Source organism: Giraffa tippelskirchi, chromosome 13, assembly GCF_054371585.1.
Source record: "Giraffa tippelskirchi isolate mGirTip1 chromosome 13, T2T-mGirTip1v1.2.pri, whole genome shotgun sequence".
In the NCBI taxonomy this organism is placed as follows: domain Eukaryota; kingdom Metazoa; phylum Chordata; class Mammalia; order Artiodactyla; family Giraffidae; genus Giraffa; species Giraffa tippelskirchi.
In genome coordinates, this window is record NC_137287.1 from 19,940,211 (window position 1) to 20,062,257 (window position 122,047).

The 122,047-nt window shown below is 44.9% G+C and overlaps 1 protein-coding gene and 1 long non-coding RNA gene across 2 annotated transcripts in view; both read right to left on the reverse strand.

Moving 5' to 3' along the window:
* Nucleotides 1-1,949, reverse strand: part of LOC145532837 (uncharacterized) — a 2,704-nt gene extending 755 nt beyond the window's left edge. The window contains exons 1-2 of the long non-coding RNA XR_014073602.1: nt 1,888-1,949; nt 1-1,795 (exon numbers count right to left, since the gene is read on the reverse strand). The exon at nt 1-1,795 is cut by the window's left edge and continues 755 nt beyond it. This is a non-coding gene — a long non-coding RNA (uncharacterized LOC145532837). The remainder of the gene's footprint in view (nt 1,796-1,887) is intronic.
* Nucleotides 1,950-20,942: 18,993 nt separating this feature from the next.
* On the reverse strand, nt 20,943-120,550 carry CACNG3 (calcium voltage-gated channel auxiliary subunit gamma 3). Its single transcript, XM_081554485.1, has 4 exons — nt 120,340-120,550; nt 34,348-34,431; nt 27,781-27,921; nt 20,943-22,001 (listed from the first exon to the last, which is right to left on the reverse strand). Exons 1-4 carry the CDS (start codon nt 120,548-120,550, stop codon nt 21,490-21,492), a joined length of 948 nt encoding a protein of 315 aa, XP_081410611.1. The 3' UTR covers nt 20,943-21,489.
* Between the last annotated feature and the right edge of the window lie 1,497 nt (nt 120,551-122,047).

Sequence of the window (122,047 nt, forward strand, 5' to 3'; positions counted from 1 at the left end):
CAAACTCATGTCCATTGAGTCAGTGATGTTATCCAACCATCTTATCTTCTGCCCCCCTCTTCTTTTGCCTTCAATATTTCCCAGCATTAGGGTCTTTTCCAATGAATTGGCTCTTTGCATCAGGTGACCAAAGTATTGGAGCTTCAGCTTCAGCATCAGTCCTTCCAATGAATATTCAGGACTGATTTCCTTTAGGATGGACTGGTTAGATCTCCTTGCAGTCCAAGGGACTCTCAAGAGTCTTCTCCAACACCACAGTTCAAAAGTATCAATTCTTGGGTGCTCAGCCTTCTTTATTGTCAAACTCTCATATTTGTACAAGACTACTGAAAAAACCATAGCTTTGACTATGTGGACCTTTGTCAGCAAAATGATGTCTCTGCTGTTTAATATGCTGTCTAGTTTGGTCATAGCTTTTCTTCCTAGGAGCAAGTGTCTTTTAATTTCATGGTTGCTGTCACCATCCACAGTGATTTTGGAGCCCAAGAAAATAAAGTCTGTCACTGTTTCTACATTCTCCCCATCTATTTGCCATGAAGTCACGGGACTGGATGCCATGATCATAGTTTTTTGAATGTTGAGTTTTAAGTCAGCCTTTTTACTCCTCTTTCACCCTCATCAAGAGGCTCTTTAGTTCTTCACTTTCTGCCATAAGGGCAGTGCATCTACATATCTGAGGTTATTGATATTTCTCCCAACAATCTTGATTACAGCTTGTGCTTCATCCAGCCCAGCATTTCACATGATGCACTCTGCATAGAAGTTAAAAAAGCAAGTGGCAATATACAGCCTTGACCCAGTTTTGAACCAGTCTGTTGTACCATGTCCGGTTTTAACTATTGCTTCTTGTTCTGTATATAGGTTTTCCGGAAGACAAATAAAGTGGTCTGGTATTCCTATCTCTTTAAGAATTTTCCATAGGTTGTTGTGATCTACATAGTTGAAGGCTTTAGCGTAATAATACATAAAATAATAATAAGATAAAGGGAGTATTCATGGACAAAGGAGAGGAATACTTTTTTGAGATTTAAGCATTTGTGCTTGGACTTATAAAAAATTACATCTGTTCCCCTCTCCCAGTCTGGTTTCTGTATTATCTATTTATCTCCTGTTGGCAAATGAGACAATTTCCATACTATTAGAAGGGCAGAGAGGATGGATTCTGTGAGGGAAAGTCCCTGCCAGGCAACTGAAATCTTTTTAAAGTTTTATTTATTTATTCATTTTGGCTGCACCGTGGGGTCGCAAAGAGTCGGACACAACTGAGAGACTGAACTACCACTGGGCTTTCTCCAGTTGGAGCAGGTGGGGACTACTCTTTGTTGCAGTGGTGTTCTCATTGTGGTGGCTTCTTTTGTTGCAGAGGATGGGCTCTAAGGAACCGGCTCAGTAGTTGTGGTGCACAAGCTTAGTGCTCCATGGCACGTGAGATCTTCCTGGATCAAGTCCAATGCATTGGCAGGTGGATTCTTTAACCACTGGATCGCCACGGAAGCCCTAACTGAAATCCTAACACACCATGACTGTCTCTGATGAGAACCCAGCTTTGATGTATGTGGCATATGGGGCCATGCCAGAAATTAGGGTCATTTTCTCTGCCCTAACATGCCCTAGAAGGTCATACTGTCTCTCTTGAGTCTTTGTATTGTGATGCTCTGGGCCCCTCTGGGGGAAATCAAGCTCTATTCTGTGGGAAGTGGAAGGACTCACAATCTTCAAGGAGAAGCTTCCAGGTGACCGCGAGATCTTCTAGGAACAATCCAGGTACCTTTAAAGGGTAAATCACCCCATCTTCCTGAAAAAGTGAAAAAAGAGATCTCATGGGCTCAAAGGAGGAAAACAACTCTTGGGTAAATCTTTGGGATGGATAAAAACAGAACTTCTCACATGCTTGGTTCCTTGAGGTGGTTGGTGATATCTCTAACTGGAAGCGCTCCCTTGAAATTGTCACTGCTTGAAGGGCTGCCTTGACTTAGCATTGTGACAACTGAGGTCACAATGAATTCTACACTGAACGGAGGGCAATGTGGGCTCTCAAGGAGGGGTGTCAACAATGGATGGGTGGTACACCAAGACATGGACGTTTTCTGTCCCCTAAATTTCTCCTATTTTCCTCCCCACTCTGAAGACTGGTAATGTCATCAAGTACCCTTTTCTTTAAATTTGCTATCCCTCTGTTAGGGAACCATTGACTAAAATGACCTGCTCTGGCCAAGCAGGATAATAACCGTCTGCCTGAATTATCTCACAACAGGAGGTTCTGATAAAGAACATGCAACTGACAAGCTACTGTCAGCCAGAAGAATTCGGGAGGGGCCAAAAGGAGGGAGGGAGATGCCAACATATAATACGTCCTGTCAAACTCCCAGAAACTCTCATGCTGGAAAACATCTTGACTGAGAGATACACATATTGTTAGGAAAGACCTTGAATCAGATCAAATACGGGCACAGGTAGTTCTGAAACTTGGCCTATGTACCCTGGTGCTGAACTGAATCTCAAAGATAGAGCTTTGGGCACAATAGTTTAATTGCTTTGCCAAGAAAGGGGAACACCGAGGTCTAATGCCCTCAAAACTGTGTGTTCCAACCTGGGGGAGGTTGGGTGAGGAGTTTTATAGCAATGGTTCAAAGGGCAGGGTTGTTGATAAGGACTGGGGTGTGTGCAGGGCCTGTGTTCCTTTAATCTGGCCTCCGGTAGTATCTCCTAATGAGCTTCTCCTGATGAGGTTCTCAGGGTTATCAAACTGTGATTCTCTGGAATGAAGAATGCTTCATAAATAGTTAACATCTTCCATTTGTGGTGGGTTTTAGTTCTGCAGAAGAACTCAAAGATTGTTCTGTGTATCCCTTGAGGCAGAACCAGGACACTGTCCCAGAGCTTCACTATTATTTCTTGTCTGCTCTTCCCTTGTCTTGCATCCCCTCCTTCCTTGATTAGCAATGATTTGAACCTTCCCTTTGGAACTCAGTGAAGGTCTTGGAGGCTGAAACCCATTTCCTACAAACAAAAAGTGGGGGACAAAGGCAGGCTTCCATGCCCAGAGCCCCACAGGGTCCTGCTCAGTTTCATGCAAGATGACTGGACAGAGAAAACCTGAAGGACTAACTCTACCACCATAAACCCAGAGACTACAAGCCATATGGCAGAGAAGTTCTCCTGGGTTCCCTTACCATACTGCTCTCTGCCTAGGCACCCCATCCCAATAAATTCCCTTACTTTGTCAGTATGTATGTCTCCTTGGACAACTCATTTCTGAGTGTTAGACAGGAACCCCATCTCGGGCTCCAAAAGGGGTCCCCCTTCCAGTAATAACTCTACTGTCCTCTGCTCTCTTCTGCTCATGGGAGTGATGAATTCTGATCTCCATTTCTCCTGGTTTTGTTGCAGAGAAGAAGCCAATTCTGACTCCACGTTTGAAACTGTTTCTTTGACTTGCTTTTCATTACTTTTACTATTATAATCACATATCATAGCCTGCCTCAGAGGACCCTGCCCATCTGCCTGACTGTAAACTAAAGTACCTTTGTTCAGCTCATAGAGACATAATCTGACCCTGCCACTTGTGAACAGCTACAACAAAAAGAAGACATTAACACACCCTTTTCAAAATCTGGCCATTCCCAGAGATTGTTCTGGAAAGCTGAAGACCCTTTCACTTTACCTCCCCATCACCTCTTCCTCCCTTTCACTTTATTTCCCCACTGCCTGTCCCTCTCTATTCTGCCTTTTGATTTTAGCTTCTCATTGCTTCTCTCCCTGACCTGGCATCCAGACCCTGACGAGATGGTTACTCTCAGACATTAGTCTGCTATCTTCTTGGTCAGCCGGCTTTCTGAATACAGTTATACTCCTTGCCTCAACACTTTGTCTCTCGGATTCACTGGCCTGTTGGGTGGTGAGCAGAGCAAGCTTGGACTTGGTCACAGTTTCTTCATGTGGAGAGAAAGAAGAATCCTGGTCCCATGAAGAAGGGGTGCAAGGGTAAAGGGGATATTTTCCAATTCTTCTTACCTTTGAAACAGAGCAGGACCATGTGGGGTCCTTCTGGGTACAAATCCTTTCAGTGTTTCCCCATTTCTGTTTGTAGGAAATAAGCTTCATTCAGCCTCCTTGGGACTTCCCTGGTGGCTCAGATGGTAGAGTCTACCTGCAGGAGACCCAGGTTCAATCCCTGGGTCAGGAAGGTCCCCTGGAGGAGGAAATGGCAACCCACTCCAGTATCCTTGCCTGGAAAATCCCATGGGCGGAGGAGCCTGGCAGGCTACAGTCCATAGGGTCACAAAGAGTCGGACACGACTGAGTGATTTCACTTTTTCTTTCAGCCTCATTGAACTTCCTTGAGTTCCAAAGGGCAGATTCAAATAGTTGCTTACCAGGGAAGGGAGAGAAGGCAGAAATTTAGGAGGAACAGTCACGAAGCAATAGTGCAGGGGCTTCCCTGGCAGTTCACTAGCAAAGACTCTACACTTCCACTGCAGGGGTTCCCCTGGTCAGGGAACTAAAATCCTGCAGGTGGCCAAAAGGAAAAAAAGAAAAAGGAAAAGAGACAACATTGCAGGGTCCTGGCTCCTCCTCAAGGAATATGCACAGCAAAATGCCTTTGAGTTCTTCTGCTGGAACTAAGGCCCCCACCCAGGTGGAGAATGGTGACTTCAGGCTGAGCACGAGATTCCTGGAGCACTGCCCTCTTACCTCACCACCAACCAATCAGAAGAAAACCAGCACACAGGAGAAGACATGAAGACTTTGACCTGTTCCCCAAATGATTCTCCCTTTAAAAGCTTGTGTGTGTTATGTTAGTCACTCAGCCATATCTGACCCTTTGCGACCCCATGGACTGTAGCTCACCCGGCTCCTCTGTCCATGGAATTCTCCAGGCAAGAATACTGGAATGGGTTTTCACCCCCTTCTCCAGGGTATCTTCCTGACCTAGGAGTCGAACCTGGGTCTCCTGCACTGCGGGTAGAGTCTTTATCATCTGAGACACCTGGGAAGACTTCATGGTTGAGCATAATCTTCGGAATTGGTTTCGGGACACAAGTCAACCTTCTCCCGAAGTTGCTAGCCTCCTGGAAAAAAGTAACTTTTCCTTTCCAATTGACTCTCAATAAATATTTGAATTTGGCTTTTGAGTGGCACCCAGAGTTTGGCAATGCCTTGCTTTCTCCTCCTAAAGTGACTGAAATCAGACACTCCTTGCTTCCCAGAGAATGGACTTCCTATTGAAGATCATCCCCAATTTAGTAGCCCTCAAAAGACTACATAGAGGAAACTTACAAAAAGGAAGAGCAGTATGGGCTCATGCCAGTTGTGAGTTATTTGGTAGAAATAAAAGATTTATGACTGTACTGACTCCTGCCCAATGTTGTGAAATATTTAAAATCTAATACAGTGAATACTAACATCATTACTGAGGAATATGAAAGTGTTAATGTTTCAGAGCCCTGATGCTACCCAGGCCTAATATTAATCATGAGGAAGCTTAATATTTGAACAGAATTGGAAAGAACTGGGCTGCTTTAAAAGGCTTCCTTTTGTGTTCAAAGAGGACATTATCTTCTGAGGGATGGAATGGCCTCCATTTGCATAATGTCTTTCCTTTTGTTCCTTCTGTTGTCCCAACTAATTGCTTTTGAATACACGACCTCTGCTATTTCCCCTATCTTTCTTGCCAATAATGATTTACCATCCTCTTACCTCTTGATATGTAAAATGTAGGTAAGGGGGGGGTACTTCAAAGCACAAGACTTCTTGTGAGTTCCCTACAGCTGAGATGGCAATATGGACACATTGATCATGGGGTACCTGAGAGTGGATAGAAATAGGGAGACAGAAGCCAGGTCCCTGGGGCTCCAGCATCTCATTATGTTGTAGGAGAGGGTGGGTTTGAAGAAAAAATGAATAGATTTAGATGGTAGAAGTTCCCCTTCTCAAGAAAGACTTATAGTGGGGATGCCAGTGTGATATAAAATTAATATTTTATGGCAAGATTAGAAAAAAGTAAACATAGAACGTGTCCTCTGCCCTTTGGTCTCCTCTCTCCCCTCACTGTGCATTGTGTACCTGCATTATGCATCGACCTAACTTCTCCATCAGCAAAAAGAGCAGCATTTTCCTAGCACCAAGAACACAACACCTTAGAAAGTAACATTCCTCCTTGATCTTGTAAGGGGTCACGATGATCCACCACCTTGTACCTACAGATCTGGATTGTATAAACCGTCAATAATATGTCATTTAGCGAACAGTCCTCTATCTCAAAAAACTTATACAACTATGCCTTGACTTCTAATGGGTGAAACAGTTCTTGGAGTTTTCTGAGACGCTCTTCCCGGGTTATAATCCTTGGTTTGGCTCAAGTAAAATTTTCCATTGCTTTCTTAGATGGACCAATTAATTTTTTTTGTCAACACCAGCTTTGTTGTGGTTAATAAAACTGGTTATGTTTCTGTGACTCAGCTGTTCACCTTTCTCAAAATTGTCCTGAGACCACAAGGGGCAAAAATACCAGGGCTAGGGATGGAGATGGAGAGGGCTAGTGATGAAATAAAATTCATAATTTATGGCAAGATGGGAAAAATTTGATAAAAGTGTTTCTTTGCCTGTTTGGGCTTCCTTCCTCCCCTTTAGTATTTATTGTATCTTTTGTTTCTTTGTTTTGTTTTTTGACCATGCAGCTTGTGGGATCTTAGTTCCCCAACCAGGGATCGAACCCATGCTTCCTGCAGTGAAAGTACAGAGTCTTAACCACTGGACTACCAGGGATGTCCCTTTAGTGTGCTGTATGCACCTGCATGGGGGCTTCTCAGGTGGTGCTAGTGGTAAAGAACCCTCTCGCCAGTGCAGAAGACATAAGAGATGTGGCTTTGATCCCTGGGTTGAGAAGATCCCCTGGAGAAGGACATGGCAACCCACTCCGGTATTCTTGCCTGGAGAATCCCATGGACAGAGGAGCCTGGTGGGCTACAGTCCATAGGGTTGCAAAGAGTCAGACATAACTGAAGCAACTTAGCACACACATGTATCTGCATTAATCAGACCTCCTTAGGAGGTAACCTTCCTTCTTAATTTCATCAAGATTCACAACTCCTTAGGAGATAACTTTTCTTAATCTTGTAAGGGGCCATAATGACTCATGACCCACTACTCACTTTGTCTTTGTAGATCTGGATTGTATAAACTGTCAAAAACACATCTTTTAATGTACAGCCCTCCCTCTGTCTCAAAAGATTTTGTGACCATGCTTAAATTCTCCATTTGGCTTGAATAAAATATTCCATTTCTTTCCTAGATTGATTAATTTTTCATCAGTAGTAGTACTGGTAATTATCTAACAAGTTCTCAGTTACTAAGCACTGACTATGAGCTGGTCATGTGTTAAGTACTACACAAGCATTTGCCTCATTTAGTCCTCACCACACAAATAGAAGGTGGGTTCTCTTGTGATTCCCACTTTGCACTATAGGGGAGGAGAATACTTCCTCTTACACTCTTTAACTGAGTGGATGGGGCCATGCAAATTAAACTAAGAAAACCTAGGTAACAGAAAAAGAGGCTGTCGTGGAGGAAGACATTTTCATCTTCCCTTGTAGGTTCTTCTGGCTGGCCTAAGAATTAAACTGACATGAGACAGATTAATAGGAGAAAACCAAACAAAAGTTTAATAATAAGTATACATGGGAGCACCCAGGAAAATGGAGTAATTTACTAAAATGACTGAAACCTTCACCTTAAATACCATCTTCAGCTTAAGATAGAAGAGGATGTCAGGGGTAGGGATCTGGGACTTCAAAGATAAGGAAGGCAATTCACATGGAGATGGAAAAGCAAATATTTGGTAAATAAATGTTTGCTGGTCCAGGCAGAGGCAGTGGGACACAGAGGCGTTTTAACAAACAGGCCTTGTTAGGTTCCTTCATGTCTACACACCTAATGTCTTACTATAGCACCTATGGTGATGTTCCCTTGCTATAACAGGTCCTCTATCTACATTCTTTAGGCAGCTAAGGAGGAGGTCAAAGTTTCCTGCTGAATCTCGTTTCTTAAAAATAACCAACCTAATAATCAATCATGATCCTCATGCCCCAAAGACAGATTTTGGAGCAGCAAATTTTGTTCCCCTATAAGGTATACAAATTTTATTTGACATTAATATTTTATTTACTTATTTCTTTATGCAAACAAGGGGTCTCATGGAAGAGGAAGTGAAAACTCAAAGAAGTGTTTCTGAAATGGAAGGGAAGGGGGCAGGACATAACCTTTAAAAGAATGACATAGCCACAAGACATGACAAAAACTGGTTAGAACCAAGCAAGCCCAAGATGGTGGAAGATTCAACTTCCAGTAGACCTTGAGCCTCATTAGACACTCATTGTAATACATTAGCCAAATGATATGCCATGACAGTTTTGAAGCCAACCATAAAAGGCCAAAAGTGATCGGTGGCCCAATTCCTGAAAATCCCTACGACTTCCTCAAAACAGTTGAATAATCTTCCCACTCATTAGCCTGTGAAATTCCCCAGTGCATTAAAACTAATATCCCATATATGGCGGCCTCTTGCTTTCTAAGACGGCCTACACTCTGTCTGTGGAGTGTATTTCTCCCTAAATAAATCCACTTCTTACCTATCAGTTTGTCTCTCACTGAATTCTTTCTGAGAAGAGACTTCAAGAACCTGAGCGTCATTAAGTCCTGAGATCAAGTGTGTGGTCTCAGCTAAAATACCATGGGTTCAAGTCCCAATCTGAGTTGCATGGTTTAGTCTGAGAGGTTATATACCATTTTAACACAGTGCAATACATTTGTAGAGAGGTGACAAGAGGAAGGAAAAGGGTTTGGGCTTCTAGGGGCAGTAGATTGTGGGGAGGTAAATAAATATATGGGAGCAATGATGGACAATAAAGATTATTTCAATTTAATTTCTTTGTGCAAATTCAAGTTGGCGCCATCGACAGTGTGACAAGAGTTGTTTCCTCTTTTTGGTACAGGATTGAGGAGGGGGCACACCTTCACGGAGAGAAATTTATGAATTGCCTTGAGGCAGAAACGAGGGGGATAAAGAGCTTTCTCTGCGTTTGCTGTTTCTTGATTGCCTTCAGCTCAAAATAATCCTCTGCCGAAGTGGCATATTTCAAGATGGTATACCCTGATCCCCTCCAGCAGCTGAGTTAAACTGAAGCACAGAAAGTCACTTGCCTAAAGTCACAGAGCACAAACTTGAACTTGATAGGGAAGGTGGGGTCAGGCAGCAGATGGAGCTTCCCAAGCCATAGCGGTCATGGTCATTGCTGCTGCTGCTGCTGCTAAGTCACTTCAGTCGTGTCCTTGTTGAGGAGGGGCAAATTTACCTCCTTTCCTTCTTGAGTTCTTGCAGCTGGACTCATAATAAAATGGACACAAGACAGATTAACTGGAGAAAAATAGACAAATTTTAATTTGTATGGACAGAGGTCTTATAGAAATGGAATCTAAGAAGTGGCCAAATCAGGAAGCTTTTATACTTTTTAGACAAAGAAATAAAGGTATGAGGAATTGATGAGACAGAGAAAATTAGGCTTTGGGGGCTTCCGTGGTGGCTCAGTGGTAAAGAATCTGCCTGCAATAGGGAAGACCTGAGACCCCTGCATTGAAATTGCAGAGTCTTAACCATTGAACCACCAGGAAAGTTCTTGTAAAGAGATTTATTGCCTGAAATTGGCATATGTGATTGTGGGGCAGGCTGGGCAAATCTGAAATCCGAAGCACAGGCTGTTAGGAAGGGCAGCCTGGAAACTTGGGCAGGAGCTGATGCTACTGTCCTCAGGAAGAATTTCTTCTTTTTGTTTTGGTCATACCACACATCCTGCATTATCTTAGTTCCCAGGTCAGGGACTGAACCCAATGAACCCTGTCCCTGGCAGTGAAAGCATTGAGTCCCAACCACTGGACCACCAGGAGATTCCCCAGAATTTCTTCTTCTTTAGGGTAACCTTGGTTCTGCTCTTAAGGCCCTTCAACTGAGTGCATCAGGCCGCCCAGATTGTTGAAAATAATTCCTTTTATGTAATGTCAGCTACAGATGTTAATCACATCTGTAAAATCCTTCAGAGCAACACCAAGATGAGTGTTTGATGAGACTCCTAGGATATTCACATAAAATGGACCATCATAGTGCTCAATAAACACTGGCTGAATTAACCAGTAATAATAAGCGAATATTTATAGAGTAGTTAATAGATGCCAGGCACCGTTCTGAGAGCTTTGTATGATTAATTTGTTTACTATTCCCAGCAAACTTATAAGGTCAGCATTATTACTACTCATGGTCGACTTTAGTGCTGTTTGTCAATCAATATTTCCTCTTCTTCTTTCTCTGGGCATGTGGTAGGTTTTCACTTTGTTGTCCCCTTTAGATTCAGTATAGCCACATAATTTATTTGATCAATGAATTATGAACAGGAATGATATGTATCATTTCCAGGCAGAAACTTTTAAGGGCCAGTTTATCACCTCTTTGTTTTCTCCTTGTCATTTTGACCAGCAATATCCGGATGGTGGACCCCCTATTGAGCAACATGGAGAAAACCCCAGCTGACCCCCATTGGACACATAGCCTGTATTTTAAACTACTAATATTGGGGGGTTATTTGTTTCCACCATATAACCTTATTTATCCTGATTATCTCCCTTTAAAGATAAGGAAACTGAGGCATGGAGAGATTAAGTCACACAAATAAAAATGATGGAGTCAGGATTCACATCCAACCATCTAACAGTCCTTGCTGTCTAGAATCCTACAATGTCTCAGTATGATGCCAAAAACTCAGCCCCTATGCACTGGTGCCGAATAGAATAGAGACAAAGCTTTGGGTGAAGTAGAAAAGAAGAGCTTTATTTCTTTGCCAGGCAAAAGGGAACCCAGTGGGCTTGGCCCTGAAGAACTGTGTATCCCAACCTGGGGGGATTTGGTGAGGAGCTTTCTAGCAATGGTTCAAGCATGGGGTTGCTGATAAGGATTAGGTGTGTGCAGGGCTGGAACTCCTTTAATCCGGCTTCAGGTGGTCTCCTCTGGAAAGAAGAACGCTAACACCTTCCATTTGTTGGGGGCTTTAGTGCTATAAAGAGCTCAAAGATATTATTATGGGTACCCCTTGAGGGGGAACCAGGACCCTGCTCCAAGGCTACACCACTGTTTCCAGACTGTTCCTCCCTTATCTCTGCAGCCCCCCTCCATTCCCTGAGTAGCAACAACTTGAATCTACCCTCTGGAACTCAAAGAAGGTCATGGAGACTGGAGTCTGCTCCCTATAAACAAGGAAGGAATGGGGGACACAGAAGTGCTTCCAGGCCCAGGAGCCCCGCAGGGTCCAGCTCTGTTTCAAGATTACCATCTTTTCTTAGGCTTAATCCTTAATCCTTAATCCTTCAACTTTCCATTGCGAGCAGCTTTTAATTCCCCCATCCCCACCAAAAACTTCTGCCATTGTTTGGAGACATTTTTTGTTGTCACAATGTTGGAGGTGGACCAGGGCAGTTGTGCTACTAGAATCTGGTGGGTGGAAGCCAGGGCTGCCGCTCAACATCCTACAATGCTCAGGGCAGCCCCAGAGCAGAGTTATCCAGACCCCAATGTCGCTTGCACCACCGTTAAGAAGTTCTGCCTTACACAAAATTCCTCTGTTGCTTCCATTAACTGTAGCTGGCCACTTTTGCTTGCCACCAGAGGCTTGGTTGGGTTGCGATGAGTTAGTTAATCAATTAATTGAAAACAGTGGGGTGTCAGGGCTGGGCTGGGTCTTCGCTGACATTTGCCTGACTGATCCGGAGGAGTAAGTGGTGAGAGCGCCACATGCGCCGGTGACACTTCGCTGTGCCAGGGAGTGAAATGCCAAGCCGCTGGCGACACGTCGTCACAGGAAGAGCTCACCAGGCTGCGTGAGTGGGCAGAGGAGTTGCCAGGGATGAGCTTTCAGTGTGGGCAAGTGCAAGGTGCTGCATTTGGCAGAAAATAATCCAAGCTATACTTAGAGGCTGGAAGAGGATGGAGCAGGATAGAAGAAAATGAATAGAAATGGAAAGGATTCCAGACACTGAGTCCCGAGACTGATTCTAAGACTCACCTGAGCTCCGGATAATGATACTGATGCCAAGGCCCTTGCCTTGGATGTATTTGGTCAGAGTTCTGGGCTCTATTATCAGATCTACTTTTTATTTTCTGCAGGAACACAGACCCTGCTTCTCCAGATTTTCCGATTTTCAAGAGAATTTCAAAATCCTGGCTTTTATATGTAAAAGTTCCCATCACCCCCCTTTTTTGTAACTTTAAGTTTTGATATAATCTCAAGCCTACAGAAAAAAAATCACAAGAATGAAAGAAGAGTTTCTTCCCCTGTCCTTTATCCAGATGCACCGGTTGCTATCATTTTCCCCATTTGCTTTATCACTCCAAGTTCCCAAATTTTATAAGCATCTCATGGATCAAGCTAAACAAGAATGTAAATAGACTTTGTTCCTTAATCTGTCATTGGTGATTACTGAAGCTCAGGCCCTTGTTCGACCAATTAAGTAAGAGTCAGCTGCTGGGGTATCTGAACATTTGTATTTTAAAAAACATCCTGCAGATGGTGCTAATGGACATCCAGGGCTAAGAAGCGCTGGTCTGGGTTCCTCATGGTAATTTTATTCCCCTTATTGGTGACTGGCTTAGGGGCGGACATGTGGCCCAATTCTGGCCAAAGAGAATAAGGGGCAAATCTAATGGAGTAGCTGCTAAGAAAGGTTTCTTCCTGCTTAAAGACACGCAGGAAAGCGGCAGCATCTCGATGCACAGATGTTGCATCTGTCTATGACGGGATATTGTACCTGGGTATGATGGATACTGGCCCAAGGGTGGAAGTGTGGAAAGACGGAAACTCTTTGGGTCCTTGGATTTATCTTTGAGCTGCTGAAATAACTAACCTGTGTGTGTGTTTGTGCGCTCAATAGCCACAGTCATCTTTGATTCTTTGTGACCACATGGACCGTGGCCTGCTAGGCTCCTCTGTCCATGGGATATTCCTGGCAAGAATACTGGAGTGGGTTGCCATGCCCTCCTCCAGGGGATCTTTCCAACCCAGGGAAGGAACCCATGTCTCCCGCGTCACCTGTGTTGCAAGTGAATTCTTTACCACTGAACCACCAGGGAAGCCATTAACTAACCTGAGGGCCCCTTTATCTTGTGATTTCTTTTTACAAAGGCAACATTTTTTCTTACTTAAGTTGAATGGCAGAGATGAGCAGTCACTTGCCAAAGATCAATGCCTACCTTACGTCATGTAGTTATTAACAGGAAGTAACTCTCCGGTCGTGGATGATGTTTTTAACATCACCTCCCCTGAAATCTAGACGGAACCATGTGACTATTCCTACTAATGAAATGAATGGGTTGCTTCTGGGTCAAGGTAATTGAGTTTAGGGGCATGATCCTTCACTTTCTCACCACCACCACTCTCCCCTCCCTCTCCCCCATCTACCCAGTTGGATGAGATCAAAACACCTGCATTGGACTTTGTGTGAGCAAGAAGTAAAGGTTTATTTGGTTAAACCCTAGAAATTTGGGAGGTTATTATGATAACTTAGTTTACCTGATCAATACAATCTAGTTAAGTTAGAACTGAGTATTACTTGCACCCAAGAGGTTTTTACTTGAAGCATCAGAGAAGGACCTCTAAAGTCCAGACCACCATCTTTTTTTTTTTTTTTTTTTTGCTGTGCCACAAGGCTTGCAGGATCTTAGTTCCCTGACCAGGGAGCAAACCTGTGGCAGTGAATGTGCTGGGTCCTAACCACTGGGAAGTCCCCACAGACTACCATCTTAAAACTGGTTTTTGTTTGGTTGGTTTTGTTTTTATTTGCAAAGAAGGAATCAGCATCCCACAGGTTTACCTAACACCCAGGAGGTGCCTGCTTTCAGCTGATAACCTGGCCTTGCCATTGCCTTTATGGTGGCTTTGATTTTAGGTTCATGATTTACTGCCCTCAGACACTGTCCCTTGGTTTCTGGTCCCTGGTTCTTTCTCAGTCTTGGCTCTTTCTAAACTGAACTGGCTTGGAGATTCTGAGCCTGCTTCTAGAAACATCCTGACTAAATATTATTCTGGTGCAGCTATTCTGCTGTCCCCAAGAGGAACTCTCAGCTGCTCCCATATGACTGGGTGTTACCCAGCTCTGGAAGCTTCAGAAGTTCTAGTCAATGTTCACTTGGTGACTAGGAGCAGAGACCCACTCAAGCTTGCTTGAGAAAAGAAGAGATTGTTGAAGGAATTCAGAAAAAGCCTCCCAGAGATCTGAGGACTACACCTGCAATACGACTGGGCCAGAAGGAAATGGGACAGAGAAGCTATTAGAATCCAAGAAAGCCACTCTTTTCCTCTCCCTGTGCCACTTGTTTTCCCCTAAACAGTACTTCATGCATTCTCTTTCTTTCCTTCAGATAGTTGAACACTTACCAGATGAATAGAGAGAACAAGACAGTCAAGGACACTGGTCTCACAGAACTTATCTTCTAGTAAGTAAACAAATACACAAAAGATAAAATGTTACACCCTTCTGAGTGATCAAGGGAATAAGTATGGACTATAATAAAGAATAACAGGGGATCTGCTTTTGAGAGTTGGCAAAGAGGTGACTTGTCAGCTCAGACCTGAAGGATGAGAAGGGGACAACCTTGTAAAGAGATTTCAAGCAGTGGTAACATTGGATGCAAAGGCCCTGAGGCAGAAATATGTTTGGCTGGATCACGGGACTGAAAAGGGAGGACCTGTGACTGGAGTGTAGGCCACAACTTGAAAGGTGGCATGGAATAAAGATGGAGAGGTTAGTATAGTCTTAATAACGCAAGACTTTGGAGATCATGGCAAAAATTTGGATTTTATTGAAGTGTCATGGGAAGGCTCTGCAGCGTTGTCTCCTCATAACCAGTTTTGTCTTATTTTTTAAAATAACTTCAGCTTGCCTTTGCCCCATTGTTGCCATACTAGTCCCAAGGCTTCCTTGTATCTCTTCTGTTTTGCTGCCCCTAGCCAACTAGCAACTGATTTCTGTGGCTGTTAGTTAAAATTTCCAGCAGAGATCATCTAATCGGCTCAGTTTACCTTTTAAAGTCAAGTCACAAGGCCCAGGCCACTGGCCTCCCTGTGAATGAGCTGGCTAGCCTTCAATCAGCTGCAAACTGTGGTTCAATCAGCTGTGTCTGGCAGCAAGTGTGTGCATGTGTGTGTGTGTGTTAGTCACTCAGTCATGTCCGACTCTTTGCCACCCCATGGACTGTAACCTGCCAAGCTCCTCTTCATTTCCTGCCATGGCAGGTGGATTCTGTATTACTGCACCACCTGGGAAGACCCCATCCACAAGAGACTGTGGATAAAGCAACCGATGTAAAAGCTATTAAAGGAGTATTTATTTCTAAAGATGAGATTTAGGAAACTAGTATTTCACTAGTATTTAGGAAACTAGTATTTAGGTGCCTAACATATAAAATTTCTGAAAATACATGTTGCTGCTGCTGCTGCTGCTAAGTTGCTTCAGTCGTGTCCGACTCTGTGCAACCCCATAGACGGCAGCCCACCAGGCTCCGCCGTCCCTGGGATTCTCCAGGCTAGAATACTGGAGTGGGTTGCCATTTCCTTCTCCAGTGCATGAAAGGGAAAAGTGAAAGTGAAGTCGCTCAGTCGTGTCCGACTCTTAGCGACCCCAGGGATTGTAGCCTACTAGGCTCCTCCTTCCATGGGATTTTCCAGGCAAGAGTACTGGAGTGGGGTGCCATTGTCTTCTCCCGAAAATACATGTTAGATTGTCCCTAATGTATACCTAAAATTAAAATTCTTTTTTTATGTTTCAAAGTCTTTAAATTTTTTTCTGAATTTTTAATTTTATTTTTAAATTGAAGTATAGTTGATTTACAACATTGTGCCTATCTTTGCTGTACAGCAAAGTGACTCAGTTGTACACATATAGACATTCTTTTTCTCGTATTCTTTTCCATTATGGTTTAATCACAGGATTTTGAATATAATTCCCTCTGTTGTACAGTAGGACCTTGTTGTTTGTCCATCCTAGACATAATAGTTTACATCTACGAATCCCAAACTCCCAGTCCTTCCCCACCCCCACCCCCTCTTCCCCTTGGCAACTGTAAGTCTGTTCTCTTTGTCTGTGAATCTGTTTCTGTTTTGTAAATAGGTTTGTTTGTGCCATATTTTAGATTCCACATATAAGTGGTATCATATGGTATTTGTCTTTCTTTTTCTGACTTACTTAACTTAGTATGATAATCTCTAGCTGCATCCATGTTACTGTGAATGGCCTTATTTCATTTTTTACGGCTGATAAGTGGCTTCTGAATGTACTTAGGGTCAAAATTCAAAATCTTTTACATGCCTGTAACTCTATATCCCCTGGATCCAGCTTTTCCCTTGGTTTTGTCTGATGCCGCCCTTCCTGTAACCTGTATGTGCTCCAGTTTTACTGACTTTTTTGGAGTGGGGGTGGGGGGGTCTCTCCAGTCTCAGGGCCTTTGCACATGCTGAGTTTTTTTCCCTCCATGTGTCCTTCTTTTACTTGGATAACACAAACTCTACTTTTAGGTATAATTGTAAATGTCAACTCCTGATACTTGACCCTCCAACAAAATTAGAGCCCCCGGTTTACATGCCTTTGCACTTTTTTCTATTTTCCCTTTATGACACGGATCACAATTGTAAATGATATTGATTTGTGTGTCTACATGCTTAGTACTTGTCTCCCACACTGGACTGGGAGTTTCATGAGGACAGTGGTTGTGTCTGTGGGGACTGTCATTGTTTCTGATGCACAGCAGCAGAGTAGGTACTTGGTAATAACTGCTAGATGAATGAATGAAGGAATGAATTCTATGAAGTGAGAGATTATGTAGCTCAAGAAGCCACGAAAGACTTCATGGAGGTGGACGAGGCTTGATTTTGCTCTTGAAGAATGGACAAAACTTGGAGAGGGCAAGGGGAAACATTGTAGGCAGGAACAACACTCATCAGCAAAGGCAGAGCATTGGGAATAAGTATGTAGATGCTGGGGCTTCCCAGGTGGCGCTAGTGGTAAAGAACCCACCTGCCAGTGCAGGAGACATAAGGGATGTAGGTTTGATCCTTGAGTTGGGAAGATTCCCTGGAGGAGGGAATGGCAACCCACTCTAGTAGTCTTGCCTGGAGAATCCCCGTGAACAGAGGAGCCTGGGGGGCTATACTCCATAGTGTCACACAGAGTCGGACACAACCGAAGCAACTTAGCATGCAGGCATGCATGTAGATACTGGCTTGATTAGAGGTGTGTGTTGACACAATTTGGAAAATAAGATTGGATTGGTGGGAAATGATCCAATAGGAACAATGTAAATCTGAGAACAATATTAAATATTAGCTAACCTGATAGCTCAGCTGGTAAAGAATCTGCCTGCAATGAAGGAGACCCTGGTTTGATTCCTGGGTTGGGAAGATCCCCTGGAGGAGGGGCATGGCAAGCCACTCCAGTATTCTTGCCTGGAGAATCCCCATGGACAGAGGAGCCTGGGAGGCTACTGTCCATAGGGTCAGAAAGATACGGACATGGCTGAGCAACTAACACAAAATAGCAACATTTATACAGTGCATATTTTGTTTCAAGTATATTTCTAAGTGCTTTATGAAAATAAGCTCATTGAATCTTCATCACAAACCTATGGAGTAAGGACTATTTTTGTGTCCCTTTTACAGCAGGGAAAGCTGAGGCACAGGGAGATTATCTTGTTAAAGTCATCATGGCTGATGAATGCAGAGCTGGGATTCAAATCTGGGCAGTGCAGTTACAGCATCTGCTTGCTTGAATGTTATGCCCTCTTGAAAGGTAGAAACAAAACTTGGCTCTGAGGGCTGCAGAATAGAGACAACACTCGGGGGACTGCAGAATAGAGATACACGACAGAGAAGCCCCAGTGTTCTGGCCTTGAAATTGGCCATAGGATGTTGCTGGTCCAGAAATGAGGGGACTGGGAAAGGAGCTGCATTGTGGTAAAGGAAATGGGGGGCAACTCAGCGGTGGAGCAAGAGATTTGAGAAGTGTGACCCAGAAGGCTTAGCGAGTGGCTATTGCACAGGGTTTAGAGTCAGGTAGATGCCAGTCCGAGTACCTGCTTTGCTGTCTCTTTGCAAGTTTCAACATCTATCCAATGGGTTTAATGATAGTACATACCCAAATGTTAGGATTAAAAAACACAAATTAAGAGAAGCTCCTGACACATTGCTTGGCACACGCAGTGGGCGCCTAGTGAATGTGAATACTCTTCACAGGACTTTGGATGACCAGGATTGCCTGGGGTCCTGGCTGTGAACTGGAAGTGTTGACATGAATATGTACTTGATGCCAGCCAGCCAGTTGCATCTGAGCAGTCTTCATGCAAAGGCACTCTGTGGTTTCATGCACCAAAATCTTGCAGGGAGCAAGGGGGTCCTTCCAGGGGTCAGGTGCCTGCTTCTCTCTTCCAGCTCTCTGGCCTTTGCAGAGGGCTTCACACTGGGTCTCCTGAGCAGACGTCCAGTTAGTTAAGCCCCTGGGTCTTTTCTCTCCATCCCCGATCAGCTTCCTAGATGCCCTGTTTTTGGCCAACTCCTGGTTCTCAGGGCTGCAGGTTGCTGCGTCTTCCCTTCACAGTATCCATCACCTACCTGTTCCATCTCTTAGATCCTTCCCTCTCCAAGGGTGCCTGGAGCCACTTCTCCCGAAGTGTTGGATGAGATAATTTGACCTGACACATGGCCGCAGTATTAGAGAACAGTGTTAGTGAGGAGGTTTTCCCCTTCCCGCTTCTCCTGATTAAGCCAAGGGAAGCATCTTCTTTGTTGCTAGAGTATCTTAACATCTTTCTAACATTTTGATTGCGTCCTTTTTTACAAGAGCAGGCAGCCGGCCTTTGGCTTACAATAGGCAGCAGCTAGAATATGGCAGGATTGTGTTGTTTTTTACTGTAGTTATTCTCCCAGTTACCATTTGCTGATGGTAAGCAACTCCAGTTTTCTTTTTTACAGTAGTGATATAAAGTTCACCTTCAAGATATATTTATTGAAGTAAAAAGCGAGTCAATTTAAAGAAAAACATTAAATAAATAATGGCCGATGTGGTACGTGGATATGAAACATTTTTGCAAGGGTTGAATTCAAATGACTGAGGTTTGGGAAATGCGGGTGGAAGGAGGAAATCGGTCAAATTAGGAAGCCAAGTCTTGGCTCTCAATGCTGGCTCTGTTATCGGCATCTAAGACACTCTCCTTGAGCCTCTATTTACTCACCTGCTGAAATGCGGATAATAATTCTTCCTACACGTGGGTTGTCTTAAGGATTCAGTGAGATAATTTGATGTATGGGTGTAATTTGCAAGCAATGTCTCTCAAGTGTCAAACAAAACAAATTGTTACTAGTCTGCGCTCTACAATAAAATTCACTGTGGGTCTGAGTGTGGGCATGTGACTGGCTTCCCAGGGCTTGGAGCCTGCAGTGGGAATGAAGGCTGGACAATCACACAGCCTCTCTGGCCTCAGTTTCCTCCTTGGTAAAATGGGGATATTTCTGGGAGGATTAAATGATGCAATATGTGTAAGGTTCTAGAACACAGCCTGGTACCTAGCAGAGTCAGGTAAGCATGAACTCCTATGACCATAACTCTGCCTCCTTGAGTGACTGGAGCTGGAAGTGGGATGGAGGTGTGATGAGTTGGTGTGTGCCACACACACCCCAGGAGTCACTGCAGGCAGGGATGCTATCCATCTCTCATGCTTTCTGATGTTAATATTCAAAATATTCAAATGTCCTTCCACGTTCACTCCCCTGAGCCCCTCAGAGACTGTGCAAAGTACACGCTTACCCCCAAAAGAGACTCGCTCCCATTTGGCTTCAGCCTTCCTACAGTCATGCTTGCTGGGGACTGAATGGGATCCCTCCCCACCATCCAAATCCACACATTGAAGCCCCAAGCTTCAAAATGATGACATTTGGAGATGAGGCATTTGGGAGGTAATTCAGGATCAAGCGCAAGTGTGAGTGCTCAGTTGTGTCCAACTCTTTGTGACCCCATGGATTGTAGCCATCAGCCTCCTCTGTCCATGGGATTGTCTAGGCAAGAATACTGGAGTGAGTTCTTTCCAGGGGATCTTCCTGATCCAGAGATTGAGCTCATACCTCCTGCATCTCCTTCGCTGCAGGCAGATTTTTTTTTTTTTTTACCACTGAGAAATCGGGAAAACCCTTAATGAGGGTGGGCCCTTGTGATGGAGTTAGTTGCTCTGTCATGTAGGACACAGTGAGAACGTGGCTGACTGCAAGCTAGGAGGAGAGCCCTCAACAAGAACAAAATCTGCTGTCACCCTGATCTGGAACTCCCCAGGCTCCATAACTTTAAGAAATAAATGTCTGCTGTTTAAGCCACCCTGATCTATAGTATTTATTATGGAAGCCCAAACTCAGATAATGCTCAGTCTACCCAGAATTCATCCATAAGGTAAAAAGCATACATACTGATTATTTGTAATGTGCTAATCATTTTACACAAGATGTTTTATTTAAGCCTCACAACTCTGTCGAGGAGAGTACTGTACCATGCTCCATTTTACAGATGAGAAGGCTGAGGCTTGAAGGTCAGGAGGACTTTCCCCAGTTCCTAGAGCTACTGGGTACCAGAGCTAGATTTCTGAACACATGTTTGCCCCCAGGAGCTTCTGGGGATTCAGGTAAGGGTTACAGACTCTGCCATTGGTGAGAGCACCTTGCTGTCCTCAAGAGGGGAAGGAGGATCCTTCCTAGTGACTGGAGTGTGGATGAGCAAAGCTCAGCTTTCAACATGGACATGAGTCAGCTTGAGGGCAGGGCAGTGAATTTGTGCAGGAATTACCCAGAAGAAACAAAGCACCCCAGCTCCGTGAGTTACAACAAGGCAAAACCTTTAATACATGAGTGCTTATTACATTAGCTGCTTCGGGGCTCTGACATCTTAGATTTCTGGGCATGTTATTCTAACATGGAAAGGTGAATGCCTCCCTCCGGGCCACCTGGGCGGTTAAGTGGCCTGAGGATTTGCATGAGTGGACAATGGGGACACCTGTGCACACACCTGGGGATTTGGAGACCCTCCCCCACCAGCCACCACCCGTGACTTTGAGTAAAGTCCTCTTCCAAGGAGGGAAGAATGAGGAGGTCCTTCCAGTAAAGAAGGAAGAGAGGAAAACATCTGTCACAGATACACACAGAGAGAAACGACATCATGGGATTGGCTTGAAAAGTTGGGGAAGGGATGGATGGGTTAGGACCTGGAGGGGAACGGGCCAAGTGTGGGAGAGGGCTGAGTCCATTTGGTTTCATTCTTTGTAAAAAGTAATACCATCACGAGGACCATGCCATGCAACCTCAGAGACTCCTCTGTCCATTTCCCCCCGGGCTGTGCTGGGGCTGAGGGCAGAGGGCCGAGGTCAGTTCAGACGGGCGTGGTGCGCCTGTTGGCCGGATTATTATGCAACGACTCTTTGAACTCTTTGGGCGTGGAGTTGTGGAACTGTAGAAAAGCGTGGTCCCGGTCAGAGTTGAGGAGGGTCCCCATGGTGATCTTTGAGGGGTCCCGGGAGAGGGTGAACATTGAGATGTCAGTGGAAGGGATGGTGTGGAAGCCTTTGCTGATGGGGGACAGGTCTCGGGATCTGGGTTCCGTGGAGCGGGAACTCGACCGCCTCCGAAATCTATACCTGTAGGGTGGAAGGCGAGCGAAGGTAGATTTCTTCAGGAGCTCCGAGTGGGATTTGGCACGTAACTGCTGATGCTTTTCTATATAGATGTGCACGGCGACGACCCCTACAATTTCTGCGATGATGAAAGAGAAGGCTCCGAAGTAAAAGGACCAGCCATAGGAGTAGCTCTTTTTGGAGTCACGCTGCCCAGGGTCTCCAGCATTGGCTGATATATAAACTATGATGCCGATGATGTTGCTTAACCCTAAGAGAAGGCGAAAGAAAAATACATCCTTTATAAACCTCAGAGGTAACTGTCACTTTTAGGCTTGAACTATTTATTTTGAAAATGTGGAGATGACAGGGAGAGAGGAGAATGGATTTATGGCCGGGAAATCCAGCTGCTGAACTCTTCTTGCAGGGTCTGTCTCTCAGGAAATGAAAAATTCTGCTGATCTATCCCTGGTGGGAAGCATTCAGCTAAAGAATACACCTTACTCCTCCAGCAAGTGCAGCAGAACTCAGAGTGCACGTATTTTCCCTTAGAAACAATTCATTCCATCAGTCTTTGGCACTAAGTCATGAGGATGGTAAAGTGAACAAGATACAGATCCTTGCTCTTGAGTTGCTCACCATTAGTAGGAGAAACTGACATGTAAACGCAATTACAGCAAAATACAGTAAAGGCCCCACCAGAGACACACGTAAAATGGTTCAGGAGCCAAAAGAGAGGATGACTAAGCCACTTTGTCCTGAAGACAAGGTGACGTTTGAGCAGGTCCTGAACAGCTCTTGGCTCACCAGGAGATGAAAGGCTACTGACAACAGAGTTGAGAATAGCTTATAGTAGAGGTCTCGCCTGGATGATGGGAAGGTTGATGGCATCTTGAGCCTCAGTAAGAAGCAGCAGAGAGAAGAGGCTTAGAGAAGAAGAGTGGGGTTAGAAGCACTTATTGAGAGTCCAAATACGGCTGCCCAGTGGATATTTCTGGGTCTGGAGCTGCAGTTTGGAGAAAGAATGACCCATGGGAAAGGAACAGTAACTAACTATATCTTTTTATCTGCACAGGGGGATACAATAATGTTTTAGATTAGCTACTGTTCAAACATCAGGAATTGGGGAACATGGGAAGCTGTTGTCCCCAGTAGACAAGGTCTGCAGACGTGGTGTCCCCAGGTGCCAACAGAACAGCTCTGGAAAGAGCTGCCCAGTTGCTTGGAGAGAAGTTGATTCTCTAGGGAGTAGTAAGACGGAATGACAGAACCGGAGGGTCTGTGGCTGCTTCTCTCACCTGATTGCTTCAAAGTCGACGATATCTCTTTGTGTCTCTTTTCTTTAAGGGCCTCATCTGAGCCTTGATACCAGTAATGACTCAGGAGGGTTGTACATCAGCTGGAGTCTCCTAGTCTACAAACCCAGGCCGCCTCTAAATGGAAGTTGTTCCTTGTCACAGTTCCCAGTGTGTACATGCTAAGTCACTTCAGTCATGTCCAATTCTTTGTAACCCTATGGACCATAGCCCACAAAGCTCCTCTGTCCATGGGATACTCCAGGCAAGAATACTGGACTGGGTTGCTGCGCCCTCCTCCAGGGGATCCTCTGGACCTAGAGATCCAACCCAAGACTCTTAGGTCTCCTGAATTGGCAGGCCACTTCTTTACCACTAACACCACCTGGGAAGCCCACAGTTCCCAGTACTAGTTGGTAAATAACCATTTCCACTGGCCTGCTGAGTATCCCCGCCATTGAATGCCTCATACTCTTCCTGGGGATCCTCAAGATTTCCCCAGAGTCCAGCAACCACAGAGTTAAAGTTTTTGTAGTTGTTGTTCTTTTTAATTGGGGTATATTTGCTTTGGAACTTCCCACTAGTGGTAAAGAATCTGCCTGCCAATGCAGGAGAGCCAAGAGACATGGGTTTGATGCCCTGGAGTAGGAAGCGGCAACCCACTCCAGTATTCCTGCCTGGAAAATTCTATGGACAGAGGAGCCTGGGGGACTACAGCCTATGGGGTTGCAAAGAGTTGGATATGACTGAGCGACTGAGCAACATAGTTGCTTTACAATGTTGTATTAGTTTCTGCTGTACAACAACATGAATCACCTATAGGCATACATATATCCGCTCACTCTTGGACCTCTCCACCCCCTACCCCTCCCACCCATCTAGGTCACCACCAAGCACCAAACTGAGCTAGTAGGAACCTACAGTAGCTTCCCACTAGCTGTCTGTTTTATGCATGGCAGTGCACATATGTCAGTCCCAATTTCCCAATTCATCCCCCGACCTCAGATCCACACGTCTATTCCCTACATCTGCATCTCTACTCCTGCCCTGCAAATAGGTTCATCTGTACAAAGGGTTAAAGCTTGGCATAGCGAGGGCCAATCTATTCTACTCCAGTGCTACCGTTCTGATTGGCTGGTGCTCATGCATTAAAGGGATTCATATTTTGAATACGATCTCTGGCCTCACTCCATCTAGGACTCTCTCCTAGAAGGCAGGGCCAGGGTCCCTCTTGGCTTTACCCAGCATACGCACTCAGCAGGTAGGCAGCGAGTTATAATCACTGAGCTATTTCTTCATATGGGGGTTGACACGGCCAGCCCTGTGTCAAGCTGCAGAAAGCCACAGGGTGAAAAAAAATGGCTCCTCTTTCTGGAGTGTCAGTTTGGCTTGAAGATGAGTAGGGAAGACACATTCTTTTATATTAAAATGAACATGGATATAATAAGGAGAAGAGAGCAGAATTCACATGAATTTTTAAGTAAAAATGGGAGACAGACTTCAAAGACATTTCAGCTCATGGAAGGCAGCTTCTGGTGATGCCCCCTGATTCCCCAGGGCCACATTTTTCACTCTCCTCTGCCTGCAGGGAAATTTTGGTGGCAAAGTTTGAGAAGCTCTGGAAAGAAGTCTTGCTGGAAAAAAAAAAAAGATGAAGAAGCTAAAAGAGATACTCGGATGTCAGCACAGGTTAAAGGAGCTGACAAGCCAAGCAAGTTGCCACTTATTTCTGGGGCATTGATGATATACCAGGCACTGTGCAAAGTCTTTACGTGCATGATCTCAATTAATCATTGCAACAGTCCTGCTTTAAAAAAACAAAAAACCTTTTTTTTCTTTTGCAGATGAGGAAACTGGGACACAGAGAAGATAAATAACTTCCCAAGTCAGCACAGCCGGGAAATGGCATGTGTGCTTGTGCTAAGCTGCTTCAGTCATGTCTGACTCTTCGCGACCCTATGAACTGTAGCCCACCAGGCTTCTCTGTCCACGGGATTCTCCAGGCAGAAATACTGGAGTAGGTTGCCGTGCCATCCTCCAGGAGATCTTCCTGACCCAGGGATTGAACCGGTGTCTCTTAAGGCTCTTCCATTGACAGGTGGGTTCTTTACCACCTGGGAAGCCCTGGGAAATGGCAAAGGTGGGGTTTGAACCCAGGATTGTCTCTTAAAAGCTCCCTGAGCTCAGATCTAGCTAGGTTTGCTCATTGCTATGGTCTTATCTCCTTGCCCAGGGCCTGACCCAAAGTAAGGGCACAGTGCATATTTGTTGAATTGAATCAACATGAGAGTTAAATGGTACAACGTATATAATATCAGCTATTATGCATTCTAGATGGCGCTAGTGGTAAAGAACCTGCCTGCCAATGCAGGAGATATAAGAGATGCAGCTTTGATCCCTGGGTTGGGAAGATCCCCTGGAGAGGGACATGGTGACCCACTCCAGTATTCTTTCCTGGAGAATCCCAAGGACAGAGGAGCCTGGTGGGCTACAGTCCATGCGGTCACAGAGTCAGACATGACTGAAGTGACTTAGCACACACTGTGCATCCCACAGTTACTGCCAGCTAGATGCAGTTCTAGGCATTTCCCATATACCAACTATTTAATCCTCTGAGCAGGCTTAAGAGGTAGAGCCATTATTACCCCCATTTTTCAGATGAGGAAACTGAGGCACTGATTGGTTAAGAGACTTGCCTGAGGTTACCGCACAGGGAAGTGGTAGAACCACGATTTGCCCCAGGCAGCCTGACTTCAGAGCCCATGGTCTTGAGTATAATGCCCAGGTCCTGGCACATAGTAGGTACTCAATAAAGGGTTTTTGACAGCTTGCCAGAAATCATAGAACCTTAGAATAACTGAGCAAAAAGAGCCTTAGGGAGTGCTGAATCTCAGTTTCATTTTGTAGGTGGAAAAACTGAGGCTTTTTAGGGTGCTCAGGGAGGTCAGTGGTGGGGGCATAGCTGGGATTAGACCCTTAGCTTCTGGCTCCCCCTCAGGGCCTTGTTGCTGCCCCCTGCGTTCCCCGGTTCCCGTGTGTCTATTCTACTTGCTGTTTCTCACAACACCCCTTGTGACAAGACGTTTGCTGGTGACACACTCTCCCTTCACAATCCCCTTGGGGGACAAAATAATGATCTTCTCCTGTTTAGGAAACCCTCATGTCAGCACAACACAGCATCCTCTGGGTCAGTCAGAGACCGGGAGGTCTGGAGGGGCCCCCGGCAACTGGAACGCGCCTCAAAGCAATGCAAGTCCCTGGGTTTGCCAGCTGTTAGCGTCTGTCCACACAGAGTGTCGCCTTTAATAAGATCATAGGCTGATCTTATTCTCCTGACAAGATGGTCTGTGGCTTGAGTTGGTTCCCAGAGACTCAGCACTGGATTCCGCCCACCTTCCCCATTTCCGAGAAGGGAAAAGAGTAGGGAGGGAACTGAGAAAGATCTTAGAGGGGGTCGGGAAGCCGGGCTTCCAACTTCAGAACTATTGTGTTGCTTTTAACTTGCTAGAAAATAATATTGTGCTCTTTACGTTCAACCTCCTTCCAACAACCCCATGAAATAGGTACTGGTACTTCTCCCCCCATTTTACGGTTGAGGAAATCAAGTTACAGGGAGTTAGTAACATTTCCAGGGCCCCACAAGTTTAGCCAGGATTCAAATCCAGTCAGGTAAGCTATTCTCTTTTGTGGTGGTGGTTTTGAGGCTAAGTTGCGTCTGACTCTTTTGCGACTCCATAGACTGTAGCCCGCCAGGCTCCTCTGTCCATGGGATTTCCCAGGCAAGAATACTGGAGTGGGTTGCCATTTCCTCCTCCAGGGGATCTTCCCCACCTGGGGATAGAAACCCACATCTCTTCATCTCCTGCATTGGCGGGCGGATTCTTTAGCACTCTCGCCCCCTGGGAAGCCCTCTCTGTTTTTACCCCAGTAAATATTCTGCCATTATGGGTTAAAGTTTGGAGGTCATCACTAAAGAGTCAAGCTCTCTTCCCTCTTTTCATCTCTAAAGCATTTCCTTCAGTTAGCACTGACTGAAGGGTGGGGTGGGAAGAGACTGCAAAGCGATAGAGGTGTGGAAACCCAAAAGGGAGGAAGAGGAGGAGGGTGCAGGAGGGATGGAGATGAAGGAGGAGGCAGAAACAGGATCCCTTCTTGAGACTGTCTCCTCCTGCTTACCACCCTCTGCCCCCTTCCGGTCAGTGCTGCTATTGATAAGATCTTCCCTGAGTGCATCTGAGGCTGCTGGGTTTTATGTTGTTCCTGGAGATGCTCTGGACATTTGAGTGCTCTGAGATGCTCTGAGGATTTGAGTGCTTGAAGAGCTGTGACCAATATTTCACCAGCAAACCCAGGTCTCACAGGGCCAGAGATAGTATATGACCGTATCCAAGTGAACAGAAAGTTGGACCCCTTCAAAACACTGGACCATCTCTTGGGTCACACCTTACACGCACCCTACACGCTCCCGCCCACTCTGAGCAGACATACACAGGCACATCTTATTTATCATTCTCCTGTCTCTGAGCCGACCTAAGTACCCCATCTCCTCCTCATCTTCCCTCCATCCACTCTCCAGCTAGATTGTCAGCATCTTTGGTTCTTATTAAAGCCTTTGGTTCTCATTCTTAACACACAGGGGGAACATTTTCTTGCTCCTTCCCTGGAGGGAACCCTGAAAAGCATGGCTTTGTCCTTCTGGCCCTGGCTCGGGTTTGGCGTCTGTGATGCTCTCTGGGTGGAGGCCAAGATGCTCACCTGCAGAGACAAAAAAGATGCCTGCGCTGAGGATGACGTTGTGTCTGCTGCGGTGGAACTCGCTGGCTGCCACGCAGAGCCCGCCGAAGAAGAGCAGCGTGACGCTGAGGATGGGGAAGACGCTGGAGGCCCTCACAGCCCCTGCGGAGAGAAGGAGAGAGGGTTCTGCACACAGCCAGGCCAGGGATCCACCTCCATGGGCATGGGGGCGACTGGTTGGAAGACAGCACGTGAGCAGGAGGGGAGAGTCTACATCTAACACCCTGGGCTTGGGGTTAACGCTCTGTAGTCATCATCCTGAAATGCTTAATAGTTTTATCTTTGAATGTATGTTTTTCAATAAGTCTGATGGGCCAATGGACCATGAGCCATAGGCTTCAAACCTCAACTCATGTGGCATCCCACTCCCCACCACATTGCTGCCTCCCGTTCTCCTTGGAGTGGTTCCTAGCTGCCCACTCCTCCACCCCAACCAGTGACCGCTGCCACCCTTGGCTCCTGGGCATGGACACAGGGAGAATCAGGGTTGGGTGCAAGCCCTGGGCACCCTTGAGTGTCCTCATGCCGGAGGGAGTGTGACATTACGTAGCAAATAAAAGACACCATGTCAAGTGGAGAGAGAGAAGGCAGAAGAAGGGAAACAGCATTTTTGACCTGCATGTTGAACCAGAAACCCAGGATTTTCATTTTGCCCTGGGCCCTGCAATTTAGGTAACCAGCAGGGCATCCTGGGATTCCCATTAGATCACAAGCTTTCTTTCCCAAAACACACGTACATTCGCTTAGTACTGAGTCTGGCAATGACCATGCAATATCTATTTAGTCACTGGATAAACACATGAATTTAGCTATTCATTCATCAAGGCTTCTTGGGCACATACAAAATGCCCGGGGCTCTGCTGAGTCCTGTCATACTGGCATAAATGTTTAACCACCCCAAGGGGCACAGGTGTGGCCCTTCAAAGGGGAAAAAGGGGATGCTAGCTGAGGCCCAGGGCAGATCTTCGAAACAAGTGTGTTAACATTTGTTGCTGGATCACAGAGAGGCCCTAAGGTTTTAGGGGAAGGGGTCTTCAGGTGGGGATCCCAGTATTTACCCAACCAGTATTAGAGTACTTCCTGGAATACTTGGGCCAGAATATCAGTTGGATAAATTCTGCCTTATTGAGGTACAAAAGAGCTAAGGTCCCACCCTTACGGGGCTTACATTCTAACAGAGATGACAGGTAAGAGCTGCTACCTAATTTGCAGGGCCCTATGCAGGATGAAAATGCAAGGCCTCTTGTTCTAAAATTATTAAGAATTTCAAGATGGTATGGTGACTAGACTTATCATGGTGACCATTTTGAAATGTATAGAAATATCAAATCATTTTGTTGTGTAACAGGAACCAACATAGTATTATAGGTCAGAAAGTGAAAGTGAAATTCACTCAGTCATGTCCAACTCTTTGTGACCCCATGGACCCCAGTCCATAGAATTCTCCAGGCCAGAATCCTGGAGTGGGTAGCTGTTCCCTTCTCCAGCAGATCTTCCTGAAGCAGGGATCTAACTGGAGTCTCCTGCATTGCCCTTAGATTCTTAACCAGCTGAGCTACCAGGGAAGCCCCAACTGTAGGTCAGATCTACTTCAAAAACAAACTCATAGAAAAAGAGACCAGATTTGTGGTTACTAGAAGTGGGGACTAGGGGGAGGGGGAATGAAATGAAGGTGGTCAAAAAGTATAGACTTCCAGGCTATAAGAAAAATAAGTACTAGGGATTTAATGTGCAGCATGGTAAATAAAATTAACACAGCTGGACATTATACATAAAAACTGAGAGAGTAACTCCTGAGAGTTCTCATCACAAGGAAACAAATTTTTTCTGCTTCTTTAATTTTGAATCTATATGAGATGGTGGATGTTCACTAAGCATACTATGGTCATCATTTCAGGATGTATGTAAGTCAAACCATGATGCTGTACACCTTAAATCTATACAGCGCTGCATGTCAGTTATATATCAATAAAACTGGAAGAAAAAATGAGATAAAGGTGACTGTCAAACGCATATATAAAAAAAGAAGACTTCCAAGATAGTGAGAGCAGAGATGGACCCAGGTGTGGGGCCCTTGAAAGGCAGGACTGGTGTGGCTGAAAGGGCTGTAAGAACCCAGACTTGAGCTGACCATGGCATGGACTAGGTTGTAGATAGGTGGTGAGAGACTCAGGATGTATTTTGAAGGTGAATCCTAAAGAACTGGCAGTTGGATGTGAGAGAAAGAGGTACTGAGAATGACTCAAGGGCCTGGTGCTTAGTGGCTGAGCAGACGCGGTAGCATCTTTAAAATCATGGCGCATGTGCAGGAGCAGTAGGGCAGCGGGAAGAGGCGGTCGGTGCATTTTTGGCATTGAAGTTCAAGCTCATTGTTCAGAACTTCACGCCCCTGGGGGTTTTCTCTCGGATTCAGCTGCAGCCCTTCCTGTTCAGTATTCACGCTCCAAATGCAGAGGGCTGGGCTCTGCTTTTGTTGCTGCTGTTGTTTTATTTTGTCTTTTTCACGGAAAAAGTTTTCTGCAGGTTTGGTAACTGATTTGGGATCTGCCTGGGAGGGCCGATGGAGGAGAACTGGAGTGAGATTCTCTTCATGAAAAGAAGGAAAAAATTCTAGCTTTTGTTTAGGGATGACCACCCCAAGTCACCCAGTGTTGGGGTCTGGGCAGACCAGGATCCCAATAACTGTCCCTATTGTGATGGGGAAGTTTTGGGAGGGGCTTCAAACTAACTAGACACCTCGATAGGAGACCTGAAGCATGAAGGGAGCGTCCTAGCTGTCTTGACCCCTGGGAGGATGATTAGATCAGTCCCCATCCTGGCTTCAGGCCAGTCACTGTCCAGGAGTCCTGGCCTAGGCCTGGCTTGCCCTGCACATCTGGGGTCCCACACAGGCTTGCAGGAGGCAGGGTGGGCCCACTGGTTCCTTTAGTGCCCATGTCAAGGGGTGTCCTGGGAAGTAAGCTCTGGGGTCTTTGGTGGGCATAGCTTATTTATAGCATCTAAATATTTACCCATATGGCCTATGAGTTTCCACGTGAACCTTGGCCCTGGGCCCCACAAATATTAGGAGTGGGTCTACCCCCAGTTATATCAAGCACTTGTTAGGAACTCTTGCACAGATCTCTAAAGCAATCGTTTGCATTGTGTCCTTGATGGGAATTGCTGTAATATTCAATGTGATGAGTTCAACTGATTAAAGGAGAGCACCTTAAAAACAATTTTTTAAAAAAAATTTCAAAGTATGATTACAGTGTGATTATGCCCGAAGGAGATGATCTGAATGTTGGAAGCTACTGAAATGCGTTGGTTGTGTGTATTTGCGATGTGTGGCTGTGAGATATGGGAAAGTGGTTGCTTCCTGTGTGGTGTGGGAACCATCTGGAAACCACGCGGTGACCAGATCCCATCTCTGCCCCACAGGCGAGATCAGAGCAGGTTCTAAAGACTCTGGCTACAGGTGCCAGCCTCACACAGGATGTGCTCTGCTGCCCCTTTCTCCTAAGTCAGGTGGCATCTACCCTGGATTTATTTATTTATTTATTTATTTGGCTGCGATGCATGGCTCGTGGGATCTTAGTTCCCTCACGAGGGATCAAACCCCAGCTTCAACAGTGAGAGCACCGAGTCCTAACCACTGAACTGCCAGGGAATTCCCAACCTTGGATTTGGTTTATCTAGATGAACAAGAAGGTTTTTGTTTGGCTTCAGGACAATTAAAGAGGGCTTACAGTCTTCCTTCTCTGTGTCTCCTTCCTAATCTATACGGGGCTAAGCTGTGGTCCTAGGAGTGGGGAGGGAAGCTTGTTCCAGGGTAATTTCACCTTCGGTGTCTGAGCAGGGCTTGGCCAGGTCCAGTGCTATGTTAGGGATTTTTCTAGTCTAGGGATCCCCAACCTACAGGCCCTGGACTGCTTCCCATCTGTGGTCTGTTAAGAACCAGGCTGCACAGCAGGAGGTGAGCGGCGGGCCAGTGAGTGAAGCTTCATCTGTATTTACAGCTGCTCTCCATCACTCACGTGAATGCCTAATTTCTGCCTCCTGTCAAATCAGTGGCATTAGATTCTCATAGGAGCCAGAACCCTATTGTGCTTGAATCTTCCTGAAACTATCCCCTCCATCCCGCTCTCCTTGCTGTCTATGTAAAAATTGTCTTCCTTGAAACCAGTCCCTGGTGCCAAAAAGGTTGGGGACCACTGCTCAAGTCAACAGGACCTGTGGACTATTAAACCTTCTGCTATAGGTTTAAGCTGTAACCTCCCCAACCACATCTGAGAAAGAAGAAAGAGCAAACAAATCAGTGTGGAGAATCCCATTCTCCTGGGGTGCAGTCACAGCAAGAACTGGCAGCATGTGGACTGGAAGGGCTGGAGACCCCTGCAGGAACGGGACCCTGGCCCCATGTGACTGGGTCAGGGATTCCAAAATCCCCAGCAGGAAATTCGTGTGTTTGGGATGGTCCCTCCTTAACCTGGTTTGGTAGCTGATGGTGAGGACCCTCACCTTACAAGAGGGGAGAGGTAAATTTTGTTGGAAAAGAGGTGCATCTCTTGGAAGAATTTAAAATCAGTTTTGCAAGTTGTGAAATAGAACTCACAGTTCTGTTTCATCCCCAGCAGGGCAAACATCAAAACAGGGAAGAAAAAAACTTAGGCACTCTGGTAAAACCCCACTTGTGATGGCTTTAGGATCATCCTTTTTTGAGGAAGTCCAAGTAATAATAATCTATGTCATCCCCCAAACTCTGGCCAAGCTCCCTCTCAAAATGTGGCTTCTATTCCTACATCGGATCTTTTTGAGCTGCTCATATAAACCCTAGGCAGCATTGGACAAATCCAAGTAGCTGAAAAAGAGAGAAATAATATGTTTACGTTTTAAAATTTAGCTTAGAAGTGTCTGTTTCTTTCAAACTGATCCCCCAGCACCACTTATATTGTTATGTGATTAAAGGCTCATATGAAGACCCACAGCCCCTCTGCAGACTAGCACACATGAGTAGAGTGAAAACTGATTTTAATTGTAAAACACTCTGCTTGAGTTATGAGTTATAGGCATAATCAGAATACCACAGTTTCTTGAAGTTTTCATTGATATTACTGTAGCAGTTTTTTAAAAAATGTTACATTTAACACCCTCTAATAGTAAATTAGTCAGTGCTTAAAATTTTCCTTTTGAGGAAACTCAGGCTCCCTGTTGAAGAAATTCTATTTAAATTACATTGTTTCCAATTCTCTCTGTGCTAGGATCAATGTCAGGCCGTGGCTGCCATTGGCCTTGGCTGTTGTTCATCCCATGCCCCAAAAAAGAGCCAACACGTATGGTTTCAGGAGTACTTGTTGGCCCTGGGTGGAGTGTAATGTGCATCAGCTTATTTAATTTTCTTGACCCTGTTAAATGGATGATGTTATAGTCTTCATTGCTGTCTATAAAGAAAGGTGAGAGACTTTTTGATGATGGCCATTCTGAGTGGTATGAATTAATACAAATCACTGTAGTTTTGATTTGCATTTCTTTAATTATTAGTGATGTTGAGCATCTTTTCAGGTGTTGGTTGCTATCTGTGTGTCTTCTTTAGAGAAATGTTTATTTTAGGTCTTCCACCCATTTTTTGATTGTGTCATTTGTTTTTCTGTTTTGCTATTGAGCTACATGAGCTCTTTGTATGTTTTGGAGATTAATTCCTTGTCAATTGCTCTGTTTGCAAATATTTTCTCACACTCTGAGGATTGTCTTTTTGTTTTGTTTATGGTTTCCTTCGCTGCGCAAAAGCTTTTAAGTTTAAGTAGGTCCCATTTATTTATTCTTATTTTCCTTTTGCTAGGAGGTGGTCGAAAAAGACGACAAAGAATGTTCTGCCTCTGTTTTCCTCTAAGAGTTTTATAGTATTTGGTCTTACAATGAGAGGTAAAGTAACTTGGCCCAGATCTAACCCAGCTAGTAGGGCGTCAGTGGAGTAAAAGCCCTGGTCGACCAGAATCCAGAGCCCTTGCTCAGCATACCCTACTGCCTCCTACATTCTGTGTTCATGACAGTTCCACGTCATATCAGGGTTACTGACCTTGGGACAATCTACGGGGAGACACTGGCCCTGCCCCAATGCTGTTGAAACTGAAGAAGGGTGAACCTTGTTTTATTCTCCCAGGCCATGCCCCTTAGGACCTCGCCCATTAGCATTTCATCCATTAGCTCCTCTCCCATTAGCACTTGGCCCGTTAGCACCTCAAATCCACCCTCTGTGGCAGGTGAAAACTTGTATTCAACTTGAAGAAAACCCTTAGATTTTCTCCTAAGTGGACTAAAAAGAACTTTTTTTCCCTGTTTCTAGTTCATTGAAATGAAAGAGACTCAGATATCAGAACTGCCTGAATGTCTATGTCTGGTAGCAAAGATCCTCCTGAAGCTTCGTTGCACATATCCATTTCTGAGGCTAGGTACTGGGGAGCCTCAAACTCAGAGGCAGCTAGGTGTCCACAGGGCACCCCTCTTCACCATCCTCCCGCCAGGTGGACCCTGGAAGTAGGGGGAACTTACGCAGGAGATACTCAGCTGTATCCTGTTCGTAGTCAGCATCTTCCGGGAAGTGATCGATTTTCTTGCACACGCCTCGGAAAGCCCCTGTGGAAACAAGTGTGGCCCTGAGTGGGGGCAGGGGTCAGAAAGCCCCAGCCTGGGGCTTCTCTCCCACAGTGAAGGTCCTTCAGACTTGTGGGTTCTGCCTTGGTGGGTCCATCAGCGGCTTTCTTAGGGCACAAAAAGGAGATTAGTAGAGGAAAAAAATAAATAGAGATGGAGACAGAAACTTTCTACTTCCTAGATTTTGCCTGATGCTGGGATCTATATAGAAGGGCAAAGAGCTAGGAAGCATAAGCATTCATCATGAGAGCTGTTATTTTTTTTCCCAGTCAATGAGGGGAAAGGGGAAGAGGAAGTGGAATATACATATGTGTGTGTGTATGCATGTGCGTCGGAGAAGGCAATGGCACCCCACTCCAGTACTCTTGCCTGGAAAATCCCATGGACGGAGGAGCCTGGTGGGCTGCAGTCCATGGGGTCGCTAAGAGTCGGACACGACTGAGCAACTTCACTTGCACTTTTCCCTTTCATGCACTGGAGAAGGCAATGGCAACCCACTCCAGTGTTCTTGCCTGGAGAATCCCAGGGACGGCGGAGCCTGGTGGGCTGCCCTCTATGGGGTCGCACAGAGTCGGACACGACTGAAGTGACTTAGCAGCAGCAGCAGCAGCATGCATGTGTGTGTTAAGTTGCTTCGTTGTGTCCGACTCTTTGCAACCCCATGGACTGTAGCCCTCTAGGCTCCTCTGCCATGGGATTCTCCAGGCAAGAATACTGGAGTGGGTTGCCATGTCCTCTTCCAGGGGATCTTCCCAACCCAGGGATCGAACACATGTCTCCTGTGGCTCCTGCATTGTAGGCAGATTCTTTACTGCTGAGCCACCAGGGAAACCCAGTGTGTAGGCATATATGTGTGTATATATATATATATTTATATATAAAAGCTTATCTTCCCATTTTACAGATGAAACAACGGGCCAATAGCATTGTGCTTAGGGACTTCCCTGGTGGCCCAGTGGTTAAGAATCCACCTGGCAATGCAGAGGACTTGGGTTCGATCCCTGGTCAGGGGAACTAAGACCCCCCTCATGCTGTAACAAAGCCCCAAGGAGCCAAATAAATAAATATTTTTGGAGGGAGTGGGAGAGAGGCTCACGAGGGAGGGGATATACATTAATATATAGTTATGACTGATTTGAGTTGTTGTATGGCAGAAACCAACACAACATTGTAAAGCAATAATCTTCCAATTAAAAAACAAAACAACACTGTGCTTGCGCTCAAATGCAGAAGTGGTGAGCCAGAATGCAGTCAAGGTCTGCTGCCTCCTCAGTATGGACGCCAGGCACGGATTCGGAGTAACCCACTCTCCCTGATAGATAACACAGGATAGTCCCCTTTGACGATCCCCTTGCCTGGAACCACAGCTTGCTGGGCTCTGCTGTGCAGCTTACTCCTTCAGGAGGACAGAATTGTGCAGGTATATCCTGGGGAAATGACCGTCAACATTCTTTTTCCTTTTCTTCCTTCGCCATCAGCCTGAGTTAACTCATTGTAGGTGTTTGATAATCATTGTGGGTGTTTGTTAACTAGCCAATTAGCCAGTCTCTGGGGCAGTTAATGGCTCCGCCAGTTCTCATAAATGACAAACAATTTCAGAACCTCTCACCACAACACAGTGTGAAATTATGCCTTATTGTTCTTGTGTCTGCCCGTAGAGGTGAGGGACCAGGTGGTGTCGAGGACCATAGACAAGGCTTATATTCACACACAGCCGGGCTTATATTTTCAGAGTAGTTACTGTAAGAATTAAATAAGATCATATATGAAGATAAGATAATTTTTGCAAAGCTCTAGGCGCATCATTATAATGGCCGGCACCTTTAAAGTACTTCCAGTGCACAAGGCACAGAGCTGAAACCTACATTCTTCTCATTTACTCTTATCCACCACCCTAGGAAGTAGGGACTACTCACACTGACATTCAGTGATGAGCCAATGCAGGATCGCAGAGGAGAGAGAGTTGTCACAGCTGGCGAAGGGAAGAGACAATATTTGCATCTGGCTTTACCATTACACTATGTCTATTATTATCTGATAATAATAGGAGCACTATGCATTTAAAAAATTTATTTCTTTATTTATTTGGCCACACAGGATTTTAGTTGTGGCATGCAGGATCTAGTTCCCTGACCGGGAATCAAACCTGGGCCCCCTCCATTGGGAGCACAGAGTCTTAGCCACTGGACCACCAGGGAAGTCCCATGCCATGTATATTCTTAAAATTTTATTTCATTGAAGTGTGGTTTATTTACAATGTTCTGTTAGTTTCTGCTGTTCACCAAAATGATTCAGTTATACATATATATATAATTTTTCATATTTTTTCATGATGTCTTATTACAGGATATTAAATATAGTTCCCTTTGCTATACAGTAGAACTTTGTTGTTTATCCATTCTATATGTCTCAGTTTGCATCTGCTAATCCCAAACTCCCAACCCAACCCTCTCCCTACCACCCCCCCGACCTTGACCCTGGGCAACCACAAGTTTATTCTGTACGTCTGTGCATCTATTTCTGCTTCATGGAAATTCACTTATGTCATATTTTAGATTCCACATATAAGTAATATCATATGGTATTTGCCTTTCTCTTTCTGACTTACTTCACTTAGTATGATAATCTCTAGGTTCATCCATGTTGCTGTAAACAGCATTATTTCATCCTCTTTAATGGCTAAGTAACATCCCATTGTGTATACGTACCACATCCTCTTTATCCATTCCTCTGTTGATGGACATTTAGGTTGCTTCCTTGTCTTGAGGAGTGCCATGTATTTAACCCACACTACAAGTATGCTCCAAACCAGAGGCATTTCACAGAAAATGCAATGCAATATGAGCCCATTCTCTTGGTTCTGATTCTCCACTTACCAGGCAGAGAAGAAACTCAGAACCAAGAAGGGGAGTCTTGAAGAGAAAGCCTGAAGACTCAAAGAAATTCTTGGAAGAAGGACAAACTCAGAACTCCTTCCTTGATATTGAGAAAAGGCCTTCCTTTTTATTGTTTGGATTTGAGAGTTTCATCCACAGATTCCTGTTTGTTTTTAAGCCCCATCCCCTTCCACCTGGCTGGATAACAAATCAGAATAAGTCGCACACGTGAGGCACATGCCATTCTAAACACTTTACAGGTTTTATCCCCTCTAGCACTCAAGACAGCCTGGTGAGGTACCTGGTATTGTGAGCCCTATTCTACAGATGAGGAAATCTATAAAGTAGGTGATTTTCCCAAGGATACAGCTATAAGTGGCACACTCAAATGTAAGTCTTTCAGACTCCAAAGCCAAGTTCATAATCACTACTCAGAACTGCACTCTCTTCAACACATTTTAGAGTTGTAAGCAAAGCCCTTTGCCAGGTGGCTCTATGACCATTTCACGGTCCGTCCACTGTTATAAATCAGACCATAGGATGGTGGTTTTTCCATCCACTATGCTTTTTCCAGGATATACATCAGGGGCCACTGGGAAGGGCAAGAAGAGTGGCTGTGAGACCACCTACTAGTAGCTGTTTCACATTCTCCACAAAAGATTTCATAGGAAGGAAAAGTTCAGCTGAAGATTAAATGTGAAAACTACTGAAACAGACCAGTCAGAACCACGTGGGACTGGAGAACTGCACACATGCCCGCATCTGCCTGTGAAATGGGCCTTACCTAAGGTGGCTTAAGGCAGCCTGAAACTAGGACGCAGAGCCAGCAAACACCAGTGGCTCCTGGAGAAACGGTCAAGAATTTTAAGCGGTCTAAACCGTCACACCACCTGTTTTGTACAGCCTACGAGCTCAGGCTGTTTTTTGCATATGTAGATGTTGGAAAAATCAAAAGAAGAATGTTGTTTCATGACATATTAAAAAAAAAAAACTAAATGAAATTCAACTTTCAGTGTCTGTAAATAAAATCGTATTGAAACACAGCCATGCCCATTTGTTTATGGTTTTTGTGCCAAAATGGCAGAGCTGAGTAGTTGTGGTAGAGACAGCAAAGCCAAAATTATTGACTGTTTGCCTAAGGAGGCTTCCCAGGTGGTGCTAGTGGTAAAGAAGCCGCCTGCCAATGCGATGGCATAAGAGATGTGGGTTTGATCTCTGAGTTGGGAAGATCCCCTAGAGGAGGGCATGGCAACCCACTCCCGTATTCTTGCCTGAAGAATCCCATGGACAGAGAAGCCTGGTATGTTACAGTCCATGAGGTTGCAAATAGTCAGACGCAGACTGTGTACAAACCGGGGTGGGGGGGGAGGAGGCGGGGCGGGGCACAAATGTGGGAAACAAATAGGAATTTGGGCCTTCTTGGGGCTGGAGAACTTAATTCAAGCTGGTGCTTCTGAAGTAGATAATGTTCATCTAGGGCAAATATGGACTGCAGAATGTTCTGTTTGGTGTGTTTGTTTGTTTATGTTCAGTTTTTTACTTGTAGTATTTTATCGCATTTTGATTTCAAATTTCATTAATATTTTTAAATTAATTAATTTATTATTTTTGGCTGTGCTGGGTCGTATTTGCTGCATGCGGGCTTGCTCAAGGGCCTTCTCTAGTTGGGGAGACTTGGGGGTAGGTGGCTACTTTCTTTGCTGTGGCTTCTCTTGTTGCAGAACATGGGCTCTAGGGCACGTGGGCTTCAGGAGTTGTGGCTCCTGGGCTCTAGAGTGCAGGTTCAATGTCGTGACCCATGGGCTTAGTTGCTCCTGAGCATGTGGGATCGTCCCAGGCCAAGGATCGAACCCGTGTGCCCTGCACTGGCAGGTGGATTCTTTACCACTGGACCCCCAGGGAAGTCCTTTATATTTTTATAAGTTAAGTATATTGCTGCAATTTAAAATTCAGGATATGTCCCAGGAAAGTCTGATTTGCAGCTTCTCTTAAACAATGGGGCGCTCTGTCCCACATGTCCATGTGAAAACAATCCCCAGCAACTGGGCATCAGTAGCCCCTCCCTGCCTTTGGACTGGATGTGAGTTTTTCTAGTTGGCCAAACTCCCCACCCAGCTCTATGTCACTTGAGCTGCCTGTGGCGAATTACCTCTCCAAATCTCATTTTCTTCTTCTCCTACAAGACGAAGATAATCACAATAATAACTTCATGAGGTTGTCATGAGAATTAATTGAGGCTGTAATAGTAGTGCTGTACTCAGCAGTTTCTACAGAACTCTTTTAATCAGGCAGTGATGTAAGGCGCTTAGTATAGTTCCTGGCACATAGTAAGAACTCAATAAATTATAGCTATTCCTACCATTGGCTTGGGGAGGTATTTTAGGACCAGAAGAGACACATTGGTGCCATGATGAGATTTTAAAAAGCAATATAAAAGGAAAGGGAATCAAGAATTTCCCTGAGGAAGACTCCACACTGAAAATGAAGCTGCTGGCACCGTAAGTCATACACTCATCAAAAAGTGAACTTGGCCATTCTTACAAGTAGCATATTGTCAGCTCCCAGAAATAACCACTGTTTAGCATTTCTGTATGTTTCCTTCCAGCCTTCTCCCTGCACCCCCCAGGCTGTAACATACAAATAGTTTCTTAAAAATCAAGATTTTGCTGTTCTTATTCTCACTTATATTTTCTTGTCAGTATTTCCCCACATCAGTAAAATCTAAGGAAAACAAAGGATGGGATTGGACTTGCCCATGAATTGCAGAGGATGGAGTCAAGAGAGATGCTGGAAACAGGTACCCTGCAAGGCTGAAGTCAGGATACAGAGATAAGCACTGTCCTAATACAGCTGAGGCTAAGACACTGGGGCTGAGAGAAGCAGAAACCAGGAATGTGGTACAGCAGGAGAGGGCTCAGTGATGGTTGGTCTAGGAGACAGATCCAGTGGTTACAGTTGAGAGGTGATGGGAAGCCCAAGCAGTGCGCATAGGAAGCTAGGCTGTGAGAACTCACAGACCTCAGGACCCCAAAATGAGGTTTGGAGTGACAGGGAGAACCAAGAGAGATTACCTGAAGTGTTGAAGTGTAATTACAGGGATTGGATTTGGGGTGACAACAGCCTCGTCCTGCAGAGAAGTTTACACTAATGGCTCATCTCTGGCTCCGACAATAGAAGAATACTTCTTTCCTATGAGGAAGGCCCCTCCTTTAAACCAACAATCCTTCTCAAAGGTCAAACCCTAGAAATAGTCCCATGACAATCAAGAATGAGATATGAATGCCCACAATTGCCTCTGTTACATACCATGGTTCTACAAGCTCCAGTACGAGAAGAAATAAAGCAGAATTAGGAGTTATACACAATAAAAAATAGGGTAAAATTATCATTTCTTTCCAGGTGATCGAATAGTCTATTTGGTAATGGAAGCTGGAGGCAATTTGCTATGAAAAAAATAGTAGAATGAATGAAAGAAGTCAGGAAGGTGGCTCCCGGTAAGATATTAAACCATGAAACAAAGCTGTAATAATTAAGTCATTGTGGTACTGACACTGACAGAGTACATTTATTAGGATATTTTTTCAAAGCAGAGAAATGTTACAAAGAAAATAAGAAGCAATCCATTATTCCGTATTCAGATAACCCCTGCTAAACTAAAAGAATATATGTATGTAGTTAGAAAATTCAAACAGTATACATAGAAAAGGCATAAGATTAAAGTAAAAGCGCTTCCTTCATCACCAAAAATTCTCTCACTTGATAACTTCGTAGAGTGATTTTTGTTAACTGAATGTTGAATGAAATCATGTCTAAACTGAGATCTGAAGGTTAATTAAAAGTTAATCAGAGTAAGGGAGGTGTGTGGCTCCAGGCAGAGTGGAATAACATGTGAGATGATGAGAGGGAGTGAGTGAAAGAAAAACTCATTTGGGTCCTCGGAGTAATTCAGGGTGTTAAGAGGATCAATGGTGGCTGGTCTGGGAGACAGATCCAGTAGCCACTGGTGACAGGTGATGGATACCTGGGGTAGGGCAGGCATGAGAACTGGGCTGTGAAGATTGATTACTTCAACCTCCTCCTCCCTCCCTCCTTACTTTCCTTCTTTCCATCCTTCCCCCAAATTTATCAAACACCCACAGTGTACCAGAGCTGTTTTAAGTCCTAGGAAGTGACTAGTGGCCAAGACAGAGAAGATTCTGGTCCTCAGAATTTATATCCTCATTGGAAAAGAGTCTATAGACTATTCAATAAAAGAGCAAGATAACTTTGCTTTAAAGGAATCCTAAAGGATGATATGATGGTGGGGGAGATCATTGGCAACTTGGGGCAGGGTGGTCCAGGGGAACATATGAGCACATACTGAGTACAGAGAAGGAGTCAGTGGTGTGAAGAGCCCAAGAAAGGGCTTTCCAGGCCAAGGGCTGTGCAAGTACCAAGGCTCTGGGGTTGGGAATGAACTTGGGGAACAGAAAGGAGGTCGATGGGTGGAAGAAGGCTTCTTGTGGGGGTGTTACTGGGTCCATCAGCTGCCCTTCAAGCTGTCCCTTCAGCACTGAGGTCTATGGACTATCTCGGAGGTTGGGTTGCACAAGGACCAAGGTCATCTCTTCCTTAGGGTTGGGGTAACCTAAAGGATCTACATGACCTTGAGGGGCTTCCAGACATGCAAGGGAGGCAGCCAGGCTGGGGAGGGAGCCCAGAAAATGGGATGTTTGTGTTTTTAACTCATAAAGCCCTTGTCACATATCTCCAGGGAAAGTGGTATTTCCACGTTCCCTGGCTCAGCCTCCATCCTGAGTATTTCCTTTCAAATCTGAGTACCGTGGGCACCCAGCCTGATCTTGGGAAATGGCCATCAACAATCGTGAAGTGGGGATTAGGCTGCTTTGCTTAGAATTCCTTTTTTTTTCAGGTTTTTTAAAACTGAAGCGTAGTTGATTTACAACACTATGTTAGTGTACACACACACACACACACACACACACACATATCCATATTTCTCAGATTCTTTTCCCTTGTAGGTTATTACAAAATATTGAGTTTACTTTCCTGGAATTTTTACAAACAAGTCAGATTCTTGTAATTTGGAGAAATAAAGGCTGTACTCTCTAAGAGATGGGAATACCAGACCACCTTACCTGCTTCCTGAGAAACCTGTATGCAGGTCAAGAAGCAACAGTTAGAACTGGACATGGAACAATGGACTAGTTCCAAATTACTCCCTTGATGTGAGTAAATCAAGGCTGTATATTGTCACCCTGCTTATTTAACTTATATGCAGTGTACATCATGTGAAATGCTGGGTTGGATGAAACACAAGCTGGAATCAAGATTGCTGGGAGAAATACCAATAATCTCAGATATGAGGATGAGATTGGCACAAAGGGAAGAGACACTAAAGAGCCTCTTGACGAAAGTGAAAGAGTGAAAAAGTTGGCTTAAAACTCAACATTCAAAAAACAAAGATCATAGCATCCGATCCCATCACTTCATGGCAAATAGATGGGGAAACAATGGAAACAGTGACAGACTTTATGTTCTTGTGCTCCAAAATCACTATGGCCAGTGACTGCAGCCATAAAATTAAAAGACGCTTGCTCCTTAGAAAAAAAACTATGATGAACTTAGCATATTAAAAGGCAGAGACATCACTTTGCCAACAAAGGTTCACATAGTCAAAGTTATGGTTTTTCCAATAGTCACATATGGATGTGAGCGTTGGACCATAAAGAAGGCTGAGCAACAAAGAATTGATGCTTTCAAATTGTGGTGCTGGAGAAGACTTTTGAGAGTTCCTTGGATTGCAAGGAGATCCAACCAGTCAATCCTAAGGGAAATCAATCCTGAATATGCATTGGAAGGATTGATGCTAAAGCTCCAATACTTTGGATCACCTGATACGAAGAACCGACTCACTGGAAAAGACCCTTATGCTGGGAAAGATTGGGGGCAGGAAGAGAAGAGGGTGACAGAAAACGAGATGGTTGGATGGCATCACCGATGGACATGAGTTCGAGCAAAACCCAGGAGATAGTGAAGGACAGGAAAGCCTGGCATCCATGGGGTCACAAAGAGTCAGACACGACTGAGCAACTGAACAGCAACCTCTTCAGCAGGTACATATTTGATCTAGAAAGAGGTTGTCCAGTGGCACAGTCATAGGAACAAAGCTTTGGAACCCCCAGGCCTGAGTTCAAATCTCTGTTCCACCACTTACCAACTCACTGGTTGAGCGACCTTGGATGAGTTATTTATTCCACTGAGCCTCAGTCTCCTGTGAAAAAACAATAATCTGCAAATAACTTCTCAAAGAAATTAATCTATTACCTGCTGTTTGTCTAGATGTGCCCTGTGCCATGCATCAAGTTAAGGGATTTTTGTGTAGTGCATGCAACCCCATGAAGCAGGCACTCCTGCTGTCCATAGACTGGAGTGAGGAGAGTGGATTCTGGAGCCAGACTGCCTGACTGTGAGTGCTGGCTGTGTTACAAGTTACTGAACTTACGTGTATCTCAGTTTCCTGTCTGTAAACTGAGAATACTGGTGGTATATAGCTCGTGGGGTTTAATGAGGATTAAAAGAGTTAATATTTGTCTAGAGCTTTAGAGCGACGGTTACTATTATGTGTGTGTTAATCCAATCAACCCATTTATAGACAGGAAAGCCAAGGTCTGTCTAACTTCAAAGCCTGAGGTCTTAGCAAAATCCCCTAAAAGGTACTAACATAGTGCTGAGCCCCAAGAAGACCGTTAACAAAGGACAGCTGCTGGGACTTCCCTGGCAGTCCAGTGGTTTAGGCTTGAAGCTTCCAATGCAGGGGACTCAGGTTCAATTCCTGGTTGGGGAACTAAGATCCTGCATGCCACATGGTGTGACTCCCATTGCATCCCCCCCCCAAAAAAAAAACCCAAACCAAGGGACAGCTATTAATGTTGTTACTAACTATTTGGGGCATGGGGGGAGAGGAAGCCATGGGGAAGCTGGAGATCATGTCTCCTCCCTGCCACCCTCACATGGACATGTCTATACATGCACAGACCTGAGTGTGGGCGTGTGCACACGTGTGATCCCACATAGAGATGAGCCAGGCAGGAAGCCTGAGGAGCCGTCACACCCCAGCAGGAACAAGCCTAGACTGCCGGCTGCACCAAGTTTGGGCAAGGGCCTGACAGAGCTTTTCTGGGTCAGCTAAAGACAGCTCTGGTTTCAGTGTTTTTGGCTTCAAGACGGGAAATACCAAACCCAGAGCAGAAAGACCAGGGGAAGTGAGAGAGTCATTCAAAGCAACCATCCTTTTTTCAAGTTTGCAGCCCTGAAGGGAGACCCTGAATGGAGGGCAGTTGTCCCCAGGATGTCCATCCTCTGAAGGGAGGAGATAAGACTGGCAGAGTCTCTCAGTGGTCTTTAGGCGGGTCCCCCACCATCCACCTCTTGTGGACTGTGAGCAGCCCATGTTGATAGTCCTGGGGCAGAATTTGGTGGCCGTGGCACCATCCGACCTGACAAAGGATTACTTCTGAGCAGTCTCTGGATAGTGACCATGTGCTCAGGGTGAGGGGGGATGCTCCTAGCCAGCCCCACCCAGCCCAGCATCAGTGCCCAGAACCTGGTCCAGCCCAGAAAGACAGCCAAGCCAGTGCCTGGACCTTGGCACCCTTTCCATTTGGCTGCTGCAGCCACACGTCAGGGCCCCAAACTCCAGCTCAGAATGAAAACCGAGGCTCACTCGAGACAATCTGGGTCCAGTGGTATAGGTCTTTTGTTAAGTGCTCATTGTGATGAATCTGCCTTGAGAAATCAGGAAAGAAGAACAAACATCAACTTTGTGCCCCAAAAGTACTTGTGTTAAGAAACCAAAATCACCACCTGATGGTAAGGATACTTGGGTTCCTGGTATGAAAGCAGATCTTTATTACAGAGGATAAGGGTACCTTGAAACGGTGCTTCCCAACATGGGAGGCACATGGGGATTTCAGGGGCTGCGGGCACAGCTGGAAAATACTGATCTCGATTCTACCTCTGAAGAGTCTTACTTAATGAGCCTGGACATCTGGAGTTTGCAAAGCTGCCCAGATGAGTATAACTGATCAACTAAGGTTGAGACTCATAGCCTTCAGGGGAGCTCACTTAAGAATAGGGACCAGGACTTTCCTGGTGGTCCAGTGGTTAAGAACCTGCCTTGCAATGCAAGGGATGTAAGTTCACTCCCTGGTCCAGGAAGATCCCACGTGCCCCGGGGCCACTAAGCCTGTGTGCCACAACTACTGAAGCACGCACACACGAGCTCCCGCGCTCTGCAGCAAGAGAAGTCACCACAATGAGAAGCCCACGCACCGCAACAAAGAGTAGTCCCCAATCACCGCAACTAGAGAAAGCCTGCAAGCAGCAGTGAAGACCCAGAGCTGCCAAAAATAAATAAATGAAAATAGGGACTGTTATTTCATAGCAAATAATAAAATTCAAGGTTGTTCTTCCAACCTTATCTTGAAAATAGAACCATCACTTATGAGACTATGTTTATTTTGTCTTATCTTTTCTAACTACACACTAGGATGAACCCAAAGTCAGTTATGTGGATGTTTGGTGGGAGGGGTCATCCTTTGTCTGATAAAATCGCATGATGGTGCAATACAAAATCCTTCACTTTCCCAGCTGGATTATAAAGTCTGACTTTCAGAGCTGGATCATAAAGTGGGTCATTTTTTGCAAAAAATGTTTGAGCATGTCATCATTTTCTCAAGGGCTCTTCTTAATCCTTTGATATTCAAATGGCTGGGATGCACCTATCACATCACCACTCTTGTCGGTTTTCTCTTCTCCCGTTGTTAACTGGTGCCCTTCTGCTGGGCTCTTGGTCACCCTTTGCTGGCATGTCACCCTATGCCACCGAATCCCCAGCATCCCTCACATCCATTTCAGGAAGTCCTGACTATGCTGCGAGACACCCATTCTCACTTTGCAGTCATTTTTGCCTCCTATTTGCGTTGTTTGGTCACATGTTGACATGAGCTGGCAGTCAGAGAGAGGCTGCCTGGGCACGACCATGAACCGCAGGGTATTCAACGGGGGTGCAGTGGGATGGGGTTGGGGTGTGTTTGAGCAGAGATTGATTTTATGAATGGTCAGGTCAGGTATTCACAGTAAGATGGAGTTTGCTGGCTCATTCGTGCAGCCTCGCATGTGCAGGATATGGATAATGAATTCGTCGATAATGAGGACCCGGAACTAAACTTGGTGTCTTTGAGCAAGACGCAGCACTTGGGGGTACAGCAATTATGGCTCATGGCTCCTAATGGGAATGAGTGAATTAAGGAGAAATAAACAGGCTCTTCTGAGGCTCCTGAACTGCTGTCGGTGCACATCCAGATTCAGTCTTTTGTTCAACAGATGTCTGCCAAGGTGCCTGGTTTGCATTAAGCTGTGTCCTGGGTGTACCGGATTCATCAGTGAATGAAACAGACTAGGTTCCGGAGCTCAAGGCTGTTATAGCCTAGTGTGGAGGGACCAACAGTGAATGAATAAATCAACAAAACAAAAGTTTCTGTAAAAATGGAAAAGGCGATTTCAAATAGTGATAAATGCCATGAAAATAATTCCCAGAGAGAGAGAGTGTGTGTGTCTTGGGAGGAGAGGGAGAGAATCATAAGATTGGGTGGACAGGGAATTCTTCTCTGCGAAGATGACCTGAGTGACAAGATTTGAAGATGTGAGGGAAGAACTTTCTAGGAAGAGGGCACCCCAAGTGCAAAGGCCCCAGGGCAGGGTAGTATGGAGCGTGTTTCTGGAATCGAGGGAAGTGCAGGGAGCAGAGTGAGTAAGGGGGAGACAGGATAAGACCAGGTCCACGAAGGAGCCAGAGGATGGAGTCCCTTTGAGGTCAGGGCTGGGAGCTGGAGAGGTGTGTGGTCTGTGCTTCTGGAGGGCTTTACATACATGAGAAACACGATCTGATTTATAGTTTTAGAAGATCTCTTAGAAGGCGGCAGGGGCTTGCAGAGGAGCAGGAAGGGAAAAGCATCATCAGAGGAATCATTGAAAGCTATCGTGAAACTTCTGAAGAAGTAACTGGTGATAGGGGAGGAACAGTGGTCCAGCCAGAGTCCAGCCACGTCCACCCGGAGAGAGATGCCTGATCAAGTGAATGTCCTGCCTTAGAACCAAGTGCAGGAAGCTGAGCTCAGAGCAGGGGCCTGTGGTGCTGTCTGTCCTTCTCTAGGTCTGATTAATTTCTGTAGAGCCTGGCATTGGGCATTTTGCTTGATTAGCCCCTTTGCTGGGTTTGGGGTAAAATCTTTTCCTGGTCTTTAATTATTTGGTTAATTGCAGGCCCAACTGGAACACCATTCTAACCCAAAGCCTGGGTCCTAGCCGGTTCTGAAGTGCGGAGTCAAGAGCCTGGCCCATCCTAGCCAAGACAGCAGTTCTCACCAGTTCTGTGTTCTGAATGCCCAGTTCAGCACCTGGAACTTCACCAGCACTGGTGTAGAACACCTAGTTCTGCCAAGTAGGCAGAATAAGCCATGTGTTTGGGGGTACCAGGAAAGCAGGGGTAAAAAGAGAGAGAGAAAAAAATGAGAATGGAAATTAATTGATGTTTGACTTTTACAAAATATCATTAAAATAGCCAAATAATTGATGCTTTTGAATTGTGGTGCTGGAGAAGGCTCTTGAGAGTTCCTTGGACAACACAGACCAAACCAGCCAATCCTAAAGGAAATCAGTCCTGAATATTCATTGGAAGGATTGATGTTAAGGAAGCTTCAGTACTTTGGCCAGCTGAAGAGATGACTCACTGGAAAAGACCCTGATGCTGGGAAAGATTGAGGGCAAGAGGAGAAGGGGGTGACAGAGCATGACATGGTTGGATGGCATCACCGACTCAATGGACATGAGTTCGAGCAGACTCTGGGAGATAGTGAAGGACAGGGAAGCTGGTGCGCTGCAGTTCATGGGGTCACAGAGTCCGACACGACTTAGTGACTGAAAAACAACAAAATTAAAATAGCATGGAAAAAATCCTGAAATGTGTTGTCCTTCCTTATTTAACAGCTTAGTATTATTATTTTAATATCAGATTATCTATGAGGGTGGGGGTGATCCCCATAATCATTTTAGTGAAAAATCATCTTAATCTCACCTTGGCAAGCATTGGCAGGAGTCAAAGAACCCATCAGTTTCCAGACCAAACAGATGGCCATGGCAGAGGTTCTGGGGAAAACTCTTTTTCTCTGGATTCCTGGAAAAGCTGGGCATATCCACATGTGAATCACCTGGGCTCTTGTTAGGAAAAAGAGAAGTGCACTCTTGGGCTCTCTACACAAGGCAGTGAGTTAGGGAGAGTCTGAGAAACTGCTTGTTAGCAGGCTCTTGCAGGATTCCGAAGCTCACCAGAGTCTGAGCCAGCCAGACACACGATCGCTGTCACACACACAAAGGACTTGACCTCTGTGGTTTGTGAGACCTTGACTGTGGAGCAGGTCCAGATAGGGTTTTTGAGGGTTTGTGGAAAGCAATTCCCTCTTACAAGGTTGAGGTTGAGGCCATACAAGTGTTTTTTCTTTTTTTTCAACATGGGAGCAACACACAGCCCTGAGCCCCTACCCTGAGCGGGGAGCTCAGGGCAGCTGATCCCTTGAACTTGGCCTCCGCATTCCCAGGTGCTAGCACTTCCCAAGGGCAGCGCCACGCAGGATCACAGAGACACACTGGCAGACTTGAGAGACATCCACTGTGCAACTTGGAACTTACTCCTGGCTTCCTGCATGTGTTCTTTAACACATGTAAACAGCATGTAAATGGCACACTTACAGTGTAACGGGGGGAGGTGTGAGGCTCAAAAAGTTATTGTTATTTTTTCAATAGATTGTACTTTTTAGAGCAGTATTAGGTTCAGAGCAAAATTGAGAGGAAAGTCCAGAGATTTCCGATATGCTCCTGCCCCACACACTCATTACCTTCCCTTTATCTGCGTCCCCCACCAGAATGGTACCTTCGTTATAACCGATGACACAGGCGTTACACTGTGTAACCCACACTGACACATCGTTACCACTCAAATTCAGAGTTTACATTCTATGTCACTCTTGATGTTGTATATTCTTTGGGTTTGGACAAATATGTAACAGTATGTATACAGTATGTATATAGTATCACACAGAGTAGTTTTCACTGCCTTAAAAAATCCTCTGTGCCAGTGAAGTAAGTCAGAAAGAGAAGCACCAATACCATTTATTAACGCATACATATGGAATTTAGAAAGGCAGTAACGATGATCCTATATGCAAGGCACCAAAGGAGACACAGATGTAAAGAACACACTTTTGGACTATGTGAGAGAAGGCGAGGGTGGGATGACTTGAGAGGATAGCATTGAAACATGTATATTACCATATGTGAAACAGAAGACCAGTGCAAGTTCGACGCATGACTCAGGGCCCTCAAAGCTGGTCCTCTGAGACAACCCAGAGGGATGGGGTGGGGAGGGAGGTGGGAGGGGGTTCAGGATGTGGGGACACATGTGCACCCGTGGGTGATTCATGTCGCTGTATGGCAAAAAACCACCACAATATTTTAAAGAAATTATCCTCCAATTAAAATAAATTAATTAATTTAAAAAATCCTCTGCGCTTCACCTATTCATCCAACTCTCTCCTGACCCCTGCCAACCACTTTCCCTTTTACTGTCTCCTTTGGTTGTGCCTTTTCCAATGTCGTATAGTTGGAATGTCATATAGTTTCTTTCACTTAGCAATATGCATTTAAGATTCCTCCATGTCAGTCCCAATCTCCCAATTTATCCCACCCCCTACATTATTATGTATAAAATAGGTAACTAATGAGAACCTATTGGATTGCACAGGGGGAAATAAAAAGAAGATACAGTCTGTTTGTAGGACATATGTTAAGTTAACCTTAAAAGTGCATTCCAATATACTTTAGGTGCAGACAAATACTGCTTGACGAGGTACCTTGAATAGTCAAATTTGTGGAATTTGACAGGTATATATGTATGACCGAGTCACTCTGCTGCGTATCTGAAATGATCACACCATTGTTAATCAGTTATACTCTAATATAAAATAAAAAGTTAAAAAAAGAAAGCACATTGGTAGATGCCAGGGACCAGGGGATGGGGAAGGGGGAATGGGGAATTAGTGTTTAATGGGGACAGAGTTTCAGCTTAGGAAGATGAAAAATTCAGGAGATGGATGATAGTGAGAGAGGTACAACAATGTGAATGTAATTAGTGCCACTGAACTGTACAGTCACATGTGGTTAAAACAGTGTGTTTCATATTAGGTGACTTTTACCACAACAAAAAATTTTTTTAAAAGGTTCATCCATGCCTTTTCATGGCTTCATAGCTTTTTTCTCTCTACTGAACAAGATTCCATTGTTAAGATGTGCGACAGTTTATTTATCCACTCATACGAAAAGCCCATGGACAGAGGAGCCTGGTAGGCTGCAGTCCATGGGGTCGCTAGGAGTCAGACACGACTGAGCGACTTCACTTTCACTTTTCACTTTCATGCATTGGAGAGGGCAATGGCAACCCACTCCAGTGTTCTTTCCTGGAGAATCCCAGGGACAGGGGAGCCTGGTGGGCTGCCGTCTATGGGGTCGCACAGAGTCGGACACAACTGAAGCGACTTAGCAGCAACAGCAGCATACTGAAGGATGGGTTTCCTAGGTGGCCCTAGAGGTAAAGAATCCACCGCCCAGTGCAGGAGATGTAAGAGACATGGATTCTATACCTAGGTCGAGAAGATCTCCTGGAAGAGAGCATGGCAACCCACTCCAGTATTCTTGCCTGGAGAATCTCATGGACAGGAGAACCTGGTGGGCTACAGTCCATGCGTGGCACAGAGTCGGACGTGACATGCATGCATGCATACTGAAGGACATGGTTGCTTCCAGGTTTTTGGCAGTTGTGAACATGGTTGCTATAAATATCCATGTGTAGGTTGCTGTGTAGATATAAATACCAAGGAGTATTTGGATAAATACCAAGTTATATGATTGCTGGATTGCATGGTTAAGTGTATATTTACTCTGTAAGAAAGCACCAAACTGTCCTCCAAAGTAGCTGTTCCATTTTGCATTCTCACCAGCAATGCTTCCCAGGTGGTTCTAGTGGTAAAGAACCCACCTGCCAATGCAGGTAAATGTAAACAGACAAAAGTTTGATTCCTAGGTTGGGAAGATCCACTGGAGGAGAGCATGGCAACCCACTAATCCCGTGGACAGAGAAGCCTGGAGGGCAATAGTCCATAGGGTTGCAGAGAGCTGGGCATGACTGAAGCGACTTAGCACAGCACAGAAGCAATGCATGACAGTTTCTGCTGCTCACCCGCTTTTGGTGGTGTCAGCATTTTGGATTTCAGCCAGTCTATTAGGTGCTTGGTGGTATCTCATTGTTTCAATTTGAGTTTAGTGATACGTTTGTTATAGTTTTTGGCCCATTTTAAAATCAGGCTCTTTGTTTTTTTAATGTTGGTCTTTAAGAGTTCTGTTTTTATTTTTTATTTATTTTAATAAATTTATTTATTTTAGTTGGAGGCTAATTACTTTACAATATTGTAGTGGTTTTTGCCATACATTGACATGAATCAGCCATGGGTTTACACGTGTTCCCCATCCTCAACCCCCCTCCCACCTCCCTCCCTATCCCATCCCTCTGGGTCATCCCATTGCCCCAGCCCGGAGCCCATTATACAGAGTGAAGTGAGCTAGAAAGAAAAATACCAATACAGTATACTAATGCATATATATGGAATTTGAAAGATGGTAATGATAACCCTATATGCGAGACAGAATAAGAGACACAGATGCATAGAACAGTCTTATGGACTCTAAGGGAGAAGGTGAGAATGGGACGTTCAAAGAGTTCTGTTTTTAAATTAATTAATTGAAGGATAATTACTTTACAACATTGTGGTTTTTGCCGTACACTGACATGACTCAGTCATGGGTGCACATGTGTCCCTCGCATCCTGAACCTCCCTCCCACCTCCTTCTCCACCCTATCTCTCTGGGTTGTCCCAGAGCACCAGCTTTGAGCATCCTGATTCATGCATCGAACTTGCACTGGTCATCTAATTAACATATGGTAATATACATGTTTCAAGAGTTCTTCATATATTTTGGGTAACAGCCCTTTATCAGATGAGTCTTTGGCAGATATTTTCTCCCAGTCTGTGGCTTATCATCTCATTTTCTTGACATCATCTTTACAAAAGGCTGTTTTTTCAACACTAATTTGGCATTTTCTTCATTAAATAAATAATCTAGAAAAGTCTATGTGCATGTGTGCTAAGTTGCTTCAGTCTTGTCTGACTCTATAGGACCCCATGGACTGTAGCTCTGCAGACTCCTCTGTCCCTGGGATTCTCCAGGCAAGAATACTAGAGTAGGTGGCCATGCCCTCCTCCAGGGGATCTTGCCAACCCAGGGATGGAATCCAGGTCTCTTAAGTCTCCTGCATTGGCAGGCGGATTCTTTACCACTAGTGTCACCTGGGAAGCCCTCCAGAAAAGTTTTTTTTTTATATATAAAGTGACATATTTTAATTCTTGAGGGACCTGGACTCAGATTTCCACCCCCTGCAATCTCTGAGAACACTTTGCAGGATCAAACCCACAAACCTGGAGTCTATGTAGAAACCGTCCATGTAGAAATCTACACTTTTTGACATTTTGTGCCATTCTGACTCCACTAACCTGAGAAGGGGGAGAGAGAGTCTCCTGCATCTGTTTCCAGCTACCCTGAACTGCTCGGTTCAACCTTCACTGGGCAACTCTGCCCAGCGCGAGCAGATCTGCTCCCAGCAAATCCATCCTGGGCCCTGACATTTATCCAGCATCTCTAACTCTCTTCTAGTCATTAAGCATGGGTGGTTGCCACGGCAACCATTAACTGCACCTGACATCCAGGAATAGTTCTGGCGTTTGGAGCAAACTCCATCCTGGGATTTAGTTCTGCAAAGTACAGAGCCTGGCTGCCTCCCTGTAACCTGTGTGGATGTGATGGTTTCTCCCCCATCTGGGCAGGAGAAAGAAGATGTGGCCTCTTCCCCTAGATCCTCCATTCCCTCTGCCCACTCACCCACTGGAGTCTTTCTAAGCTGCAGTATGATGGGGGTGAGGCAGGGGTGTCTCTGGGTGGGATGAGTCTAAGGGCAGGTGCGTGTGTGTTTGTGAGAGAGAGAGAGAGAGAGAGAGATGGGATAGGGATTCCCCTAGCTACCCTGAGGAGGGCATCTGACGTTATCAGTGCTTAGTCCTTCAGTCTTGTCTGACTCTTTGCAACCCCATGGACTGTAGCCCTCCAGGCTCCTCTGTCCATGGAGATTCTCCAGGCAAGAATACTGGAGTGGGTTCCCATGCCCTCCTCCAGGGGATCTTCCCAACTTGGGGATCAAACCCATGTCTCCCGCATTGCAGGTGGATTCTTTACCATCTGAGCCACCAGAGAAGCTGGAAGTTATCAGAGGCGGGTGCAAATACATTTTAGAAAAGCATGGAATATAAATGGGCCTGGTACCCACATGTGGATATGGCTGCATGCCCGTGTGCTGTGTGTGTGTGTGTTGGGGTGTGGTATATGTGTACCTGTGCTGTATTTGGAATGAAACCAGGCCCTTAAAGCCCATCTGACCTCCTCTCATCTCTCCAGTCCCACCTTGTCCTACCCACACCGCTCCCTCTCACTATACTCTGGGTCAGCCATTCTCAAACTTTAACATGGGCACCTTGTAAAAAATGCAGATTTGAAACCAGTAGGTCTGGGAAAGGGCTTGAGGTTCTGCCCCTTCTGGGATTTCTAACCAGCTCTTAGGTGGTGTGGCTGCTGCTGGTCCGTGGACCACACTTTGAGTAGCAGGGTCTGACCCAGGGGTTCTCAGTCCTGGCTGACCCCAGAACCATCCTAGAAGTTCTTAAATAGTATTGGTATCCACATCCCACTGCAGACCAGCGGAATCAGAATTTCTGGATGTGGGGGTCAGCCTTTTTTAGCTCCCCCAGGTGAGTCTAAAATGCTGCATCTTCCCAGGTGGCACAGTGGTAAAGAATCAGCCTGCAAAGCAGGATACTCAGGTTTAATCTCTGGGTTGGGAAGATCCCCTGGAGAAGAAAATGGCAACTCACTCCAGTATTTTTGCCTGGGAAATTCCATGGACAGAGGAGCTTGGTGGGCTACGGACCATGGGGTTGCAGAGAGGTGGATACGACTTAGAGACTGAGCATGCACAGGTGATTCTAGTGTGCAGGAGGTTGAGGAACACAGCTTTCTGCCTGCCCCACTCTCTCCTGGCTCTTCTTGGAGCTGTCTCATTCTCAGCGTTTAGGTCTCCACCAGCCTCTAGTTGCTTCCTTCACATAGTTTATGATTATATGTGAGTGTGTTTATTATCTTGTTTATATTTATTGTTGCTGTTTAGTCACTCAGTTATGTCTGACTCTTTTTGCAACCCGTGGACTTTAGCTCCTCTGTCCATGGGATTTCGTAGGCAAGAATACTAGAGTGGATTGCCATTTCCTCCTTCAGGGGATCTTCCCGCCCCAGGGATCAAACCCAGGTCTCCTGCATTGCAGGTGGATTCTTTACCATTGAGCTATCAGGGAAGCACTTCTTCCGTCATTTAATTTCTGACTTCTTCACTAAAATATAAGCACTGCTTTATCTCAGATACCTTGTACAAAGTCTGGTACATAGTAGGTGATTCATCAGTATTTATCAAATGTCTGTTTGTTGTGTATTGTACCTGAGGGAATTTTAGACAAGGTGGCTTCCTGTTGGATACAGACAAAAGATCTGTACAGTCCTGTGTCATCTGGTCCCTTCCCAGCTCCAGATTCTTCTTCCCATACTCCTCTTGCATCTGCCTCAGGACCTTTACACCTACACTCTCTCTGCCTCATATATCCTTCTCTACCCATTCCCTGTTTGATTAATTCCTCCTGCCCTTAGGCTCTTACCATCCACACATACTCAGGCTGATGCCATCTAATTATTTGCTCTCACAGCACCCCATGTTTTTTCTTTTGGGGGAACATACTATAAATAATTAATTATGGGTTTAATAATATGTCTGTTTATTTTATGCTACCATAAATTCCAAGAACACACTCCTTGTTTACTGCTGTCTTCCCTGTTCCTGGCACACAGTAGGTCATTAAATCAACAAATAAGTCAATGAAGGGATGAATATGGAATATTTCCTCCAAGTCTGAATTCTTCCCTAAGTTTCTTGTGTTAGCGTCTCTTCACTGCTTGAGACCCTCTTGTTCCAGAGCCTTGCAGAATCTGGGCCCTTAAATTGTCCCCTTGCCTTTTCCTTCTCTAGGACTGAGGCCTTTTCTCCTGGGATCCTCAAGCCAAGCCCACTCCTTAGAGATGTGAGTCTTTCCCCAGGAGGGATGCTGAGGTTCACAGCACATTGACTGTGTCCCTGGCAGTGCTGTCCCTGGGCATGGTCAGTCAGCCTCAAGCCTGCAGCCTACTGCCAGCTGTCATTAACTAGACTGGCTCAGGATCAGGGCATGGTGGGGAGAGATCAAGTGGGTCTCTCTGATGATCAGGGAGGCTGAGGTCGGTACCAGGACTCTGGAGGGCATACCTGTTCTATCTGCCTGAGGAAGGTCTACATTCTTGTCTTTTGGTATCAGCACCCTGATTCCACCGTAGGAAATAATTTCTCCCTCACTTCAGCCTGTATGTCAGGGGTGGGATGAGAAGAGTGATGACTTTATTAGCTTAGAGGTGGACGTGTGATGGCCCATCAAAATTCCAAATAGATCTGGCAGTTGTGGTTGACTAAAGGGGAGAGCACGTGACTTAGGTTTGACCAATCCACACATTCCATCTTCCTGATCAGAGTGATTGGTTCAGGGATGGGCCGGTGACCAAGTTGGTCTAGTGAGGTCTAGTGAGGTCCTGGAGCCTGGAGCCTTGGGTTCAAACTTTTAAGGAAGAAAAGCACTCTTTCCCACTGGGTTGCTAAGGTAGTAAGCTGGAACTGGAGTTTGGCAAGGACCCCTCTTGGAGAGGGCAAGCCTGAGGGTGAAACAGAGACAAGAACGTAGAGCTCAGAGGTGTTGAAGGTCTGAATCTTGTTGACCTCATTTGAACCCCTGGATGCAGCCATGTCTGAATTAAGTAAACCATTGGATATTTCAGCTACATAAGCCAATAGCTCCTCACGTATGCATGCTAACTCACTTCAGTCATGTTTGACTCTTTGTAACCCTATGGACTCGAGCCCGCCAGGCTCCTCTGTCCATGGGATTCTCCAGGCAAGAATACTGGAGTGAGTTGCCATGCCCTCCTCAGGGGATCTTTCTAACCCAGGGATCGAGCCCACATCTCTTACATCTCTTGCGTTGGTAGGTGGGTTCTTTTCCACTAGTGCCAGCTCCTCAGGCTGTTTATAATTATTTAAGATGGATTTCTGTCATTTATGAATGAGAGTCTTCACAAATATAGGATCTTGGAACAGTAAAAATCCTGTTATCTGCCAAGTACAGTCTTAAGCACTTTCGATCTAACCCTGTGAGTTAGGTACTCATCTTATTGATAAGGAAATTGGTCATAGAGAAAAATGTAACTTGCCCAAGATGACACATCGAACCTGTGGCAGACTCAGGATTCAAACCCAGAGACTCATTCCAGAGTCCATGCATGTACCACTCTCCTGCCCTGCCTGTCTCTTTCCTATACTGATTCTACTCAGTGTTGGCCACACATTATTTCATCCTTACACCACATCACTTGAAATGGATCAGCTCTCATCATGGCCACATTACAATTTGTAAATTGAAGCTCAGAGAGGGTATCTTACCCAATTAACACAGCCTGAGAGGGGCAGATTGACAACTTAAATTGGCAGCAATTTAATTGTTGTTTAAATTGACAACTTAAACTCCAGAATCTCGGTGTGCTTCCTCATGATTAACCAAAGAAGGATTCAATAGCCAGACCTTTTCTAGATTCTCAGTGACTCTAATTCCTCCGCAGGGCTTTCCCTGGCTGTGAGAGTTCTCCATCATGTCACGGTCTAAGCCTGTGCCTCCCTCCCCCCCGACCCTCCCCCCACACAGGCTTTTGTTTCACCAAGTATCAGTCTCACCCTAAGGAATCCAGATTCTGTTTCTTTACTCAGTAAATATTTCTTTCGTAAATGAATGGGTGTGCCTCCTGCTGGAAGGGCTGGATTGACCATCAGCAGTTACTGATACGTCCAGGAGGTGGACCTGATTCAGGCGTGGCTGCATCCAGGATCTCAAATGAGGTCATCAGGATTTGATTTCTCATTACTCCTCTGCATTTTCCACTTTCAGCAGCTGTTTGAAGAGTTACCCATTGAAGAAAATTGGCGAACCCCAGAGCAAAGCACCTCTGTCTCCCAACTTCAGGTTTGCCCCAAGCCCATGTTGCAAACCCAGGTAACTCATATAACCATTTCTGGTCTTGGCGTTCACGTTTGTGAAATGAGGATCACCAGTCCTACCTGTCCTGCTTCTTGGGCTTTCTGTGAGAATCAGTGAGGCCATGGCACAGGAACAGTGCTGAGCGTGGTTCCCTAGGAGCAGAGCTTGTTGGCTTGGGGGAGGCTTGTGTATCTCTGAGGGCTGGCAGCTGGAACTCAGGCTACTGAGTGTGCTGGCTCTCAAGTGCATGAAGGAATAAAGTGGGACAAAGCTGTGTGGTCAGTGACTCTTCTGCTATAAATTAAGTGATGTTTCCCAATCCTTTTTTCCCATCATCCTTCCTTTCACCCCAGTGAGGTGAGAGAAATGAGAAAACCTCAGCAGATGGCAGCATGCAGGCAAGATGACCCAGGCCAGACGATCCCATCCTCTGAGCTTAGATGCCCTTCAAGGAAAGGGATTGGCTAAGATTAAATCCTGCCTCCAATGGAGCAGAGCTCATAACAGAAATTCATTCATATCACTCAAGAAATAGCTACTAGGGGACTTCCCTGGTGGTCCAGTTGCTAAGTCTCCACTTCCCCAATGCAGGATGCTTGGGTTTGATCCCTGGTAAGGCTTTCCTGGTAGCCCAGCTGGTCAAGAATCCTCCTGCAATGCAGGAGACCCCAGTTCAATTTCTGGGTTGGGAAGATCCCCTGGAGAAGGGATAGGCTACCCACTCCAGTATTCTTGGGCTTCCCTGGTGACCCTCTGGTGACCCTCCCGCCTGCAATTCAGGAGACCTGGATTCGATGTGCGGGTTGCGAAGATCCCCTGGAGGAGGACGTGGCAACCCAGTCCAGTATTCTTGCCCCATGGACAGAGGAGCCTGGCAGGCTGTAGTCCATGAGGTTACAAAGAATTGGACATGACTGAGTGACTAAGCACAGGCAACTAGATCCCACATGCTGCAACTAAGACCCGGAGCAGCCAAGTAAATAAATATTCGAAAAGAAAAGAAAAGAAATAGCCATGAACCACTTACTAGTTTCCAGGACTGCAACTACTGCACTGCAACTACTGTTCTGTGACTCAGAAACCACCCCCAGGCCCTTCTGGAGGGTGGGGAAGACAAATGAAAATGTGACTTCAGACAGTGATCAGAGCTGTGAGGAATCTCAAGCAATGAGGGGCTCGGGAGTCACTGAGGGTGACATTCTATCTGGGTGTCTCTGAGGGGGATGTGTGGCCTGAAGACTGAGGAATGAAACAGCCCCACCTCAGGCAGCGGGGAGAGGAAGCACTGGGCCCTGAGGTGGGAGTGGGCCGGGCTGTGGAGAAACAGGGCGGACCCAGTAGGGAACAGGAGGGTAGAGTTGGGAGGAGACAGAGGCTGAGTCCATGGAGGAGGGGAGAAGAGCTTGGGGCTACTGAACAGCGCTGGGGTCTTATTCCAAGTGTGGTGGGGGTCTGGGGAGAGAAAGTAAGTGGAAAAGTGATGGGACCGGGTGGACATTTTAATGATGCCTCAGGCTGCCGGGCTTCCCTTGTGGCTCACCTGGTAAAGAATCCACCTGCAATGCAGGAGACCTGGGTTCGATCTCTGGGTTGGGAAGATCCCCTGGAGAAGGGAAAGGCTACCCATTCCAGTATTCTGGCCTGGAGAATTCCATGGACTGTATAGTCCATGGGGTTGCAAAGAGTAGGACACGACTGAGTGACTTTCACTTTCAGGCTGCCAGGTGGATGAGGGTCTTGATGGAGAGAAGCCTAAACGCTGGGGCCATGCGGTCCTGGGGTGGGAGTGATGGGTGATGGCGGCTTGGACTAAGAAGACAGGTCAGGAGGCAGGAGAAGCGCTTGGTTAATTCTGTATTTTGAAGGCAGAGCTGAAAAGATTTGGATAGTGGATGGAGAAAAGAGACATCAAGGCTCTCTACATTTTTGGCCTGTGAGAGCGCGGTTTAAGTAGTGGTCCCAGGAAACGAGACAGGAAAACTGGACAAAGGGCGTGTTTCAGAAAGAAATTAAGAAACTAAATTCAGCTGCAGAAAAATACAATTGTGTTCATGCAGACTTGGGTTTGTGGGCTGAGATCTGTATTCGATTAGAAATAGAAGCAAAGAAGAAGGGGATTGGAACCCCAGCTCCACCACTTCCTGTGTGATCTTGGGCGATTTCTGTTGCCCTTGAATTTCAGTTTTCTATAAACAAGGACACTAATATCTTTCCTAAAGGCTTTGCTGTTATTGCTTGTCTTTGGGGGCATTCAATGAAATAATGTATACAAAGCATCCAGCAAAGTGCCGGGCATATACTAGGTGCTAAATAAAAGTCAGCTTTAGCTTTCTTCCTTTTGCCTTTCTAGGCAGAGGTCAGGTCTCCTTTGGTGGATTTTTTGATATCAACCTGTGGAGGTGATCATCTTGTCCCATGCTCAGTATCAACATAAACTTGGAGTTCTACATAAACATGGAGTCAGACTGACCTGGGAAGGCATCCTGACTTAGTCAACTACTAGCTATTCATCCTTGGGTTTCCCCACCTCCCTGAGCTTCAGTTTCCACAGTTTAAATAGGGTATAATGATGCTTTCCTCAGAGGGCTGCTATGAATATTGAAGGGACAATGTATGAGCTGAAAACCTTGGAAACATCTTAGATGACTCTCATGATGGGAAGGGTTGGATTCATTGAGATGTAGCCATCCTGTGGACTATCAGGCAGCCTTTGTTCTGATGTGAGTTGATTCAAAAAGATGTCCATAAAATTGTGGTTTAATATAGAATTCTTTATCTCTGTTACCTAAGGTGAAAAGCCAACTCATTGGAAAAGACCCTGATGCTGGGAAAGATTAAGGGCAGGAGGAGAAGGGGGCAACAGAGGATGAGATGGTTGGATGGCATCACCAACTCAATGGACATGCGTTTGAGCAAACTCTGGGAGATAGTGAAGGACAGGGAAGACTAGCATGCTGCAATTCACGGGGGTGGCAAAGAGTCGGACACGACTGAGTGACCTAACAACAATAACATCTCATTTTAGTAAGGCAAAAAATAAGTGTAAGTGGATTATAAGGCAGTTTTAAGATTTATAAGAATGGCGGCTCTAGGAGTTGAGCAGTGCACCACCTAAGCAACTGTATAGAAGTTATTTTGTGGATCAATAGCTAAATATGTAGTTATTGGTTTAGACATAGAATAGTCATAGATATAGATCTGGACATAGATATGTCTCAGCAAGGGTAGGAAAAGATTGAGAGGGTTACTTTCAACAGTGGTTACATCTATAGGGTGTGGAAGGGATAAAATTTGAGTGGCAGAATGGGTTGGGGAGAACTTTCCCCTCTTACTCTACATTTTAAAGTGGATCATGAATGAGTTTTACATTTCTGGTTTCACTTCCCTGTATTTTTCAAACTGAAAACTCTTCTAAAAACAGAGGTGGTGGTGGTTTTAGTTGCTAAGTCATGTCCGACCCTTGCGACCCCATGGACTTCAGCCCACCAGGCTCCTCTGTCCATGGGATTCTCCAGGCAAGAGTACTGGAGTGGGTTGCCATTTACTTCCCCAGGGGATCTTCCCAACCCAGGGATCAAACCTGGGTCTCTCGTGTTTCCTGCATTAGCAGGTGGATTCTTTACCACGGAGTCACCAGGGAAGCCCCCCTCTGGAAACAGAGGTAGTATATAAGAAAATGTTTAGCTGATCAGTGTCTGGCATAGGGCTTTTATGTTCAATAAAAATGGCAACCAGAGAGGAAAAGAAGCAATGGAGAGTATGCCTGATGAGGAGGGGCAGGTCTGAAGGCTAAAAGAAACTGTGGCCGTGAAGCTCACAGCTTGTCATGGCAGTTTCTGGTGGGTACCTAGGGGTGACCAGGGCTCCCTCGAGGTGCTAATGAGATCACAGAGCTGTTCTCAGGCACTGGCTGGGCTTGTTTCTCTTGGGCGCCTGGAGACGGTGGCTCTTTTTTCTCACCTAGCTAAAGAGAGATGCTGATGTGAGAATTTCAGTGCTAGGAGAGTGGGAATCATCAATAGGTCATGGAGTGGCCATGGGGGTGGATACATCTGAGTTCCAGGTCATTCTGCCCTCCTCCTCCAGTCTGTCTGGCTTCCAATTCAGGTCCCACTATCATATTAGTTGTGTAACTTTATTTCCCTTTGGGTTTTTTAAACAAATATTTTATTTATTTATTTGGCTGCACTGGGTCTTAGTTGCAGCATGTGGGATCTTTTTTTTCAGTTGCAACATGTGAAATCTAGTTCCCCAACCAGGGATTTAACCCTGGGCCCTCTGCATTGAGAGCTTGGAGTCGGGGCTACTGGAATACCAAGGAAGTCCCACTATCTGTGTAACTTTGGCAGGTGAATTAACCACTTGAGGCCTCAGTTTCCTCATCTGGAAAATGGGTATGATCATAGTCCTTGACTCTTAAGGTTGTCATGAGGATTAAATGAGATCATATAAGGGGAAGCATGTCACAGGGTGAAATGTTCATGAACTCCCATTTAGGATTTGTATGAGTATTATTTCCAAGGTCTACAACACCTTATCCAAAATTCTGAAATCCAAAAAGCTCTGAAAAAAAAGAAAAGTTCCTTGCTGTGTATTTGGTAACAAAACCGTGAGGTCATGACATGGACTCCGTTGATGACGAAACCTGGCCTAACAATCTAACTTGAGAAAGTAACCATGGTCTTTACAGATCTCACTTGTTGAAACTATTTTGAAGTTTTGCGGCAGACTGATTAATGCATCTGACCGCAGGGTGCTGCCCAGGGTCATAAAGCCATCTATGGTAAATGTACCCTAGTCCTTTGCTAAAATTCTAAACATTCTGATGCATGAAATGTACCCAGGTACAGGACTGTAGTACAACTATAGCAAACTACGTATTCCCTAGCCTTTATGGCCTTCTCCATATATTTATACCACCTTTCAGTATTTGTCTGATACGTCTCTTTAAATCAACTTGCTTTTTTTAAAACCCAATTTTATTTAAAAGGAGGCTTTATAACCTGACTGTAAATGGAGAACTAGTATTTCTGGCCGTAAATAGAAGCCACTTCGAAAATAAACACAATGAAAACAAAATGATGTTATTAAATTCCAGCTAGACACTGAATTGAAAAGCAAATAGCTTTCTTGCCATGTGGTGAGATGCTATTTAATGCCATGTCCAGATTCCAGGCATCAGCCATGGTAGCTACCCTCTGAGGCTTGGGAGCCTCTGCAGGTGGGCTGTCAGATAACCCCCAGGTAGAAGGGAGGGGCTAGGTAAGCTCGTTTCATCTAGGCTGGGTGGCACTGATTTTCAATGCCTCAAGGAACAGCCTTAATAAGGGCCCGTTATGTGATTTGCTGTTGTTGCTTAGTTGCTAAGTAGTGTCCAACTCTTTTGTGATCTCACGGACTGTAGCCTGCCAGGCTCCTCTGTCCATGGCATTTCTCAGGCAAGAATACTGGAGTGGGTTGCTGTTTCCTTCTCCAGGGGATCTTCCCAGCCCAGGGATCGAACCCACGTCTCCTGCTTAGCAAGTAGATGTTTTACCGTCTGAGCCAAAATTTTCCCTGAGCTACCCTAACCACCCTGTAACAGGCCATTTCTGCCTGATATACAAGGCCCCTCGGGCCTGTGTTGCTGAGACTTTGTGTTGAAAGGGCTATCGTATAATAACCAGGCTGTAGCAAGCCTATAAGCTGATGCCAGGCAGGAAGCTGGTGTTTGCTCATTCACTCATCCATAGAAATGTCTACGGAGGGCCTACTGAGTGCTAAGCATCACACTTGGCTCCAGGAAAGCAGAGAAACATTACATGAACAAAATCTCTGCCCTTGTGGATGTGAAGGAGAGAGAGAGAGAGAGAGAGAGAGAGAGAGAGAGAGAGAACAAGCCTTTCTTGTTCAAATAACATAGCACATGGGGGGCCGTGCTATGAGGGAAATCAACAAGGTGCAACACGGCCAGTCACAGCGGGGGAGAGGGAAGTTCTGGAAGGGGCATCTGAGCTGAGGTTGGATGCAGAACATGAGCCAGCCATGCCAAGAGCAAGAAGGAGAGCATCCTGGCCGGGTGACCAACAAGTGCAAAGGTCCAGAGGCTGGAACCCTTGAGGGCAGCATTTCCCAAACTTCAGGGGCACAGGGTCCCCTGCAGGGCTTGTTACAATGCAGATTCCCTAGAAATTCTGACTCAGCAGATCTGGGATGGGTCTGAGATTCTGCATGTTTAACAAGCTCCCAGGAGATGCTGTTGCTGCTGCTGGTCTGGGGGCTCCACGGTAGCCCCCAGGACTCACCCATCCCTGTGAACAGTGGCTCCTTCACGTTCTGTCTGTCATCTTTGGAGCAGGCTGAGGAACACACCCATCCCCTCCACCCTACCCACTCCGCTTCCACCATGTGATTCCATGGTTAGGTGGAGTCTAACTGCCTCAGAGAGGGGCCTCCCAGGTGGCACTAGTGGTAAAGAACCTGCCAGCCAATGCAGGAGATATGAGACATGGGTTTGATCCCCGGGGTTGGGAAGATCCCCTGGAGGAGCGAATGGCAATCCACTCCAGTATTCTTGCCTGGACAATCCCATGGACAGAGCAGCCTGGTCCATGGGATTGTGAAGAGTCGGACACAACAGAATAGACTTAGCCTGCACGCACACAATGGTCTCACAGAGAGCCAGCCTGGCAGCTTAACTCAGTAGTTAAGAGCTCGGGTTCAGGCATAGCCAACCCCGAGCTGAAACCTGTCTCCTGTCTCTGCCCCTTCTTGCCCATGCATCCTTGCTCGAATTTCTCAGCATCTCCAAGCTGCAGTTTCCTCAACTGGAAAGTTGGAATGGCCAATTAAATGAGATAATATAAATAGAGCATGGAGCATGTCCCTGGGACCTAGGCTTGTGGGCAATAAGGATGATGATGGTTACTCTGCAGCCTGGTGGGTCATTTATGAGATCCCTTCATTCACATTCATTCATTCATTCATTCACTCATTCCCTAGTTTTGGAAGCTGATCTTACTTGTCATGTGATGTCTGTGTCCTAGGTACTATAGAAGACATTTCCCCTGTTATGTTATCACAATGTTATAAACCAGTCAATCCTAAAGGAAATCAGTCCTGCATATTCATTGGAAGGACTGATGTGGGAAGCTGAAGCTCCAATATTCTAGCTACCTGATGTGAAGAACTGACTCATTAGAAAATATCCTGATGCTGGGAAAGATTGAGGGCAGGAGAAGAAGGGGACGACAGAGGATGAGACGGTTGGATGGCATCATTGACTCAATGGGCTTGAGTTTGAGCAAGCTCTGGGAGTTGGTGATGGACAGGGAAGCCTGGTGTGCTGCAGTCCATGGGCTTGCAAAGAGTCAGACATGACTGAGCAACAGAACTGAACTGATGTTATTATTTATGCATTTTTATCCATATTTCACTAGTGAGGGGACTGCAGATCAGGGAAGTCAAGGAATGCTTGATGACCTAGCCAAGTAGCCAAGCTGGAATTTGGACCCAGGTCTGTTCATTTCTGCTTCCCATGGGGCCACCGCACCAGGACTTTGGGGAGAGGAGTGCAAACTGTCCCTCACTCTGAGGATCCAAGGGCAAACCAGGCACAGCCTGGAGCGAGCTGGAGGCCCTCCAGGGCTGCTGGGGGTGGGGTAGAGTCTTAGGTGTCTCAGTCGGACTGCTGCGAGAAGGTCTGGGAAGACAGAGCAGAACAAAGCCATGGATGGGCCAATCCATTGTCACCCCAGCAAGCAACATGGCTGCCTGCTCCGCACTGGCTCAGTGGGAACTCAGGGAAGCGGGCCAGAACCTTCCCCAGGAAGCTCACAAGCACAGGCTCACAAGCCGGAGTGAGTGCCCAGGGTTCAGAGTTGCTCGTAGCATGCTGGGCATTCAGGCAGAGGCTCAAGGAAAGGCTGGCACCGGAGCTCAGCCAGGGCACTGATGGGGTAGGGCCTGGGGCATGTAGCAGGGTGGGCACTGCCCAGACAAGCTCCTGCCAGGGATGGGAAAGGGAGACTGTGTCTGCTCTTGATGTCTCAGGATGGATGAAGTCCAAAGGATCCCTGAGATCCTCCAGGTGGCACAGACTTTAGGTTACTGGTCCAGCCTGGCTCCCAGGCTGCGAGGCCTCGGACAAGTTACACTTTCTGAACCTCCGTTTCTTCCTCTGTAAGACAGGGATAATAACAGTACCACCTCATTAGATGTACCATGCTGTCTGGGACATAGTATGTGCTCAATAAATGCTGTCAATCCGATAATACCGCTGATGGTGAGGGTGGTGATCAGAGGAGGGAGCAGTGAAGTGGCAGGTGTGTTTTGACAGCTGAAGAAGCACACGTGTCCCTTCCTTGGATTCAAAGAGCCCTCTCTTGGGCTGGGAGAGATACAGAGGCGGGTGAATCTCCGCCCAAGATACAAAGCCAGTCGGCAGTCTGACAAGTGTGGCCTGGCCTCGGGGAAGCGCTCGATGAATACCTATTGAATTAGTAGAGTTCCAAAAATAATTCTGCGAGGCACAGAGGAGAGGCTGGGGCTGCTGAGTGAGGGAAGCTCCAGCGTGAGTGGGGCGGGAGTGGGGGTTTGTTTTGGAAGCTCCCAGATGGAGCCACCTCCTTAGGATCTTCAGGTGGGCAAGGCCGCTCCCATGTTCTGGGAACTTCCCAAAGAACCTGGTAGAGAATAAAAATAGCCCGCAGGCACCCACAGCTTCCTAATGTGGCAGCCCAGGGGGCTCCCATCCTTACAGACTCCCTGATTTCTCAATCACGTAACACTCAGAGCCCACGGCTCCCATTTTCCACTTCCTTCCTACCTGGATTTCCTGATTGTGGAGGCTTCTGGATGGCGTGAAGATGAAGGAGGGGGCGGGGAGTCCCTAGGGAGTTTTCTGGGTTTCAGAATGAAGCGGCCACCGGGTTGCTGGGGAGTCTGTGGGCACACAGAGATGCATACCAACATCCATATTGTAAGGATCCATATTGTAAGGATGGGGGGTGTCCCACACATACAGACCATTCTGATGGCTGATAAATCCTGGGGAAAGAACGGGGCTTTGGCTCAGACCAACGAGGAGTGTGTTTTCTAGATTCATCCAGGAAGGCAAGGCTTCCTACCTTTTTCACAGCATGGTGCCCTGGGGTGAAAGGTCAAGGCCACTCGCAACCCTCAGGCAACCCGGTTCAGGGCCACGGGGCTGCCCTGCGGGCGGAGTGGAGCCAGGCCACTGCATCAGGGCAGCTTCAAGGATAGAGGAACGGAGCAGCCTCACAGCGTCCTGTGCTCAGAAGAATCCTGGCCTTGGTTGAACACTCTGTTCTTATCATCATGAAATTCTTAATATTTTTGAAATGATGAAAAAATTTTCATTTTGCATTGGATCTCTATACAGTCAGCAAAAACAAGACCAGGAGCAGACTGTGGCTCAGATCATGAAATGCTTATTGCCAAATTCAGACTTAAATTGAAGAAAGTAGGGAAAACCACTAGACCATTCAGGTATGACCTAGATCAAATCCCTTATGAGTATACAGTGGAAGTGACAAATAGATTTAAGGGACTAGACCTGATAGACAGAGTGCCTGACGAACTACGGACAGAGGTTCGTGACATTGTACAGGAGACAGGGATCAAGAAAATCCCCATGGAAAAGAAATGCAAAAAAGCAAAATGGCTGTCTGAGGAGGCCTTACAGATAGCTGGGAAGAGAAGAGAAGCAAACAGCAAAGGAGAAAAGGAAAGATATTCCCATCTCAATGCAGAGTTCCAAAGAATAGCAAGGAGAGATAAGAAAGCCTTCCTCAGCGATCAGTGCAAAGAAACAGAGGAAAACAACAGATTGGGAAAGACTAGAGATCTCTTCAAGAAAATTAGAGATACCAAAGGAACATTTCATGCAAAGATAGGCTCGATAAAGGACAGAAATGGTATGGACCTAACAGAAGCAGAAGATATTAAGAAGAGGTGGCAAGAATACACAGAAGAACTGTACAAAAAAGATCTTCACGACCCAGATAATCACGATGGTGTGATCACTCACCTAGAGCCAGACATCCTGGAATGTGAAGTCAAGTGGGCCTTGGAAAGCATCACTACGAACAAAGCTAGTGGAGGTGATGGAATTCCAGTTGAGCTATTTCAAATCCTCAAAGGTGATGCTGTGAAAGTGCTGCACTCGATATGCCAGCAAATTTGGAAAACTCAGCAGTGGCCACAAGACTGGAAAAGGTCAGTTTTCGTTCCAATCCCAAAGAAAGGCAATGCCAAAGAATGCTCAAACTACCGCACAATTGCACTCATCTCACATGCTAGTAAAGTAATGCTCAAAATTCTCCAAGCCAGGCTTCAGCAATACGTGAACCGTGAACTTCCAGGTGTTCAAGCTGGTTTTAGAAAAGGCAGAGGAACCAGAAATCAAATTGCCAATATCCGCTGGATCATTGAAAAAGCAAGAGAGTTCCAGAAAAACATCTATTTCTGCTTTATTGACTATGCCAAAGCCTTTGACTGTGTGGATCACAATAAACTGTGGAAAATTCTGAAAGAGGTGGGAATACCAGACCATCTGACCTGTCTCTTGAGAAACCTGTATGCAGGTCAGGAAGCAACAGTTAGAACTGGACATGGAACAACAGACTGGTTCCAAATAGGAAAAGGAGTCCGTCAAGGCTGTATATTGTCACCCTGCTTATTTAACTTCTATGCAGAGTACATCATGAGAAACGCTGGGCTGGAAGAAACACAAGCTGGAATCAAGATTGCCGCGAGAAATATCAATAACCTCAGATATGCGGATGACACCACCCTTATGGCAGAGAGTGAAGAAGAACTAAAGAGCCTCTTGATGAAGGTGAAAGAGGAGCGTGAAAAAGTTGGCTTAAAGCTCAACGTCCAGAAAACTAAGATCATGGCATCTGGTCCCATCACTCCATGGGAAATAGATGGGGAAACAGTGGAAACAGTGTCAGACTTTATTTTTTTGGGCTCCAGAATCACTGCTGATGGTGACTGCAGCCATGAAATTAAAAGACGCTTACTCTTTGGAAGGAAGGTTATGGCCAACCTAGATAGCATATTTAAAAGCAGAGACATTACTTTGCCAACAAAAGTCCGTCTAGTCAAGGCTATGGTTTTTCCAGTGGTCATGTATGGATGTGAGAGTTGGACAGTGAAGAAAGCTGAGTGCCACAGAATTGATGCTTTTGAACTGTGGTGTTGGAGAAGACTCTTGAGAGTCCCTTGGACTGCAAGGAGATCCAATCAATCCATCCTAAAAGAGATCAATCCTGGGTGTTCATTGGAAGGTCTGATGTTGAAGCTGAAACTCCAATACTTTGGGCACCTCATGCGAAGGGTTGACTCATTGGAAAAGACCCTAATGCTGGGTAGGATTGGGGGCGGGAGGAGAAGGGGAAGACAGAGGATGAGATGGTTGGATGGCATCACCGACTCGATGAACATGGGTTTGGGTAGACTCCGGGAGTTGGTGATGGACAGAGAGGCCTGGCGTGCTGCAGTTCCTGGGATCACAAAGAGTCGGACACGACCGAGCAACTAAACTGAACTGAACTATTAATGTATGGATCTATTTCTGCTTGGCATACCAGGAAACTACATCTGGAGAGAAGCTCTGCCCCATGGTACTCGGGTATCTGTCCTTTTTGGGGGGCCATACCATGCAGTATGTGGGATCTAAGTTCCCCAACCAGGGATTGAACCCGTGCCCTCAGGACTGGAGGTGCAGAGTCCTAACCCACTGGACCACCAGGGAAGTCCCAGGAGCTCTGCTTTAGGACAGTGAAGTCATGCTAGATATATCTTTTGGGCCACTTTCATCTTTTTTAAACTGATCCTGAAAAGTGTAGAAAATGAAGCTTTTAAAAATATCGATGCGTTATTAAACAAAACAAAACCCTCTTAGTGTGGTGTTTTGAGCCTTGACTCTAGAGCTAGGCTACTTGGGTTCAAATCCCAGTCCTGATGCTTCAAGCTGTGTATCCTTGGACAAGTTGCTTAACCTCTCTGAGTCTCATTTTTTTCATCAGTAAATGGGGGACAATAATAGGATTTATATCAGGGGGCTGTTATGAGAAATAAATCAGTTCATATAAAGTTCTTAGTATAGTAGAAGTTTTAATATTTTAGAAAAGATAAATCATGGGGCCTTCCCTGGTGGTCCAATGGTTAAGACTGCTTCAAATGCTAGGAGCGCAGGTTCAGTCCCTGGTCAGGGAACTAAAATCCCACATGCTGTGTGGCATGGCCAAAATTAATTAATTAAAATAAGAGCAGAGTAATGTTTTAAAAAAGGACAAATCATTATACACACTGAGATTGCTATTTATTCAGTGTTTACTGGGTGCTAGAATCATACTTTTCCTTCTTTCCTCACTACAGCACAATAAGATACATATTATTATTATTATCACCCAAGTTTTTACAGATGGGAAACCTGAGGCACAGAGAAGGTAAGTGACTTGTGTAAAGAAGCACAGCTAACAAGTGGCAGAGTTGGGCTTTGAACCAGTCTGGTGGTGGTGGTTTAGTCACTAAGTCATGTCTGATTCTTGCGACACCGTGGACTGTAGCCCGCCAGGCTCCTCTATCCATGGGATTCTCCAGGAAAGAATACTGGAGTGGGGTGCCATTCCCTTCTCCACTGAACCAGTTTAGCTCTGGACTTTTACACTGTTTTCCTATCTTAACACTACTCACCAAAGCTGGAGTGGGATGTAGATTGTTTTGATGGGCTGAGACACTGAGCTGAGTTCTCACTCCGATCCATTTTAGACCTGAAGCCTCCCAGCCAGGGGGGTCGTGGTTCATCATGTGAAATGTTTGTTCCTACTGCCTAATGCAGTCCAGCCAAGCCACCAATATTTAGCGCCCTACTTCTGGTTGACTCTGATTTCATATTTAGAACAGATTGACTGAAGGCTGCTTTTAACATTTTTCCCAACCTCAACCCCCAAACAGGTCAGGTCCCTGGACAGACATGATGAGTGTTCATTTTGTTCTATGAATGATGATCTTGGCTTGGAGAAGTATTGCATCTCCCCTTTGCCCTTACCTATCACCATTTTATTTCTTAAGCACCCATGTAAAAAGCTCTTAAAATGTGCCAAGCACTTTTTAATAATACTTTATATATATTAACTCATTATAACCCCATGAGACACTAACATTGTTCCCATTTTACAGATGGGAAAATTTAGACACAGGGAGGTCAAATAATGTGCCTCACATCTCTTTGCAGAGCTTTTACTCTTAACTTCTGCCCCATATTGTGGCTGAACGAGACAGCCCAAGGGTCCCCACCCAGGAAAGGGAAACAGCTTGAAAATGCCCTAAGGACTGGTTCCTTTGTGTCCACGCTGAGGAGCTGGCCAGGAAGCAGGACCCAATAGAGTTCCTGGTTTTGGGCCTTGAGGGATCATCACCTTCAGTATATCTAGGAGGAATATATGTCTCCATGCATGCGTGTGTGTGTGTGTGCGCTAAGTCACTTCAGTCGTGTCTGACTCTTTGCAATCCTATGGACTGTAGTCCACCAGGCACTTCTGTCCTTGGGATTCTCCAGCAAGAATACTGGAGTGGGTTACCATTGCCTTCTCCAGGGGATCTTCTCAATCCAGGCATCAAACCTGCATCTCCTGCGTCTCCTGCATCTCCTATATTGCAGGCAAATTCTTTACCACTGAGCCACCTGGGAAGCCTGTACATGCACCCACTTGAACTCTAACAGCCTCGGGAGAATAGCTATTCATCTCTGCCTACTGACAGCTCACAGCAGGATGTGGGGGAGTCCAGAAAGCCCCCTACCTTGTGAACATTCTTCTCTGAGGGGGAGAATCCACCGTGAAATGCCAGTGCTTGGAATCTGAATGCAGGTTCAAATCCCAGCACTCTCACCTACTGGCTGTGTGACTTTGAGTACATTGCTTAACCTCTCTGTATCTCAGTTTTCCCCATCTTTAAATGGGGATAACATTGCCTTCCTCCTCGGGTTACTGTGAAGCTGAAAGGAAGTATTAACATACAGTAAGTGATGAGAACAGCACTTAGCAAACACTGTTTAAGCAATAGCTATTTTCATTGTTGGTCTTCCCTATCTCAGCGAGGTGACTTTTTGATAGATTTCCCCTCACTCTCAAACATCCAATTCGTTAACAGTGTCTGTCAACTCAATCTCCAAAGCACACTAATGATAGGAATGCTTCTTCCTCACACTGGTCCAAGCCACCAACCCCTCCCACCTGGATGTCTCCTCCTAATGGTCTCCCTGCTACTTTCCCATAGTGATATTTTACAAAGAAAATCACTTCGTGTCTTCCCCTCTGCTTTGAAGTCCTCCAATAGCTTCCCACTACATTTAGAACTAGGCTTCCCTGGTGGCTCAGACGGCAAAGAGTCTGCCTGCCATGCAGGTGACCCAGGTTCAATCCCTGGGTCAGGAAGATCCCTTGGAGAAGGAAATGGCAACCCACTCTGCTATTCTGGCTTGGAGAATCCCATGGACAGAGGAGCCTGGAAGGCTACAGTCTATAGCGTCACAAAGAGTCAGACATGACTGAGCAACTAAACCACCACCACCACCACTACATGTAGAACTACATCTGACGTCCCCACTGAGTTCCATGATGTCCTCCATGATCTGGTCCCTGTCTACCTTCCAGCCCTCATATCCTACCATGCGGTTCCATGGATCGTCATGCTCTGGTGCCTCCAGCTACAAACACACAGAGCTCTTTGCTGCCCCAGGGCCTTAGCACATACCGTTCCTCCTTCTTGGAATGTATCTCCCCTGTATTCTCACATGCCCAGCTTCCTCTTCCCTGCAGCTTCCCTCTTGAGCTGCAGGTCTCAGCTCAAATGTCACCTCCTCAGAGAGGCGCTCCCTGCCATCCTTTGGTGGGAATGATCTGATTCACTCTTTGAAGATCATTTCTTGCTGCTTTGTGGAGAAATCATTACCTACGCAACACATCCCTCCGCTATTCCTATGAAGTCCCATCAGGCATCAGGCACCCCTGCATGAAAGTACGTGAACTATGATTCATCTGTGCACTCAACAGGCTTTGTGCTAGGAAGTGTGTGCGAAACCAAGACAAATGAATATTATGTGGGTCCACCAGGAGGTCACAGCCTGAGCGAGAAGCTTATCTGGTGGTTTTCTCATGCTGAAAGCATTTCATTTCTATAAAGAATGAAGTTGCTCTAACAGGTGTCAGGAGGTCTGGATTTGAATCCAGCCGGACGGACTCCTGCTGTGATGACCTTGAGCAAGTTACTTAACCTCTCTGAGCCTCTCCTATCTCATTGTGCAGCTGTTGGGAGAAGAAGACAAAGAATAAGAAGGTACCTAGCACATATCAGGCACTAAATAGCATTTGTTTATTGCCTTCCTTTTCTACCTTATCTACTCATCAGTCCTTTTTCTTTGTCCAAATCACCCTAACTTTGTGCACACCAGGGAGTTACAAAGTGGTGCTGAAACACTTGCGCTCAGAGCCTGACTATACTACTTGATTAGCTGTGTGACCTCAGGCAGGTTGCTTGACGTCTCTGTGCCTTAGTTTCTACCTCTGTAACATGAGAACAATTCATACAGCTGCTGTGAAGGTTAAATGAGTCCATTCAGGAGAAGTATTTAGGCCAGTGCTACTTGCTCAGTCACTTCAGTCACATCCATCTCTTTTCAACCCCACCAGGCTTCTCTGTCTATGCGATTATCCCAGCAAGAATACTGGAATGGATTGCCATGCCCTCCTCCCCGGGATCTTCCCAACCCAGGGATCAAACCCTAGTCTCCTGTGTCTCCTGCATTGCAGGCAGATTCTTTACCTGCTGAGCCATTGGTGAAGTGCTAATTAGGCCAGTGGTACATAGTAAATTCTTCAAATGCTTATCGTTAGCTTTTACCGTTGATAGTATCAATCGATTAGGTGCTTACAATGAAATCAGGCCTGGACAAGAAGATGTGGGAATCCAGACATAAGTAAAACACAGGCCGGCTGCAAGGACAGCTTGCAGAGAGGATGGATGGAGTGAAAGAGACCAGGGCCCAGCCAACGAAGTTGTACATGCTGTGCAGATTTCGAAGTGCAGAGGAAGGAAGTGGGCACGCCGCCTCTGCCCCGGCCGCTGCAGACACTGGTAGAGCAGATGGCTTCAGGAACAGCCACACCCAGGCTCGAAGCAGTGAGGCGTGGATCTGCACCCTCTTCCTTGAGGATGGGGACCAAGGTCACCAATGAACAGGGACACAGCACTGGGGGTGATCCACCATCTCCGCCCCCCAGCAGGCGGGGTCCTTCCACCTTTATCGGCCTTCCTCCTGGGTCCCCGGCTTATCTGTTCATTCAAGCAAGGTTTTCGGAATGTCCACAGAGTCAAAGGCCCTGACAGATGCTCAGGAGTTTCAGATCCTAATAAGGCCCACTGGAGAGTTCAGCATGGAGCTGGGGAGGCAGACACAACAGCAGGATGCCCATCAGGAAACACAGATCTCATGCCCCTGGATGGGCACAGGGAGATCCTTTTCTTGCGGGTCTGGGTCTGCTGGAGGGATTATGGCCTCTTCACCCCACCCCCTATTTGGGGAGATGCCACCAGCCTCCAGAAGTAGGGCCATGAGTCAGAAAGGCAATCAGCGTGGTGAAGTCCTCAGGGGATCAGAGTCCCTGCCCATCACACCCCAGGAAAGATTTCTTCCCTGGTCACACAGTTTCCTACACCATTAAAAAAAAATACATTTATTTTTATTTATTTGACTGTAGCAGGTCTTAGTTGCAGGACGCGGGATCTTTGATCTTCCTTGCAGCATGAGAGATCTTTTTTTTTTCTTTTCAGTTGCAGGATGCAACCAAATCCAGGGATTGAACCCAGGCCCCCCACATTGGAAGCATGGAGTCTTAGCCACTGGACCACCAGGGAAGTCCCCCTACAATCATTTTGTTATAAGTTATGCTATGCTTTGTTGCTCAGTCATGTCCAACTCTTTGTGACCCCATGGACTGTAGCCCACCAGGCTCCTCTGTCCATGGGGATTCTCCAGGCAAGAATAGTGGAGTGAGTGGCCATGCCCTCTTTCAGGGGATCTTCCCAACCCAGGGATCAAACCCAGGTCTCCCGCACTGCAGGTGAATTCTTTACCGTCTGAGCCATCAGGGAAGCCCTTCATTATAAATGAGAGCATCCAATTTTTCCAAGAGGCACATGGAGAAGAAGCAGGCTTGGGTTGTTTTTCCATCTCCGCCAGTTGGGTACTGGGCTGGGAAAACCATAGGTAAAGTTTACAGACCTCAGAGTCTAGTGTGTGACTTGGACTTGTCATAGTTTGTATTCCCAGGACACAGATCCTAGAGATTTACATATCAGAGGTGTTTGGGGATAGGCTCCTGGGAATATTCCCCAAGTGGTGGGGGAATAAGGGAAGAAGGGCTGGCCAGGGAGCATATGGAACTGTGATGTGGGTGTTATGTGGTCTCAGTCCACTCTATGGGGACTCTGGAGCTGAGCTAGTGTTTAGAGATGTCCTGAATGAAAGCAAGGGGGGCGTCTTTGTACCCCGTACCTTAAGCAACCTTTGGATGTGAGATGCCCCTTGGGAAGGGTGTGTGACCTTGGCCAAGGCAGCTCTTTATACTGAGGGCAATTTCCAGAGAGGGGCTCAGCTATGAATGGACTGTGTCTGCAGATGCAGTCCAGTAGCTGGTCAGAGGCAGTCCAGCATCTGTCATTCAGGTCGAACAGATGGGGGTGCCAGTCTTGGCTCTGCCACTTACTAGCTGAGAGACTTTGGCTAAGTCAGCCTCCAGGAGCCTCATTTTCCGCATCTGTAAAATGGGGATGAGACCAGGAGGGGCTTCATAGAGCTGGGATGGGGACTAAATGAGGGGCCGAAAGTGAAGTTGCAGCACAGGGCTTGGCAGTGTTGTGAGAGACTGTGGTTATGCCTGAGATAGAGCCAGACATCACACCTAATGCAAACTGTGGAATTTGTGAGTGTGTGTGGGGGGAGGGGCAGGAATTGGGGGTGGGAAGAATTGTGTCCAGGAAATCTTCTCACAACTGGAGACAGTTGAATTCTGAAGGCATCGTGGTACCTGGACATGCAGGCAAATGTGTATGTGTTGGGGGTGGTTAGCCAATGGCTAGCCCCCTGGAGGAGGGAATGCAACCCACTCCAGTATTCTTGCCTGGAGAATCCCCATGGACCGAGAAGCCTGGCGGGCTACAGTCCACGGGGTCACAAAGAGTTGGACACGACCGAGCGACTAAGCACAGGACAGCAACACAGCCAATGGCTAGAAGGATAGTTACTAGCACAATGGTGAGCAAGAGGCCACGGACTGCCAGGTGGTCCCCGTCTTTTGGGGTCAGTGCCACTGCCCTCCTCCCTTTGTCCCACACGCCTGCTGCACAGGAAACCGTGGTTTAGTACCTCTCTGCTTCTGAAACTGCAATTCAACCTTTTTACCTTGCTCAGCACGGTTGCTTCATCAGCCAGAAGGGAAAAAATGAAAAGCCCAGAAGGAAGAATAGGAGCCCTGAGTTTCCATGGGGCGAAATACAAGCCCCAGTTAAATGCAAAGAAACCCAAAGGGCAGTGACCGCAGTGACGCCAAGAACAGCCCACTGGTGTGATAATTCCCACTCCTGCTGATGGGCGGTGGTGCAGCTGGATGGGTATCATCGGGGGGCAGGCACCAAAACAAACCTGCCTCCCTGGTTCCATCAAAAGGCTCACAGACCAACCGGACCTGGAAAATGTGCCATTAATTGCTGGCATCCTAAAGGAGACTGAGGTCAGCTCTGAGCCTATCACATGGTTTTTGGTTGTTCGAATTACACATTCCAGCCTCTGAGAGCCACCCTCTCTGGATTCCCCAGCAGGGGAATGTGCTTGGAGATAGTTGGAGGAAGTAATTAATCAATGAGCCACTTCATTTACTCGGCAAACACTGACTGATCATCCAATCTTTGCCAGGCACTGCTCTAGTCATGGGGCCACAGAGGTGACAATGTTGGATTAGAACTTTCCAAAAACTGAGTCTATGCTGAATGAGGGCTGACAGTGACCAGAAGGAGCATGAGAGAAGCTTCTAGAAGCTGATCGGGTGATGGATACATAGGAGTGTTCAGTTTATGAAATTTCACTGAGTTTAGGATGCATTTCTCTGTATGCATGTTACACTTTTGGTGCATTTGTGCTGTCACTTCGGTCGTGTCTGACTCTGCAACCCTATGGACTGTAACCCACCAGGCTCCTCCGTCCATGGGATTCTCCTGGCAAGAATGCTAGAGTGGGTTGTACTTTAATTTTTTTAAGTTTAAAATTTAAAATCTCTAAGTACTAAAAAGATGATTGGTACCTTTTCTCCCTTGTATTTTTTTTTTAAGAACTATCTTAAAATATGTATAAGGAAGTACAACAGATTCTAATTTTTTTTCCCATGATGACTAACTTTGGTCAGTTTCTGAAATATCAAATCTCGTTTTTAAAAAGCTTTTCTTTCTCTCACTCTCCCCCCACCACATGCTCTTGCGCAAAGCACGTCCTTAGTTTACCATGAATCCAGCCCTGATGGTAAATAAACTCTGCAAGCTCTCGGTCTCCCTGAAACTGAAATTCTAATGAACAAAAGCAACCATTTCACGGGCCAAGAAATATAGAAACATGTTCATTAACTGCAGACAGCAATAAATGCTCTGAAGGCAATCAAACAGGGGCAGGGGGTACAGATCCAGTGGGCAGTGGGACTAGCCAGGGAAAGGGACCTGAAATGTTGATGTTGAAGTAGAGTTCTAAACGCTACAAGAGGAGCTTTCTAGGCAGCAGGAACATGAAGGCAAGAGATTGGGGCATTTTTAGAGTATGGAAAAAAAAAAAGATGGATTTGGGGAGATGAAGCTAGAGGGGCAAGCAAGGGTCCAAACAGGTAAAGCAGTTTTTTTTGACCCCTAGTTGTATCTTACAACCACCTGGGGAGTTTTTTGGGGGAGGGGGGCAGCTCTGGGTCTTTGTTGCTACACTCAGACTTTCTCTAGTTATTGCAAGCAGTTGTTGCAAACTACTCTCTAGTTGAGGTGTGTGGGCTTCTGATTGTGGTGATATCTCTTGTTTCGGAGCATGGGTTCTAGGCAAGAGGGTCAGTAGTTGTGCCTCACCGGCTTAGTTGTTCTGCCTAAAGTGGAATCTTCCCAGACCAGGGATTGAACTCATGCCGCCTGCACTGACAGGTGGATTCTTAATCACTGGACCACCAAGGAAGTCCCACCCGGGGAGATTTTTAAAAAATATTCCGGAGCCTGGAATCTACCACATCCAGATGGGGGCTGGGCAGGATGTGTTCAAAATCTCCCCAGGTGACTCAGTATGCAACCAGGGCTGAGAACTACTAGTGTGGCACCTGGAAGCCCATAGGTTCTTCAGTTTTGATGTGCAGCCCAGTCACCAGAGGATCTTGTGAAAATGCAGATTCCAGTTCAGTAGGTTGCATTCAGCAGCTGCATTTCTAACAAGCTCCCGGATGATGCTGATGCTCCAGGTCCAAGGACCACACTTTGAGTAGCAAGGTTTGAGGCTGCGATAAGAAGGCTTATTTTTAAAAGAAGCTTGGGAAGCCATTGGAGAATATTAAACAGAAGCAGAGCTTGACCTTATGGGTGTTTTCAAAAGATTACTCAGGAGACAATGAGGAAAATGGATTAGAGGGAGAAAACAGTGGAAGCCAGAAGATAAGAGATGAGGGAGAAAAAGGGAAAAGCTGAGTGACTTCTCTTGCTTTCCACGTGCCTGGGTCCTACGGATCCCTGGCATCAGGACAACAGAAGAAAGATTCAGAATTTACAGTGTCCTGGTCTTTAATTTAGAATGCTTCTCTAGGACTTCCCTGGTGGTCCAGTGGTTAGGCATCCACCAGCCAGTGTGAGGGACATGGGCTCCATCCCCGGTCTGGGTAGGTCCCACGTGTCACAGGGTGACTAAGCTCGTACACCACAACTACTGAGCCTGCACCGTAACTTGTGAAGCCTGCATGCCCTAGAGCCCATGTTCTGCCACAAGAGAAGCCACCACGGTGAGAAGCCTGCACACAGCAACAAAGACCCAGTGCAGCCAAAAATAAACAAATAAAAATTAGAATCCCTTTCTATGTCACCTCACTAAACACTCAGAACAATTATTCCATGAGGAATTACTCATCCGAGTAGTGACTTTCAAGCCCAGATCTCTGCCCCAAACACAGGAATCTAGGAAACAGAAAGGAGATGCCAATTTAGGGAAGTCCAGAGGACCGGAAGAAAATACAATTGTTTAAAAACTTAAGAAAATGATCATGAACATCTCAGCTCTTTCGTTGCCAACTAATAGTGTTCTCTTGGGTGAAAGATCACGGTCTGCATGCCAAGATGAACGAAGAAGTATGGTTTTCATTTGGAGGCTTAATCTTGCTGGATGGATAATAGTTCCCCCGGCTCCATTCCCGGCCTTATGGGATGCTTTCAAATCAATCCCCCATAGCCCTGAAAGACTCGTGAGTCAGAAAAGCAGAAGGAGCAATGAAGACCACAGAGGGTGGGGGACATGCCTTCGCAGGGTGGGCAGAGGTCCCTCCCTGTCCCCACACCCCTTGTGACTATTTTGGGTGTTGATAGGAAAGTCATATTTCCCCCAACACGACCTGGCTTATTCTGCCACTAATGGTTTGCTACATTCCAATCTTAATCCCTCAGCCTCCAGAGAGTCTGAATTCTAACTTGTTTGGAAACTCACTGACCTAGGAAAGAAATAAAAGTGAATGTTTTCCCACTGGCTATCTGCTATATAACACAGGGAGCTCAGCCTGGTGGTCTGGGTCAACCTAGAGTGATGGGAGGTGAGGGAGGGGAGATATGTATACCTATGGCTGATTCATGTTGATGTTTGGCAGAAACCAACACAATACTGTCAAGCAATTATTCTCCAATTGAAAAATAAATAACATTTTTATAAAGTGAATGTTTTGCAGAGACTCACAGAGAACGAACTTATGGTTGCCTGGAGGAAGGATGGAGGGAAGGGATAGTTAGGCAGTTTGGAAAGGACATGTACACACTATTATATTTAAAATGGATAAACAACAAGGACTTAGTGTATAGCACGTGATGCATATGTGCGTGCTAAGTCACTCCAGTCATGTCCGATTCTTTGCGACCCTATGGGCTGTAGCCCACCAGGCTCCTCTGTCCATGGGGATTCTCCAGGCAAGAATACTGGAGTGGATTTCCATTTCCTTCTCCAGGGGATCTTCCCAACCCAGGGATCAAACTTGCATCTCTTATGTCTCTTGCATTCGTAGGCATGTGGGTTCTTTACCACTAGGGCTTCCCTGGTGGCTCAGACAGTAAAGAAACTGGCTGCAATGTGGAAGACCCAGGTTCGATCCCTGGGTTGGGAAGATCCACTGGAGAAGGAAATGGCAACCTGGTCCAGTATTCTTGCCTGGAGAATTCCATGGACAGAGGAGCCTGGTGGGCTACAGTCCATGGGGTCACAAAGAGTCAGACACGACTGAGTGACTAAGAGTTTTAGTTTCAGTGCCGCCTAGGAAGCCTATAGCACATGGAACTCTGCTCAATGTTATGTGGCAGGCTGGATGGGAGAGAAGTTTGGGGAAAATGGATACAAGTATATGTATGGTTGAGTTCCTTTGCTGTCCACCCAAAACTATCACAAAATTGTAATTGGCTATATCCCAATACAAAATAAAAAGTTAAAGTGAATGTTTTTGCAAGACAAAGTAACCCAGTGTTGTTCAAACTTTGTTGTATGTGGAACCCCTTTATAGTATAAAAAGATGGTCATGGATTCCCACGTAATTAACTTGTTACAGTTTTCCTATGAACAAGAGAGTGCCAATACCAAAGTCCCAAAGAGGAATTCTGAAGGTCACATCTTGCCAGAGGACATATTTTGGCTGGCTCTGACAGTGTTTTGGAAAGATTGCCAATCATAACCACCATTTAAAAACTGCAGGGGTTCACACAAAAATCTAGATTTCTGGCTTCTTCAAAAGAAATCAGAGGACTTGGTGTCAGTGGGCCCACATTTCTATAACCAGGCCCTGAGTTTTCCAGTTTGCCAGCACTCTCTCCCTCATGTGTAACCCATCTGGTTCTGTAGGCACCTGAGTTTTGTGACCCTTTATACAGATTCCATGGTCCATTGTTGGCCCCATGAGGTCTCAGGTCCACAAGTTGGAAATAAAAGACTAACTCTTTATCTGGACTTAAAAGCAGTTTGGAAGCCACTCAGATCAAAAGATCTTAGTGATGGCTCAAAAAAGTACTCTACAAAGCAAGAAATAACCACAGATTTCCACCTGGAGCTCTTCTCTGATGTTAGTGGTCTCTGATTCTCAAAGTGGGCGAGTTGTGCACACAAGTACTTTCAGATTTTGATCTCTTCAAGCAAAAAGGGACTTCATATCTCTCATATAGCATGAGAAATGTTAGCTTAGAATGTGTCATTCTATTCAGTGTGTGTGATCGATTTTATTCAAACCTGATTGTCAGCAAAGAGGTTCAGGGCATACTTCTCTAACTCCTGTCCTACCCCAAAAAAGAAGTTCACGGAAGGCAATATGGCAGTATAAGTCAAAAGCCTTTAAAATATAGCTATCTTCCAAGCAAAAACACTAATTTGGAAAGATATATGGACACCAATGTTCACTGCAACATTATTTAAAATAATCCAGATATAGAAGCAATCTAATTATGCATCTATGGATGAAAGGATAAAGAAGAGATGTTTTATATATAAATATATACATACATATATATAAAATGGAGTACTACTCAGACATAAAGAAAATGAAATCTTGCCATTTGTACAACATGAATGGATCTAGAGAGTATTATGTTAAGTGAAATGAGTCAGACAGAGAAAGAAATACCATATGATCTTACTTAAACGTGGAATCTAAACAAACCAAACAAATAAAACAAAATCAAAACAGACTTACAGAGAACAAACGTGTATTTGCTGGAGAGGAAGGGGTGTTGAGGGGGCAAAATAGGTGAAAGGGATACAAACCTCTAGTTATAAAAGAAGCTACACGGATTTAATAGGCTGCCTAAAGAATACGGTGGTGAATAATACTGTAATAATTTTGTAGGAGGACAGATGATGACCAGACATATTACGGTGATTATTTCACAGTGTATGCAAATGTAAAATCACTATGCAGTACACCTGAAACTAACATCATACTGTATGTCAATTATATTTCAATGAAAAAAAATATAGCTAATGGCAAAGAAGAAAGCTAAAGCAAACCATGTCATACTGGACTAGAACTAGAGACGTGAATATGAACTCATGTTTAGCTTAAAACAGGTACAGGTAGATAAATACAGAAATAATTATAGATACGTCCATACACACGGCTTAATACACACATATGTTTTCAAGCTCTGTCTGCCAGGAGGGCCTAGCTGCTGCTACTGCTGCTAAGTCGCTTCAGTCGTGTCTGACTCTGTGCGACCCCATGGACGGCAGCTCACCAGGCTCCGCCGCCCCTAGGATTCTCCAGGCAAGAATACTGGAGTGGGTTGCCATTTCCTTCTCCAGTGCATGAAAGGGAAAGTGAAAGTGAAGTCGCTCAGTCGTGTCCGACTCTTAGCGACCCCATGGACTGTAGCCTACCAGGCTCCTCCATCCATGGGATTTTCCAGGCAAGAGTACTGGAGTGGGGTGCCATTGCCTTCTCCGAGCAAACAGCAAAGTGCATAACCAGCACCCAGTCTTGGTTTCCAATCCCATTCTCCTGTAAAAGGAACCAGAATTCTTGGAAAAATGACTTCTTCTGGGCAGAGAATATACAAGATGAGCCCAGAACATCCTGGAGGCCAAAAAAATAAGAAGGTTCTCAGACACAAACCGATGGGAGAATGTCAAAAGGACAAAGGAGCCAAGCGAAAAAGCTCCCAATGGCTAAAGCTGGGACAACTGGGGGAGCAAAATAAATAATGGAGTAATGAATTATAATCCACAGTATAAAATACATGTCTGTGAGTTCATATTGATATAAATGAATGAATGAGTAAGGAAGCATGGACAATTCTCCTGTACAGAAGGACTCTAAATAATTGATGTAGATACTGCCGCCTCAAGGAAGGGGAGCATGACTCTCCACTCATTAAGTGTGGGAGTCAGAGTAATTGTGTGCAGAGTAACTTCCTTCCAAATAATACAGTACAGGAAGTGGGGGGAGTAACTCTACTGTAGAGAAACCTGATAAACACGACCTCAGCCTGGTGATCAAGGTCATTACCAACAGTGATGTCATGTGGACAGCATGTACCCTTGATGTGATGTGACGAGAATGGCACTTTCAGTGGTTTTTCCTCCCAAAACCCCATAGTCTCTGATGTGATCATGAGAAAAACATCACACAAAGCCAAACTGAGGGACACACTACGGAATACCTGGTCGGTACTTCACAAAACTATGAAGGTCACCAAAAACAAGGAAAAACTGTCACAGCCTGGAGGAGCCTAAAGAGATGTGATGACTAAACATAATATGACATCCTGGATGCAATCCAGGAACAGAAAAAGGACATTAGGCAAAACCTAAGGAAATCAGAATAAAGCATGTGATTTAGTTAATAATGTACCAGTACTGGTTTATGTTATGTGTTAGATGCTCAGTCACGTCCAACTCTTTGTGATCCTGTGGACGGGATCGCCAGACTCCTCTGTCCATGGAATTCTCCTGGTAAGAATACTGGAGTGAGTAGCCATTCCCTTTTGCAAGGAATCTTCCCGACCCAGGAATTGAACCCGGGTCTCCTGCATTGCAGGTGGATTTTTTACCATTTGAGCCACCAGGGAAGCCCCATATTGGTTTATAGTTGGAACAAATGCATGATAGTCTGAGAACTTAACCACAGGGGAAAATGAATGTGGGAACTATTTCTACTGTCTTTGCAGCTTTTCTGCAAATCTAAACTATTCTAAGTAAAAAGTATATTTTAAAATATGTTCATCTTTTGACCCAGTGATTTTAGTTTTAGAAATTCTTCATAAGGAAGTTATCATGAATGCGTGCAAGAATTTATTCATTGCAATGTATGTGTGTCTATTGCTTTTAACTGGAAGCAAACTAAATACCCAACACAAAGAGATTAAAGTAGTTATGACACAGCATACAATGAAACATTATTCAACCATTAGATGATACGGGAAAACATTTGTCAATATAGAAAAGATTATTATGATGCTTTAGTAAGGGAAATAGGACACTATAAAAAGTGTACGGTGGGCTTCCCTGATGGCTCAGATGGTAAAGAATCTGCCTGCAATGCAAGAGATCCAGGTTTGACCCCTGGGTCAGGAAGATTCCCCTGGAGAAGGGAATAGCTACCCACTCCAGTATTCTGGCCTGAAGAATTCCATGGACAGAGGAACCTGGTGGGCTACAGTCCATGGTATCGCACACAGCTGGACAGGACTGAGCAACTAACACACACACACACAATGTATGGTATAATTCCTTTTGAGTTAAAAATAAGCGATAACTAGAAAATACAGAAAATGTAAACATATACATTCAATGAGGGTTATATCTCCAGGTTATATCTGGGATAAGAGAATATGAGGATAATTAATGTTACTTTCAAACTAACTTTTATTATCTAAGATTTTTACAGTGAATAGTACATCACTTCTATAGTAAAAGAGCCACTATACATAACAAAGTGAATAAGTGTTAGTTGCTCAGTCATGTCTGACTCTTTGTAACCCCATGGACTGTGTAGCCCACCAGGTTCCTCTGTCCATGGAGTTCTCCAGGCAAGATACTGGTGTGGATAGCCATTTCCATCTCCAAGAGATCTTCCCGAGTCAGGGATCAAACCCAGGTCTCCTACATTGCAGGTAGATTCTTTATCATTGAGCCACCAGGGAAGCCCCTATAACACAGTAATAGTTGAGAAGGGCTAATGATTTGATACTTTCACTTAAGAGGGAGGGAGGGGGAGAGGAGATGGGAGGAGAGGTTATGGGGTGACCTGTAGGCCTCGAAGCACCCAGCAGGATGAGCACTCCTCCCCAACAAACCCAGCCTCCCTTTGCATAGAATGGCTGAGGAGTGTCTTCAGAGATAACAGCAGTATCACTGCAGCCCCCTGAGCTTCTCTTCTGCAGCTCTTATCTCAAAAGTAATTGATTAATTTTTTGTGCACAGCTGGGTGTCTGGTGAGGAAGCAGTTTAATTTTGTTTTCTGCAAGAGAAACTGTAGTTCCGGAAGAGCTGCACATTCAGAGGACAAATTCACAGAAGGAGACCAAGATGTGAAGTTGTGGGACGCTGTTCAGTGCAAACTGGCCCAGCTGATGGTGCAGGAGGGCAAGCAGACTCCTAGATGGAAGGGACCCCAGAGCGGGGCAGGAGCGGGCGGGATGGGGAGGAGACATGACCAGGACTGAGGGCATTAAGTCAGTAACTGGTGAACACTGAAAGCACCCCTGACCTTGTCATCCTGAGGGCAGACTTGAACTTGAATATAAGATCTGTATGTCCAATTTTGGTGTATGATGGAAAATTCTCCTTCTTAGCTCCTCCAGGAGAGGTTAGTAGTTAGAGGCGATGGCTCTGGTTCAGATCCTGGCTCTGTCACACAGAGCTGTGACTTAGGAGTGTCACTCCTAGCCTTGATTTCCTCACCTGTAAAATGGGGATAATCCTAATACTGCCCTCACAGAGTTGTTTTCAATTCAAGATTAAAAGAGTTACTGTATGAAATATGCTCAGGATAATATCCAGTTTATCAACTGATAAATCAGTCAGTAGAAATCAGCTGTTTTATTATTCACACCTTAAAGGATCAGAGAAGCCTTGGTAGAAATCCCACCTTCTCTGGAGACTGAGATCTAGCTGCCATTGGTACCAGGAGTAGCAAGCTGAGAATCTACTGGGAATTTCCCCCTCCCAGCAGCAGGCTGGGGGCTTGGCTGCATGGAGGCCCATTTTGAAGCTGGTATCTCAGGTGGCAGCTGTGACATACCCTATTCCAGGGAGCACATCTGGGCTGCAGGTCAGGCTGCAAGTCTGGAGGAAGCCGAGTGACCATTCGGACCCCAGGAAGCAATCTGGAGACTTAAGAGACTTAAGGAAAAAAATTGTACTTCCAGCTAACCTGGCAGGTGGAGGGCTAGGATGTGGCCTCTGGAGGGTGCTCTGGAGAAACCATTCCTCAGCTCAGGGCACACCTGCCTCCTCCCACCTTTATGTAAGAGCAAGTACCCCCTAGCACCACCCTATATGCAACTCCTGGCATCTAGAGAACACTCAGCCTCCATTATTTGAATAAATAAAGAAGTGCAATATATTCTCCCAAATCTTCTAATACCTAGCATCTCATTTAATTCTCATAACAACCCCAGGAAATACACAGAGCAAGTATCATTTATATAATTTTGCCAGATAAGCCGGGCTTCCCAGGTGGCTCACTGGGTAAAGAATCTGCCTGCCATGCAGGAGTCATGGGTTCAGTCCCTGGGTTGGGAAGATCCCCTGGGGCAGCGCATGACAACCCACTCAGTATTCTTGCCCAGAGAATCCCATGGACAGAGGGGCCCGGTGGGTTGCAAAGAGTTGGACACGACTGAAGCAACTGAACACGCATGCCAGAGAAGCCAGCTCAGGACTCATAACTGGCAAGATCCCCAGATATCGACCCCACTTCATGCTTTCTACTAGAGCATGCTTCTTCTAAAATATCTTTCATTTGTTTATTTTGCCAGGAGTTAAGAACAATATGGTTTCATCACTATCATCTGCCTAGACTTTTGGGGGAGTGTATAAAGTCACTTGACCTCCTTGCCAAGCATCCCCTGGCTATAAAGACAATTATCTCCTCCAGTGCCCTGGAACCTGGACCTTCTGCCCGTCAAAGCAGACGGACTTCTCCCGCAGCCTGTGGGCAGCATTAATGAACAGTGACTGGGCACCCTGGGGCTTTGGCATAAGCAGCTCTGCTGCCAGTAGGGATGCTGTTATGTCCCTTCACACCGAACAACTCAAGGGATTTCTCGTACCCAAGCCAAGAGGATGCAGGCCCAGCTGCCTGGAGGGGAGATATTCTGGCGTCTTCTTCCGATGTCGTCTCTAAGTTAAGAGTTTGCAGATAAGCAAAAGGAAGCAATTTTACTATCCAGATTTGCCTTCTTGTTCCTGCACCTACAATCAGGTGCACAAACACTAGTTTGTGGGACAAATATATCTTTTCAGAAGCAGCAAATTTTCTCGGAAGGGAGATAAGGCAAGAGCAGTTTCCTATGAGAACACATTCCTGCGGTGGAAGAAGAGGCTGTAGATCACATGGATGGGGATAAGAGCAAGGAGGACTGGAAAGCTCTTGATTCAAGGGTTTGATTTTTTTTTTCCCTCCACCCAGATGGAGGGAATGAATCCCAGAACCAGATGCAGGGTAGGAGTGAGAGAGGACTTCCCCTCTCTAGATCTCCCTTGGCATTTTCAGTGACACTCAGAAACATCTGTTGGCTGATACTGGGCAGATAGTCGGGCCTCTCTGATCCTCAGTTTTCTCAAGCAAAGCTGAAATGGAACCAGATTGGAGGAGCCAGCAAATCTTAGCTGCAGAATATTTCCCTGTCAATTGCAGAAGGCATCCCAAGAATCTTATTATCAATAACAGTGTAAGTTCTGAAATATGCATGGGATGTACATTTTATTTTTATAAATCAGGGTAGGTTCTATTCTCACTCAATGGCTTCCTGATAAGCTTTGTTGAGTGGAATGGGGAAAACAAGTGCAGTGAAAAACCGTACTGTTGTCCATTTTACAGATGAGGAAACTGCGGACTCTGAGAGTTAAAAGTAACGTGTGCAGATCCACAGCTGCCAGGGATGGAGGCAATATATGACTGCCGGTGATGTGGTTCCAAAGATCACACTCTTAGCTGGCTGTCAAGTGGAGCGACAAGGACAAAGAGAACCAGAGGCTGAAGGTCACAGTTGGAGGCCTCTTGAGGTCGCCTAGTCTAATCCTCTTATTGTGTAAAGAAGGAAACAGGGGCCCCAAAGGGAATGGTTTATTTCATAGCACAGAGCTAAGGGGCAGAGCTGAGACTACAGCTAAGATTCTGGCTTTTCCAACAGAAAAGACTTCAATATTTTCCTGACAGCTCTGGGATCTTTAAATCCAGAGGACAAGGAACGACTTCTTTTTTGTTTGCCCTTCTTTTTTAAAGGATTTATTTATTTTTAATTGAAGGATAATTGCTTTACAATGCTGTGTTGGTTTCTGCCACATGTCAACATGAATCAGCCATCGGTACACACATGTCTCCTTCCTCTTGAACCTCCCTCCCACCTCCCACCCCATCACACCCCTCTAGGTTGTCACAGAGCACCAGGCTGAACTCCCTGCACTACGCAGCAACTAAGGAAGGACTTCTTGACTTGGGATGAGGACCAGGGTGGCCAAGATCTGAAAGGTCAGGTCTACACAAGCAATCATCCAACGTTTCCAAAAGCCAGATGTTCGACACAGGATGGACTTGACATCCAAACGATTGAACAGATGTTTTACTCTCTCTCTGCTGACTTTCAGGTCTTCTAATCAAACACCTTGGCTTGGTTACCTCTCCAACACACTGGGGTGACATCCTCTCTGTCTTTCCTTATTCTCCACCCTGTCCCGGCAGGTGAGGCTCTCTTCCCGAATCCATTTCATCGTCCAGGATTGTTGTCTGGTTCATTCTGGCTTAGATGGTACCCAAATTTCTTAGGGCTGACTCAAAGGAAAAAGCATTTTGTTAAAATAGATGCATTGCTTTTAAACAATTTGTCCTCCTACTCAGTTTTTCTTTTTGGAAGACAGAAACTGAATATAGATTTGTGGGAGAGAGATAGAGGGAGCCGGAGAAGAGGGGTACAGAGGAAGAAGGGGAGAGGACAGAGGCTGAGGAGGGGTGGGTAGAAGAGGGGAGGGAGGCCGGGCAGGATCCGGGATATTCCAGGAAGTGAGCCAGAACCTTCCCCACTTCCGATTGTGTACAAGCTACGCCCCAAACCAGGCCTCCTTGATATCATAAAGGAATCCACTTCCTGCCGATCCACTGTCCCAAACGCCTAGTTTCACTGGACAAAAGGAAGGAAGGCCCCTTCTCTGATCCCCTGACGGGGGCGGGAAGCCAGTGGCCCAGACCCAGGAGAAATGGGCACACACAGCCCCCTACAGGGGGATTCCTGCTGACTCTGTTTCCCCATTCATGACTCCCTGGGAGGAGCGATTGAAAACCCCAGCCAGTTTGGCACCGCGGGAGGACAGTTCATGCATATTCAAATCCCTCCCTTCCAGCGCTAAACTTAGCTGCCACCTTGCTCATCCTGAAAGCCTTCCACCTCCGCAGGCCCGATTATCCGCTACCTGTGCCCAGGAGCCGGGCTCGTCTGTCGCCCCGGGGTCCTTACCTCATCAATAACCACACCTCGTTTACCCAAGTCACCCTTTCCACGGCTCACCCTGGAGTTCCATTCTGCCTCCCTTCACGAAGTACAACCCCCTTAACCCTTTCCGCCACCCCCAGGTTCTCACCTTCTGCACGCTCCACGATAAGGAAAAGCTAACACTTGGCCTGATTCTACTGTGTGCCCCTGTTCAACGGCGCCTTTCGGATTGCTTAATCCTATCATAATCATATGAGGTTGGTGCTGTTGTTATCTGTCCCCTTCTGTTTAAGGAATGAGGAAACTGAGACGCAGAGGGGTTAAGTAACTTGGTCCAGGTCACACAGCCAGTAAGTAGCAGAAGCAGATCTTGAACCCTGAACAGGGTGGCCCCCAAACCTATGCTCCTAACCATGAAGCCATAATACCTCAGCCCTGCCCTGCTGGCTTTCACCAACACAACTGTTCTAAGGAGGATACCGAAACGGCCATTTATTCAGGTCCAGGCCCTTCGAGGGTACTTTGTCCTCTCCTAAAGGATCCTTCTACCCCTCACTTGATTTAAGCCTACATGGTTTGTCCTCAGTTGACAAGATAAAAGAGTTGAACGGTTGCCTGAAAAATGCAGTCTGTAAGTGCGTCATCACACAGAGGAGACACCCAGCCAGGCCGGCGGGATATGCAGACCACCCACCTTCCAGGTATTCTGGGTGTCCCTCTGAATGAAGCCAGACCAGCGCAGATGAATCAGTGCTGTCAACATCAGCAAAAAAGCAACGACAGGGCCATGGAGTGCTACCTACATGGCCAAACGATGCCACATATCTTATCAATCATTATCTCATTTAGTTTCTATAACATCCCTGTAAGGAAAGCATTGATAGTAGTATTTTGCCCTTTTACAGACGTAGAACCCAAGTATCAGGAAAGTGAAGTGAGGGGTCCGAAGTCTCACCACCAGTAGCAGTAGAACTAGAACTTGAACCTGTACTTCTGTCGCGCTCCACAGGGCTGTGCGCTGTGGTTTGGGGGACTTTGCTATCCTCTCCATGATGAGGATATCATGTTTTATTATGTGAAACAGCATCCTTTTAGGAACGGAGACAGTCCTTTCTGAGCTTGGTATCAAAGAGAGTGGCAGGTATCTATATATTCTGAAATTTATTTATTTTGACAATGATTTATTGGACACTTGCTAAGTGGCTGGCCCTGTGATAAATGTTTTTCATCCATTATTCCAATTTACACTTGAAATAACCCCATGGCCACACTTAGTATCCCAAGACAGGTGAAGGAACTCCAACTCTGAGAGGTTAAGTAATTTGCAAAGGGACAAGCCTTGAAGCATGTCTGGGACCCTAGGTGGGCCTCATCAAGGTTTGCTTAGCCATCAGGTTTACCTGCATTCGAGTGCTGCAGCCATGCATTTGACCAAGCTTCCCCTTGTTCAAGGAAGCCTGGTTTATGGGCAGCTTTTATGAACCACTTTTCCAAGAACGTATTTCATTATGAGATGCATTTTACTCTCACTCTTGGCTTGGTCCTGTCCCCAATTTTTCTTAATCCAGTTAAAGTATTGGACCTATCTTTTCTTATGTTATGTACCTAGAAACTGTCTTAAATTCTTTCTGGAAGAAGATGCTTGTGCTATGCTGTGCTTAGTTGATCAGTCGTGTCCGACTCTTTGCGACCCCATGGACTGTAGCCCACCAGGCTCCTCTGTCCATGGGATTCTCCAGGCAAGAATACTGAAGTAGGTTGTCATGCCCTCCTCCAGGGGATCTTCCCAACCCAGAGATTGAAACCAGGTCTCCCGCCATTGCAGGCAGATTCTTTCCCAGCTGAGCTACCGGAGAAGCCCAAGAAGATGATTATAAATCAACAAATATATTAAATATTAATTTTGAATCCTCAAAGAGCTTTTGTCACATAGTAGGTCTTGATTATACCTATGATGATTTTTGTCCTAACCTCACCCCTGACTGGCTAGAGTCTAAGTTTCTCTAACCCCTCAGCCCTGGGCTTCACACCATTTTTAGCCACAATCCCAGATATTTCTTTGTGGTTGCATTGTCTCTGCTAATAAATAATAGCCAGCATTATTAAATGTTTCCCATGTACTTGGTACTGCTCTAATGCACTTTAAAGACATAACTCACTTAGAGTTATGTCATGAGATAGATATTGTTCCCATTTAACAGATGAGGAAACCGAGGCACAGAAGAATCAAGTAACTTGAATAAGGTCCCAGAATTTATAGGCCATGGAGTCAGTACTGCAAACCCAGGTGGTCTGACTTCACAACCCGAATCCTTAACCAGATGCTCTCCCAGCCACTCTGAGGGCAGCAGGGCACCCTTGGTGGGCTGAGTGGACAGAGTCCCAGAAGATGAGGTCTGCAGGAAGCTGGAAGGGAGGCAAGGACCCAGGCACAAAGGGCCCCCTGAGAGTGGGTGGCCACCCATTGTGTTGATGGCTCAGGCCCACAGGCTTCACCAAATCCCTCTGAGATGCAAGGCTCCCACTCTTGTCAAATTGAACGGGCTTTGCAGATTTCAGTTTCAATCCTGCCAACTTGAAAGTTTTAGCATTTCAGCTGTTTCAGAATTATAAAAGCCTACAAATGCTAAGGTGCTTTTTTTAGAGTTTTAAAAAAATGTGTCTTTTCCCCACCATCACATAACAATCTGAAGGGTTTTTTTTTTTTTCTTCAGATTCTTGCCAAATGTGTATTTTTAAAGATTGCATTTGGCCAAAGACCAGAAGTGGAGACTCTGGGAGGAACGTTGAGGAAGTTCTAAGACACGTTCAGAGGGGAAGCTCTTTCCTTGCTGCATAACCCAAGGTCTACTGGGGTGATGCTGTTTATTTCAGCTTTCTCATTCCCTTGGGCGACAGAGTGCATCCCTAGGACACTGACACTTCAGTGAGTTGGGTGACCCAGAGGACATTTGGACAGCAGCTGTGGCCAGGAAAGACCACCATTGCTGTGTGAAAAGCTTCCGGTTCAGCAACCATTACCAGGAGCCAGATGGCCCTTGGTGGACAGTTACCGTGCCCGCTGGACCAGGTGCCAGCTCAGTCTTCACTAATTAAGTGTCGTGTGCATGTGTGTGTGTGTGTGTTTATGTGTCAAAGACTCTCCTCCGGTGTGAATCAGCTCAATCATCGTTTTGCAGTGTTTCAGCTTCAGATTGCAAACATCTACCAACAAATAGGAGCCTTGCTTTCTAACGAGCTGGAGATGTGTGGAAAATAGAATCACTCACAGTAGTAGGGAGCCACAGATGTTCCAGGGAGGCAGCAGGCTGTGCCAAGCACAGACGGTACGTGTGCCCACGAGACAGGATGCAGAATCTTGCCATGCAAGTGATGCCCACACACCTCAAAAGATGAAGGGATGAAGATGGGTGGGATGCAATCTGGTTCCTTCTTGCAATGGCCTGGCCTTCTAAACAGCTGCATGACATGACATTTAGATGTGGTCCAAGAAGCTGAATGTTTAAATTTGAATAACTGCCACCAAGGTGTTCACTACCATGGGAAGGGCAAGATAAGCTTCTAAGGAATCTGAAAGACCTCAGTTCGAATCCCAGCTTCCATACTTACTGAGTGCCCTTGAAAAGTCATTTAACCTTCCAGGGCCTCAGTTTTCTCATCTGTAAAAGGGGTTAATAATAGGGTTCATGTGTTGGTTTTTTGTTAGGACTGAATGAGAGTGCAAACAAAGTTCTTGACGTAGTACTGACTCACAGCCGATGCTCGACAAACAGTAGTTATCACAACCATCACCATGATTTCTACTCTGCAGTCCTAGGAAGATGATCTTGACTCTGCTGAGTGTCACTTTTCTCCTCTGTATGATGGGAATAATGATGCCTATGTCACAAAGTTGAGTCAATGTTTATTAGGTTCCAAGACAGTGCTCAATACATAGGTCCTCAAAGGTGGATTTGTTTCCCTTCTCCCCTGACTAGCCTTGAGTCTTACTAAAAAACCTCATCAAATCTAATTGCTGAGAATCAATATTGGCCCAGCATGATGCAGGTTCCCTCAGGACCTATAAACTGAGAGGCATGGGCATTGACTGGTCCCCAAGGAGATGATGCTCCAGTAGGTAAGACAAGACACTCAGTGGGATGGTTATGCTGCCAGGGAGACTAGGAGGCTTAGAGAGTCTCATGAAACTTGCTCAAGGATGGATAGCAGGTTGGTTTCCAACCCAGGCCATTCTGACTCCAGAGTCTATACTTTTAACCATGACTGTGTGTTGGCTATCACGAGAGAATGGAGAGAGGTAAAAAGTCCCCAGTTTCTCTTAGTTGCTTCAGTTCTCTGTTTTGAGAAAGAGAAAGGGAGAGAGTAGGGAGGGGAGAAGAGGAGAGAGGGAAGAGGAGGAGAAAGCTGGCTTTGGAGTTGTGTGCAGGGCAAACAAGCGTGTCCACCTAGCATCCTGGGAGCTCACTTCTCACTCAGCTCCCCTTGAATAAGGAGGTCCTACGTGGAGGTCAATCAAGCTCACGGCTGTGTTCCTCCTTCCCAGAAGGAGGCACAGCTTAGCCTGTTCAAAGTGAACATCAAAGGTCACATCATTTGGGGGCTCAAATAAAACAGGGTCAGCAAAGGCATCCTTGGAAGAAATCCCATATGGTGGTTGAGAGCACAGGTCCTGGAGCCACACAGAACTGGAGTCAGATCTCAGCTACACCACCTACTAGATGGGTGACCTTGAGTAAGTGACTTCAACTTGCTAGGCCTGTGTCTGTTTCTGGAAAGTGAGGGTGGTAATACACGGTATCTGTCTTCGACGGCAGCGAGAGTGAAATGAAAGATATGCACTTAAGGTGCTGGCTGATTACGTGGGAAGGGCTCAGTAAACGGCTTTGCTGTTGTTTTTACTGTTCTCAAAGACTTCCCTGGTGGCTCCAGTGGTAAAGAATCTGCCTGCAATGCAGGAGACCACGGTTCGATCCCTGGGTCAGGAAGATCCCCTGGAGAAGGAATTGGCAACCCACTCCAGTATTCTTGCCTGGAAAATCCCATGGACAGAGGAGCCTGGCAGGCTACAGTCCACAGGGTCACAAAGAGTCAGACATGACTGAGTGACTCAACAACAACAATTACTGTTCTCAGAGCAGTACCTCCTGAATTTTGTGCATCCAACCAGCCCATTCTAGAGAGTTTCCTCCCAAACAAATGTCTTTGAATTTGTGTGGGCAGGCAGCATTTTATTTTAGTAATTATAGTATTTGCCTGGTAACCATCCCCTACTTGCTAAAATCTTTCAAGTCTGTCAATATCTATTAAGATTATAAGCCCATACCTGTATCTGGCAATCTCACTTTTGGTAATCTAGCCTATAAAAATAAAAGCACCAGTACATAGCAACATGGGTGTAAGAATGACTAGAAATAAAACAAAACTAGAAGCAAGGTGAATGCTCGCCAATGGGGAAATGGTTGAATACGCTGAAATGATTCCATTTTATGGAATATGATATAGCTATTAAAAGGATTGAGTTAGATCTGTGTCTATTGACCTGGAAAGAAACCCATGAGGTATTGAAGGAAAAAATCAAGTAGCAGCTAATATCTCATTCAATTTTAAAAGTAAAAAAATTTCCCTTCCCTTGTGCATGCACATATGTGTGTGTTTTGAGGGTGAAGAAGATGTGGAGGAAACATATCTAACTGTTAACACGGGTTGCTTTGGAGTAGGGTAATGTGGAGGTAGAGTTGAAATTGAGCAGGGTATATTATTACTACCTTTTCTATGTTTGGATAGTTTCACTGATTACAGTAAACATGATACTCTTGTGGTTTTTGAAGGGGAAATTTTGCATTTGCCTACATAAGAGAAAAAATAGTGGTGTGAAGCAAGCTTGTGTGATCACATAATTAAGAAAGGATTTTCTTCACACCCTAAGTGCCCGAGGAAAGGGGCCACATCTTTTCAGCCTTGTGTGTCTAAGACCAGCAAGGTGCCTTTCTTACCCGGAGAAAATACTCAATGAGTATATAATATATGAGTGAATAACACTCAGCCAGCATTAGGGGCTCTGGCTTTTCAGAGATCTCACCGAAACTGAGGTGAGTTTATATTCAGATGGATCTTCTGATGATGATTATGCTTAACTAATTCTTTACCACAGAGCTACATTCTTGAACTTTTCCTTTTCAGTGGTTTTATCAATGACTCTGCGAGAATCAGAGTGGCAAGCTAGTCAATCACATTGGCAGATGACACTTAGCTGGGAACTCTAGTGCCTTTGCTGGATGAGTTGGGATCCCCAAAAGGACTTCTTCCCATTAAAACCTGCCAACCTGAACAAGATGAAACTTTAAATCTGGGTTAAAAAGTCCCAAGAGCAAAAACATGTTGCTCAAAATGCATTTGGCTAGCTGCCTTCAAACAGTTTTTTCCCAGCTTCTTAAAAAATACATAAAAAACCAGAAAGAGATGAAATCTCAAAGCTGAAAAATTGAAGGCTGAAAGACAACTCAGTGGCACAGTGCTGGAAAAAACAGAACCAACTGTTCGTGCAGTTGGAGACAAAATGATAAACTAGAGAGGAGAAAAGATAGACTTGGAAAAACACAAACTTTAAGTGATCACAGTGTTCAACTCTATACCAAAACATTTATATGTTTCTATGAAGTGAATGATTTTCTAGGAAACAGAAATGACTCCAAAACAGGCCTGATACAAATAAATAACACATGAAAGATATTGTCAAAGAACTACTTTCAAAAAGGCCCCAGGCCCAGAGGGTTTTACATGAAAATCTCCATGTTATTGAATCTATTTCAGAGCATAGCAAATCATTTTATCAAGCTGTCACAACTCTGATATCTAAACTTAACAAATAGCATACAAAAGGCAGACTACAGATAAATTTTACTGATCAATATAGAGAAAGGTTCTAAATTATATATTAGCAGATTTATTTCAGCATTATATATCAAAAGTAAAATAAAGCCCAAAAGGATTTATTACAAAAGGCATTAATGGGGTGGAAAGTGGGAGGGAGGTTCAAGAGAGAGGGGACATATGTCTACTTATGGCTGATTTATGTTGATATATGGCAGAAACCAACACAGTATTGTAAAACAATTTTCCTCCAGTTAAAAAATAAATAAATTTAAATTTAAAAACATATTATTAACAAGTCAAGGGAGAAAAAGCTTGCAATCTCAGTAGATATCAAAAAATGTAAACCTCCAAAAAACAATGTAAACCTCCATACCTGTTGAAGATTCGTAGTTAGCTAGACATTGATAGAAGCCTCCCTAGCATGATAAAGAAAACCCTTCTAAACCAATAGCAAAAACCATGCCTCTTGGTGAAATACTGAAGAGCAGAATTAGGGGAGAAAGAATCACCCTAGGAGCTTGCTAAAATGCAGATCAGCAAGTTTGCATAAATTTGGGGATTTATACCTAGATAAATCACTTTGAGAACTACAGTCCAAAGGCATTCATAGTGAGGGGGAAGGCAAAGTGGTCTTTAAGCACTACCATCGCTGGCCATCATCCTCTGGGGCTTAGTCAAAGAGAAGAGAGCAGGAAGAAAATAAGTTCTATCTATTATTTGCAGATGTCATGATTGTTTACCTGGAAAACCAAGTGAAATTAATTACAGTGCAACTGGCAACAATAAGAAAGTTTAAGCAGCTTATAATTGCAAATCAACACCTTCCTCACATACAAACTATTTAGAAAATATCCTGGAAAAGGTATGCATTAACATTAGCAACCAAGAATATGAAAGCTACCTGAAAATAATATATACCCAATCAATGCACAAGCTTAAATGAGGAAAATGGCACAACTTCTCTAAAAGACCTTACAGGAAATGTTAATACATGGGAAATTTATTACTTTTTTGTTGAGGAAGATTTAGTGTTCTGAAGATGTTGATTGTGCCCAGATAACTCTATGAATTAAATTTTTCTTAATATTCCATATCTCTGGCAACTTGACAGAATGGCCAGAAAATTCACTGGGAAAAATCAAAAGAACCGAAAGCGTACTGGAAAAGAAGCAGAGAAGGACTTTGCAGGTGGTCCAGTGGCTAAGACTCCCGATTCAGGGTGCCAGGGTTCGATTCTGGTCAAGGAACTAGATCCCATATGCTGCAACTAAGAGTTCACATGCTGCAGCTAAAGATCCCGTACACTGCAACTAAAAAAAGATTTCCAGTGCTGCAACTAAGACCCAGTATGCACCTAAATAGATATTTTTTTAAAAGGTAATCAAACCGCTCTTAGGGAAAAAAAGCAACAGCACAATAAGGAAGCACATGCCCTTCTGGTAATAAGAATCTTAAAAACCTGTGGTATTAAGTCAAACAAAAGGATGATAGAACCTCAGAAATAGAAGTATTGCAGTAAAGAACATAAAGTCCAGAAACAGATACAGATTTGGTATGTGTGTGTGTTGAACTGAATCAAAGAAAAAGGCCATAATTCAATGTGGATGAACTATTTTATAAATAGCTTAATTTGCAGCTTAAATATCGAGGGAAACTTTGTGTCCAAGTTCTTGAGATGCTCTTATCTGCCAACAACAAAGCCAGAAGGAAATTAACACGATGGTAGCTTCGAGGAATCAAGGGTTCAGGACCAGCCTGCTATGAGTCCAATAAATTCTCCAGGCTTTTAAAATATGCACTAAACTATCAGGGTATGTAATTGCAGGGTTAGAAAGGATGGCTGTGGGAACTTCCCTGGTGATTCAATGGCTAAGACTATATGTTCCCAGAGCAGGGGGCCCAGGGTCGATCCCTGGTCAGGGAACTGGATCCCACATGCTTCTATTAAGAGTTCTCATGCCGCAACTAGAAGTTGACATGCCTCAACTAAAGATCCTGCAAGCTGCAACAAAGATCAAAGATCACACCGGCCGCAACTAAGACCTGACACAGCCAAATAAATAAATAAAATAAAGTAAGAAAAGAAAGGGTGGGTGTGGGATTTGAGACTCTGTTTCACTATTTACTTGATGTTTGACATGGAGCGAATCACTCAGTTAACCCGAACATCAATTTTCTCATCCGAAAATGGGGCTAATGCACCCAGGTCCTGACTCATTGGTAAGGCGGTGAGGGAAATTGAAGTCTATATGAAAGCCCTCTGTAATAGTGAAGTGTTGAATGACAGCAGACATCTAAGAGTCCTACTCGAACTTAGGGTGGTGTCACAGATAATGGGTTAAGAGCCCATGCTGTGGTGAGAGGCTGCCTGAGTTTGTTACGTTGTGGCTCCATTGTCTACCATCTGTCGGATTTGAAGAAAGTTCCTTCACCTTTCTGAACCTTGCTTTTGTCATTTAGCAGCTGTGGGCTCTTGAGAAAGTTACTTATGTTGGTGTTGTTTAGTCACTAAACTGTGTCTGACTGACTCTTCTGCAACCCCATGAACTGTTGCCTGCCAGGCGCCTCTGTCCATGGGATTTCCCAGACAAGAATTCTGGAGTGGGTTGCCATTTCCTCCTCCACAGGATCTTCCCTGACCCAGGGATCGAACCCAAGTCCGCTGCATTGCAGGCAGATTATTTACCACTGAGCCACCAGGGAAGCCCCAAGTTACTTAACCTCACTGTATTTCAGCTTTCTTCATCATTAAAAGGGTGATATCCATGGTACCTACCCTAAAGGTTGTTCCAAGTAGCAAATTAAAAAGCACGCATACTGCTTAGACCAGTGCCTGATATGTAGTAACTGATGCTTGTTGTTCATCATCATAATTATCTCTGGGATCTATGCCTTTCCCACTCCAAGGTTTGACCACATAAACCAGTCAGCCCTTTGGGACACCTTGTCTACAGTGATTGGTTCAGCAACAGACACGGACCTTATCAGGGCCAATGAAATGCAATGAGATTTATACTTGCTGGGCAAGAATCTCATACTCTTTTGTTGAATTCAAGCAAAGAAGCATTTAGCCCTGAGAGTTGCTGTTCTGTATCTGTCTCTGAGTCTCTAATCCATTACTCTGAAATGGCATCAACAGAGAAGAAGCAGAAGAAAGAAAGGTAAGAAAAATAGCATTAATTGTGAATTCAGTACATCAAGCATACCTTTACTGTCCAAGCATGTGACCTGGTAGAATCTCTCTTTCAATTAGAATTGGGTTTTCTGTCACTTGCAATTGAATGAATTCTAAGTGATACAACAGTGTTATTGGACTGTGATGACCTCAAACCAAATGTTCCCAGGTTCTCCAGAAAAGAACAGATTGGGTCGTGTTAGTAACAGAAACTCAACACTTCATATGTTTTTCATCCTTAGTGTCTGGTCACACAATTATGTATGACAATCCTTTATCCAAATGATGAGCATGTAAAGGATAAAAACACCACTGCCCTTTTCCATTTCTGATTGAGAGCATGGGGCTAGAAACAAGTCAAGAGCTTCAAGCTCATGACCTTCAAGCAGCAGCCCCAGGGCTGGAATGGAAATTAACCAGAAACCATCATTTCAAATTTCAAAAGGTCACCATTATGAAAAGATTCTTTAATGTTCACCCCAAATCAGATGATAAGTCAGCAATGGGAGCAGATGGGGTTGAAACAATGATTTTGCACTACTTGCTTTCCACGACCCAGTAAACTCTATCTGTGCCCAGTTAGATTGGCAGTGACCTCCTGATGTTGAAATCAGACTTTTAACATCAGTTAATCTGTCACGCAGAACCTCATTGAATGACCTGTCCAGGGTGACTCTATTAGAATTAGCAGAGGTTGGAAGGTACACATTTGTTTTCTGATCAAAAAGCCTAGCTACACACATGGAGAAGTAATTAGACAAGACATCTCTTACGAGTTCAGGATGAGTGTATTCAATGACCTTCTTAACGCCCCCAGCTGAATGTTAGATGAGAAGCTGTGAACTCAACATGTTCAAAACTAAACTCACCATCTTCCTGTACAAAATTTCCATCAGTAAGAGTTATCATTGCTCATCCAAAAATGAAGCTAGAAGCACAAGAATCCCCTGACTTTATTTTTCTTCACACTTGACAAGCAACAAATAGGAACTTCTGTGGATTCCAGCTTTTACACACCTCCCAAAGCAATGTGATTCCCCATCACCAATAGGGGAAATCCATCATTGCTCCTGGATTATTGCTTTCAAGCCTCTCAACTGGCCTTCTGTTCTCCCATCCACTGTCCACACTCCATCTGCAATGAGCCTCAAAAATGAAAACTTTATCATGTCAGATTTTTTTCTTAATATTCATCCCTTTATTTATTTTTTGGCTGTGCCAGGTCTTAGTTGCAGCAGGCAGGAACTTAGTTGTGTCAAGTGGGATCTATTTCCCTGATCAGGGATCAAACCCAGGCCCCCTGCATTGGGAGCATGAAGTCTTAACCACTGGACCACCAGGAACATGCCTCATATACGTTTTTTAAACTCTCACTTTAAATTTTCCAAAGGATTCCTGTTGCCCCTAGGATAAAGTCTAACCTAATGCACCCTCCCTAGATTTGCATGACTTGGCCCCTGCCATTCTGTGCACTCTGCCCACCTATGAATATGTACCTTTCTGCAACCATTACTGAGTGTTTTAGTTCCTCTGTGGTGCTACCCTCTAGACATCCATACGTGCTGCTTCCTCTTTCTGGAACACTGCTCCATCCTTTCATTTTCTAACTCACATTCATCCTTCAGTTCTTATGAGAGTTGTAGTTTTTATCTTGGAAAATTCTTAGACCAGGGAGGCAGCTTGGTAGTTAAGGGGGAAAGCGATATAGTCATATCTTTTTAGTTCTAATTCTGTCTTGGACAATAGCTAACTGTGTGGCCTTGGGCCAGTTACTTAACCTCTCTGTGCCTAAGTTTTCTTATATGTAAAATGATGATGAAAGCTTTGATAAATGGGTTAAACGTGATCATGAAAATGACTCAGCATAGTGGCTGGCGCATAAACTGTCAGATGATGTTAGATATTGTCATTATTTTACGTGCCATACATGGGTGACTCCAAAGGCTCTGTCTTTGGTTCTATTCTATTCCTTTTCACAGCCTTACTGGAGGCTATTATTCTCACCCAAGTCTCTACGCTTTGTCTTTGATGATTTGCAAATGTTTATTTCCAAATCAAACTTCTTTCCAAACTTCTAGAGTCTCTCACTGGGGTTATCGCAATAGCACTCCCATACCCACTCCCTGTTCCACTCTTTCATCTCTAAAATCTGTTCCTGCATGACATCTGACTATAATTTTAAAAATATCAGTTCAACTACTGCAATATTGTAAAGTAAAAAATAAAATAAAATAAAATAAAATTTTCTAGGTGTTTTAAATAAAATAAAATAAAATAAAAACATCAGTTCAGATCACATTACTCCTCTGCTTAAAACCCTTCAATGGCTTCCTATTATCTTTCGGTCAGGGCTATCAACCCCCGCTCTGTTGACACGCAGAACTAGAAGATTCCATTGTGGGGGCTTTCCTGTGCATTGCAGAACATTTAGCAACATCCCCTGATGCCACGAGATGCAGGAGTACTCCCCCACACTCCTACCAAGTCGTGATGACCAAAAATGTCGCAAGACATTGCCAAATGTCTGTCCTATGGGGAGCAAAATTATCCCATACTGAGAACCGCTGCATAGCCTAAATTTTTATGATAATTGTCAAGGTCATTCCTGAATCACATGCTTGTCCAGAGAGCCAGGCTGGAGTCAGTTCCTCTCAAATCACACGGACAGAGGATAAAGTGATAGGGTGACATGGTAACACCCAAAGAAAATCAGAGTACTGTTACCAGAAGAAGCGGGGTGGATGTGGGGCTGGCAAAACAACATGCACAAAGGAACAGCCATTTCTGAAGGCGTCCCCAAGCCTCCCTCTGATTTCCCATTTCTCTCTGTTTCCCAGTGCTCAGCACTGGGACTGGGTACAAGAAATATTTGTTCAGTGACTGTCCCAGTAGTCCCTTCCATTCCTGAATTTTTTCATCTTCACACATAGTCTCTTTTAATTTGAGGTAGAAGACAGACAATTTATCAACTTAAATCCTTATCCACAAAATCCTGAGGACTCACAGCTCAGTTTTCCTGCCCTCTGCTTTGTCTCACATGTAAGGAATCACACCACAAATCCCAAGCTTTCACTTCTTTGTGAGGACATGGCTAAGCTTTGTCAGTGTTTGTGAACAAAGACATAAGATACGGTGAATCCTTCAGGCCCTGTCAAACTTGATACCAGCAGGGTTGCATTTTAATCAAAGACACCTCTTTCAGCGCCTGCTGAACTCTCACATTGCCTCTGACATCCCAGTGATGGGGGAACAATGGCTGAACTTAGCTGCAACTAAAGAGGACTCAAAAACAGAGAGACCAGAATGTGCCAAGGGACCATGTTTTAGGTCCCAGTGGAAAAGAAAAGACAGAACTAGAAGGAAAGCTTCTGACAAAAGTGTGAACATGGCTTCTTTAGTTTCTCTCCTCGACTACTTGAAGTTTGTCAACAAGAGTAAAAATTTATCTATAAAGAGATTATCTTATGTTTTGGTCTCAGGACTCCTTTTACACTCGTGCACATTATTGAGATATTTCTGTGCATTAAATCTAACAGTATTTCCTGTATTCGAAAATAAAACTCAGAAAAATTCATATTCATTTGAAAACAATGATAGACCCAATTGCATGCTAACATAAATAACATATTTATATGAAAATAGCTCTATTTTCTAAAACAAAAAACGTGAGAAGAGTGGCATTTGGTTTTACATTTTTGCAAATCTCTTTGTTGTCTGGCTTGATAAAAAAAGAGGTAGGTTCTCATATATACTTCTGCGTTAGATCTGTTGTCAAATGTTTTGTTGAAATATATGAAGAAAACCTAGCCTCATACAAATATGTGGTCCACAAAGATCAATGAATTTGAATAGCCTTTGAAGATGATCATGGATATCTCCTTTGATAGTACACCAAAACTCATCAAGCAGTTTTTTTAACGGCCAGTTGCAATGTGGAGTACATTATGCTCGAGTACATTAAGATCCATGGCTCTTTCTAATCCTGCATTTTGAATGAATCATTTATCCAGAGATCATTTTTAACATCATGCATTGGTCATTCGGGAAATATCAGCTCACTGAGTTACACAAACCTTCCAAATTTGGCACGTTTCATTACAAATAGAAAAAAAAAATTGCATTCACTTATGGGGGCAGATAGAAACAAAATTGTAATTTTACTTGCAACCTTGAATTTTTTTCCTTGGCAATAAATACTGTCAGTTGCTTTCCTTGAAGCGACAGGCTCACTTAGCTCATTTTCGAGAAAATGTCTGCCAAATACCCAAGTCTGAATAACTGTGATTTGCCTGTCAGTCATCCTTTCAAGTAAATAGGGTGTTTCATGGGGGGAAAAGCAGCTAGTTCAGCTCGCAACTCAGTGGCACAAGTGCCTTTGCTGGAGACCAGCAGTGGCCTTTGATTTATGGTGGAAGTACTTTACCTGTCCTTCCTCTTTTGTTACATACAAAGTGAAACTAGCACTTTCTTTCACTGTGAGTGGTGGTGGTGGTGAACACAATGACGCCTAGAACCACTTGGTGCCATTGCCATCATTCCAGACTCCAAGAGTGTTATCCACCTTTGTTTTTGCATCATCTGTGCAAATGTCAACACAGTGAAAAAGGCAAATCAAATTTTATTATCACTATGAAATAGTTTTGACTTTGCATATCCCATGAAATGATGCTGGGAGGCTCCGTAGTTAACAAAACACATTTTGAGAACTCTTGACAGCAGCCTTAAGGATATCAGTTTTCAGATTTAAAAGACCCGGAGTTGAATCCCAATTCTATGACCACTCACTTGTTTGTGAGAATCTGAACAGTTACTTCTCTGAGTACGTTTTGTTCATTGGCATGTGTGTGCTAAGTTGCTTCAGTCATGCCCAACTCTTGCAATGCCACAGACTGTAGTCTGCCAGGCTCCTCTGTCCACGGGATTCTCCAGGCAAGAATAGTGGAGTGGGTTGCCATTCCCTTCTCCAGGGGATCTTCCCAACCCAGGAATGGAACCTGGGTCTCCTGCATTTCAGGCAGCTTCTTTGCCATCTGAACCACCTGGGAAGCCCATTTGCTCATTGGTAAAGTGGGTATAAATACCCCATAGTGCTCTTGAGAGGACTAAGGGAGATAATGCATACGAGTACTCAGTATGCCCTTGCTACTGTTATTTATTAAGTGCTAACAGTTCCTCACTGTGGCTCAGCTGGGGGATATTCTAGAATACTTGTTCCCTGTCATTTTGACCACCTACATAAACCGGTATGAAAGGAATCAGGTCCAAGATGTATCACCAAAAATCATGAATTTTGTTTCTTGATAGGCTCTGCATCACCTATGTCATTGGCTTTGCCTCAGGGAAGCAAAGACTGAAAATTCTTGGGGACTAACCAGACAGAGGTAACTATAGCCTGGGTGAGTCCTTGCTGTTGGCAGGACAATGCCGATGGGCAGATTTTGTCTGATCTGTTTATCACAGGGGGGTGGTAACAACCAACAGCAAGTTAGTACTTCCGTGTGCCAGGCACTGCTCTAAGTACTGTACGAGGACTAATTCAGTAAATCCCCGAAACGACCTTATGAGTAATAATAACTGCTTTATAGATGAGGAAACTGAGACCCAGAGAGATTAGTTAACACATCCAAAGTTATACAGCTGTATGTGGTTGACCTCGGATTTGAACCCAACAAGTCTGACTGTAGGAGCTGAGTTCTTAACCACTACCCTGTACTGAAGAAACAGGAAAAAAAAGAAGGAGGAGTGATTTTTCCAAAACGTTCCTTTCCCTGCCACAGGGCTTCTGTTTAAAAAGCCTAATTTTGCTCTTAAATGACCTGTTAGAAAACTCTTTGAGTCAATCAGAAACTCCAGGAAAAATGAAAACTGTACCAAATAATACATGGCATGATTTTGACCAACTAGTTGAGCGTTCGAAAGGAGACTCCAGAAGGACATTTATCTTTGAATGACTCAGAGACTTCAATGACATTGAAACCATAAAGAAAAACATGTAATCCTAGAAAACAACTTCGCTTTGTATCAAACATTGTCTACACAATCATAATAATGTTCATTTGGTTTTCAAACTCCAGAATCAATCTATAGCCCCAGCATGGAAGACATTAGCATATTTATAGAACAGAATGCAAATGGAGTGAATCTTGACCATGAAAAAGTCCAAATACAACTGACAGACATGGGTGGGTAGGAAGGAGGGTATATGTACATCCTCATTCTGCAAAGTGGGAAGCAAAGATGCTCTCCCCAAGGTGGCTGGAAAAAGAAATGAAGATTAATGTTATTTTTAGAAATTAGAAAGATAATCAATACAGAGGGTAGAGTGAGTTAGCTAAATCCTTGCTTATCATGGCAGGAAGTCAATAGATTATAAATCAAAAGATGTTTATAATATGTTTATCAAAGAAGAAACATACTATTTAGAGATGTGGATGTAACCACCAGGGGAACTGAATCAGAAATGTTTTTTATTATTTTTTTTTAAAAAGCTTGCTCTAAGGAGTAGTACTTGAAGTGGGGAGGGATGAAGCCCCTTGAAGTACCTGCTTGTCATTAAAAGCCCTTCCGTATGATTTGATTTTTAAAAATAGTGTGCATGATTAAATATCTTAATAAATTGTAAGATACTATTTTAAAGCTTTTGAGTAAATTATGAATAATTTGAACTGGAAGAGAAAAACATATGCTTTCTAATCTCCTTGACTTGGTAGACCAGAAAAAAAGAGAAATAATATTTATTAGAGATTCATCAAACTGAAGTAGCAATAGTTTGGGGGTAAGAGGATGAGATTGCTGTAAGAGCCCAGGGGAAATCTTGCCTTGTCTACTTATTTTAAAAGTTGATATTGAGGATATGTTTTTCTATTACTTTTATATTCAAGGTGTTTTTTTTTTTTTTTCAAGGTGTTTTAATTAGGAATATACAATAGGAAAAAATATGCTACTCAAAAGAACGTGACAAAAATCAAATATCCAGGATTATTTGTTTTTTAAAAAGTTCGAAAAATTTAGAAAAAGAGACAGATGTATCATCAATTAGTCTCCATGGACCTTTAGGTAGACTGTTTTTCTCTTCTCTTTTCCCTCTGCGGAAGGATAAAAAGCCACGGGCTCCGAATTCATTTCTACTCCAGCCCCCAGCACCTGGCAGAGGTCAGTTCTCCTCTGTGTACCCTCCACAAGTTTTTTCGTGCATTTGACAAATGTGTTTTGAACACGTATTGTAGGCCAGGCACCCTGGGGACACACAAGCCCTAAGAGAACATTGCTGTGACAGTGATTAGTCCCCCTACCTAACCCAGGATCCCCTGGTCTATGTCCCGGGAGCATCCTGAACTGTTCATCTAGGTGCACTCAGCATCTTTCCTACACAATTGCGAGCTTACTGAAGATGGGAACTTGTCTATTTTCTGCTGGATCCTGGGCACCCAGAACAGTGTCTGGCACATAGTAGGTGCTAAATAAGCCTTCATAGAGCAGGAGGCAGACTGGAGGTTCCCTCAAATGCAAACCACTTACTTCGAAGTGTCTTATTGTCTCTTTTTGTCTTATTGTCTCTCCAGGCTGAGAAGAGGGACCAGAGCACAGGAGAAGATGCCAGCCTGACAGGGATAATCTGTGAGTCAGGAAGGGGTTACCCAACAGGAATGATGACTCCAAGAGCGTTGTAAGATCCGGAAAGCATTAGAAACTTCTGCTTCATTGTCATTTCATTTAAACCCCATTTCCTCACAGTGAGAAAACAGTGAGGGACCGTGGCTTGTTTTCAGGAGAAGGAAGAGGAGGCTGAAGAGATGCTATTCCATTGTGCCCAGTCTTAGAGAAGCATGAGGACCAGGTGGGGAGGAAGTTTTAAAGGTTAGAGCTGAAGTTCTTGCCTGGTGGAAGCAAGGAAGGTCACAGTTCAAAGTTCTCCTATCAAGCAGCAAATAATGCAGGTAAGGAGAAGACTCAGACATGACAAATCCAAGAATATGTCATTCCTGGGATTCAACTCTTCCAGGGACTTCCCTGGTGGTCCAGTGGTTAAGAATCTGCTTGTAAGGCAGGGGATGTGGGTTTGATCCCTGGTCAGGGAACTAAGATTCCACATGCCTCGAAGCAACTAAGCCTGCCCACTGTAACTACTGAGCCCAAGCACCACAACCAGAGAATCCGTGTGCTGTAACGGAAGATCCTGTGTGCCACAACTAAGACCCAACACAGCCAAAGAAGTAAATTAATTAAAAACTCTTCCAAAGGCTTCCAGTTCACTCCAAGTCCAAGTTCTTACAGCTTCCTTCCGACCTCCAACTCCCTCACCTGTTCTCTCTTCCTCGTCACTCATCCTGTTCAGTCACACTGACTTCCTTGCTCCTTAAATCCCAAGGCACACTTCCCCCTCAGGGCCTTTGTACCTGCTGTTCCTTCTGCCCGGCAGGAATGTTCTTCCCACCTGACTTGGTTCCTTACCTCTTTCAGATTTGGGGCTAAATGTCACCTTCTCAGGGAAGCTGACCTTGACCATGCTGTTTACAATTTCACCCTCCCCTCTCACCCCGTTCTTCTGCCTGCTTGAAGAGAGTTTGGAGAAAGTCCACGGTCTTGGGCTAAGACTCTCCATTTCCTATGCTCAGCCCCAGGGACTCCAACTGGAAAATCATCTTTGGGGGTGGCCCGGAATGAATTTTCCTTGGTTCAGACCTTATTATCTCTTAGAACCCAACCCCTGCCATTTCCCCATTGCTCAGAGCTAAGCCATCACTCACCACAGAGTGAAAAAGCAGAAAAGAGCAATTATGATGCTGTGCAGCAGGCCTTTGACTCAGATTAACATCATTGCCTGTTGATTTGATCTTTTTCTTTTTCTCTAAACACTTAAGGCATTTTGATTGCAAGCCAGATTCATCTTTGGTGAGAAGCAATATTTTGAAAAGCTGGGACTTTCTTGGTAGTACATATTTTAAGACATTTTAAGCTGATAAACAGCTACTTGGTTCTGCCGTCCTGTGATTTGCAAAGGGTCAGAATGATTTGTTGTAAATATGCATCTGTATTAATGGCTCAAAGCCAAAATCAATTTCCACAGGTGACAGTAGAATTTTGTAATAGATGAGGTGATGGAAGACACTTCAGCTGTTACCCATGAGGTTCTGAGTCACTTTAATTTAACAGGTAGGTATTATTGTATTCCAAGGCAGCTATGCATGATGCTGAATAGCATATGCTGCGAAATACAGAGCGGTGGAAATTCCATTTCCTAAATATGCAGGTAACCAAATATATACAGAATCTGAAGCACAAGGAATAGAAACAGTGCCTGCCGGATCTGTACACAATATGTCTCACACAACATGTATTTTGTTTTTTCCTTCCCCAAGTTTGCACCCAGGATATGGAGGGAAAATTTAAATGATACGGTTAAAATATTATGGATCATCTTTGAGGAAAAAAAAATGGAAAATGAGCTATGGACAAACAATATTGAGAGCTTCAAGTCAGACTTGCTCAAAATACAGACTGCTGAATTGCCATTCATTGTGGCAGGGATTATAGGATATATTATTTTAAAAGTAGTTTGTAAGCACTTAATGGCAGAACAACGATTGTCAGGGATTAGCACGGATTCACTCAGAGAAACTCAAGGTAATGAAATTACTCACAAGCAATAAATTCAATGTATATTTATTAAGCATCAACTGTGTGCCAGGCTCTTGTTCTAGGCAGTGGTTCAGGGAAATGTGGTGGATGAAGAGTGTCCGGGAGACTTCCCTACTGGCCCAGTGGTTAAGAATCTGCCTTGCAATGCAGGGTATGCAGGTTCGATCCCTGGTTGGAGAACTGAGAACCCATATACCATGGGGCAACTAAACCCACACGTTGCAACTACTGAGCCTGTGTGCCACCACTACGTCCCACAACACAGATCTTGTATGCTGCAACTAAGACCTGATGAAGCCAAAAATAAATTAGCAAATATTTTAAGAGGAGTATTTGGAGAGCATAACATATGTGATAACATATGTGGTAACATATGTGATAGACAGCATATGTGATAGTATTTCTTACAACATGAAAATTAAAAGATGGATCAATGGTGTTAAGTCTTGCTGCCCCAAGCTCACCTCAGCAGCCCATTGTGAGCCTACTCAAGCCCCGGGTCACTAAGAACTAGAGTTGGTGGTACAATAGTCTTTGGCATGTCTGGTGTGACTCAGGTGCTCTTCAGAGATGTTTTTGGCCTTGGGTGCTGTGTGAGAATCAGGCTGCAGACCCTAAGTATCAGAGTTACCCAAGTCAGACACCTTGACTCCTCCTGCCTGACACAGAATGTAAAGCTCAAAGAAGTCAAATAAATGATGTGCCAAAGTCTAGTCCTCAGGACATGGGACACCCAAGAATCTAATGGCACTCTTAAGTTTGCAAACACCACAAATTCAATGTAGATGATGCAAGAATCTCCAATAGTTTGCTCATCTGCCTCTAGTCAGACTCTGGAAAAGAAACATTGCTTTCTTCCAAATGCTTGGTGTCGCCTTTTAATTTTTTTTCAATATACCTTTGATTCAGAGGTGGTGTTTCTTCAGAACCTACTGCTACAATATCTCAGTCTCACTAACTCTACTGTATCTTTCCCTTGACCTTGCTTCTGGTTTTGTAATAAAAATTGGCAAAGGTTGGGTTAATTATTTTTCACCACAGTTCCATTTGTTGAATGGTTCAGAGCCAACGACTAACATCAAACTCTCCTGGATACAGGAGTGGGAAGGTTAGAGCAGCCCAGCCCACTAGGCCTGGAATCTTAAATTAAGGCAGTGCAGTGTGGAGATTAGGGTGAATTTCTGGTTCAAGTCCCAGCCCTGCCACCACCTAGCCGGTGATCTTCAATTCTCCAAGCCTCAGTGTCATTACTGGTGGGAGAGGCCTGCTGGTTGTCCACAGGGCTATTATGAGAATCAGTTCCTTCTGTTTATACTAAGTGCTTAGCTAAGCAGGTCAGTTCAGTTGCTCAGTCACATCTGACTCTTTGAGACCCCATGGACTGCAGCACGCCAGGCTTCCCTGTCCATCACCAACTCCCAGAGCTTACTCAAACTCATGTCCATTGAGTCGATGATGCCATCCCACCATCTCATCCTCTGTCAAGCAGGCCAAGCAGGTAGAGTACAGTAATGAAAGGCAACACAGGGTGGGACTGTAATTCCAGCTCCGCCTCTTATTAACCACGTCCCTTCTGGGTCCGCATCCCTTCATTTGCAAAACGGGGAGAATAGTAATGGCTACCTTCTGAAGAAGGCATAGGGATTACATAATGTTTGTCAAGTGCTCACTTACAACAGTGCTTGGCATAAAGCATGTGTCTGTTAAATAAATAAATAAATGCTCAGGAGTTAGCCCCTAAATGAATGCTCAATCTGCTCCAGTAATCGTAGCCTCGTGCACAGAAGGCACTCATTAAGTGTTAGCTAATTATTATTTTATTATTATTTTACTACTTCCTTGGCACTTCTTTCTGGGGTTCTCATGACTCAGTCTCTCCTTCAGCAACTTCCTTAGAAGCATCCTCCAGGGTCCACATTGACATCTCACCTGCTTACCAATCCCAGAAGGAAGGGCAGACCTACCCTGGAAGCAGGCCCCTTTGTGGGACCCACAAACTCAGGAAGTAGCTCACTGATGTTGATTCTCTGCCTTGCTAGGAGCTATCTAAGCCAGATAGCTTCTAGTACCAGACGTTTCTGTTCATTTGCATCATTTTGGAGCAAGCCTTAGTAGACTTCAAAATGGTATTTAAATCCTGAATTCTTTCTCCTCTTCAATTCTGTTTTTTTCTGGTTGTTGTTGTTGTTTTTAAATTTTCACAGGTTCCTCTGATCCATGGGGCTTCCCTGATGGCTCAGATGGTAAATAATCTGCCTGCAATGCAGGAGACCTGGGTTCGATCCCTGGATTGGGAAGATCCCCTAGAGAAGGGAATGGCTACCCACTCCAGTATTCTTGCCTGGAGAATCCCATAGACAGAGGAGCCTGATGGGCTATAGTTCGTGGGATCAGAAGGAGTCAGACAACTGAGCAACTAACACTTTCACTTTTTTTTTCTGATTCTTGCCCCATAGTATTCATGTTACTTAGAGGGTTTCTGTCAATTTCCCTCTTTGTAGTCAACTGGGGTTTCTCTGCCATTTCTTGTGTACTATCGTGTCTTCAATTACCATCTATGCCTGGATGATCCTAAGTATCAACCCAGGTTTCTTCTCTGCCCTAAACTCTGTATTAGTGATTCTTAACACTTTGGGAGAATGAAACTATTTCTAAAAAAGTGCCCATTCATATAATATTTTTCATGGAGTTTCATAATCACATGAACCTTATTCTTGAAGCTATATGGATGAGTAGCTCTGTCTAGATTCTCAACACCAGCTACCTCTTGTGGACCTAATTTCTTCACCTTCACTCACCCAGTAACCATGTCTGATTGAGTCTACTTCAGTCTGCCTCTAGGATCTTTTTTTTTTTTTTCATAGCCACCAGAACACCGGTTACCAAAGCTTTCTTCTCTTGCCAGCTCCAACAGATATTTTTCCCTACATACCTTGGCAGGGGCTGTCTTCCTTAGATACCATTAGAGAGGGGAAGATCTCACTGACTTTCTTTCAAACTTTTCATGACTCAGTAAGAGGACAAGGAACTGCCTGGGCAAAGAACTAAATGAGAGTTCTTCAGGAAAGAAAAGAGGACACAACAGGATGCCTGATCAGATGAACAGTCTATGATAAAGGCAACATAGTGCCAGAAAAAAAGAAAGAAATTCAACACTCTTGGGAATACAAAGGGTACTTCTAGAAATAAAAGGTTATTGTAGATTCCTACATATCTCTGCAGTGAGGTGTAAGCAGGGATTGGTAAACTACTTTTTCTTAAGGGGCCAGAAAGTAAATATTTTAGGTTCTGCAGGCCAAGCAGCAAAATTGAGGATACTATATAGGTATTAACATAACAGTAGAGAAAACAAATTTCCATAATTTTAAAATATACAACACTAAGAGTTATATACCTGCTGAAATTTGAATTTCTTATCATTTTTATGTGTGGTGAAATATTTGGGGATATTGTTTAATTTTTTCTACCATTTGAAAATGTACAAAAGAGTCTTAGCTTTTGAATTGCACAAAAATAAACCATGGGCCAAATCTAACCCACTGGCTATAGTTTGTCAACTCCTGAAATATAATTATGTATCATAGTACATACATCATTGAGTTTTCAACTTTTAGAATTTTAGAGACAAAGCGTGATGTTTCCTATTTATTGATAAGTCTCAACTAAGTGGCATATAAAGAGGCAACTGTTTTATTTTGGCTTTCAACTGTGTTATGTCCAATCCCTCATTTTCTTAGTGATATTTTGGGCAGATTTCATAACTTTCCAGCCACTGTTGGTTGTTAAAACTTGCAACAGCATACCTGGTTGCAAGCTATTTCCCTACTCTTCCCTCTTTCATTTGGGAGTAAATTCAGTATGCTGTGGCCAAGAACAGGAACGAAAAAAGGCCAAAATGCCACTTCATTTAGTGGGTGGGTTTGCAAAGCATTATTGTTCATTGCTACTGTTCCTCCAGCTGACACTGATGGTCAGGTTCTCCGCACACAGGAGTCGACACATTGACTTACCATTAGAAGCACGTGCATTGGTTACTGGAGGCCCTGTGGACCTTCCACTGCAGCTCCCTTTCCTCATGTGAGATACCTGAGTCTGGTCAGTCTTTGCCATCCCACCTTGGCTCTCATCACTGGCAACTCATGGCCCTATGCTGCTGGACCTGCAGTTGCCCCATACAGAACGCTTATGCTTTTAAAGTCCTCCTCCCTTTGCATAGACTCAGTTCTGGATCAAAACAGGTGTGGTTTGGGGAGTGGTGCATGGACTGACTCTTAACCCCTGCTTGACCCCTTGGCCAGGCAGCCCTGTGCAGGGCAAGACTGCAGGGCAATCTTCCTGAATATCATGTAGCCCTGTCTAGGGTCTACTTGCCTAACCGGCTATTCTCTTGGATGGGATATGGACATGGCATAAGCTCTCAGGTATCCACCATAGATCCTCAACTCATAAGACCTCTCCCTTCCGAACAGGCTGCCCCACTGCCATCCTCTCTCTCAGCCCTGCTCTTGCCTTCTGACTTCCTTGCTAAAATGTGCACATGAACAGATGAGCAGTTGTGCTGCCTCAGCTAGTACCCAATCCAGGAATGAGATGCCAGCTGCCCTCAGTCTTTATGAATGATTCTTCTTGGAAAGCCACAGGCAACTCGTTGGGGAACTAAAAGTATTGAAGGAAAGGTAGTGGTATAAGGAAGCAAAATCATTTGTCTTAGAAAATGCATCTTGTCTAAAACCCATGAATCAAGGACTACTAATCAAAATATTATTTAGAGGTATGAAGGAACCATAAGACATAGATTAAGAACTAAGAAAGAAACAGATGGACGTGCTTGCTACTTTTGCTTCCTTGTTGTACAGGGAAAGAAACTCATGCTCAGAGGTTTAGCAATCTCTGAAGTCTTATAGCCAGAAAATGGCAGGATTCAGGTAAGAAACCAGGTCTACCTGACCCTAAAGCCCCTGCTATTATCTAATATCCTTTGGGATCTTGCATAAATTATTAAAGGCCCATTTGCTTCTATATTGAAAAGTGGGCCCTTGGTAAGGTCATAGAATGAGGGGGAAAAAACAATCTTGGAGTTTTGTAGGCTTCTTTTTAACCTCAGAAACATTGGTTTTATTGGAAATACTTTCAAATGTTGAAGTAGAATGTTCAATTGTTAAAAAACATAATTCTCCTAAAATACACAGTGAGCTTATGTCAAATTTTATTTAATTCATCAGTGAAGGGAACCAGCTGCATGACAAAGCTGGCGCAAAGGAAGATGTTATATTTTTTTTAGATGAAAAAAACTGAAATAATATTGTTAAGTTATATATAAAACTGATTAATGTCCTAGGGCATGCGCAAATTGTCCACAACATTTGGAGTTATCTCCTCTAATGAACAGAAACTATTTGTACCTCCACTGAATGAAAAGATAACTGTTCATCTTCCCAAGTTTTCTACAAGTAAACATCTAACTATACAGCTAGACCTAAATCTATAATAAAAGCTAGGTCAAACAAAGGTACATTTCCAGAGAATTAGATGACCACTTAAGTAAGCTTGTCAGACACTGCTCTATGACATTAAACATTAAAAGGCCACACCCATCTTTTTGCCTGATTTCTTGCTGTTGTTTATTTCCTCCATATGTGCTGGTAACTCACACTGATCATCCACGCTACCAGCCTACATTGATCACCCAACCTTGGATTGCAGGTCACTTGCCTTTATTTCAATCCAGAGATAACATCTCAAATGATGAAATGATGAAGCAAAAAGTATTCCTGGGCTATCTGCTTTCTAAGATGGGTAGAATGCCGAAATCAGAAGGTAGAAATCTGGATTTGAGGTAGAAAAAAGAGCAATTCTTCCCATCGAGAATGGCACAGCTAAGAGTAAGATTCAAAAATATTTAACCACCAGTGGGACATAAGATGAGCCAATTAGAATTGATGTTTCCATAGGGCTGGAACACGATCATGATACCTTTAACTTGGTGGGTCTAAAGGATGTTTGAGAGGTTCCAGGAAGGGCTAGTGGTGGGGCTTTGGTGAGGACTGGTTTTACTGGGGATACTTTCACATGTTGGAATATAATGTTCAAATTGTCAAAAACATAATTCTCTTAAAATACACAGTGAGCTCATGTCAAATTTTATTTAATTCATCAGTAAAGGGAACCAACAGATACTATTTATCCACAGATAAGGAAGTATTTCCACATGTTAACGTCTAGGATGGCTATATAAACATCTGGCTGAATGTTAGTCATGCTCACACCTCGGCCTCTGCCACTTCCCCAAATCCTAACCTGCCCCCAAACACAGTCATGGTCAGTCTCTCCCATCCTGCCTTAAGACTCCATCCCATTTCTCTCTTTTATCTGCCTCTTGGATTCTAAGATCAAGGAAGAAAAGTGGAGAGAGAGGAACAAGGAAGGTCAGGAGTAGGAAAGAGAGTTCTGATGCATTCTGCACCCACATTTAAGGGAAGGTTCAGCATTAATCTAGGACAGAGGAGCAGAAGTGACTACTTGATACTGTTTCTAAGCTCTGCGGATGTAGTAGTGCCTCCAGTAGACAAGAATCTCCATCCTTATGGAGTTTATATTCTACTGGGGGGCAGATAGGATATGTGAAAACTGTAAATTAATATAGGTTAAAGCACCTAGAATGGGCTTGGTACATAGGAAATATTCATGTCTTTCTCCCATCCTTGTCCTCAACCACGTCTTTGAAGCTTCCCCAAAGGCTACTGAACACATAAATAAAGCTGGAACCCCATCTGGCTGAAAAAGTCAACCATCTGGAGATTTGGAAATATGGGGGAACTTCTAATGACTGGCTAATTTTTTTCCCAGTTTTTCAGCCAGATGTTTGGTATCATCCAGGCCCATCTGTAGCAGAAACATCAGTTTCTTGAAACTCTTTCGTAATTTTAAGTTCCCTACCCTAAAGTCCGCAGAGGGTTTTTTTCTTAGTAGCAACTTTTTAACGAGCTGAAAAAGTGATAATTCACTTACTGAAGGACAACTTCATTAAGGAAAATATCAGAAATTAGGATTTAAAGGGCATTTTAGATCAGCTTCAAGGCTCAAAAGGCAGCCCATAGGTCAAATTCAGCCATAAAGTGAGTTTGGTTTGGCTGGCACTGTGTATTTAAAAAGTTAAGCCAGTTGCCCACATTTTAAAAGTCAGAAGATTCAACATTCGGCTTTTTAAAATTTGGAATATTGGGCCAAGTTTGGTATTCATTTCCCCAGAGTAAAAATCAACTCAAGCCACATAACAATTGTTTCTAGTTTGCCACAGTCCCCACCACTCTCTGTTGGCCCCACACTGAAACCAAGTTTCAGTTGCTGTATATCTTCTCATGGGCTTCCCATGTGGTGCTAGTGGTAAAGACCCTGACTCCCAATGCAGGAGACATAAGAGACACGGGTTCGATCCCTGGGTCGGGAAGATCCCCTGGAGAAGGAAATGGCAACCTACTCCAGTATTCTTGCCTGGAGAATCCCATGGACATCTCATATGCACTGCTACTCCTCTTCTCACAACAATATGACTGAGCTAAGAGGACTGTGAAATACTTGCTTCACACTTTACATTACTTGCCTAGTCCACGGGGATGTTTGGATTTGTTTCTTCCTAATCTTTCCTGAAACTCTCTCTTTAGAACTGGGTAAACTAAGGTCCAAAGGAGGAAATAACATACACAATTCACATATACAACTGCTGTGTGTGCTAACATACACAATTGCTAGAGATAGGAATGTGATTAGCACCCGGCAGCATCCTTCCTACTAGGCCAGTGGTCTTTCTGTTATCTAAACACATCCCTTTGATTATATCTACAGCTTCAAGAGGTTTCTTAATGAGAGAATCACATATTGAACATGTTCTCATTCAAATTCACATGCCACCATTGAAAGCACACAGCAGGTTGGGGCACTGCCTTGTGAATGCCTAGCGTGCTTTCCAGCTAATGAGTCAGGCATTTGTTCTGGCTTCTCAGTGTGGGTGTCTCTACATAGGTCGATTGGTTTTTCATTCAAACAGTGTCCTTTACTGCCTCTGAATTTTTGCCTGTCTGGTGGCTCCTACGACCCTGCAGACGCTGCACAGGCATGGTGGGATCTGGGGCTTCTGAATGGAAAAACCCATGTGTTTGGGCACTCTCACAAGCTAATATTTGTACCAGTAGCAACCTATACTCTGGAGCATGAACTAAAGTTCTCTAGCAAGTGCTAGGTGGGGCAACATGGCTTACGTGAAGTAGTGTCTGCTGAGTTTAGGTACGAGACCTTGGGCAAGTTCTATAACTTCTCCTGGCCTCAGTTTTCTCATCTGTAAAATGAGGCTAATATTTATAACCACAACACTGACAGACTTTGAAGATGAAAGAGTTAATTTTTCAAGGTTCTTAGCACAATCCTAGCACATAATAAGTGCTAAATATATATGACGTTCTGCTGAGTTACAGAAAGGAAAACTGGAAACATCTCTTCTCTCACTTGAGAGATATGATCCTTCCTAACACACATGGTTATTCCCAGACCCATTGTAAATACTCAATGTGGTTTGGCATTAATATCATATATTGCTTGGAAGACTTTTAAAAAATTAAGATTCCAAGTGACCTACCGCAGACCCATGGAGGCCAAGAACCTAGTTGTGGGGGCCTTATTATCTACTTTTTAAAACTCCTCATGTGATTCTGATGACTAGTTAAATCTGGAAACAATTAATGTAGTTTTATTATACTTGACTATTTTTGGTGGTAGACAACTCATAACCTCTGAAAGCTTCTTATGCCATACTGGAGAGTTACTTATACTGAGGTAAAGCCTGTTTTCCTCCAGCTCCTACTTCTATCCTCTTGAGGCCACATAGAACATTTTGAGTCTCTTTTCCATATGACAGCCCTTCAGATATTTGCAGACAGCTGTCATGTCCCTCTGGAGAGTTCTCTCCTTCTTGTACGAAATAGCCACATTCTCTCATGACTCTTAAAAAAGTATGGATGCCCTCTCCCAACCAGTTATCCTTTGACACTTAAAGGGCCAGAAAAAGGAGGATGCTGAGGCTTTGGAAGACAGGCGATATGGAGCAGGAGATGGCTGTACACCTTCATTCCAGCAGAAGATGGATGCTCTCTACTGCATATGTCTTCCCATGCAGAAAGCAGATGCTCCTGCAAATTCCTTGAACACTTGATATATTCATTTCATGAAGGAAAATCTTAGCTTCAGATTTCAGCCAGGCCTATTTCAGTGTTGATTATATGGGTGAACACATAGCTAAAATTTCATTGTGATTCATTAAAGTTTGTGTAGCTCACTGTATTAATACTTCAAAAATGTAAAAAATAAAATACCTGGGTAACATTGCAAGGAGACTGCAAGAAAATTTTCTCAGAAGAATCCACCTGACCAAGAACATATCTTAGAACAATCCAATTTCTTCTTAATTCAAATCCTCACTTCTCCCACTAAGCCCACAGAATGCCTGGGTGGGGTTCCAATTCCTTGTACAAACTGTGGGTGTAGGACATGATGTTGGAGAAAAGAGAAATCATCAGTTGAGAAATTCTGAGCAAGGATTCAGGAATTTTGGGACCTAATGAGGGAAGCCAAAATTGTCGTTTAATTGTGTATTCCCAGATTTACATCAAAGAGGCAGAAAATTTGGAAATAAATGAAACATGGTCTACCTATATGCCATTTTTAGCTTGGGAGCCACCTCAGATTTTTTTATGTCATCCTTAGAATCACATAGGCACCAAAACATCCACCAAATTACAGCTTTATAAAGATGACTCAATTCCTTATTGTTAGGAAAGAGAATTATGGCATTTCCCTAAGGTAAATGACTTCACCATATCTGACCACAAATAATCACAGATATCAGATTTTTGTCAATGTTTAGGAAAGAATTTTCCATCAGTACACTGGATATAATAAGGCCTTTGGGTAATGCTAATTCATGAACACCTATCCTTAATTAATCATCTACCAGATTAATATGCTCAGGGTTGGATAGGTAAATGTCTTAGCCAAGGTCACATAGATAGTTTGCAGCATTACCAAGGTCTTCAGACAGCAAGTGCAGTAATCCTGTTGCATTTAAAGTCATCCTTTCCTATCTGGGCTTCCCACCAGTTGCAAATTTGCCGTGGAAACAGAATCAACTCTCGTAGTGCTATAGTCAGGAGAGCAGTTGTTCAGAGTGTCAGATCATGGGAGGAAGGCCAGGGAATGATGCAATGTTACACTAGCAAGTGATGTCATAGCATGATTTCCTAAGCAATTTACGTAAATGCAACTTCTCAAGAAGCCCTGACAAATGCCAGCCAGTGGGAATGCAGGCATGGAGAACCAATGGCAGGCAGGGGAGGAAAGCACATAGGAAACACAGATTTCCTTGCTCATCACTATGACAAGCTTCACAGATTCCTCAGAAGCCTGAGAAAAGTCCCTTCTGCCCCTCTAACCAGTTCCTTCCCTCAGGCACACAGTCTCTAAAGAGCTTTGATTTCCTTCTCTATTTTTCGATATACTCCTACTGACATCCAGGCATTGCCCAATGATGCTGAGAGTGACTTCTGGTGTTCTGAAGGCAAGTTTATAATGAGACAGGCTTGACATTCTAAAATTGGTTTGTCCTCTTCATTGTAATTTAGAATGAATCCTCAATTTTTTGAATGAGAAATGATATGCTGTGATTCTTGAGAATCAGTCTTATGCAAATGTCATAGAAATATATATATGTTGGCTTTGCAAATGCTTTAGGAAAGAAGACAGGTGGACACTAAATAACAAGACTTCAGTTTTGTTTTGATCCCAAATGGAGAAATATGTATTAATGTTTTCATAAAATGTGTGTGTGTGTAGAGGTTCATATAGGTTAGTCTGGAACTGATTGGCAATGGAAGTTCATGCAAATATCTAGTTAGACCAAACTCAGAAGAAACTGATAAGACTATGTTGAGAAATCAGGAAATAGCTCAGAGTATGCCAGACTAGGTCATAATCAATCTCTCTCTCTCCCCCTACTGCTTTCCCTTCCTTCTCTTCCTCTCTTGTCACCTCTTCCCCACTGAAATGCAATTTAAGCAGAGCCAGAGACCCCATCTCAAGCCAGAGATCAAAGCAAAGTAGTTCACAATATGCCTGGGGAATCTTAGATTTGAAGACTTTCTCAACTGCAGAAGCTGCCCGGAGATCCACAAAATCTCATCTCATGAAGCTCATACCAAAAACAACCAACAAGATCCAACCCTTTCATCCCACACTGCATTAGTCTTGCTTGGAACAGTCTGGACATCTGCAAATTCTCGGCAATAATTCGAACTATCCTCTTTCCCCATCCCTGCCTCCGTCTCCCCAACGACACACTGGAATAGCAAAAAATCAGAAACTGGACTGTTTGGGGCCGTTGAGAGGAATTAGTAAATACCTTCTAGGCAGCAGGTCCTCCACAGCCCGGAATGGGTCATTACTTCTTCATTCTTCCTGCTGGTTTCATTATCACTTGTAGATTTAGTCCTGCACACACCTCTGGAATATAACCAGTAGTCCGTGCCCACTGCAATGGTCATTAAACTAAAAGCTGCAAAGGCTCCCACAGTAGTGATCAACATCTGGACTCCTCTGTCACACATCCTCATAATTCTTCATGGTACTCTGGACGGCTGGGGGTTGGAGAGGGAGATTCAATGCCAGAGGGGAAAAATCACTCTGTAGCTGGGTAACCTAGGACAGGCTCTTCCAAAAATTCAGGTCTCCTTTTGTCGGCATCCACAGGGACTTTGGGAAAGCTGGGTCTTCCTGTCTGGAGCTCTCTCCAGTTCCCTGGGTCGCCTATGGCCCTCGGAAGGGTGCAGGCTCCAGGGGGTTGGTCCACATCACTGCTGCCTTCTGAGGGTCCCTGGTTCCCTTTCATTCCTCGGGAGCTTGGTAAGGATGAGGGTCCGTGCAGGGCATGGCTCTGGAGCCTGGAGCTGCCAGCTCGGTCTGAGATGCGCCTGGCTCCTCACAGCCCCGGGAGACTCAAGGCAAAGAAATCCAGAGAGGACTATGTGTGTGTGTGTGTGTGTGTGTGCGTGCGTGCGTGTGTGTGCGAGCGCGTGTGCTGGGGGTGAGGGCGGATGGCAAAAAATAGCACTGCTGGGAGGCGAGTCGCTGAGAAGAGTGTTCATTGCTTCCCCAGCCTCCCAGGAAAGCTCACCGCCTGCTCCCGACACCCCCGCTCAAACTGGAGAAAAGACAGTCCTGGGGCGGGGGCCGAGAGGTTTCATCGGAGGGCAAAGGTCCGCGGTGCTGAAGGGACAGCTCCCCGCCTGTTGCCCCGCCCCCGCCTTCCTAACGCCAGGCTTTAGGTCCGTGGTGCTGAAGGGACAGCTCCTCCGCTGCTGCTGCACCCCCGCCTTCCTAACGCCCGGGCGAGAGACCTGGGATACTGAGGGGTGGGTCTTCCTCCCGCCCCTCCCAGGCCAGCCCACCTGCTCTTCTCAACCTAGTCAACCCACGCTCCGCGCAAAGTTTCGGGAGCCCAGGGCAGTCAGCGCCCCGGCTCCTCAGGCGCGCTGCAGCACGACCCGGTTCCCCCGCTCCCCGCTCCCGGAAGGGTTAAGGAAAGGGGAAGGGGAAAGGAGCCTGCAGCGCACTCTGGCGCTCTCTCAGCTCCCACCCGACGCGGCATTTCCCCCACCACCAATGAGCCAGGCAAGTTTGCCTTTTGCTGCGGGCGCCGCTGGAGCCCATTGGGGAAGACCGAGTCTTCTTAAAGGGACCGGAGATTCGGGGCAACCGTTCTATGGCTCACTTGGGCAGGCAAAAAGTGTTGTCACAGGAACATCTGTGTATAGTCTGTCTCAATTTGGTTCTCTAGAAAACAAACCAATATGTCTACCCTCCTTTCTCTGGAGCTTTGGTTTACAACGGAGACAACGTGCTCAGATCAGACCCGGAACTGTTCATATACATATAATCATGTATTCCTAAAAGACAGAAAGAGCCAGAATTATGTAGACTCTATTATACACATATTAGGGATTTGGGCCCAGAGAGTGTGAGATATTGATCTCCGAACACACATATGTTTTAACAACCGTACATTTTGAGGGTGGTGGTGGTGATGGAGTCAAGGTGGGAGAGTAGCTGAA

Bases quoted from the DNA above. Each gene is read 5' to 3' on its own strand.
- CACNG3 (XM_081554485.1), bottom strand. From the start codon at position 120,550: ATGAGGATGTGTGACAGAGGAGTCCAGATGTTGATCACTACTGTGGGA. The intron at 34,432-120,339 runs GTATTTACTAAT...TTGTTTCCACAG, and splicing joins GAGGACCTGCTGCCTAGAAG to GGGCTTTCCGAGGCGTGTGC. The intron at 27,922-34,347 runs GTAAGTTCCCCC...TTCTCTCCGCAG, and splicing joins TACAGCTGAGTATCTCCTGC to GGGCTGTGAGGGCCTCCAGC.